General features: G+C 37.3%; 2 protein-coding genes and 3 non-coding genes across 10 annotated transcripts; 2 read left to right on the top strand and 3 right to left on the bottom strand.

The window, feature by feature from the left end:
• Window positions 1-11: 11 nt before the first annotated feature.
• LOC112719297 (small nucleolar RNA R71) lies at window positions 12-119 on the bottom strand. The gene has a single exon (XR_003161603.1). It is a non-coding gene; the product is annotated as a small nucleolar RNA R71 (small nucleolar RNA).
• A 32,143-nt stretch (window positions 120-32,262) lies between these two features.
• On the top strand, window positions 32,263-36,404 carry LOC112715969 (uncharacterized). 6 transcript variants are annotated; one of them, XR_003160099.3, is made up of 7 exons: window positions 32,263-32,802; window positions 32,980-33,109; window positions 33,735-33,828; window positions 34,025-34,118; window positions 35,023-35,158; window positions 35,743-35,932; window positions 36,099-36,404. XR_003160099.3 is itself a non-coding variant. In XM_072205120.1 (7 exons), the coding sequence occupies exons 1-4, from the start codon at window positions 32,749-32,751 to the stop codon at window positions 34,090-34,092; spliced, it is 312 nt and encodes a 103-aa protein (XP_072061221.1). In that variant the 5' UTR covers window positions 32,288-32,748; the 3' UTR covers window positions 34,093-34,118; window positions 35,023-35,158; window positions 35,743-35,932; window positions 36,099-36,404. The 6 variants fall into 6 exon arrangements, 3 of the variants coding, with proteins under 3 accessions (XP_072061221.1, XP_072061222.1, XP_072061223.1); XM_072205120.1 differs by having other exon boundaries at window positions 32,288-32,768; XM_072205121.1 differs by having other exon boundaries at window positions 32,288-32,768; window positions 35,066-35,158.
• An 11,065-nt stretch (window positions 36,405-47,469) lies between these two features.
• On the bottom strand, window positions 47,470-117,102 carry LOC112717746 (uncharacterized). Its single transcript, XM_072204247.1, has 2 exons — window positions 116,920-117,102; window positions 47,470-48,660 (listed from the first exon to the last, which is right to left on the bottom strand). The coding sequence occupies exons 1-2, from the start codon at window positions 117,100-117,102 to the stop codon at window positions 47,896-47,898; spliced, it is 948 nt and encodes a 315-aa protein (XP_072060348.1). The 3' UTR covers window positions 47,470-47,895.
• LOC112718621 (small nucleolar RNA R71) lies at window positions 68,643-68,750 on the top strand. The gene has a single exon (XR_003160952.1). It is a non-coding gene; the product is annotated as a small nucleolar RNA R71 (small nucleolar RNA).
• Window positions 82,548-82,655, bottom strand: LOC112718588 (small nucleolar RNA R71). The gene has a single exon (XR_003160921.1). It is a non-coding gene; the product is annotated as a small nucleolar RNA R71 (small nucleolar RNA).
• Window positions 117,103-144,179: the final 27,077 nt, after the last annotated feature.

Genomic DNA, 144,179 nt, shown 5'->3' on the forward strand with positions numbered 1-144,179 from the left:
AAAAATTGAGTAAGCTTAGAGTGGAAGTCCAAACCTTCAGACAGAAGGAAGGAGAATCCCTCTATGAAGCTTGGGAAAGATACAAACAATTAATCAGAAAGTGTCCTTCTGATATGCTTTCTGAATGGAGCATCATAGGTATTTTCTATGATGGTCTCTCTGATCTGTCCAAGATGTCTTTGGATAGCTCTGCTGAAGGATCTCTTCACCTGAAGAAGACGCCTACAGAAGCTCAAGAGCTAATTGAAATGGTTGCAAATAACCAAGCTAATGACATTAAAGAAGCGCTTGTTGCAAATGGGCTTTCCAGCAATATATGATAGTCCATACTTTTCCCAAGATTTGATGGCCCAAACCGGCGTTCAAAGTCACCCTCAGAAATCCCAGCGTTAAACGCTGGAACTGGCACCAAAATGGGAGTTAAACGCCCAAACTGGCATAAAAGCTGGCGTTTAACTCCAAGAGAAGTCTCTGCACGAAAATGCTTCATTGCTCAGCCCAAGCACACACCAAGTGGGCCCGGAAGTGGATTTTTATGTCATTTACTCATTTCTGTAAACCTTAGGCTACTAGTTTTCTATAAGTAGGACCTTTTACTATTGTATTGAGATATCGAGGGGTAGCTATCTTCATTGTTATGCTATCTTAGATCACTGGGAGGCTGGCCTCATGGCCATGCCTAGACCTTGTTCTTATGTATTTTCAACGGTGGAGTTTCTACACACCATAGATTAAGGTGTGGAGCTCTGCTGTACCTCGAGTATTAATGCAATTACTATTGTTCTTCCATTCAATTCCGCTTGTTCTTGTTCTAAGATATCACTTGTTCTTCAACTTGATGAATGTGATGATCTGTGACACTCATCATCATTCTCACCTATGAACGTGTGACTGACAACCACCTCCGTTCTACCTTCGATTGGGTGAATATCTCTTGGATTCCTGATTGCACGATGCATGGTTGATCGCCTGACAACCGAGTGCTCGCCTGACAACCGAGCCAACCATTCCGTGAGATCAGAGTCTTCGTGGTATAAGCTAGAACTGATGGCGGCATTCAAGAGAATCCAGAAGGTCTAACCTTGTCTGTGGTATTCTGAGTAGGATTCAATGATTGAATGACTGTGACGTGCTTCAAACTCCTAGCAGGCGGGGCGTTAGTGACAGACGCAAAAGAATCACTGGATTCTATTCCGGCCTGACCGAGAACCGACAGATGATTAGCCATGCTGTGACAGAGCATAGGAACATTTTCACTGAGAGGATGGGAGGTAGCCACTGACAACGGTGAAACCCTTGCATAAGCTTGCCATGGAAAGGAGTAAGAAGGATTGGATGAAGACAGTAGGAAAGCAGAGAGACGGAAGGGAAGGCATCTTCATGCGCTTATCTGAAGTTCCTACCAATGAATTACATGAGTATCTCTATCTTTATCTTTATGTTTTTATGCGTTCATCACCATATCCATTTGAGTTTGCCTGACTAAGATTTACAAGATGACCATAGCTTGCTTCATACTAACAATCTCCGTGGGATCGACCCTTACTCGTGTAAGGTTTATTACTTGGACGACCCAGTGCACTTGCTGGTTAGTTGTGCGAAGTTGTGTTAATGCCATGGTATTGAACACCAAGTTTTTGGGGTTCATGACCGGGGATTATGAGAGTTGTGAAAAGTATTGTTCACAATTTCGCGCTATCACTCCCTTTCAACTTCATTCTCAAGTTTAATAACTTTCCAAAGACTCAAAAATTATTCTCTCTTTACCAATCAAAATCAAAGTCAATAAATTCACTAAAACTCTTCCAAATGTAATTCTTTAATCAAACCCAAAACATGAGTCTTTTCACATTAAATTGAACTCAAAACAAAATTCTTATCTTAAATAAATCAAATTCGAAAGATAATTCTTTTCTTAATAAATAAAACTCAAAATATAATTTTTTTCTCAATAATTCAAACTCGAAACATAATTCATTCTTTTCTTAATAAATCAAAATCAAATAAAACAATTCTTCAATCTAAATTAACCAAAATAAAACTTCCAAAATTTTCATAAAAATTTCGGCACTATCTCCTTTAAAACTCGGACTTCGCCACCCTTCTCGAGTCCCAACCAAACCATTTCTCAAACTCTTTTCAACCATTTCCAAAATCAAAACCAATTCCAATATCTCAAATCATTTTCAATCCTCAAAATCATTTCCGATAAATCAAACAAAACCAATTTCAAGATCTCAAATAATTTTAAATTCTCAAAATTATTTCTGATAAATCACACAAATCCAATTTCAATACCAATATCTCAAATAATTCAAATTCTCAAAATTAATTTCGATAAATCAAACAAAACCAATTCCAATATCTCAAATCATTTCAAATTCTCAAAATCATTTACGATAATTCAAACAAAACTAATTCCAATATCTCAAATAATTTCTAATCCTCAAAATTATTTACGATAAATCAAACAAAACCAATTCCAATATCTCAAATCATTTTAAATTATCAAAATCGATTTCAGTCAATAGAACAAAATCAATTCAATAAAACCGACTAACAAACCAGAATGTCCAGTTTTCTCAAATAGTCAATAAATCAACCAAGCAAGCAATTTCAACCAATCAGAGCAACTTAATTCAATCCATAAGACTCACGTAATCATAAAAATATATTTTTCATATTAGTATTGACTTGTAACAATTCTTGAAAGTAAAATTAGTTTAAGAAAATGCTCCTACCTCGTTCATGACTTAACTATGCAACAAACTCTGTTTCTATTCTTATCTTGTAGCAGCAGTATCAATATTGACCATCCTCACAGTAGCCACAGCTTTTGAACACAATGTGCAAGAACCGTAGCTTAACCATACTGCAATAACGGCGTAAAAATCTCAGCGACATATATCAAAATAATGATAAAGAGCTTTCGGAGCAAAACAACTCACCGTACAAAGAAAGGAACCAAGAACGAAGCGGCGACAACTCTGATGGTGATTTCGGTGACACCCACGCCATACCCGGTGACCAGACGGCGGACCTGGCGGCGGCATAAGCTTGATAGGGCAGTTGGCCCCAGCAGTGGTGGCGACAACGACGATTCCAGCTCCTCCTCTTCGCGTTCTTCTCTTCCTCGAGCTCTCTCTCTCTCTCTCATTAGCACTCATGGACGAAGGAACTGGCTCGACGACGGTGCGAAAGCACGGCTCTTTCTTCTCCTGGTGTTCATTGGCCCGCGGTTCTGTCTTCCTCATGCTCAATGGCACCATGATGGTGGTGGAAGGCTCTGATGATGACGACAAGGCGCGGCGGCGATCGTGGAGCAGACAACACCCTCTGTCGATCTCTCTCTCCATCAGGCGTATCCATGGCTCGCGTCTCTCTTCTCCTGCAAAAGCAACAGCGACGACTCTCCTTGCCAGCATTGCGCTGTCCTATCTTCCTTCATCAGCGTTTGCAGTGATGGCCTACAACAGCTACACAATGCTTTTCCCTCTCTTTGTCTCTTCTCCATTGATTGCGGGTGTGCGTGGTGAGGGGTTGAGTGTGTGTCTGTGTGTCGTGTGTGAGGTGAGGGTGAGAGAGGGTGACGACGGGGTTAGGGTTTGGGAGGGGGTGAGTGTGTTGAGCAAGGTTCTGAAAATCGAACCGGTCATTGAACCGCTCTAGCTACTGGTTCACTGGTTCATAGGTTCAACCGGTTCGACCGTGGTTGAACCGAAAAACCCGTTTTATAATAAAATAATAAATAAAATATAAATAAACAGATGAAAATATAATTATAGTCTAATGTAAGCTTTAAAATATCATTTAAAGAAAATGTTTTTCTGAATCTCTTTCAATAAACCTTTACAGCTTTACCCACTCAAAAGAATCTTAAGTTGTTATATGAGTGTTGAGATAGCTGAACCTAGAAAATTGGCTGCACCTTAGATGGCAGTTTTGCAGGTTTTTTCACTTCAGAAACCAGGGACAGCTGCAAATCAGGCTCAAATATTAGCTAAATATATATCAAAGAAAGTATGGATCATATTAACATTGGAGAAATGGAATACAATATGTAAGTACCTTGCTAAGTAAATCTGTAGGTGGTTCATAATTAAGTTCTTGTCATTTGGTTCCTATAAAGACAAAAGAAAGAAAGAGGGAGTCGGAATTCAAATAAGAAACATACACAGAATGATTCATTCACATCTCAAATACAAGCATAAGATTAGTACATTACCAGTGGATATACTTTGATACTTCGGAAGACACCTCTTTCACCTTTGTTCGATCGTTGCTAATAAAAGCACCACACCCAGTTATAATCAATCACTTTACTTTACTAAAATAAAACATGAAAAATTGAACCTATTCAAAAATCAGTTTTACAAACCGCATCCTTAGACTCTCCTTGGGGTTTGTTAGTCATTCCATATTTCTCCTACCTTGAGCCATCATTAGAGTTTGTCCTAGAAGAGTAATATAACCAGATAACAGATTATAATTGCTCACTTAAATGCAAAGATAATGAATAAGTCTAGAATATGAAATTGACGAAGAAGAGGAACTAGATTTCAATTTTGAATTTCAACCACAACAACAATAAGAAGAACCAAACAGAAATTGCAGATCAAACACAAATTCAAAATTCAAATCCAGAAATTCAAAAAAATAACTCTAAATCCAGAAAATCAAGTACGCTTAGAGACAATTGCAAAGAAAGTAGATTTATAAATCAAGTACGCCTAAACAAAGTTCACAGTTCAGTTCACACTTCACAGAGCTTCACAACCTTCACACTTCACAGTGAAAAAAATTAGGGTATCCAACTATTCTGTTAAGAGGTCAAGAGCTAGAAATAAATTAATTTATAGCAGCAGCAGCATAACAAATCCATTTTAAGCAATAATTTCAACAATAACAGTTACCTATTCCATAGTCAAGTGCAAAACCTATTCACAAGAGGAGAACCTGTTCGATTCATATCAATTTATATTTTTTTCTTATTCATTAGAACAAAGATACTTACTAATGCAATGCAGCAAATTGAATTACCCATGAAAACAATATGTCACTCACTTTCAGCTTCACATACACTATGGTTTTTTAAATACTTTTTAGTGATACAGGTGCCAAAAACAGCAATCTACTCTTAAATAATACGAAAGTCAATTCTTGATTGAATCCTAAATCCTAAATAAAAAATAATATTGTGGATTCACAATTCTTGGCACCGTTTCTGGAGGTAATCTAACAGCCATGGTGTTTAATCACATCAGTAAAAAACCAATAATCAGTAAAGAACCTGAGCTAATCACAAAACATTCATTAATCAATAAAATCGGAACACACAAAATCAGAGCTAATCGCAAAAACAGAGCATAAAAAAGTAGGAAAAAATGAAGAACAACTGAACAACTGAAGAACAAGCGAGCAAGACGTTCACTGACCTTCGAAGGCGACGCCGACAGACCCTTCATTGATGGACGACACCGACCACACGATGGCAAGAAGATGAAGCTGATGGCAAGAAGATGCAAAGAGTAGGGGATGGGGCGAGCTCGCGGAAGAAGAGAGCAGGGGAGTTGGAGACTTGGGTGCAGTGGCTACACGGATGAACGGTGGCCGAGCTCGACGGATGGACGCAGCAGTGGCTCGACGGAGAGGCGGCAGTGGGTCGAAAAGAGTAGCTAGGGTTGGATAAGGGAGAGTGAATGATTTGGGCAAGCAGAACATAGGCTGAGAGGAGTGAGAACTGGTGAGAGTGGAGGCTGAGGCTCGAGAGGAGAGGAGTGGGTGACTAGGGTTCTCTTTTGACCCTTTTGCGTTTGTCATCACGCCCAGCAATCGCGAGTTTGAAGCTCGTCACAGCCATTCAATCCTTGAATCCTACTCGGAATACCACAGACAAGGTTTAGACTTTCCGGATCCTCAAGAGTGGCCGCCATCGATTCTAGCTTATACCATGAAGATTCTGATTAAGGAATCTAAGAGAAGCTCATTCAGTCTGATGTAGAACGGAGGTGGTTGTCAGGCACACGTTCATGGATCTGAGGAAGGTGATGAGTGTCACGGATCATCACCTTCTTCATGTTTAAGCGCGAATGAACATCTTAGATAGGAACAAGCGTGTTTAAATGGAAAACAAAGGTAATTGTATTAATTCATCGAGACGCTGCAGAGCTCCTCACCCTCAACAATGGAGTTTAGAGACTCATGCTGCCAAAAGGTACAAATTTTAGATCTAAAAATGTCATGAGGTGCAAAGTAAATCTCTAAAAGTTGTTTAAATAGTAAACTGGTAACCTAGGTTTACAGAAAATGAGTAAACTATGATAGATAGTGCAGAAATTCACTTCTGGGGCCCACTTGGTGTGTGCTGGGACTGAGACTTAAGTTTCTCACGTGCCTGGGGCTGTTTTGGGCGTTCAACGCCAGGTTGTAACCTGTTTCTGGCGTTGAACTCCAGCTTGTAACCTGTTTCTGGCGTTGGACGCCAGACAGCAGCATGATACTGGCATTGAACGCCAGTTTACGTCGTCTATCTTCGTGCAAAGTATGAACTATTATATATTGTTGGAAAGCCCTGGATGTCTACTTTCCAACGCCGTTGAGAGCGTGCCAATTGGACTCATGTAGCTCCAGAAAATCCATTTTGAGTGCAGGGAGGTCAGAATCCAACAACATCAGCAGTCCTTTTTCAGCCTAACTCAGATTTTTGCTCAGCTCCCTCAATTTCAGCCAGAAAATACTTGAAATCACAGAAAAACACACAAACTCATAGTAAAGTCCAGAAATATGATTTTTGCCTAAAAACTAATAATATTTAACTAAAAACTAATTAAAACATGCTAAAATCTACATGAAATTACCCCCAAAAAGCGTATAAAATATCCGCTCATCACAACACCAAACTTAAACTGTTGCTTGTCCTCAAGCAACTAGATGAATAAAAGAGGATAAAAAGAAATCAAGAAGCAATAATATCTCAGAGTTTTAAGTGAAGCTCAGATTCTAATTAGATGAGCGGGGCTAGTAACTTTTTGCTTCCAAACAGTTTTGGCATCTCACTTTATCCTTTGAAATTCAGAATGATTGGCATCCATAGGAACTCATAATTCAGATAGTATTATTGATTTTCCTAGTTAAGTATGTTGATTCTTGAACACAGCTACTTTTATGAGTCTTGGCCGTGGCCCTAAGCACTTTGTTTTCCAATATTACCACCGGATACACAAATGCCACAGATACATGACTGGGTGAACCTTTTCAGATTGTGACTCAGCTTTGCTAGAGTCCCCAGTTAGAGGTGTCCAGAGCTCTTAAGCACACTCTTTTTGCTTTGGATCACGACTTTAACCACTCAGTCTCAAGTTTTTCACTTGGACCTGCATGCCACAAGCACATGGTTAGGGACAGCTTGGTTTAGCCGCTTAAGCCTTGAACTATTTCCTTGGGCCCTCCTATCCACTGATGCTCAAAGCCTTGGATCCTTTTCTTAATCCAATGATTCCTTGTAAAAAAATTTTTTGAATGCTTTTTCTTGCTTCAAGAATCAAATTCATGATTTTTCAGATCATCAATAATATTTTTCGTGTTCCTCATTCTTTCAGGAGCCAACAATTTTAACATTCATAAAATTTAATATCAAAAATATGCACTGTTCAAGCATTCATTCAGAAGACAAAAAGTATTGCCACCACATATAAATAATTAGAATTTTCCTTATTAAGAACTCGAAAAAATTACTTCTTTATTCTAATTATCTACTATTTTATTGATGTCTGATGATGACGAGAAAAATAAATTATAACTTAATTGGGAATAAAGCCAGAATAGAAATACTAATTACTACTACTAGTACTATATATATCTCCTAAGGTAAATTTCTATAATAACACTATCACAGAGTTAAAGCTAAAATTAGAACTCAACAACCTGTGTTTTGAGAAGTAGATGTTCCTCTGATCTGTGGGGTGCTTGGTCCTTCAAGGATTAATTTCTAGCGCTTCAGCTCCCTTAAATCACGCCCTTGCTCTTCTTGTTCCTTAAGCAGTTTGCAAAGCATGCTACTTTGATTGTTCTGTTCTTCCTTTATTTGGTCATAGCTTCTTGCAATTTGGAAATAGATGCCTCAAGATGTTCCCAATATTCGAATTGAGGAAGTTCTGGGAGGACTTCCTGTGCTCTCCTCTTGATTGGATCATCCTGCAGCTGTTGTCTGTCCATTGATATTCTAGTGATTGGCCTCTCAACTGAGATATACTCTGTTATTCCCATCTTCACTCCGGCATCTCTGCAGAGCATAGAAATTAAGCTTGGATAGGCTAATCTGGCATCCTTGGAATTCCTGTTTGCTATTTTGTATAGTTCACACGAGATCAGTTGATGGACTTCTACTTCTTTTCCCAACATGATGCAGTGAATCATCACTGCTCTTTTAATAGTAACTTCAGAACGGTTGCTGGTGGGCAATATAGAACGCCCAATGAAATCCAGCCAGCCTCTGGCTGCTGGTTTGAGATCTTCTCTTTTGAGTTGATTTGGGATGCCAATCGTGCTGGTGGTCCACCTGGCTTCAGGGATGCATATATCCTCTAGAATCTTGTCCAAGCCTTTATTTACCCTCATCATTCTCCTATTAAAGGAGTCTGGGTCATCTTTCAGTTGAGGAAGCTTAAAGATCTCCCTGATTTTGTCAGGATGGGTATGAACAATCTTTCCTCTGACTAAGGTCCGATGGTCATAGAGGGCAGCTCCAATTATTCTTTGCCTGTCTGTCTGCCATAGATTAGCATAGAACTCCTGAACCATATTCCTTCCCACTTTCGTTTCAGGATTAGCTAGGATTTCCCAGTTCCTGTTTCGAATTTGTTCTTGGATCTCCGGATATTCATCTTCTTTCAGATCGAACTTGACTTCCGGAATCACTGATCTTAGACTCATTATTTTGTAGTAATGGTCTGAATGTTCTTTAGTTAAGAACTTCCCTTGATTCCAAAGTGGCTTTGGAATATTCTCTTTCTTGTCTCTTGGGTTGGGTTGTTTTCCTTTAGGGGCCATGATCAAAGTGAGTATGTTTTTGTGATCACGGATAAGCACACCAAACTTAGAGGTTTGCTTGTCCTCAAGCAAAAGAAGAGAGAGAAGAGGGATATGAGGAGAGCAAGTGTGGAATGGTGGATGATGAGTGGGGCGCCGAAAGTGAATTTAAAGGGAGGGGGTGGGTGTTTGAAAATAAGAAAAAGATATAAGATAAGAGATATGATTTATAAAAGATAAATATGATAAGAAAATGATATAATTTAAAAAAGATATGAAATGAATCTGAATTTTTAATTTGAACAAGATTTTAAAAAATTAAATTTTGAAAAATTTAAAAAAAAGTTGGATTGGATTGGAAATCATTTGTCTTTATGTAAAATCTTTGAAAAAGGGATTTCAGAAATTAGGGATTTTAGAAATTAGGATTAAAATTTTTGGAATTGAATGATGATATTTGGAAACATGTTTATGCAAGAAATCATGAATTGAAACATAAAAATTAGAAAATTTTTGAAGAAAAACGAATTTTACCTCCTCCCCACCATCCTGGCGTTAAACGCCCAAACGCTGCATGTTTTGGGCGTTTAACGCCCAATTGCTGCTTCTCCTGGGCGTTCAACGCCCAGCTGTTGCTTCTTTCTGGCGTTGAACACCAGGAAGTCCTTTGTCACTGGGCGTTTTTCTGAACGCCCAGGAAGCTGTCAATCTGGCGTTAAACGCCCAGAAGGTGCTTCTTTCTGGCGTTCAACGCCCAGAAGATGCTCCTTTTTGGCGTTTAACGCTCAGATGACTACCCTTACTGGCGTTGAACGCCTAGTGGGTGCTTCTTTTGGGCGTTCAACGCCCAAAACGTTTCTTACTGGCTTTTTCACGCCAGTGAGCTTCCAAATTTCCCTGTAACTCTGTGAATTCAATCAATTGCTATTTTACCTTATGGAGATACTTTGACATATACCTGTAAAGATCAATTTAATTAGAAAAAATGAATAAAATTAAATTTTGTGAATGGCTGGGTTGCCTCCCAGCAAGCGCTTCTTTAATGTCGTTAGCTGGACTATTACTGAGCTTTTAATTAAGTCTCAGTTTTGAGCATTCTTGCTCAAAATTGCTTTCAAGATAATGTTTAACTCTCTGTCCATTAACAATGAACTTTCTGTTAGATTCATTATCCTGAAGCTCTACGTATCCATATGGTGATACACTTGTAATCACCTATGGACCTCTCCACCAAGATTTTAATTTCCCAGGGAATAATTTGAGCCTAGAATTAAATAGTAAAACTTTCTGCCCCGGCTCAAAGACTCTGGATGATAATTTCTTATCATGCCATCTTTTCGCTTTCTCTTTGTAAATTTTTGCATTTTCGAAAGCATTGAGTCTAAATTCCTCTAGCTCATTTAACTGGAGCAATCGTTTTTCTCCAGCTAACTTGGCATCAAGGTTTAGGAATCTGGTTGCCCAGTATGCCTTGTGTTCCAGTTCCACTGGCAAGTGACATGCCTTTCCATACACAAGCTGGTATGGAGAGGTCCCTATAGGGGTCTTGAATGCTGTTCTGTATGCCCACAGAGCATCATCCAAGCTTCTTGCCCAATCCCTTCTACGGTTAATTACATTCCGTTCCAGGATTCTTTTGAGTTCTCTATTTGAGACTTCAGCTTGCCCATTAGTCTGTGGGTGATATGGAGTAGCTACCCTGTGGCTAACTCCATAACGAACCAAAGCAGAGTAAAGCTGTTTATTGTAGAAATGAGTGCCCCCATCACTGATTAATACTCTAGGGGTACCAAATCTGCTGAAGATGTGTTTCTGGAGGAATTTTAACACTGTTTTAGTGTCATTAATGGGTGTTGCAATAGCCTCCACCCATTTGGATACATAATCCACTGCCACCAGAATATAAGTGTTTGAGTATGATGGTGGGAAAGGTCCCATGAAGTCAATACCCCATACATCAAACAACTCAATCTCTAAGATTCCTTGTTGAGGCATGGCATAACTGTGAGGCAGATTACCAGATCTTTGGCAAATGTCACAATTAAGTACAAACACTCGGGAATCTTTATAGAGAGTAGGCCAGTAGAAGCCACATTGGAGGACTCTTGTGGCTGTTCGCTCACTTCCAAAATGTCCTCCATACTGGGATCCATGGCAGTGCCATAGGATCTTTTGCGCTTCTTCTTTAGGCACACGTCTACGGATTACTCCGTCTGCACATCTCTTAAAGAGATACAGCTCATCCAAAGATAATACTTTGCATCCGTGATCAGCTTCTTTGATTGTTGCCTACTGTATTCTTTGGGTATGAATCTCACTGCCTTGTAGTTTGCAATGTCTGCAAACCATGGCACTTCCTGGATGGCAAAGAGTTGCTCATCCGGAAAGTTTTCAGAGATCTCAGTAAGAGGGAGGGACGCCCCTTCTACTGGTTCTATTCGGGACAGGTGATCTGCTACCTGATTTTCTGTCCCTTTTCTATCTCTTATTTCTATATCAAACTCTTGCAGAAGCAACACCCATCTTATAAGTCTGGGTTTTGAATCCTGCTTTGTGAGTAGATATTTAAGAGCAGCATGATCAGTGTACACAATCACTTTTGATCCTACTAAATAGGATCTGAATTTGTCAATGGCGTAAACCACTGCAAGTAGCTATTTTTCTGTGGTTGTGTAGTTCTTCTGTGCGTCATTTAGAACACGGCTGGCATAGTAAATGACGTGCAGAAGCTTGTCATGCCTTTGTCCCACACTGCACCAATGGCATGGTCACTGGCATCACACATTAGTTCAAATGGCAATGTCCAGTTTGGTGCAGAGATGATTGGTGCTATGACCAATTTAGCTTTCAGAGTCTCAAATGCCTGCAGACACTCCTTATCAAAGACAAATGGCGTGTCAGCAGTTAGCAGGTTACTTAGAGGTTTGGCGATTTTTGAAAAATCCTTTATAAACCTCCTATAGAATCCTGCATGCCCCAGAAAGCTTCTGATTGCCTTAACATTGGCAGGTGGTGGTAATTTTTCAATTACCTCTACCTTAGCTTGATCCACCTCTATTCCTTTGTTTGAAATTTTGTGCCCAAGGACAATTCCTTCAGTTACCATAAAGTGACATTTTTCCCAGTTTAAAACCAGGTTAATCTCTTGGCATCTCTTTAGAACAAGTGCTAGATGGTCAAGACAGGAGCTGAATGAGTCTCCAAATACTGAAAAGTCATCCATGAAGACTTCCAGAAATTTTTCCACCATATCAGAGAAAATTGAGAGCATGCACCTCTGAAAGGTTGCAGGTGCATTGCACAAACCAAATGGCATCCTTCTGTATGCAAATACTCCAGATGGACATGTGAATGCCATTTTCTCTTGATCTTGGGGATCCACTGCAATTTGATTATAACCTGAATATCCATCCAGGAAGCAGTAGTATTCATGACCTGCTAGTCTTTCTAGCATCTGATCTATGAATGGTAAAGGAAAATGATCCTTTCTGGTGGCTGTATTGAGCCTTCTATAATCAATACACATACGCCACCCTGTAACTGTTCTTGTAGGAACCAGTTCATTTTTTTCATTATGAACCACTGTCATGCCTCCCTTCTTAGGGACGACTTGGACAGGGCTCACCCAGGGGCTGTCAGAAATAGGATAAATAATCCCAGCCTCTAGTAATTTAGTGACTTCCTTCTGCACCACTTCCTTCATGGCTGGATTCAGCCGCCTTTGTGGTTGGACCACTGGCTTGGCGTCACCCTCCAATAGGATCTTGTGCTTGCATCTGGCTGGGCTAATGCCCTTAAGATCACTGATGGACCACCCAAGAGCTGTCTTGTGTGTCCTTAGCACTTGAATTAGTGCTTCCTCTTCCTGTGGCTCTAAGGTAGAGCTTATGATTACAGGGAAGGTATCACCTTCTCCCAGAAATGCATATTTCAGGGATGGTGGTAATGGTTTGAGCTCGGGTTTTGGAGGTTTCTCCTCTTCCTGAGGGATTTTCAGAGGTTCTATTATTCTCTCTGATTCCTCCAAATCAGGCTGAACATCTTCAAAGATGTCCTCTAGCTCTGATTCGAGACTCTCAGCCATATTGACCTCTCTTACCAGAGAGTCAATGATATCAACACTCATGCAGTCATTTGGGGTGTCTGGATGTTGCATGGCTTTGACAACATTCAACTTGAACTCCTCCTCATTGACTCTCAGGGTTACTTCCCCTTTTTGGACGTCAATGAGGGTTCGGCCAATTGCCAGGAAAGGTCTTCCTAGAATGAGAGTTGCACTCTTGTGCTCCTCCATTTCCAGCACCACAAAGTCAGTAGGAAAGACAAATGGCCCAACCTTGACAATCATGTCTTCAATCACGCCTGATGGGTATTTAATGGAGCCATCAGCAAGTTGAAGACATATCCGGGTTGGTTTGACTTCTTCAGTCAAACCAAGCTTTGTGATAATAGATGCAGGTATTAGGTTGATACTTGCCCCAAGATCACATAAAGCTTGCTTGGTACAATTACCCTCTAACGTGCATGGTATCATAAAGCTCCCGGGATCTTTAAGCTTCTTAGGTAAGCTTTTCAGAATGACTGCACTGCATTCTTCAGTGAGGTAAACTTTTTCAGTTTCCCTCCAATCCTTCTTATGACTTAAGATCTCTTTCATGAACTTAGCATAAGAGGGTATTTGCTCAAGTGCTTCTGCAAATGGAATCTTTATTTCAAGAGTCCTGAGATAGTCTGCAAAGCGGGCAAATTGCTTATCCTGTTCCGCTTGGCGGAGTTTTTGAGGATAAGGCATTTTGGCTTTGTATTCCTCAACCTTAATTGCTGCAGGTTTATTGCCTACAGATGTGGATTGGGAAGCCTTTTTAGAAGGGTTGTTATCAGCACTTGTATGTGACTGATCCCCCACCGGCGTTTGAATGCCAGGGGTGGGAGCTAGAGTGGCGTTAGACGCCAACTCCTTATCTGTTACTGGCATCTGAACGCCAGAACTATGCTCCCTTTGGGCGTTCAACGCCGGATTCATGCTTGTTTCTGGCGTTGAACGCCAGGAATGAGCATGGTCTGGGCGTTCAGCGCCAGCATTATTCCTCTCTGGGCTCTGATTGTCCTCAGAGGGATTTTGAGTAGCCATTTGTTCATTTCTTGGCTTCCTGCTGCTTTGAAGTGAGGTATTTAATGTTTTCCCACTTCTTAATTGAACTACTTGGTATTCTTCTGCTATTTGTTTTGACAGTTGCTTTTCTGTTTGCCTTAACTGTACTTCCATATTCCTGTTAGCCATTCTTGTTTCCTGTAGTATTTCCTTGAATTCGGCTAGCTGCTGAGTTAGAAAGTCTAATTGCTGATTGAATTCATTAGCCTGATCTACAGGACTGAGTTCAGCAGTTACTGTTTTAGCTTCTTCTTTCATGGAAGATTCACTGCTTAGGTACAGATGCTGATTTCTGGCAACTGTATCAATAAGCTCTTGAGCTTCTTCAATTGTTTTTCTCATATGTATAGATCCACCAGCTGAATGATCTAGAGAAATCTGAGCTTTTTCTGTAAGCCCATAGTAGAAGATGTCTAATTGCACCCACTCTGAAAACATCTCAGAGGGGCATTTTCTTAGCATCTCTCTGTATCTCTCCCAGGCATCAAAAAGGGATTCATTATCTCCTTGTTTGAAGCCTTGGATGCTTAGCCTTAGCTGTGTCATCCGTTTTGGAGGAAAGTAGTGATTCAGGAATTTTTCTGACAGCTGTTTCCATGTCTTTATGCTATTTTTAGGTTGGTTATTTAACCACCTCTTAGCTTGATCTTTTACAGCAAATGAAAACAGTAATAATCTGTAGACATCCTGATCTACTTTCTTATCATGTACTGTGTCAGCAATTTACAAAAATTGTGCCAGAAACTCTGTAGGTTCTTCGTGTGGAAAATCGGAATACTGGCAGCTTTGCTGCACCATGATAATGAGCTGAGGATTCAACTCAAAGCTACTAACTCCAATGGAGGGTATACAGATACTACTCCCATATGAAGCAGTAGTGGGGTTAGCATATGACCCCAGAGTCCTCCTGGACTGTTCATTTCTACTTAGTTCCATGATGGAATAAAGGAGATGGTATGGATGTTGATATTATTTATTTTATAAAAATTTATTTTACAAAATAAAGTAAAAATAAAACAAATAAAAACGAAATAAAATAAATAAAAAATGAAAATATTTTTTTTTGAAGATTTTCAAAAAATTTTAAAATTGAAATCTGAAATTTTTATATAAAAATTTCGAAATTATTGTTTAAAATTAGTTAGAAAAGATATTTTTTTTTGAATTTTGAATTTTATGATGAAAGAGAAAAACATTTAAAAGACACAAGACTTAAAATTTTTTAGATCTAATGCTCCTTATTTTCGAAAATTTTGGAGGAAAAATACCAAGGAACACCAAACTTAAAAATTTTGAGATCAAAACACGAGAAAGACTCAAGAACACCTTGAAGATTCACAAGAACACCAAGAACAAAAGAAAGAACACCAAACTTAAAATTTTTAGAAAACCAAGACAAATTTTCGAAAATTAAAGAAAAATTAACAAGAAAACACCAAACTTAGAGTTTGGCACAAGATTCAATCAAAGAAAAATTATTTTTGAAAAAGATTTTTAAAAGAAGATGCCCAATTGCCAAGAACATAAGCCAACGCTATAACCAACTGAGCTAAAAATGTAACGTATTTTAAAGATGTATTATTTTTGTGGATAAAAGTATAATTTTTGAAAGTTAATGTTTTGAAAAAGCACAAGAAAAACAAGAAAAGACACAAAACAAGAAAAACTCAAGATCAAACAAGAAAAATAAACAAGAACAACTTGAAGATCAATGAAGAACAAAGAACACAAGTTCGAAAATTTAAAGAAAAATATAAAATATGCAATTAACACCAAACTTTGAACAAGACACTAAACTCACGAAAGGAAATTAAAAATTGATAAAGAAAAATAATATTTTTTTGAAAAATTTTTTTGAAAAGAAATTATCTTATCAGAATTTAATGACTCTATAGTAACAAAAATAAATTATTCCTAATCTAAGAAATAAAATAAACCTTTAGTTGTTCAAACTCGAATAATCCCCAGCAACGGCGCCAAAAACTTGGTGCACGAAATTGAAAATCACAATTCTTGACAATTCCGCACAACTAACCAGCAAGTGCACTAGGTCGTCCAAGTAATACCTTACGTGAGTAAGGGTCGATCCCATGGAGATTATTGGTTTGAAGCAATCTATGTTTATTTTATTAATCTTAGTCAGGATGTCAATAAGGTTATTTGGATTTAATTGTAAGAAGTAAAAGTGTTTGGAATAAGTAATTGTTACTTTATTAATGAAGAACATGTTGGGGTTTTGGAGATGCTTTGTCCTCTGACTTCAACTCTTCCTTGAAATCCTTTTCCACACGCAAGGCTCCTTCCATGGCAAGCTGTATGTAGGGTGTCACCATTTTCAGTGGCTACCTCCCATCCTCTCAGTGAAAATGGTCCAGATGCTCTGTCACAGCACGGCTAATCAGCTGTTGGTTCTCGATCATGTTGGAATAGGATCCATTGACCCTTTTGCGTTTGTCATCACGCCCAGCAATCGCGAGTTTGAAGCTCGTCACAGCCATTCAATCCTTGAATCCTACTCGGAATACCACAGACAAGGTTTAGACTTTCCGGATCCTCAAGAGTGGTCGCCATCAATTCTAGCTTATACCACGAAGATTCTGATTAAGGAATCTAAGAGAAGCTCATTCAGTCTGATGTAGAACGGAGGTGGTTGTCAGGCACACGTTCATGGATCTGAGGAAGGTGATGAGTGTCACGGATCATCACCTTCTTCATGTTTAAGCACGAATGAACATCTTAGATAGGAACAAGCGTGTTTAAATGGAAAACAAAGGTAATTGTATTAATTCATCGAGACGCTGCAGAGCTCCTCACCCTCAACAATGGAGTTTAGAGACTCATGCTGCCAAAAGGTACAAATTTTAGATCTAAAAATGTCATGAGGTGCAAAGTAAATCTCTAAAAGTTGTTTAAATAGTAAACTGGTAACCTAGGTTTACAGAAAATGAGTAAACTATGATAGATAGTGCAGAAATCCACTTCTAGGGCCCACTTGGTGTGTGCTGGGGCTGAGACTTAAGCTTCTCACATGCCTGGGGCTGTTTTGGGCGTTCAACGCCAGGTTGTAACCTGTTTTTGGCGTTGAACTCCAGCTTGTAACCTGTTTCTGGCGCTGGACGCCAGACAGCAGCATGATACTGGCGTTGAACGCCAGTTTACGTCGTCTATCTTCGCGCAAAGTATGGACTATTATATATTGCTGGAAATCCCTGGATGTCTACTTTCCAACGCCGTTGAGAGCGCGCCAATTAGACTCCTGTAGCTCTATAAAATCCATTTCGAGTGCAGGGAGGTCAGAATCCAACAGCATCAGCAGTCCTTTTTCAGCCTAACTCAGATTTTTGCTCAGCTCCCTCAATTTCAGCCAGAAAATACCTGAAATCCTAGAAAAACACACAAACTCATAGTAAAGTCCAGAAATATGATTTTTGTCTAAAAACTAATAATATTTAACTAAAAACTAATTAAAACATGCTAAAATCTACATGAAATTACCCCCAAAAAGCGTATAAAATATCCGCTCATCAGTTGTGTGTTTCGGCCAAGGGGGAGAAGAGAGGGTAGTGTTGTGTGAAAATGAAGAAGGATGGAGGGGTTTATATAGTGGAGGGAGAGGGGTTTGGTTCGGCCATTTAGGGTGGGTTTGGGTGGGAAAGAGATTTTGAATTTGATGGTAGGTGGGGTTTATGGGAAAGAGTAGATGGATGTGATTGGTGAAGGGGTAATGGAAAGAGAGATTGAGGTGATTGGTGAAGGGTATAGTGTTATTGGATTGTGTGAAGAAGAGAGAAGTGGGGTAGGTGGGGATCCTGTCGGGTCCACAGATCCTGAGGTGATCCTGTGGGATCCACAGATCCTGAGGTGTCAAGGATTTCTCATCCCTGCATCTTTTAGGCGTGTAAAACGCCCTCTGTATGCAATCTTGGCATTTAACGCCAGACTGTAGCTTGTTTCTGGTGTTAAACGCCCAGATGTAGCCTGTTTCTAGCGTTTAATGCCAGACTGATGCTTGTTTCTGGTGTTAAACGCCAGCTTGGTGCTTGTTTCTGGCATTAAACGCCAGACAGATGCTTGTTTCTAGCATTTAAACGCCAGACATCTCTTCCTCCAAGGTGTACTTTTTCTTCTGCTGTTTTTTATTCTATTTTTAATTTTTATAATTGTTTTGTGACTCCATATGATCATAAACCTAATAAAACATAAAAGAACAATAGAAATATAGATAAATAAAAATTGGGTTGCCTCCCAATAAGCGCTTCTTTAATGTCAATAGCTTGACAGTGAGCTCTCATGGAGCCTCACAGATGTTCAAAGCATGATGAGGGCCTCCCAACACCAAACTTAGAGTTTGAATGTGGGGCTTCTCAACACCAAACTTAGAGTTTGGTTGTGGCATCCCAACACCAAACTTAGAGTTTGAGTGTGGGGGCTTTGTTTGACTCTGTATTGAGAGAAGCTTATCGTGCCTCTTTTCCATGTTTACAGAAAGATAACCTTGAGCCTTAAACACAAGGTATCAATTGAAGGACTAGTTCTCCTCTATCAACATCAATCACAGCTCCTGCTGTGGCTAGGAAGGGTCTTCCAAGGATGATGGATTCATCCTCATCCTTCCCAGTGTCTAAGATTATGAAATCAATAGGGATGTAAAGGCCTTTAACCTTTACCAACACGTCCTCTACTAATCCATAAGCTTGTTTTAATGATTTGTCTGCCATCTCCAATGAGATTCTCGCAGCTTGCACCTCAAAGATCCCTAGCTTCTCCATTACAGAGAGTGGCATAAGGTTTATACCTGACCCCAGGTCACACAGAGCCTTCTCAAAGGTCATGGTGCCTATGGTACAGGGTATTAAGAATTTACCAGGATCTTGTTTCTTTTGAGGTAAAGTTTGCTGAACCCATGTATTTAGTTCACTAATGAGCAAGAGAGGTTCATCTTCCCAAGTCTCATTACCAAACAACTTGGCATTCAGCTTCATGATGGCTCCTAGATATTGAGCAACTTGCTCTTTAGTTACATATTCATCTTCTTCAGAGGAAGAATAGTTCTCAGAGCTCATGAATGGCAGAAGGAGGTTTAATGGAATCTCCATGGTCTCTATAAGAGCCTCAGATTCCTTTAGGTCCTCAATAGGGAACTCCTTTCTGTCTGGGAGACGTCCCATGAGGTCTTCCTCATTGGGATTCACGTCCTCCCCCTCCTCCTTGTATTCGGCCATTTTAATTATATCAATGGCTTTGCACTCTCTTTTTGGATTCTCTTCTGTATTGCTTGGGAGAGTACTAGGAGGAGTCTCAGTGATTTTCTTACTAAGCTGACCCACTTGTGCCTCCAAGTTTCTAATGGAGGACCTTGTTTCATTCATTAAACTTAAAGTGGCGTTAGATAGATTAGAGACTATGTTTGCTAAGCTAGAGGGGCTCTGCTCAGAATTATCTGTCTATTACTGAGAAGATGATGGAAAAGGCTTGCTATTGCTAAACTTGTTTCTTCCACCATTATTAAAGCCTTGTTGGGGCTTTTGTTGATCCTTCCATGAGAAATTTGGATGATTTCTCCATGAGGGATTATAGGTGTTTCCATAGGCTTCACCCATGTAATTCACCTCTACCATTGCAGGGTTCTCAGGATCATAAGCTTCTTCTTCAGAAGATGCTTCTTTAGTACTGTTGGATGTGTTTTGTAATCCATTCAGACTCTGAGAAATCATGTTGACTTGCTGAGTCAACATTTTGTTCTGAGCGAATATGGCATTCAGAGCATTAATTTCAAGAACTCTCCCCTTCTGAAGCATCCCATTACTCATAGGATTCCTCTCAGAGGTGTACATGAATTGGTTATTTGCAACCACGTCAATGAGTTCTTGAGCTTCTACAGGCATTTTCTTTAGGTGAATGGATCCACCTGCAGAATGGTCCAGTGACATCTTGGAGAACTCAGATAGACCATCATAGAATATATCCAAAATGGTCTACTCTGAAAGTATGTCAGAAGGACACTTTTTGGTCAACTGCTTGTATCTTTCCCAAGCTTCATAGAGGGATTCATTATCTTTTTGCTTGAAGGTCTGAACATCCACTCTAAGCTTGCTCAGCTTTTGAGGAGGAAAGAACTTGGCCAAGAAGGCTGTGACTAGCTTATCCCAAGAGTCTAGGCTATCTTTAGGTTGTGAGTCCAACCATGTTCTAGCTTTGTCTCTTACAGCAAAAGGGAAAAGCATGAGCCTGTAAACTTCAAGATCTACACCATTAGTCTTAACAGTATCACAGATCTGCAAGAACTCATTTAAAAACTGGTAGGGATCTTCTGATGAAAGTCCATGAAACTTGCAGTTCTGTTGCATTAGAGCAACTAGTTGAGGCTTCAGCTCAAAATTGTTTGCTCCAATGGCAGGGATTGAGATACTTCTTCCATAAAAATTGGAAGTAGGTGTAGTATAATCACCAAGCATCCTCCTTGCACCTCCACCATTGTTATTGGGTTCGGCCATGTCTCTTTCTTTTTCGAGATTCTCTGTAAGATTTTCTCTGGATTATTGTGCTTTAGCTTTTCTTAGCTTCTTCTTCAGAGTCCTTTCAGGTTCAGGATCTGGTTCAACAAGAATGTCCTTGGCCTTGCTCCTGCTCATATGAAAAATAAGAGAACAGAAAAGAAGAGAAATCCTCTATGTCACAGTATAGAGATTCCTTTATGTGAGTAGACGAAGAAAAGAATCGAAGAAGGATGAGAAAAATTTGAACACTGATAGAGGGGAGATGATGGTTCGAATTTTGAGTAGAATAGAATTGTTAGTAGATAAATAAATAAATAGAAGGAGATGAGAAGGAGAGAATTTCGAAAATTATTTTTGAAAAATAGTTAGTGATTTTCGAAAATTAAGAGAAGAAATAAAATTAAAATTAAAATTTGAAACAATTAGTCAATTAAAAAGATTTTTAAAAAAGAGTGAGGAATTTTCGAAAATTAGAGAGAGAAAAGTTGTTAGGTGGTTTTGAAAAAGATAAGAAACAAACAAAAAGTCAATTGGTTAGTTGAAAAAGATTTGAAAATCAATTTTGAAAAGATAGGAAGTTAGAAAAGATTTTGAAATTGATTTTGAAAAAGATATGATTTTGAAAAAGATATGATTGAAAATATATGATTGAAATTTGTTTTTGAAAAAGATTTAATTTTTAAAATTAAAATTGATTACTTGACTAACAAGAAACTAAAAGATATGATTCTAGAATTTAAAGATTGAACCTTTCTTAACAAGAAAGTAACAAACTTCAAATTTTTGAATCAATCACATTAATTGTTAGTAAAGTTTTCTAAAATTTGAAATGAAATTAAGAAAAAGATTTTGAAAAACAATTTTAAAAATAATTTCAAAAATAATAAAAAAATGAAAAAGATTTGATTTTTGAAAAAGATTTTGAAAAGATAAGATTTTTTAAAATTGAAATCTTGACTTGATTAACAAGAAACAACTTATTTTAAAAATTTTTGACCAAGTCAACCCAAAGATTTCGAAATTTATGAGTAAAATAAGGAAAAGATATTTTTTATTTTTGAATTTTTAATGAGGAGAGAGAAAAACACAAATATGACCCAAAATATGAAAATTTTGGATTAAAACAAATGATGCATGCAAGAACACTATGAATGTCAAGATGAACACCAAGAACACTTTGAAGATCAAGATGAACATAAAGACTTATTTTTGAAAAATGTTCAAGAAAAGAAAAACATGCAAGACACCAAACTTAGAAATTGACTCTAGACTCAAACAAGAAACACAAAATATTTTTGGTTTTTATGATTTTATAAATTTTTTTGTATTTTTTTCAAAAATTATTTTTAGAAAAACAAAAACAAAGAAAAGCTTTTTGAAAAATTTTTTTTGAAAACTTTTTGAAAACAAAATAAAGGAAAATTACCTAATCTGAGCAACAAGATGAATCGTCAGTTGTCCAAACTCAAACAATCCCCAGCAACGGTGCCAAAAACTTGATAGGCAAAATTGTGATTCATACTTTTCATAACTCGAACAATTCCTAGCAATTGCTCCAAAAACTTGGTGCACAATACTATGGTTTACTCACATTCTTCACAACTTCACACAACTAACCAGCAAGTGCACTGGGTCGTCCAAGTAATAAACCTTACGTGAGTAAGGGTCGATCCCACGGAGATTGTTGGCATGAAGCAAGCTATGGTCATCTTGTAAATCTCATTCAGGCAGATTATAATGGTTATAATGGTTTTCGAATATAAAAATAAATAAAACATAAAATAGAGATAGAGATACTTATGTAATTCATTGGTGGGAATTTCAGATAATCGCATGAAGATACTGTGTTCCTTCTGAATCTCTGCTTTCCTACTGCCTTCTTCCAATCATTCTTACCCCTTTCCATGGCAAGCTGTATGTAGGGCGTCACCGTTATCAAGGGTTACTTCTCATCCTCTTAGTGAAAATGGTCCAAATGCTCTGTCATAGCACGGCTAATTATCTGTCGGTTCTCGATCATGTCGGAATAGAATCCAGTGATTCTTTTGTGTCTGTCACTACGCCCAACACTCGCGAGTTTGAAGCTCGTCACAGTCATCCCATCTCAGATCCTACTCAGAATACGATAGACAAGGTTTAGACTTTCCAGATCTTAGGAATGGCCACTAATAATTCTAGCTTATACCACGAAGACTCCGATCTTTCGGAATGGAGGCTAAGAGATACACGCTCGTTCTAAGGTAGAACGGAAGTAGTTGTCAGTCACGCGTTCATAGGTGAGAATGATGATGAGTGTCACGGATCATCACATTTATCATGTTGAAGTTCATCGAATATCTTAGAATAAGAATAAGCATGAATTGAATAGAAGAACAGTAGTAATTGCATTAAAACTCGAGGTGTAGCAGAGCTCCACACCTTAATCTATGGTGTGTAGAAAATCCACCGTTGAAAATACATAAGTGATGAAGGTAGGCATGACCGTGAGGCCAGCCCCCAATGTCTAAGGAAAAACGTTCCAAAGATGTCTAATTCCAAAGATGTGAGTACAATAGTAAAAAGTTCTATTTATACTAAATTAGCTACTAGGGTTTACAGAAATAAGTCTAAGTGCAGAAATCCACTTTCGGGGCTCACTTTTGTGTGTGCTTGGACTGAGCTTGAGCTTTACACATGCAGAGGCTTCTCTTGGGGTTAAACGCCAAGTTGTAACGTGTTTTTTGGCATTTAACTCTGATTTGTGACGTGTTTCTGGCGTTTTACTCCAGAATGCATCATCTAAACTTGAATAAAGTATGAACTATTATATATTGCTGGAAAGCCCTAGATGTCTACTTTCCAACGCAATTAAGAGCGCGCCATTTGAAGTTCTGTAGCTCCAGAAAATCCATCTCGAGTGTAGGGAGGTCAGAATCCAACAACATCAGCAGTCCTTTGTCAGCCTCCTATCAGATTTTTGCTCAGGTCCCTCAATTTCAGCCAGAAAATACCTGAAATCACAGAAAAAAAACACACAAACTCATAGTAAAGTCCAGAAATGTAAATTTTGCATAAAAACTAATAAAAACATCCCTAAAAGTAGCTAGATCCTACTAAAAACTACCTAAAAATGATGCCAAAAAGCGTATAAATTATCCGCTCATCAGACACCACGGCGGCGACGGTGGCAGTGATGCCCACCGGTGCCACCTCCCTTCCTTCCTCTTCTCTTTCCTCTCCGGTTCTCCCCCTCTTCTCTTTTCCCTTTCTGTTCTTTTGTTCTGCTGTTGGAAGGGGTAAGGGTAGCTAGGATTTTGGTGAGTGTGTGAGGGAGTGTGTTACGTCAAGGTTAGGGTTAGAATTTTGGTTTGGAATGAAAAAAAAGAGAAGGGTATTATAGGAATTTTACAAAAACTGAAATTTATAACAACTGATCTGAAAATAAAAAACCATTTTTTTGTTTTTTTATAAAAGTGACTGGTTTTGTTCGATTTTTGATTGGTTTGATGAAAATTGAACCAAACCAAACCAAACCTTAGCATACAGTGGCGATGCTTTTACTGTTTTACCCTTTAACCTAGCAACAAAATCCCTAATCCTAAGTGAGTGAGTCACTCACGCAGCGCCTCACTCTCTCATTTTTTGTTCTGAATTTCCATTCTCCTTCTCCATCCATAGCACCTCCCTCTATCATCTTTTAGTTCTAGGTTTCCATCCTCCTCTTCCTCCATTCGCAGCACTCTTTTCATACTCCTCCATCCTTCTCACACAATCTGCGGTGGCGCATCCTTCATTGTGCCGTTATGAGTCCCAATCATACCCCCCGTCCAAAATTTGTGTTCAAACAACCAAATTAATGTGTTTGTTTAACTACTAATTATTGCACTTCTGTGCAAAATTTGAATTATATGTGTCTCACTGCTCATTATATTGATCATGATTAGAAATTGCAAAAAAAGAATCTCAACTTTTATCTTATTAAAAATTACAAAGAAAAAAATTAGTAGAAAAATTGAGAGATATCTTTTGGGGTGGGGATATCTAGAGTGTTCATAATTACTGTTGATAATGTTGTTTTAATGATACTGCAATCTCTTATCTAAGAACTAGAATGAAGGATTGAAATTTATATTATTTGAAATGAGAGAAATTACATGTTAGGTGTTATACACATATTCTTAACCTTATTTTTTATGATAAATTAAAAGAGATGCATGAATCTATTAGCAAGATAAGAAACACTATTAGATATATGCATGCTTCACCTAGTTGCATGATTATGTTCAAAAATTTCATTAAAAAGACTAGGATACAATACAAGTGTACTATTCAATTAGATGTTCCCATTAGATGAAACTTTACATACACCCACTACAAAAAATATGGTTAAAATGACAGTTTTTTTGGGTATTTACGGCAGTTTGAACCGCTATTATTACCAGGAATGACAGTTTGATAAAGTGACATAATTCTGGCCGTCATTCTGGTTATTATGGTGATTTTAAAAAAACCGCCACAATTCCCTTAGTTAAAACGGTGATTTTTGGATCGGGTAAAATGGCGATTCAAACCACATTATTTTCAAATAAAATGGTGTTTTTTGGTTGGTTAAAATGGCGATTCAAACCACCATTATTTTCAGGGTAAAAATGACGTTTTTGGTTGGTTAAAATGACGTTTATGAACTGCCATTTTTACCCTAATAGAGTGGCATTTTAGTTGGTTAAAATGGCGTTTAAAACCCGTCATTTTTACCGGGTTAAAACGACATTTTTGGTTAGTTAAAACGGCATTTTTGAACCACCATTTTTACCCTAACATTGGCATTTTAATTGGTTAAAACGGTATTTGAAGCCTCCGTTTTTACAAGGTTAAAATGGCAGTTAGAAATCGCCCTTTTTACCGGATAAAAGTGATATTTTTTATCGCGTTAAACGAATAATTTTTTATTAAAATTTCAAAATAACAGAAATATTATATAACTCATAAATAAAGTATTAAACAAAATATATGATTTTTTATTATTGAAAATCAAAAGTAATAATTCTTATACATAGTATCAAACATAGTATAATTTTTTAACTATAAATGTCTTAACATGTAACTCTTAATACATAAAATCTCCATCACATTTCATGCTATTCTGTTGCTCACTTCAGAAGACCTACTTCCTAACTCTTTTGTTGATGAAATCTCACTCTCTTGATCCAATTCCTATAATAAAAATATAATTTGAAAACATAAAAAATAAATAGATAAACCATTTAGAATAGTTGACTTAACCATAATAAGAAAAACATAATAAAACTATAACTACTTACTGGAAGAAGCATTAAAACACCAATAGGAACAACTGAAGCCAAGCAATCAGTGTTCTTTTAAGCATTTTCTTCTTCTTTTCAGTCAATTCATCCCCAATCAGAGCCCTTCTAAGCAAAACCTGTAGCAGCAACGACATCAATAGCTAGAAGTTGAGTTCCTTTCTAGACATCCTGCTCATTGAGTAGCAAATTTCAAATTCAGACAGGTCTCAAATGTTATAAAGACAACTTGTAACTTTGGTCGAAACTTTAATTTCTATTCATTTTATGGAATTGTGGGCACTGTCAATATTACCAACACTGCATAATAAATATCATGCTACCCAATTTTCCATTTTAATTTCTATAGATGGCATGGGATAAAAATAAGTACTCAGCTTCATTGATTAATGTGACAAATAAACTCAAACCAAATAAATAAAGATAATTTTCACATTAAAGAAACACCTCCAAAATAAAAATACCATTCACGTTTCCTTTAATTTGCCTAAAGATTTCTCTCTGATATTTTCCTTCTTCTGAACCTTGGACAACTAAAAAAATTCAGCAGCATCACCATATCAAGCATCATCATCGATGACTACTAAATCCTTCAAAAGCAAATATAAAAATGTTTAATCTAAAAGTGTACACCAAGCAAAACCAACAGAAAGTTAAAAAATATAGTTACTCCTCCATTGTTTCTCTAAAGCAACATGAAAAGGAACATAAAATTTTGTACTTGCAACTTACAAGTCTGAATTTCTGATGTACCTCATTACTATTTTGGACGTATTTCTCAAGTTCCACTAGCTCATTTCTTGAATATTCGTATTAGATGTTAAGTTCTAGGATTGCCTTCGGCGTCCCGGAGCCTTACATTTTACATCTTGGGCACTGTTACCATACTGAGAACCTCTAGTTCTCATTCCATACTTTGTTGTTATTTTTCAGATGCAGGTCGTAATTCACCTTGGTTAAATTGTGGACATGGTGGCAGAGCGGAGTATGGTTTCTTCCTAGTTTATTTCTGTTTTATTTTGTTGTAGTATTTTCTCTCACCCTTTTCGTTTTAGACTTTATGGCCTTAGAGGCATACTTGATAGATAATTTGTATAAGCTGTTTTAACTCCAAAACTCTGTATTTTTCTGTTTGTAACTAGTCGGCTTAAACTCCGCAAGCGGATAGTTCCCTATGATGATTATACTCTTATATCTATATATGTTCTATTCTCTTGCATCTATAGCTTGTGTCTTGTGCGTTAGCTTCGTGTGAACGTTTCGCGCTTTTGTAATTCTTTTTTTAGCTTAATCCTTCATCGAACTTCTAGAATATATTATTTCCTTCTATATAAATATGTATAACCCTTAGAATTGTTGTAACCTTTGATTAACCTTTGCTTTACGACTAGAGGTAAGACTTAGGATAATTAGGGTATTACATATCCCAACTGGACTCGAGGAACCCTTTCGACACAAACTCATTTCCTAAGAATTATAATTAGGTCATAAGATACTCAATACATATCATATATATCCTGCTAAATACTGCACAAATTTGGTAGAAATCCTTTTCATATCTAACTCGATACACTACAAAATACAAGATGAAACATCTATTTTAAGATATGATATTTTTACTTACTCTTTGTAGGTATCACCCACATTCGATTTGTGGATTAATGGATTATTGCTAACTGAAAATCTCTGTCTAGAAAACAACTTCCACTCAACCCAATCTAATTACCATTAATTTGAAAATATAAGTTGATCTGTTGGCTATAGGCCGATCCAAATTTTCCTATTAATTTGTTAGCTATAGATCAGCCCAAGTTTACCTATTGTGATCTGTTAGCTATAGGTTGGCCAAAATTTACCTATTGATCCATTAGCTATAGCTCAACCTGAATTTTACCTATAAATTGGAATTTGAATAAAATAAATAAAATATGCTTATTCAGTAATACAGATTCTCGAATATAACAGAATTATTCGAAAAACATTCACAGGTGGTTATCCAAATATCAGGGCCACGAAGTAACCGTGATATAAGGTAACAACTTTATAAAAAGGAGAAATCCTTAGGGGAGAATGTATGTCTTTCACTTTTAAATTGCAATATACCCATCTCACTCTCTTTCTGACTTGAATGTTGGAGTGCCTTTGCAGATGCCTACTGTCGCTGTTCTTGGGAAGCTGATGTATACCTTATCCAGCCCAGGCAAAAATGAATTTAGCCTTGAATCGGACGAGCTATACCTCTCTCGAGGCTTACTATGTAGGAATATTTGGCTTCCACCATGGGGCCGAAGTTTTAAACTAACCCCACCACCATTTCTTATGCCCAATTTTGCCTCTTTTTTACTGGTCACGACCTATGGCAGAAGCGCAAAGCAACCCTTCTCCTTTCCCTATTCAAGCCAAGCTTCTGGCTATCAATAAGTTTTTACGGGAAGAAGTCCAATGCACGGCCGAAATATTAAACCAGAAACAAAATGATCAACGTGACAAGGAGAAACAGAAAAATTTTGCTGATGATGATGACCATACTACGAAAACCAACGCCGGGGTGATAGTCACCAAGCCATCAATAAAAAGAACCAATTTCTTCTCAAAGGAAATTATGAGCTTCCAAATGCCCATAAACTTCACTCTACAGTGATCCCAACATCCACGTCACTAAATTCTACTCAATGATGTTCATGAATGGTGCATCTGACCTAATACTTTGTCATACATTCTTGACTTTCTTAGACGGTGCTGCTTAATCTGGTTTTCTAGTTTACCTACAGGTTCTATATCGAGCTTCAATGAGCTGGTCAACCTCTTTGTCAACAACTTCGCAGCTTTGAAGATCTATGTGCATGACTCGAACTATCTTAGTACCATACGGCAAGGGTAGCATGAGAGTCTCAAGGACTATAAGACAAGATTCACCAAAGTGGCCATAGAGATTCCAAACTTCAACCCAGATGTCCACCTACATGCGTTGAAAAGTGAACTTCGTCATGAAAAATTCCAGGAGACAATAACAGTGATAAAATCAAAGACACTAGCCGAGTTTCGAGAGAAGGCAACAAGCCAAATAGAGATAGAAGCGCTCCGACAAGTTCGAAGAGCGAAAAAAATCAACTCTTAGTTGAGAAGATTCCAAGCGAAACAAACATCACAACAATAAAAAGGACCATTCAGAAAAGCTAAGGTCATTAGACGAGGCATACCCGTGCACCTTCAACTATGGAGCTTTCACATTCATAGCACATCATTTTATTTTATTTTATCTCCTTATTATCATTATTATTGTTATTATTATTATTATTATTATTATTATTATTATTATTATTATTATTATTATTATTTTGCTCTCCTTCACAACAAAGCAAAACTCATACTGACTTATAAGTCAGCTTATTTACTATCACACATCAAACAATGCACCAAACTGAATACCTATTTAACCAATCTATACTGCTAATATAAACAATTGTGATTCTGAGATATTTGAAACAGACCTATTTTATTCTAATGCATATCAAAAGTCAAAACTTCAAATTTCTTTTCCGCAATTTATTTTCGAAGAAATTAACCGATTATTCAATATGAAAAGAACACTCAAACATACCAATCCAAACAAGCCGACACCTATAAGTCGAAATTATTTCAAACAAACTGGCAATTTTAAGTTAGAGTCACTTTTCAACAAATCGACAGTTATAAGTTAGAATCAATCCAAACAAGCTGACACCTATAAGTCATAATCATTTCAAACAAACCGATAATTATAAGTCGAAATCACCTCCAACAAATTGGCAATTATAAGTCAGAGTCACTTCCAACAAATCGACAGTTATAAGTCTGAACCAATCCAATCAAGTCGACACTTATAAGTCAGAATCACTCCATATAAATCGGCATTTATAAGATGGAATCAGTCAAAGCAAGTTGACACACATAAGTCTGAGTCAATCCAACAAACAATCAACTATGAGCTCATCCAAAAATACATGATATAAACAACACCTTTCCTAATGACAAGTTTGACCAACTTTATTTTCAAGATTATCAAGTTGATCTTGGAGGCTAATCCTCATATTAATATTTAATCATTATTCATAATCACTCTCAATTTTCTTTTACTTTATTATTTACCTCAAGTTATTTTTTAAGATGACTATCATTTATTAATTACAACAAGTTGAGTTTGGGGCTACTACTATTACTATCACTATTCCAATGTATAGGTCTAAAAGTCAAAAAGCCCAGCTTGTCTTATTGAAAAATACCACAAGCCAAGTTTGGCGACTGTGATCTGTTTACTATAGGTCGGCTCAAATTTATCTATTGATCTGTTAGCTATAGGTCGGCCCAAGTTTATTTATTGTGATCTGTTAGCTATAGGTCGGCCCAAATTTACCTATTGATCCGTTAGCTACAGTTTGACCCGAATTTTATCTATAAATCAGAATTTGAATAAACTAAATAAAACATGCTTAGTTAGTAATACGGATTCTCAGATATAATAGAATTATTCAAAAAAAGTTTACAGGTCGTTACCCAAATATCAAGACCACAAAATAACCGTGTATAAAGTAAACTTTATAAAAAAGAAAATTCCTAAGAGGAGAAGGTACGTCATTCACTCTAAATTATAATATACTTGTCTCATTTTCTTTCTAATTTGAACGTTGAAATGTCTTTGCAAGTGTTTATCGTCGTCATTCTTAAAAAACCAACATATACCTCATTCGGATCAAAATAAATATAAATTCAACCTTAACCTTAGATCGAACGAGTTATATCTCTCCCGAAGCTTACTGCGCAAGAACATAACTAATAATCCTATCTATAGCTCTTCAAGTATGTTAACTTCACTCCAGCTTATTGGTTTATATAAATAATATCTGCTATTATTAATTTATGAACTACGAAAATTACACTCTTCATGGTTTATTATTAGACGGTTATATATATTTTATACCTTGGCAACTAACAATAAAAAAGGTTGTAGATTTAATTATAAATGTATAGTGGTTTTGTAAGTTGTATATGGATAAGTGCTTTGCACGTTTAGTCAGAGCATGGAATCTGAATATAGTAGTGCACTTGTGCATTCGAAGGATTTGGCAGCTGTCTGGTATCTGGTATAACATATATTAAATAAATAAATTGTTGATGACTTTCATTTTCTTTGATTGATTGCAATTTTTTTTCAAAATGAATTACCAAATTTTATTTCTTGTTTGCTATATATTTACAATGTAATAAAGAGTAGGGAGTTAAAAAGCGTAACCTTTAGTCATAAACATCACTAAAAAAACGTATTTTATTTTAAACGTTAATTAAAAGTATAATTTTTGATACAGAAAAATGTATCTTTAAAAATAGACAATAATTAAATAGACATTCTTACTAAAACGTCTCCAAAACAAAAACGTAATCTTTACTTAAGACATTATTTTTATTTTTAATTATATTTTTTAAATATAGCTGAATAGGTATGTTTTTGGTAGTGACAGCCTACTAATAAGAGAGTAAAAAAGAGTATAATTTTAACATTTTCTCCCCTCATGTACGTATACGATTAATGGAAAGCAAATGTTTATAAGGATGACAAACTGATTTAAAAAAATCAAATTAACACGATAACAACATAGAATTAGTCATAATGGCCATAGACAGGGATAAAGCCAAAAGTAATGTATGTGCACTTGTATAATGTGGATGAAAGACAACAATGGCAATAACTAATGGTGAATGATGATGGTTATGGAGGTGGTGGCCAGTGACAACATATGGTGGAAGGCGGCATTAGATGGAAGCGAGGTTTAAAGGTGGCGATGGTCAACATCAAACGAGTAGAAGATAGTGAAAGTTAGCGTTAATCACCTGAAAATATCTTTATACAAGAATCACTACAAGAAAAAAGGTCTATTGCCACGCTTTTTTTGTCATGCTTTAAAAGCGTGGCCAAAAGTGGTCAACGACCACGTTTTTATGAGGGTGGCGATTGAATAGAGATTCAGCCACGATTTTTCTCACTACGCTTCAAAAGCGTGGCAAAAAGGGTCAATGGCCACGCTTTTGAAAAGGTGGCAACTGATTAGAGATACGGCCACGTTTTTTTGCCACGCTTCAAAAGCGTGGCCATAGAGAGAAACGTGGACGTTTTAAAAGCGTGGCAACAGAGTTTCATTACAGTAGCGTTTATAAAACGTGGCCATATCCTGGTACTCTTTTGGCACGCTTTAAAAGCGTGGCCAAAAGGTTCAAAAAAAAAAATAATAACCCCAATCCCAATGACCCCTGCATCCTATTAACCAACCCTAAAACTTGGCCAAAAGCTTCGCGAGGCTCTCTCACTCTCCACTCTTACCGTCATTCTCGTCTATGCCATTTCTTCAGTACTTCACCCAGAAAGAAAAACAAGATACTACTAATAATAAAACCCTAAATCCCCGAATCCAATTCAACAAAACCCTAATTTACCCCTCCGATTCTCGCATCTCCATGGTGTGAAGTGCGAACCGTGGCGTATTCAATTGCTCCCTCAATCAACGATTTGAAGAATGTCACAAAACGACCGCCCGGAGGCGCCGTCCCCGGCGACAGCCGCAAACGGCTCCGCGGCGGCGAAGGAGGAGAATCCAGCTGCGAGGGCGTTGGTTTCTTAGAGCAAGGCTGAGGCTGAATCTGAACAAGGAGCACAAAGCGGAGGAGTACGAAGACTTGCAATTGATGTACTGCCCAGCGGTTTTCACCGCGCTGGAGAGGTACCTTCCGCCGAACATGCTCAATGCTCGTCGCGAACACAAGGTATATGCCCTTACGGCGCTTATGGCATCGTTTGGTAAGCAAATCCAACCCTTAAAGTTTGCGTTTTTGTGTTGATTTGTTCCTTTCCTTCCATAAAAAATTGGTCTTTCTTATTGGGTTCGGATGGAAATCGGAAAAATTAAAAATCTGATCTTTTCTTTCCATTCCTGTGTCACGGGGTTTTGTTAATGTGAATGGAATATGTATGTAGTTCCGCTCTAAATTCGGAGACGAATGAGCATGTTGCCATTAAGAAGATTGCCAATGCATTTGACAACAAGATTGACGCCAAGAGGACCCTCCGTGAAATCAAGCTGCTTCGTCACATGGATCATGAAAACGTGAGTGAATGATAGTTTTATTTTCATCTGTGAATTTACATGAATCCCCTTTATTGTTTGTTGTTTGGTGTGGGTGTGTATGTTTCGGGTTTGAGATTCAGCTAAGATTTGCTTGTCGATTAGATCTTGCTTAATGTGTTCTGGACTTGATGCTTTGAATTTTTCACTTGTTGAAGCCATTCACAGATCAACTTTTCTTACTGGATGTGTAACTAAAGATGAAAGATCCAATTGGTTTATACATCATCATTTTCACGGCTGGTAGTTAGATTACTAGTAGTAGAATCATTGATGACCATGTTTTCGCAAAAATGACTGCTAGTTAGTTATAATAACTCTTAATGGGTAATGGCTACAAGTAAACGACAGAATTTTATCCAAATTGGTTGATTCGGGTTCTTGTTTAATATCCTGTAGTTATCATTGAACAGCTTAGAGTTTTATCCTCAAAGATGGTGTCGTTACTTTCCATAACTACCCTGTCTTAATGAATGTACACAAGCGTTTCTCATTTAATCTAGTGTAACTAAGCACAAGTTTGGTGCTCCCTTTTCAAAATATAAGATTGCTTTCAATATTTAGTTTACTCTGAAATTAATTGATGCTTTGTGAATTGGTGTTGCAGTTGTCAGTGTTGGAGCAGCACTTTTCTTGTTCCAGCAGTTTGCCGCATCAATGGAAGATTTGGAACCCTTACGGCTGTTCCAATACACCATATGGTTAGTCTTATGAGATCTCTTCTTACAAGCTTTTATAGTGTGTGATCAATTAGTCTTTTCACAATTCCATCACTAGAAAACCACTCTTCCTTAAAATTCAATTGATAAGTAGGTTTAAAGATATTTTTCTTTAAGATATTTTTCTGTTTTTTTTTTTTGGTTATTCTTTTAATTTGCTTCTATTTCATTTACCCAGGATATTTATTCGTTGCAATCCTGAGGCTTATAGATCGGCCTGAAGCTTTTGTTTCCGGAATTTTTTAAAAAATTTTGTTTTTCCTGGCAATCAGGTTAGATTTTTCACCTTCTGGATGTTTCTTCTTTTTTTTTCTTTTCGTTTTTGTTTTATATTATATCACCTTTTTTAAGGAATCTAAGTTTGTGCTGGGTGAATTTCGGAAACACTAATCTGTACATGCAAATTTGTAGAAAGGGTAGAGATTTAGGGCCGTGTTCTGACGTGTTGGCAAAATTTGCAATTAATTTTATTAAATTTTCGGTGTTTTTTGAATTGCGAGATATGTCCCCTGATTGCTACTACTATGATTAATACTTTAATGCTTTTTGGGCCTGGTTATTGTTTTATGCTGTCTTTAAGGAATTTTGTCAAACTGAACTTTTTTTTCCTTTTGATTCTTCCATCTCCTCCTTTCTTTTTATCTTTTCGTCAACCTTCCTTCCTTTCTTGTTGAATAAGAGGAGATAGATTGATGTAGTTTTTTTATTTAGCAGATATGAATACTTTTCAAATGGTTTTGAATATCTTAAGTGATGGTTAAGTTCGAATCAGCTATAGATACTGTCATTTTAAATTTGCTTGATCTGGTAAATTTTGTGCTTGAATGTGTATTAAAGAGAGGTTTGAGATGACAATTCATATATCACATCACAGAAAAACGTTTCATTTTTATCAACTCATGATTAATTATTAAATGGGTCAACATCCTTAAGCTTGCTTTGTTATATGCTTTATATGCTTATTAAAATGGAGTTCTGTAAAATTATTTAATTTCTTTATTTTTTTGGTTTGATTAGGACTCGAGGTTATTAAAAATGAAGATTTTGTTCCATGCTTTTTCTTTGTTTATTACTGAAATGAAAGTTTCTTTCTTCTGGTGTTAAATGACCCAAAATGAATAAGTTCTTTTCAGCTGGGAGGCAAAATTCTAATAAGTTCTTTTCCTTCTCTTTCAGAAGTCCTCGGAGATTTATTTTTTCAGGCTTTAAAACTTTTCAGGATAAGCTGGATGAGTTAGCACACAAGGTATTAACTGATTATCAAGCTGCTGCAGTGACTCTCTTAGCACTATTATCAACTGCACCTGGTGATGTGAGTATTACTTATCATGCTTGCTTGCTTGTTGCATTTTGTTCATCTATTGGCTAAGCTTGATTTTAGAAGAAATTATTTATTAGTTACATACACTTAATGGTAAAATTGTGTTTCTGCCTTTGCCACTATTTGTTTTTCGATTTTATAAATTGTAATTTTTGTTACAATTCTATTTACAGTCAATCATTCATAACTTTAGAAGAGAGATAAATTGAAATCCTTTAAAAATATTTGAGGTAAAATTAAAACTTTCGTCAAATACTGAGGACATTTAATACGGTTTTGCTTGTTTCCTTTTCTTTTATTATTTAATCTTCTTTTGAAGTTTTTTTACAAGATAACACGCGTTGGTTTGAGACTGAGTGATAGGCTAAAAGAAGAAGTGAAATTTGTGATTTTAACCACCTTGTTCAGTTTTTGCTGAAGTTGGCAGCTGAGTTGTTAGAGCTGTTAGTTAGTTATTTAACTAACCTGCTGATCATCAGTGTAAAGTCTAACATGTAATTAGTGTGATTTTGCCGTTATCTTTTAATCAATGAGAACCAATCAGTGATGCTATTTTACAAATGCTATGTTTACAGAATAGGAAAATGAAGCAGTTGATGTGCTTAAGATCTATATATGATCTTTCTTGCTTGCTTAGAGGATGAAGTTGATTTCCTCACAGCTCAATCAGAGCAAGACCAACAGAAAAGGAATAATGTCAAATTCTGGCATGTTTTTCGATCAAAGGAAATCAGATTGGCTTTCCTTGTTGGAAGAGGACTTCTGGTAATAATGCTTGTTTCCTTTTCTTTTATTCTTTAATCTTCACACATGTTTTGGTTTGCGACTGAGTAATAGGCTAAAAGAAAATAAAGCTAGTGTTGCCTAGAATGGAAAGTGAAGCTTCAAAATAATTTATCAATTTTGTATCTGTTTTTGCCATCTTTTGCAGGTAAAAAAGTTCATAAATGTTTCCGAAACAATTATGTATGATCTAAGGGAAGGAAGTTTAAGAGGGCTAGAGGAAAGAGGAACATCAAAGGGCTTAGGATTTAAGTTGTATTGTTTCTGTATTTTTCTTCAGTTTTTACTTTTGAAATTTGAACTCGAGATTTATTTTGTATTTGAGTATTAGTTTTTTAATGTATAAAATAATTATAGCAAAAATTATGTCACTAATTATTATTTGATTTATCTTGTAATAAAAATTACATAATATATTTATAAGTTTAGTAATAAAAAAGAATTGAGAAATTTATATTTTGTATTGAAGGTAAAAATTAGAATTTTTTTTTTAAATTTTACAAGGCTATTGCCACGCCTTTAAAGCGTGGTCATATTTCCCATATGGTCACGCCTTTACGGCGTGGTCATATCTCCCACATACGGTGACGCTTATATCTCCCACATACGGCCACGCTTTAAAGGGTGGCTATTTGTAAAAAGCGTGGCAAAAGAAAAAGCGTGGCGATAGGTCACCAAAAGCATGGCGTAGAGCAACCGCCACGCTTGTAGACGCCATCCTTTCAAAAGCGTGGCAGTAGCTCAAAAAGCGTGGCGAAAAGTTATCGTTATCCTTTTTTCAGCTTTTAAAGCGTGGCAATAAAGCTGTTTTCTTGTAGTGATTAAATCTTCACTTAATAAATTATAATTTATGTGTAAAATTAAAATAAAGAATAAATTACCATCTGTACCCATCAAAGATACAGACGCTAACAAATGTACCTATATAAGAATAAAACGACAATAGTAACCACGGAAGATGGCTTCCGTGTGCTAAGAGTACCCTAACGGACCAATTACGTAATCAACGTCTGGGTATTCTTGGCATACGGAGGCCATCTTCCGTAGTTACAATTATCGTTCTATTTTTATATAGATACATTTGTCAATATCTGTATCTTTTATGGGTACAAATAGTAATTTATTCTAAAATAAAAATAAACTGATAATACATGACAATTTTATTAATTGATGAATGACAATAACTAACTTCTTCAAATAATAATGGATAAATATTCACATAAAAACTTCAATTATAAGTATAAAAAAATACACTTGTAAAAAAAATGACATTTACCATTCTTATTTTAAATGTGTTTAAACAACACAATTGGGTTTCGTTATTAAATATTTACATGACAATATAATTGTGTAATGAGTGAGTGAAAATAATCTATTAACCAAACCAATATATACAAATAAAAAGGACCAAACCAATCTATTTTTTTTCTGGTTCATGCAATCAATCTCTTCATTAAATTCAAAGCCTATGGAATATAATTTATGTTAGTCTAAAACGGCCTTTTCGGCCTTTTTATAAAATAAAAACCCACTAAGACTCGATAATTTATTAACCACATTCATTTAGCACCCTAAACCAATAATAAATTTTCTAGTTGGAAAAATTACTAAAAGTACTCATGAAGTTTATGAATGATGACAAAAATATGTATAAATTAAGAAAATTAACGATGTACTCATAAAAAATGGGTTTTGTATGACAAAAGTATATATCCAAACCCTAATTTTTTGTTGATTTTTAATAAAATTTTCAAACTATCCCCACCTTCAACCTCAACTCCACCGCCACAAATCCCTCATTTTCTACTCAGCTCCATCGGTCTTTCTCTGGCCTTCCCCATCGCACTCAAATCCCTCCTTCTCATAGCCTTCCCCATCGCACTCACAGCCTTCATTTTCTACTCCCGGTCCATCGTTCCCCTACTCTTCTTAGGCTACCTCGGAGACCTCTAGCTCATCGTAGAGTATCTCCCACCCTCTCACGCAAGCCTCCCTCGCTGGCACCCTCTTCTGCATCGGCATTGCCGGTGTTGCCGCTACCTCCGCCGACTCCAACCTCTTCAACCTCCTCTTTTGTCTCGGTGACAAAGCGAAAGCAATCGGAGGTCTCCTCGATGGCAGCATCAGCATCGGACCGAACATGAGCTCCAAGACGCGGCTGAAGGCATGCGGCAGGCGACGAAGCTTGCGGCTACGCTTTTCGGGACAGACGAAATGAACCTTTATGGTAGGAGCTTTGGACAGTAATGCAACAGAGGATTGCATCACCAAGATTAACAATAGAATCAACCAATAATGATGAAGAATCAGAGAAAGAACCATAAAGGAACAGTTTAATCGTTTCAGTTATTTTTTTTCTTTTTTCTTTTCTTAATCTGGGAGCTTTGTTTGTGTGAAAGGATGTAGTGAAAAAATAAAAAAGAGCTCACTATACCAGATTTTTCTGTTAGGAATTGATTGAGGTGTTTTACCACCATGACCACCATTGATTTCAACCCGGTTTGTTGTAGGAGTAGTTTCGGACTCCATGGCAAGAGTTTTAAAGGTTTAGGTTGGGTTATAGAAGGTTAGAAAAGTGAATTGATGTTGAGAGTGAGAGTAGTTTGGGAATTTTATTAAAAAATCAACAAAAAATTAGAGTTTGAATATTTTTGTCATACGAAATACATCTTCCATGGGTACAGTATTAATTTTCTTAGTTTATGAGTACTTTTGTCAGCATTCGTAAATTTCATGGGTATTTTTGGTAGTTTTTACTTACTAGTTCAAACCAAGTTGGGTTGGTCTAGTGGTTAGCTTACTAGTCCGCTTAAACAAGTGTCAAGGGTTCGAATCCCGTCTTGTGCATGCAGCAACCCATTAACCTGCGGCAAACCATTAAACGGAGCTCAGTACCGTGACGGATTAGTCCTTGACTTATTGGGTTGGGGGATATTATGAAAAACCAAAAAAAATTACTAGTTCAACTGGACCGCCTTGTACCAGTTTGTAATTACATTAAATCACAAGTCACATGTTGATAATAGACATCCTATGTACGGAAGCAATTTGCACCACACAAATGGAATATTTTCATATGGACTTTAAAGGACCAGATTATACTTTTTTTCACCAAACACTTTTCCATCTATTTTACTCTGGTATAATGTATTTGTATATGTATAAAAAATTAATTCACAGACTCTTACTTGTATATCGTTTGATATTATTGATCTGCCAAATTAAGAGTTATAGATTAAAGGTCACCATAATATTCTAACTAATAATCGAATATGATCTAGATGTAATGAGTTCATTAGTTAGGGTGTTACACTACATCGGCCAACTTTCAGAGAAAATGAGGCTTTATAAGCCTTATGAGAAGAATGATGGAAAATGCGTTCTCGTGACTGGAGTGAAGGCCTTTCTTAGATGCTTCATGTGAAGTAGCGCGCATTGTGGACCTGTGCAGTTTTTCTCGCGAACTGCAAATCCGTCGGTTGTTGCATGGGTTTAACCACTGTTAACCGGTTTTCAACGGGTTAAAAGCAAAAATAGTCTTTGTCGTGTATCAAATTGGCCAAGCTATTAGTTTACCAATTTTTTAGTTGAGTTGGCCAATTTAGTCCGATTCAATTCTGATAACGAGAGAGAGAGAGAGAGAGGAATTTATATTTATTCAGTAATTCCTAAACCAGAGTTTAAATTTATGGACTAAGCTCTAACTTCAAATGAAAAATTTTATCGACCAAATCTTGATTTCAAAACATAAGATCGCGCTTAAATTGCTTCAGTTTTATTTTGAACATTCAAGTTGCGTTCAAATGCTCAATCCTATTTTGGAATTGCTACAATTTTACTCTTTTAACCCATTGAATAAAAGAAGGATATTTTGGGATTACCAAAATCATCACTACCTTTATTATAGTGGGTAAAAAAAAAAGAACTTTCAGCATTTAACCTTAACTCATGAAAATTGAATGGGGACTCTTGCACCCTATGCCACGCGTCAATATGGGAAGTGCTCGTAGAAGCACCAGTAGTGAAAAAGATGTTAGCGCCAAAGATTATGGCAGATGAACATTGTTTGGTTAGGCTTTTTTATAATTATAAATAGATAGCTATATACTTATTATGTTCGTATCCAACAATACTATTTATCGCGTAGCATGGCAATTAAGGGTGTGTTTGGTTTAGCTTTTTCAGTTATAGAACACACGTTTTAATTTTCTTGAATGCCTCAACTTTTTGTTTGGCTATTTTTTTTCCTAAACACAAATGTTATTCTATCTTTCAACTCCTGTTTATCTGAAGAAAAAAAAAATGTATCTTTAAAGAACAATAATTATGATTGGAGAAGTAATTGAAAAAAATTATTTTTTTGCCAACGTTATTCTTTGTTCTTATCTATAAGAAGAGACAAGAAGAATAATCATCAACATTCTCATATTTAATCTTTTTTATAGTCATGCTTTACAAGTAAGTATTTTAATTTTTTTATAATATCATTTTTAGTATTCTCTACTAGGTTTTGCTTTTTATAAACTTTTTATATTTTTTTTGCTCATATTATGGATGTTATTTTTTTTTATTTTTACTTTAATGTTGTTTATTTTTTTTAATTTTTAGTACTCATTATTCATATAAATTTTTTATTATTTTTATTAATACAAATTTCTTTTTTATAGAACTTTTCTTTATTTTTTTATTTGATTTTATGTCATTTTTATTATGGATTCTTAATTAGGATGTATTATATTCATTATTGTTAATTATTTTATCATTTAAATTAATGATTCTTTTAAAAAAATTAAATTAAATTTAAAAAGATATAGAGAAAATATCCGAAAAAATAAGACAAAAAATATAACTAAAAGAATGTTGAAAAAAATATCATTTTCAATAATATAAATCTATGTCCCCTTTAATAATTTTTATCCTAAAATAATTTTGAATAATATAAATCTATGTCCCTTTTACTAATTTTTATCTTAAAATAATTTTAAACAATCTAATCCAAACAACATTCATTTTATTATAATCTATTTTCTTATAAAACATTAACACTAATTTACTTTTTATCAAAATCAAATTTAAAAAATTAATTTAATGCAAAACTACCATTTGCTATTTCACTTAATTCTAATCACACACTAATTTGTTACTTTACTTCCATTGTTCTACAAATTTTACCTTATGCAAGTGCTGAATAATTTGCTATCTGAAATTTAAAATTTTTTTGTTACCAAACAAAACTGTCTGACAACAAAAAAAATTTTAGCCAAAACCAATCAAAATTTTTCTTATTTACCAAAAAATCTAATAAATGCTTAATAAGATAATTTGATATGTGGTCAGGAAGGCAGTTAAGGGGCAGAATGATAATCTCGTCATGTTAAAAAATTTGAATACTAGAAAAATTGTATAATGCCGGTCTTGGACATCAAGAAGACCAAGAGTCCGTCTCAAAAACAGTGGTACAAAAATAGCGACAACTCATAAGGCCCGTTGAGCTAAGACAGGACAATAAGAAGCCCAATAATTCTTTTCAAATTCAATGAGAGACATAATTTATTATTAATTTTTGAATTTTTAGGCATTTATTTTAATTTATTTTGCTGTTAGAGTTTGTTGAAAGATTTGACTTACTTTTAATTTGTTTAGTAGTATTTTTAGGGATTTTATATTTAAATCAAATCAAATCTAATCTAATAAGATCAAATTTGATTTCAATTAGTTATCATATCTTTAGAATTTTAAAATTTAAATCTAATCTAATCTAATCTAATAAGATCAAATCTGATTTAAATTTTTTATTTTATCTTTAGGAGATTTAAATTAAGTTATATTATCTTATCTTTTAGTTAGTTTGTTAGGAGCCTATTTAAACACCTTTGGTGAGATAATTTACACAATTTTTTATGAATAAAATTTTCTTAGTGCTTTATACCCTTTTTTTAATGTGATTAAATGAGGTGAGTGATTTACTTTGCTTATTGCATGAAGAAGTTTGAAAGATCCAACATTACGGTGATTTAGGGACATGTTTTTTGAAGGTCTAGTAGGAAAATCCTTACGGTGATCTAGGTTGCTAAGAACAAGTTTTTTAGAAGTCTAGTAGGAAAACCCTTCCAGTGACCTAGGTTACTAAGTACAGGTTTCTTAGATGTCTAATGGAAAACCCCTTATCTATCCTTTTATATTTCCGCTGTGTCTTTTTTGTTGCGTCTTTTCTCCATCTTTTTTCTTATCCCTTTATCCTTCGTTATATTTTCTTATCATCTGCTATCAGTTACAGGTCGTAGGTAAATTCTTATTTATCTACACATTTCATGGGTCTTGTTTAGTCTCTTTATTTTTTTCTTTAATTTCTGCAAATTCACTTTAGAGTCCACAAAAAAAAGTAAAAAAAAAAAGATTGAGTATTACGATAGTGATGATAAAGAAATTTCATATGTGAAAAAGAATTCTCGGTTGCAAATCCCTGCATTCAAAGGTAGGAATGATCCTGAAGCTTATTTCGGATGGGAAAGGAATGTAGAGTTGATTTTTGCAAATTGCATCCTTTCAGAGAAAAAGAAGATTTGAATGGTACAAGCCAATTTTTTCGATGATGCCCGCATATGGATGACTGAAGGTGAAGAAAATCATGAAGAGTCAGTTTGTACTATCATCATACCAACATGAGGAATCGAGTTGTGCCATCATCATACCACAATGAATTTTATAAAAAATTTTGTAAGTTACAACAAGGTTCACAATCAGTGATGGAGTGCCACAAGGATTTTCTATATTTGATGGATAAGGCTAATATTTAAAGGAGTCCCGAGATTCTTATGGAACGATTTTTGTTTGGATTACGTGAAGAACTTGAAATTAAAGTACAACGTTACCATTACGCGACCACGGAGGATTTGGTCAAATTGGCCATTGACATGGAGCATATACAACAATTTGTAGCAATTTGAGATTTCAAAGGAGTAAAATTTGAGGATCAGACAAAGGTCAAAGTTTCTTATTTCAAGAAGAATATTATAGATCGACATAAGAAGAGGACTTCTTCCACGTCTATCTTTAAATCTCCTTCAAAGTCAGATATGGAAGAATTTGTTGAGTATGATGTGTTCTTGAAAGATTCAAAAGTGTAGAATTTTTCAACTGGATCCTTGGGATGTGAGCAATTTGAAAAATACGAGAGAAAAGAAACTAAGAAAAAAAGTAAGTGTTTGAGTGAAAATAATCTATATTTGATTGAAAACGAGAGTTTTAAGAGAAAAGAAGAGAATAGTGAGCGAGAGGAGTCAATGAGTAAAAAAGAAACTGAGAGCAATAAACACACTTGTGAGAGAGATCTAGAAAGTTCTAACTTAGACAAGAGTACATTAGTATCATTGAATTCCATGGAGTCCTTAGTTTCTCACACATCTAACCATGAAATTCCTATTGTTTTTATATTAACTTTCCCACACTTTGTAGATTCAATGGTCAATTATGCAGGCATTAAGATGGATGAAAAGGAAGAAAGACAAATTGCACACTTTAGATAAGATGGTGAAAGTATGGTTGGAAAGATTGAACTTGCACACATGAGGGACATAACCGCAATTCAGTAGATAGAGAAAAGCCATCAAACCATGGTATTTGAACCCGAAGATTGGGTTTGGATTCCTTGGAGAGAAGAAGAGTTTCTCATTCAAGATTCGAGAACAAATCTTTTTAAGAGAGAGGATGATACGAGGTCAAAAAGACATTTTTGTCATTTTAGAGCTAAGGAACAAAAAGATAATCTCGTTATGTTCAAAAATTTGAATACTAGAAGAATTATACCATGCCAGTCTTGAATATCAAGAAAACTAAGAGTACGTCTCAAAAATAATGGTACTGAAATGACAACTCCTCATAAAGCCCATTGGACTAAGGCAAGACAATAAAAAAGCCTAATAATGCTTTTCAAATTCAATGAGGCATAATTTATTATTAATTTTCAAATTTTTTAGGCATTTATTTTAATTTATTTTGCTGTTAGAGTTTATTAAAAGATTTGATTTACTTCTGATTTGCTTAATAGTATTTTTAAAAATTTTAAATTTAAATTAAATCTGATCTAATATAATAAGATTAAATCTGATTTAAATTAGTTATCATATCTTTAGGATTTTAAAATTTAAATCAAATATGGTCAAACCTAATAAGATCAAATTTAATTTAAATTAATTATCTTATCTTAAAGAGATTTAAATTAAGTTATCTTATCTTTTAATTAGTTTTTCTGGGACCTATTTAAACACATTTGGTGAGACAATTTACACAACTTTTGATGAATAAAATTTCCTTAGCGCTGTATGTGCGTTTTTATAGTGTGATTAAGTAAGGTAAGTGATTTGCTTAGGTTTTCAAAGTCAGGATCTTTGAAGGTCTAATAGAAAAAACCCTTCTGGTAACCTAAGAACAAATTTTTTAGAGGTCTAGTAAAAAAATCCTTACAATAACCTAAGTTTCTAAGAACAAATTTCTTAGAGATATAGTAAGAAAACCCCTTACCTATCCTTTTATATTTTCACTATATCTTTTCTTTTGCATCTTTTCTCTATTTTTTTCTTATCCCTTTATCCTTCGTTATAATTTCTTATCACAAATTTGGACAATTTTTTTGTCTCCCTAATATTACCTTTTACCAAAACACTCTCCGGATCGCTTTTACCATGGTTCTGAAAACCGAACCAGACCGGCCGGTTCAACCAGAAAAATCGGGAACCGATCACCTAGCCGGTCCGGGTAAGGTCAAAAATCGCCTGGCAAATAACCGGTGAAAAAATCAGTTGAACCGGTGGTTAACCGGTGAACCGAGAGAACCGTCTGATTTTTTAGCAGTTTTTTGTTTGAAAATTAAACTACTAAACGGCGTCGTTTTGAAGGTAAAAAAAAAAGGCAGAAAACCAAAAGAAAGGCCCCAATCCCCACCCCACCCCTTCTGTCTCTCTCTCTCTCACCCATACCCACCAGAAAACCCTAGTCCCACCCATAATCCTCTCCTCTCTTTGAATTCCAAGAATAGCCACCACCAACCATCCCATTTCAGAGCTTAAACTCATCGCCGACCCCTTCTCTACTTGTCACCCTCTCTGTCTGAGCTTGCTTTGTCGCCGTGAGTCGCGTCGCTTCGCTGCTCCTCGCTGAGGGTCGCGCCGCTTCGCTGCTCCTCGCCGTGGGTCGCGCCACTTTGCTGCTCCTCGCCGTGAGTCCTCGCCGCTTCACTGCTCCTCGCCGTGGGTCGTCGTCGCTCTCCCATCCTCGTCGTTCCTCCTTTGCCCTTCCTCGTTGGCGTTGTTTCTGCTTCTATGCTCCGAACCGTGTCTCATCGTCATTGTTTCTCTTCTTCGCGTGGAGTCTCGAAGTCAAAGCGACTACCTTTCATCGTGTCTCATGTCTTAGTCTCTGCTTTAACCCTCTTAGGTCTCAGATCTCAGTTCTCAGTTCTCAAGTTTCTTCTTCTCTGATTCAAGCCTTCAACCCTCTCTGGTCTCAAGTCTCAGTCTCTAACACTCCCTGATTCTGTTTTCCTGACTCTATCCCTCTGAAATTTAAAATTTATTCTGAACATGCATATGATGTATTATTGATGATTCTGCTGAATTTTGAGATATTAATGTTTTGAATTTTTATTTGAATTCAGTTTGTTCATATTGACTGTTAAGTATATGGAATTTCCTGTCATATATATTCTGACTTCTGAGTAACATAAACTATTCTATTAAGTATATATCAACATGTTTCCTGTCACATTAGTTGGGCTTGCAGCAAGCAATTTAGGAATACTTTCATATGAAGCACCAGCATATTCTCTTGTCTTAGAGTTTCTCCTACTCTTAACCATTCCATTGCTATTGTTTAGAGCAAACTTGCATCAAGTGGTGCGTTCCACCGGGACGCTGCTCTTAGCTTTCTTACTTAGTTCAGGTGATACTGATAACAACTTAAAGCATTCCCTAAACATTTTTTCTTAGCTGATATTTGTAAATTAATTTGATTTTTAATCATATGGTGGATGGCAGTGGCTACAATTGTTGGTACTCTAGTGGCGTTTCTAATAGTGCCTATGCGATTCCTTGGCTCTGATAACTAGAAAATAGCTGCTGCTTTCATGGGTAGTTATATTGGTGGATGTAAGTGCTCAAATAATTTGCCTCTGAATTTAAATGCATGGATATAGATTAAAATTTCAATATGTTGAACTTTTTGTGATAGGATATCCTTTTAAACATTAGCATTTCACTAACCAGCCTTGTGAACTTATTTTGAATGTGAACATTCATTTTAACAGTTATAAAAGCAGAAGTCAGAATATATTATGTGAAATTTTAAATTTTATTAAGTTATAAATGATTGAATTTATATATTTAAAATTATTTTTAGGTTTTTTAATAATTTTATTTAATATTATTAAACCGGTTGAACCTTGATTGAACTCCGGTCGAACCAGTGGACCATTAAACCAGTGACCTCACCGGTTTATTGATCGGTCCGGTTCTCGCAACCTTGGCTTTTACCAAAACACACTCCGTATCATTCAGAAAGAAAAAAAAACCTACACCACATCAAACAAAATCAAACAAAAGCACCAATATTCTCCTGCCAAAGCCAATTAAGCAATTTTCTACCCATACAATATGCAATAAAATGAACTGTTTCGCATTTTGTTTAAAGAAATCCTCGACCCCCTTGATTAATGAATCATTAAGAGAAATCTTAGAAATGACAAAAACATATATCCAGTACTGTCCTACACGATAGAAAAAAAGTGCACCGTCAAACAACTATGTTTTTAACGGTTAAGATATTCAAAAATTATCAAAATTTCCAAACTACTATCGAACAAAATAAAAAAGTGGCATATATAACAAGATCAAGAGACATATAGCCCAGCAACCAACTAGTTTAAATATGAAACTATACTAAATTCATACAATTGCATATTCCACAAATGCTCGATACACTTCGTCCTGTTTTAGATAATGTATCATCCTTAACTATCTGAAAAATAACATAGAAAGTAGAAAGGGTGAAACAAATATTCTTCGGATAAAAAATAATCCATCCATTTAATTATTTTTAGCCAATAGGATTATTAAAAATTATTTGCTTTTAATTTCAAGAAAAACATAACTCACAGACAATAGTTTGAACAATAGTTTGACTTAGCATAGTATTCCCTTTTATTGTTTTGTTCTATAATTCTCATAGGTGAGTTATGTTTCTTCTTGAAGTTAATCATCTGCCATAGAAGTACACCAAATACTTGAAACTTAAAAAGTTATAGCAATATACAGACTTGTGCTAAAATCGCTTATAATCTTACTATGACAGAATAAGAACAAGCCAAACTAACAATAACATTAAAACTTAGAAAAACTAAAACTAAGCTGCAGGAAAATCAAAATTGAAAGACTGTCAAATTAATTTTTGTGTGTGTTGGATTTTGGTGAACAAGAGAACTAAAACCTCCATTTTGCTTCCCTTTCCTCCAACTCCCAAACATAAAATTCTTGAATCAATGGAGATAAATATATATCATACAATACTAAAATGCCATGAACCTAAACATGTCAAAATAAAATCAAAATGCCAGAATCCAAAAAAATAAAAAAGCAACCAAGATATATACATAGGAGGACGATGAGCTATTTGCTTGATATATCAACTTAGCTTGTTCTGCGTAGAATTCAGCTATCTCCGCATACAATTTATTTTCAGCGTCTTTGAACTTTCTCCACCTAGCCTCGATGTCTTCCCTCTTTGAGACTCCAAGTAACTCTATTCCCTTTCTAATATAATCTTTACCGAAAGTCTTACCAAAAGTCCCATCGTATATCAACATTGAAGTCAAAGCTAAACTAGTCACAGAAAATTCACTCATCCTTCTACCTTCATTTGAATCCAAAGGTTCAGAATTTAGTTTGGATTTTGCTTCAGCTTTTCCATTTGAATGGGGGCACTAACGCCTTCTTGGGAGTAATCTTCGCAGCCTTCTCATTATTAACTGTATCCTTTTCCGTAGTTTCCTTGAGCACTGCTTCACCGCCACGGCCATCGTGGCCCCAAACATTCTTTTCCAACTGAAATGCTTCCAACTCGTGCGGCTTTAAGGTTGTCCCCTTGCCGTTCTTCTCTTTTTCTAGGTTGTTCTCAAACTTCTTCTTCAGCCGGCGGATCTTATCCTTCAATTGCATGCATGATACATTTGCCCGAATCAAATTCGACCCCTTCATAAAATCGTAAAATTCATCAACGCATTTATAGGGTTCCTTCCCTGTTTTCGCGATGAACTCAGACAAGCCTTTCAAGATACCTATCGCATCTTCCTCGTTGAAAACCCTCTGAAAGAGGGATTTGGATTTCTGCGGATCCTCTTCAATGGAGCCGATGGCGTGATCCTCCTGTGCCTTCTTCCCACGTTTTGGTTGGTTTGAGTGGTCGATACTGTTTTTGGCTGCGCGCTTTGACCCGGATTTGGTTTGACTGACAGAAGCCGAAGGTTGAGACTTCAACTTTGGAGAGGGTTTAGAAGAAGATGACGAGAGTTTGGAAACCTTTTGCGGTTGAAGCTTCTTGGGAACCAGCACGTGTTTCTCACGTTCATCTTCGCCTTCGTCTATGTCTTCGTCCTCGTCAGATGAAGTTGCTGCTTCTTCTACCTCGCTGCTATCTTCTTGTTCGGACTGAGGCCTGGAAACCTACGATTCGTCATCAGAGTCTTCAGAAGCGACTTGCTTCTGCTTCGCCATGGAAACTCCGAAATTCAGGAGGAAAAAGGTGAATTTAGGATTAGGGTTTGTCTTAGTTCACTCTCTGGACAGGAGGGAAAAAGTGAATTTAGCGACTTGCTCTTTTAACACTTTATATGCTAATTATTATATATATTAATATCTTATAACATTTTCATTACCAATTTAATTTCATTTTATCAGTCATTCTTAAATGTTAAATCAATTATATTTTTAATTATATACAATAAAAAATATTTTATTTATAAATTAACTTATTTATATAAATTTATTTTAATTTTAATTATAAACTCACTTTTTTTATAATTATATGATATTTATTAATATTATTTTTTAAATATTATTTTTTTAATAAATACTTATAGTATATAATAGTATAATAGGTATAAACTAATTAATAAATGATTTAAATTTAAAAATAATAGTTATTTTAATATAAAAACAAAATAAAAATACTTATGATAGAATAAAAATAATAAAATAGTTATTGTTCTTGTTCTATATTATTCTAGAATGGCTGAATTATTCTTAATATGTCAATAAAAATATGTATTTTAAATTTTAATTTTAAGTTTTGACTATTTTAGATTTTTTATTTATGTGAGACCGAGTCAATCGGTTCAACCAGTGACCCACCAGTTGAACCAATAATTTAGTGACCCAATAGCTTGGTCGGTTCAATCACCAATTCGGTTCTGACAACTATACTATACACTACAGATTTTCCTTATCATTCTTTATACATGTATAACTATTATTGTCTTACCTTACTATTATGTTGTCTTATTTTATTCTCTTTGTTTTCTTCTCCTTTTCACCCCAACTGCAATTAATTACCACCATGTATCATTATCGCATCTCGTTTTGTTTATCATTTTAACCCATAACTATCCATTGTGTTAAATTTTGAATTAAAGATTTGCTAAAAGAATTTTTTTTCTTATTTGATTTGAATATCTAGATGTATAACTATTAGAGAGATATTTATTTTTCATATTTGCTTACTAAGTCATATTTTATTATTTTAAAAAGAAATTTAAGATATCAATTATTTAAAATTTTTGTTCAAATGATCAAAATTTGTCGATATTTATTAAAAATAATATCAAATATATTATATCCTCTTAAAAGAGTAATATTATATGGACACTACTATTTTAACTACTATCAACATATACAATTAACTTATAAAAAAGTTGATATTGTTGAGTAACTTTTCTACTCTCAATACTGTTTGTAATAATTCTTAATTTGTTTTGCATCTAATATATTAACTTCTATTTCTCTAAATAATGAAATTTTTATTCCATTTTAAAAAAGAATAGCAACTACTATATTGTTAGTTTTTTCTAATATTTTAAGAAATTATATTTTTAAATTATAAATTTGAGATAAAAATAAAAAATAATAAATTGTTAATAAGTAAAAAAAATTATGTTATTTAATTTTTTAATGTACAGAATAATTAAATTTAAACTAATTAGGTATAATACTAAAATTATTACATTGTTATTAAATTTAACAATCAAGATAAAAATATATAAATATTTGTAATTTTATTTATTTTCTCAATCTTATTTAATTTGAAGTAGATATAAAAATTTATATTTAAATCATACTTTTCTGGCATAAATTTAATGGCTAAAGAAACTTTTATTTTTTTTTTTAGTTTTATATTCAACATGTTAAATTATCTTTAGTTTTATTATTCTTTCAGAATTTTTAATTTTTATTTTCATAATTTTTTCTTACCATTCTCTATACATATATCTTTTATTATTGGCTTGTTTTCTCTTTGTTCTTCTTTTTCTTCTTCTTCTCCTTCTACCTTCTCTTCCTCGATCATAATTAATATAACTCTTATATGATTCATCTACACTCCTATAAATATAATTAAGAAACAAATTTAAATAAATAAATTAAATATTTTATTTACCAATCTATAACAATATATCTCTATAACGTAACAACACACATACACATACTGAAGTTTGATTTTGAGAAAAGGATAAATAAGTTCCTGACTTTTTGTCCCTCTAACCATTTAAAAATACTTTTAAATTCCTGACCTCTTTAAAAGTTGGACATATGCATATTTTTATTCATATGGATCTGTCAGACACAACGAAAAAATTTAACGTGGACGCCACTATGCAGATATGGCTGTTACGGTGTCCTACGTGGAGGGAGAGTTTTTAAAACGAGATAAATTAGTCCCCCTTCTTCAAAATGATGTTGTTTGATTATTAGCCTTTGGCACAAACTTTCTTCCCTCAAATTATGTAAAACACGGTAAATTAATTATGGGCTAAGGGAATTAACAAATTAAAAATTATAATTTAGAGAAATAAAAATATTTAAAATATGAATTAAAATACTAATTTTAAAGGTTTTGTCCCAAAATTGAGCCAACGGACTAAACCAATTTGACCGGACCTATATTGGGTCCAAGGCCCAAATATAAAAGCCAAATCAGCCTCCTTCTTCCCTTACATTCAGCCAAACACACTGGGAAGAGAGTTGAAGGCACAAATCCTAACCTCCATTTTCACCCAAACTTTAATCTTCCATATCTTTCAATCCGTAACTCCGATTGACAAGCCATCTGCAGCCACGTGTTCCTCTAGGAATTCTATTCAAACCCTTCTAAACAAAGTGGTAAGGGATTTTGAATTTCGTGCCCAATTCTCACTTCCCTTTAATTCTGCAATTTCAATTTTGAATATTGAGACATTTTATAATTTTGATGATTTAGGGTGCTCTAGTATGAGTTAGCATTGAGTTTTGTCCATGTAATCAGTGGATAAGATAAGAAACCACTAATCCCTTGTGAATTATTGAATTAGTGAATCCTAGTATTGATTATGAAGAAATTGAATGATATTAGATTGAGTTCATGTGAATTGGAATTGAATTGGTGGATTTGGGTGCTTGAATTTGAGCCTTGGAAGATGGAAACGGATTTAGAGGTTTAGAAAGTTGAGAAGAGGATAGATTTTAAGGTGTTTTGGTCTTGGGGAGAAATCGACCAAGGTATAGTTTTGGTTTCTCATAATTAATATATAATGTTGCATGAAAACTTAGGCTAGTTGTCATAAGACATGCTTTAATATTTTGAACTGAACAGGGTATGTGTTGGAATGATTGTGAAATTGTTAAATGTGTATATATGTGTTGTATGATTGAGTTTGATGATGATTGTTGATAATGTGATATGTGATGATGAGTATTTGTGAGATTTGGGCTGGAGGCTGTAACCTGTAAGTCCGGATAAGTATGATGAGTTGAGTTTGGTGTAGTTTGTGTTTGGATTGGAGATAAATGAGGATGATTATTGAGTTTTGGTAATTTTTGATGTATGATAATGTGAATATCGTTGAGAAATAAGGATAAGAGTGATTTATGTAAGATGCATGGTACATTAGGTATTGGATGATTGATAAGTGATTGAATAATGTATGGGAAAAAACCTTACCAAGGGAAAAAGAGTACAGTCTCCCCCTCTTGTCGACATCATTTAATGTCTCGAAATTGGCGTATTCTAATCCCATGTACTAGTCTTTCAAAGGAGGATTTTGGGAGTGACTTTGTAAATAAATCTGCCAGATTATCACTTGAGCGGATCTGTTGGATATCAATTGTCCCTTGATTTTGAAGATCATGAGTAAAGAAGAATTTGGGAGAAATATGCTTTGTTCTATCTCCTTTGATGTATCCACATTTAAGTTGAGCAATGCATGCTGTATTATCTTCAAACAGGACGGTTGGAGCTATCTTATGATCAATCAGTCCACATGATGATAGAATATATTGGATCAAACTCCTGAGCCAAAAACACTCGCGACTTGCTTCATGAATCGCTAGTATTTCGGCATGATTAGAGGATATTGCAACAATCGTCTGTTTCGTGGACCTCCATGATATAGCTGTTCCACCATATGTGAACAAATATCCTATTTGAGATCTCCCTTTGTGTGGATCAGACAAGTATCTAGCATCTGCATAGCCAACTTATGACTTGGATCCATAGGGATAAAACAATCCCATATCAACTGTCCCATGAAGATATCGAAAGATTTGTTTGATTCCATTCCAATGTCTTCTGGTTGGAGAGGAACTATATCTTGCTAGTAAATTCACAACAAATGATATATCGGGTCTTGTATTATTGGCAAGATACATTAGCGCTCCAATGGCACTAAGATATGATACTTCAGGACCAAGGATATCTTCATTTTCTTCCTTAGGACAGAATTGATCCTTCTCCACATCCAAAGATCTTACGATCATTGGGGTACTTAAAGGATGTGACTTATCCATATAAAATCTTTTCAAGATCTTCTCTGTGTATGCTGTTTGATGAATAAATATCCCATTTTTTATATGCTCGATCTGCAGGCTAAGACAAAATTTAGTCTTTTCAAGATCTTTCATCTCAAACTTTTCTTTTAGAGTTTTTATAATTGTTGGAATCTCTTCAAGAGTCCCAATGATATTTAAGTCATCAACGTACACAGCAATTGTAATAAATCTAGATGCATATTTCTTTATGAAAACACATGGACAGATATCATCATTCTTGAATCCATTTTTGGCCAGATACTCAGTAAGACGATTATACCACATTCGTTCAGATTGCTTCAGACCATATAAAGATCTTTGCAATTTGACTGAGTATTACCCTTGCGAATATTCATTGGATGGTTTAGATATCTTTAGTCCTTTAGGGACTTTCATATAGATATCCTGATCTAATGAGCCGTATAAGTAGGCTGCTACCACATCTATTAAATGCATATGCAGTTTATGATATGCAGATAAACTGACCAAATAACACAATGTTATCACATCCACTACAGAGGAGTACGTTTCTTCATAATCTATACCGGGCCTTTGTGAAAACCCTTGTGCCACGAGTCGGGCTTTATAGCGCACAACTTCATTTTTCTCATTTCGTTTTCTCACAAATACACATCGGTATCCAACATGTTTTACATCTTTTGGTGTACGGACTACAGGTCCAAAGACTTCACATTTTGCAAGTGAGTCTAATTCAGCCTTCATGGCTTCTTCCCATTTTGGCCAATCATTTCTTTGTCGACATTTTTCGACTGATCGTGGCTCAAGATCCTTATTTTCATGCATGATATTTAATGCCACATTATATGCAAATATTTCATTGACAATTGTCTTATTTCGGTCCCATTTCTCTCCTGTAAAGACATAATTTATCGAGATCTTGTCATTTTCACAATTTTCGGGTACCTGAACATCTTCTGGCGTTATATCAGAATTTTGGACAACTGCAGGTGTCTTTACTATGTTTTTTTCAACATGAATCATATTTACCTATTTTCTTTTTTAAGGATTTTTGTCTTTGGAACCGACAGGCCTGCCACGCTTCTGACGTGTATTTGCTTCGGTGGTAATTTGTCCAACTGGGACATCAATTCAAATTGGGGCATTTTCCGCTGGTATATACGACTTAGTTATCCTCTTTGTATCAGAAAATGCATCAGGAAATTCAATTGCTATTCTTTGCAAATGTATAATCTTTGAACTTCTAGTTCACATTGCCCTGATCAAGGATCTAAATGCATCAAGGATGATGCGTTCCAATTAAGTTCCTTTTCAGGAAGCTTATTTTCTGCCCCTAATGTTGAAAATTTTGATTCATCAAAATGACAATTCGCAAACCAGGCTTTAAATACATCTTCAGTTTGTATCTCAAGATACATCACGATAGAGGGAGAATCATATCCAACACATATCCCCAATTTTCTTTGGGATCCCATTTTGGTGCGATTAGGTGGTGCAATAGGAATAATATCGCACACCCGAATATTCTTAAATGGAAAACATTTGCCTGTTGGCCAAAAGCTAATTGCATAGGAGAGAACTGATGGTAACTCGTTGGCCTCAAACGAATAAGTGCTGCGACATGTAAAATAGCATGCCCCAAACCGAGGTTGGGAGATTTGTTCTCATAAGTAAAGGTCTAACAATTAATTGGAGGCGCTTAATAAATGATTCTGCTAACCTATTTTATGTGTGAACATAAGCTATTGGATGTTCAACACTTATTCCATTAGCCATACAATAAGCATCAAAAGCTTGGGAAGTAAATTCACCAACATTATCAAGATGAATTTCTTTGATTGGATTTTTGGAAATTATGCTTTTAATCAAATAATTTAAACCAGTAATCTCACAAACGCTAGGTTGCGAGAAGATAATAAGCACACATGTGACCATCTCAAGGATGCGTCTATTAGGACCATAAAATATCTAAAAGATCCACATGGTGGATGAATAGGTCCACATATATCACCTTGAATCCTTTCTAAGAATTCAGGGGATTCAAATCCAATCTTTACTGGTGGTGGCCTTAAAATGAACTTCCCTTGAGAACATGCAACACAACAAAATTCATTAGATTTAAGAATCTTCTGGTTTTTTAGTGAATGTCCATGGGAGTTTTCAATAATTCTCTGCATCATGGTTGTTCTCGGATGACCCAATTGGTTGTGCCAAGTTATTAATTCATTTGGGCTAGTAAACTTCTGGTTTACAGTGGCATGTGATTCAATTGCACTAATCTTGGTATAATACAACCTAGATGAAAGTGAGGGTAATTTTTCTAATATAACTTTCTTATTTGAATCATGAGTTGTGATACATAAATACTCATGATTTTCCTCATTCATTGTTTCAATATGATATCTGTAAAACCTGGTTAATTAACGGCTAATTAACCCATAAATGAGAATTTATTCTAGAAAGCCCAAAATGTGATTTTTTGTGGCTAAATGTGATAGAGGATTTTGAGACGAGAATTTTGGTACCAATTTTATAGAATTCGGACCAAGATTGGACCGAACGGGCCAAACCGGGCCAAACGGACCCAAAGTGGGCCCTTGGCCCAACATAACTAAACCAAAACCCTAGTTTTCAGCACTCTCTCTCCTCACAACACACTCAAACACGCTGAAATTAGAGAGAAAGGGAGGAAGAACACTCTCTCAAGTTCTCTCCCTTGGTTGATCTTCAAACCACCATAATTTTTGATCTAGAGCTCCGATTGCCGCTCCGTTTGCGGCCACGCGTTCACCGCGGAGAGCTCTACAAAACCCATACAATTAATCTTGAGGTAAGCCACATGTTGCTGTTCGAAATTCCAGCCTTTATTTTCGAGTTTCATGGGTGAAATGTTGAGATTTTGGGTTCTTTGATGTTATAGGACCCAACTCTCTTGAAGGAGAAGGTTAATCTTGTCTCCTTGGACCTTGGGTGTGGTAAGATTCTCAACCCTAGTGTATTTTGTTGTTTTATGATGTTTGGGTTTTGAGATGTTGTGTATGGGTATGATGGTTGTGGCTTAGGTTGTGTGTGTGTGGATATTGGAGCTTGATTGATGATTTTGAAATGCTTGGAAAGGGTTTGGTGGTGAAAAATCTGTTCTTGGAGGTGTTGAGGCCTTGAGAGCTTGTGGATAAGTGGTTTGGAAGTGCTCCGGTGGAGCTTGGAAAAATCGGCTAAGGTATGGTTTCGGTTTCCCGTATCTAATATGTAATGTGGTAGGAAATACTTAGGCTAGAGGCCCTAAGATAGGCATTGAATGGTTGATGTTGTTGAATTATTGATATATATGATGTGGTCATATATGTAATGATGATTAATGATGCCTTGGTGGTATGAGGTATGAGAAATATGCATGTTGTGATATATGCTTGATGATTAGTTATGGTTGAATTGTGGGTTGAACCATGTTTATGGTGAGTATGATATTAATTGTGTACAATGATGATTTAGTGGAATTGGTGTTGTTGATAATTGGCATGAGAGAGAGTATATGATATGTCAATATGTTTGAGTTCGAGCCACTTGGGTGAAGTGGGTTAAAATGATGAGATAGTGATTCTGTAATTTGTGGTAAAGTCTCAATGTGTGAGTTGAGGAGGCTTGATGTTGAATTTGATTTATTTTGATTGATTTCAAAGAAAAGGGATGAAAATGGCATGTTTTGATTGATTTTGAAAAGAGTTGGAAATGGCTTGTTTGAAAATGGCACTTTGTGGTTTTTATAAAAAAATATGGTTTTTGGGCATACTTTAATTGGACATAACTTGGACTACGGATCTCTGTTTTGTGCCAAATCTGTTTAGAAATGAAATTGGATCCGGGATGTCCATGCCGTTCGAAGAACGGGAGAAAAACGATTTAAAATGAGAAAGTTATGTCCGTTGGAAGATTGGGGTTTAAATTGGTGAATTCTGCAGCTTTTAACTTAGAAAATTTTTAGCAGAATGACCCCTTGTGCGTGGGCGCACTTGGCGCGTGCGCGCCGTTCTTCCCGAAAATGCCATCCACGCGTGAGCGTGATGTGCGCGGGCGCGCCGATTGTGTTGCACCCAATGCCCAGCCATTTTCCAGAGAGTTATGCCAGAACTGTGCCAGTGTTGTGCCTGGGGCACGAGAACGCCCACGCGTACGCGTGGTTGACGCGTACGCGCCGATTGGCAAATTTTTAATCCACGCGTTAGCGTGCATGACGCTTGCGCGTCGATGAGTTTTGAGGCCATCCAAGCGTGCGCGTGGAGTGCGCGTACGCGTGGACTTGTTTTCAAAGTTGATTTTTGAGTTTTAAAAGCCAAATTTCATACTTCTAAGCCTCCGATCTCACCACTTATATCTTAAATCAATATGACATGCCTAGCTATTAAAAAGGGGCTAGAGAATGAGGTAACTTGCGAGTGAAGCAAGGGAAAAATGAATGATCATTGGGGATCAAACATAATTATGTGAGATGCGGAGGATGGTGGTGGAAGTGCTGGTTATGCCATTGGTCGAAGGGCCGTAATTGTTTATATATTGGCTGGTTCTGGATTGAACCGTGAGCCGGAATAGCTGTGTATGCTATGAATATTGGCTGGTTCTGGATTGAACCGTGAGCCGAAATAGCTGTGTATGCTATGAATATTGGCTGGTTATGGATTTAACCGTGAGCTGGAATGGCTGATATGGATGTTGATCCATGGATGAGAATTCATGCATGTTTATGCTGAATTATTGATAATTGTGATTTGCACTTCCACTATCGGAGATACGAGTTTCCCTGGATAGTAGCAGTGGCTAGCCACCACGTGCTCCAGGTTGAGACTTGATACTCTTTTGACCCTTTGTCATAAGTGTGGCTGGGCACTGTGAAAGACCCGGATGAGCTCGCACCTGTAAATATTCACCAGTGAAGGTGATGAATATAGATCATGATTATGATCAAGTTTATGATGAGTATAACTCGAGTTGGGGATGCGTGACAGAGGGACAGTCCAATGGTTAGCTACCAGGACTTGTCGGGTTGGCTCTATAACCGACAGATGATATCATCAGCCACTAGGGACAGGCATTCATCATATGCATACTATATGAATTGTTTGAGATTGCCTATTTGACTGCATATTACTTGCTAATTGTCTAAATGCTTTACTTGTTCATATTTGTGTATTCCTTGTTTGATATAACTGTGATTGCTACATTATACTCCTACTGGTTTTTGGGAGGTTTGAAGGAATTGGAAAGGGAAGTATTAGTTAGACTGAAGAACCTTTAGTCAGATGCCCTTTATGGTTTAGCTTGTTTATAAGCTTTGATATTATCTGAAGGAAGTTCTAGGATTGCCTTTGGCTTTCCTCCATTATTATGTATTATAAATGTGGAAGCTGTTACCATGCTGGGGACCTCTGGTTCTCACCCATGCGGATTTTGTGGTTTTCAGATGCAGGACGTGAGGTGTCCCGCTGATGCATGCTGGAGACTTCTAGATTTGCGAAGATCCTTTGTTCCCGGGGCTATATTTTGGTTTATATGTTTTGTTTAGATACTTCTATCTCCATTAAATAATACAAACTGCGATGACTCCTCTTATGGGAGATTTTGGAGAATAGGTCTTATGTATTTGTGTCCCTTTGGGTTTCCTTTGGGGTTGTCCTTTTTTTTATCATATGTATATATTGCTATGCTCGGACCGGTTATCTTCGCAGCCGGATCTTGAGTCTTGATATCCATGTTTTTGACACTCCTTTGTATGTATATAATCTCGCGTTGGTTTATCCTTGTTCGTTACGTTATCGATCGGAGTGTTGCGCTTATGAGTTGCGATTTTTTGTTTACCCCTTTTTCTACAAAGGCTCCTAGTTACAATCAATTATTCATACTACTATACGTACTAAATTTTTATTTTAGAGGTCATAATACCTTGCCATCTCTGAATTATGACTTAAGCATAAGACTCTGTATGGTAGGGTGTTACATTATGGTATCAGAGCAGTTCGTTCCTGTAGAGCCTGAGGGATGGACTGATTATGCTTCTGTGCATTCTCTGTGTGTGTGTTATGTGCTATTAGTATATCTGCTTGATATTATTGGCATAAACGTTCATGAACATGCATTTGGGACTTTGAAGCACTAGACTTCCGATATTGAGACTGATCAACTTAATATCGATTGTTTGGTGTGTATAGGAACCAGATGGCGCCTCGTGGACGCGGTAGAGGTAGTGCGAGAGGTCGTACCAACGCTCGTGCACCGGAGCATAACCCTAATGACCCGGTGAACTTTATGACTGCGTTGGAGAACATGGCTGCTGCTATGCAAGCCACTGCTGAGGCTCTTGGTCAACAGATGAACAACCATGGTAATGATGGAGGTGGAGTTCAGGGCCCGATGACACTGGCAAACTTTTTAAAGGTTAATCCACCTAAGTTCAAGGGAACTACTAGTCCGACTGAGGCTGATACGTGGTTTCAGGCTATAGAGCGAGCTGCAAGCACAAGTGGTACCTGAAGGGCAGCGTGTCGAGTTTGCTACCTATATGCTTACAGGTGAAGCGTCACATTGGTGGCAAGATATTCGACGTCTTCTGCAGCAGGGTGATGACTATATCACTTGGAATGTCTTCCAAGAGGAGTTCTATAAGAAGTACTTTCCGACTTCTGCTAGGACGGCTAAGGAACTTGAATTGTTACAGCTGAAGCAGGGTACCATGTCCATATCAGAGTATACTGACAAGTTTGAGGAGCTGTTCAGGTTCTCTCGTATGTGCCAAGGGACTCCGGTGGAATATGAGGAATGAAAGTGTGTTAAGTATGAAGGAGGACTCCGGAGTGATATTTTCAGTTCAGTGGGACCAATGGAGATTAGGACTTTCTCCGAGTTGGTAAACAAGTGTAGGGTTGCTGAAGAGTGTGTGAAAAGGGCAACCGCTGAGAAAGGGATTCACAAAGGTTCATTCCCACAGAATCGAAGGAAGAGCTTTGCACCTAGAGGCTCGTCTTTCAAGAGGGGAAGCTCTTTCAGGAGGCCCAGCAACAACAACAATTTCCAAGGGAAGAAGTTTAGGAAGCAACCTCAGAATGATCAAGCTTGTACTAGGTGTGGAAGTCACCATCCGGGAGCACCATGCAAGGCCGGATGGGGTTTGTGCTACACTTGTGGAAAGGCGGGGCATAAAGCCGTAAATTGTCCTGAGAAGCAAAAACAAGGTGCTGGAAAAGCACAACAGACTGGTCGGGTGTTCACCACTTCAGCTGTAGGAGCTGAGGGATCTGAGACACTCATTCGAGGTAATTGTGAGATAGCTGGTCAAACTTTAAATGCTTTATTTGATTCGGGAGCATCACATTCATTCATTGCATTTGAGAAAGCCCATGAGTTAGGATTGAAGATTGTAACTTTAGGTTACGATCTAAGAGTGTACAATGCTACCCATGAAGCCATGGTAACTAGGCTAGGATGCCCGGAAGTTTCCTTTAGGTTCAAGCAACGTGATTTTGTTCATAATTTAGTCTGCTTACTGATGATTGGTCTTGATCTTATCTTGGGATTGGACTGGTTATCTAAGAACCATGTTCTGCTAGATTGTTCTACAAAGTCGGTGTACTTTATGCCGAAAGATACTGAAGGGCCGGTCGTGGTGAATAATTATTATTTGAATTTGATGATGGTGAACTGTTCTGGTGTTGAATGTCAGGGTATCTTGTTGTTAACCGCGGGTGTTTCGGGTGATGATCAAAGGTTAGAGCAGATTCCGGTTGTGTGTGAGTTTCCGGAAGTGTTTCCTGATGATATTGATGAGTTTCCACCTAACCGAGAGGTTGAGTTTGCTATTGAATTGGTGCCCGGGGCGGGACCAATCTCAAGTGCTCCTTATAGGATGTCACCGTTAGAGATGAACAAGCTAAAGTCTCAGTTAGAGGATTTGTTGGGGAAGAATTTTATACGACCAAGTGTCTCTCCGTGGGGTGCTCCAGTATTACTGGTAAAGAAGAAGGATGGGAGTATGCGACTCTGTGTGGATTACAGGCAGCTGAACAAGGTTACAATAAAGAATAAGTACCCATTGCCGAGAATTGATGATCTCATGGATCAGTTGCAAGGAGCTGGAGTTTTCTCCAAGATCGATTTGCGATCCGGTTATCACCAGATAAGGGTGAGGGGTGAGGATATCCCTAAGACCGCTTTCAGGACTCGTTATGGTCATTACGAGTACACTGTAATGTCTTTCGGGTTGACGAACACTCCTGCGGTGTTCATGGATTACATGAATAGAGTTTTCCGTCTGTTTCTGGATAAATTTGTTGTTGTCTTCATTGATGACATACTGATTTACTCCAAGACTGAAGAAGAGCATGTGGAACACTTGAGGACCGTGTTGCAGATTCTAAAAGAGAAGAAACTCTATGCAAAACTATCGAAGTGTGAGTTTTGGAAGAGTGAGGTGAAGTTTTTGGGCCATGTGGTGAGTAAGAAGGGAATAGCCGTAGATCCAACTAAGGTGGAGGCTGTGATGGATTGGAAGCAACCAACCACCGTAACAGAGATAAGGAGTTTTCTGGGTTTAGCTGGCTATTACCGAAGGTTTATCAAGGGCTTCTCACAGATAGCTTTGCCAATGACAAAGTTAACCCGCAAAGACACTCCGTTTGTTTGGACTCCTGAGTGCGAGGAGAGCTTTCAGACATTGAAGAAAAATTTGACCACTGCACCTGTGTTAGTGTTACCTGAGCCAAATGAGCCATTTGAGGTGTATTGTGATGCCTTATTGAAGGGTCTAGGGTGCGTGTTGATGCAGCATCGTAATGTGGTGGCGTATGCCTCACGACAGTTGAGACCTCATGAAGTTAGTTACCCTACGCACGATTTGGAACTCGCTGCAGTTGTGTTTGCCTTGAAGGTGTGGAGGCATTACCTCTATGGGGTTAAGTTCCAAGTTTTCTCTAATCATAAGAGCTTGAAGTACCTCTTTGATCAGAAAGAGCTTAATATGAGACAGAGAAGGTGGATGGAATTGTTGAAGGACTATGACTTTGAGTTGCATTACCATCCGAGAAAGGCGAACTTAGTGGCGGATGCGTTAAGTCGGAAGTCGTTATATGTGGCTTGGATGATGCTTCAAGAGGAGAAGTTGCTCAAGGGATTCGAGAATCTGAAAATTGGTGCTCAAGAAGTATCCGGAACTTTGTGTTTGAGCCGATTAGAGATCTTAAGTGATTTTAAGTCCGAACTCCTAAAGGCTCATCAAAATGATGAAGCGTTATGGAAGGTTGATGCACGAAATTGTGATCAATACTTTTCACAAATCAAATAATCCCCGGTAATGAATCCAAGAACTTGGTGTTCAATATCATGGCATAAACACAACTTCGCACAACTAACCAGCAAGTGTACTGGGTCGTCCAAGTAATAAACCTTACGCGAGTAAGGGTCGATCCCACAGAGATTGTTGGTATGAAGCAAGCTATGGTCACCTTGTAAATCTTAGTCAGGCAAACTCAAATGGGTATGGTGATAAACGCATAAAACATAAAGATAAAGATAGAGATACTTATGTAATTCATTGGTAGGAATTTCAGATAAGCGTATGAAGATGCCATCCCTTCCGTCTCTCTGCTTTCCTACTGTCTTCATCCAATCCTTCTTACTCCTTTCCATGGCAAGCTTATGCAAGGGTTTCACCGTTGTCAGTGGCTACCTCCCATCCTCTCAGTGGAAATGTTCAACGCACCCTGTCACGGCACGGCTATCCATCTGTCGGTTCTCGATCAGGCCGGAATAGAATCCAGTGATTCTTTTGCGTCTGTCACTAACGCCCCGCCCTCAGGAGTTTGAAGCATGTCACAGTCATTCAATCATTGAATCCTACTCAGAATACCACAGACAAGGTTAGACCTTCCGGATTCTCTTGAATGCCGCCATCAGTTCTAGCCTATACCACGAAGACTCTGATCTCACGGAATGGCTGGCTCGTTTGTCAGGCGAGCACTCGGTTGTCAGGCGATCAACCATGCATCGTGTATCAGGAATCCAAGAGATATTCACCCAATCGAAGGTAGAACGGAGGTGGTTGTCAGTCACACGTTCATAGGTGAGAATGATGATGAGTGTCACGGATCATCACATTCATCAAGTTGAAGAACAAGTGATATCTTAGAACAAGAACAAGCAGAATTGAATAGAAGAACAATAGTAATTGCATTAATACTCGAGGTACAGCAGAGCTCCACACCTTAATCTATGGTGTGTAGAAACTCCACCGTTGAAAATACATAAGAACAAGGTCTAGGCATGGCCAAATGGCCAGCCTCCCAATGATCTAAGATAGCATCAAAACAAAGATAACTACCCAGATGTCTCAATACAAAAGTAAAAGGTCCTACTTATAGAGAACTAGTAGCCTAGGGTGTACAGAGATGAGTAAATGACATAAAAATCCACTTCCGGGCCCACTTGGTGTGTGCTTGGGCTGAGCATTGAAGCATTTTCGTGTAGAGACTCCTCTTGGAGTTAAACGCCAGCTTTTGTGCAAGTTTGGGCGTTTAACTCCCATTTTGGTGCCAGTTCCGGCGTTTAATGCTGGAATTCCTAAGGGTGACTTTGAACGCCGGTTTGGGCCATCAAATCTTGGGCAAAGTATGAACTATCATATAATGCTGGAAAGCCCATGATGTCTACTTTCCAACAACGTTGAGAGCGCGCCAATTGGGCTTCTGTAGCTCCAGAAAATCCACTTCGAGTGCAGGGAGGTCAGAATCCAACAGCATCTACAGTCCTTTTCAGTCTCTGAATCAGATTTTTGTTCAGGTCCCTCAATTTCAGCCAGAAAATACCTGAAATCACAGAAAAACACACAAACTCATAGTAAAGTCCAGAAAAGTGAATTTTAACTAAAAACAAATAAAAATATACTAAAAACTAACTAGATCATACTAAAAACATACTAAAAACAATGCCAAAAAGCGTACAAATTATCCGCTCATCACAACACCAAACTTAAATTGTTGCTTGTCCTCAAGCAACTGAAAATCAAATAAGATAAAAAGAAGAGAATATGCAATGAATTCCAAAAACATCCATGAAGATCAGTATTAATTAGATGAGCGGGGCTTTTAGCTTTTTGCCTCTGAACAGTTTCGGCATCTCACTCTATCCTTTGAAATTCAGAATGATTGGCTTCTTTAGGAACTCAGAATCCAGATAGTGTCATTGATTCTCCTAGTTAAGTATGATGATACTTGAATACAGCTACTTATTGAGTCTTGGCCGTGGCCCAAAGCACTCTGTCTTCCAGTATTACCACCGGATACATACATGCCACAGACACATAATTGGGTGAACTTTTTCAGATTGTGACTCAGCTTTGCTAGAGTCCCCAATTAGAGGTGTCCAGGGTTCTTAAGCACACTCTTTTTGCCTTGGATCACAACTTTATTTCTTTCTTTTTCTTTCTTTTTCTTTTTCTTTTTCTTTTCTTTTTTTTTCGAATTTTTTTCTTTTTCTTCTCCTTTTTTTTTGTATTCACTGCTTTTTCTTGCTTCAAGAATCATTTTTATGATTTTTCAGATCCTCAGTAACATGTCTCCTTTTTCATCATTCTTTCAAGAGCCAACATTCATGAACCACAAATTCAAAAGACATATGCACTATTTAAGCATACATTCAGAAGACAAAAGTAATGCCACCACATCAAAATAATTAAACTGTTATAAAATTCAAAATTCATGCAATTCTTCTCTTTTTCAATTAAGAACATTTTTCATTTAAGAAAGGTGATGGATTCATAGGACATTCATAACTTTAAGGCATAGACACTAAGACACTAATGATCACAAGACACAAACATGGACAAACATAAGCATTAAAATTCGAAAAACAGGAAAATAAAGAACAAGGAAATTAAGGAACGGGTCCACCTTAGTGATGGCGGCTCTTTCTTCCTCTTGAAGATCCTATGGAGTGCTTGAGCTCCTCAATATCTCTTCCTTGTCTTTGTTGCTCCTCTCTCATGATTCTTTGATCTTCTCTAATTTCATGGAGGATGATGGAGTGTTCTTGATGCTCCACCCTTAGTTGTCCCATGTTGGAACTCAATTCTCCTAGGGAGGTGTTTAGTTGCTCCCAATAGTTTTGTGGAGGAAAGTGCATCCCTTGAGGTATCTCAGGGATCTCATGATGAGTGGGGTCTCTTGTGTGCTCCATTCTCTTCTTAGTGATGGGCTTGTCCTCATCAATAGGGGTGTCTCCCTCTATGTCAACTCCAACTGAATAACAGAGGTGACAAATGAGATGAGGGAAGGCTAACCTTGCCAAGGTAGAGGGCTTGTCCGCCACCTTATAAAGCTCTTGAGCTATAACCTCATGAACTTCTATTCCTTCTCCAATCATGATGCTATGAATCATGATAGCCCGGTCTATGGTAACTTCGGACCGGTTGCTAGTGGGGATGATTGAGCGTTGGATAAACTCCAACCATCCTCTAGCCACGGGTTTGAGGTCATGCCTTCTCAATTGAACCGGCTTCCCTCTTGAATCTCTCTTCCATTGGGCGCCCTCTTCACATATGACTGTGAGGACTTGGTCCAACCTTTGATCAAAGTTGACCCTTCTAGTGTAAGGGTGTTCATCTCCTTGCATCATGGGCAAATTGAATGCCAACCTTACACTTTCCGGACTAAAATCCAAGTATTTCCCCCGAACCATAGTAAGATAATTCTTTGGATCTGGGTTCACACTTTGATCATGGTTCTTGGTGATCCATGCATTGGCATAGAACTCTTGAACCATCAAGATTCTGACTTGTTGAATGGGGTTGGTAAGGACTTCCCAACCTCTTCTTCGGATCTCATGTCGGATATCCGGATATTCACTCTTTTTGAGTGAAAAAGGGACCTCGGGGATCACCTTCTTCAAGGCCACAACTTCATAGAAGTGGTCTTGATGCACCCTTGAGATGAATCTCTCCATCTCCCATGACTCGGAGGTGGAAGCTTTTGCCTTCCCTTTCCTCTTTCTAGAGGTTTCTCCGGCCTTGGATGCCATAAATGGTTATGGAAAAACAAAAAGCAATGCTTTTACCACACCAAACTTAAAAGGTTTGCTCGTCCTCGAGCAAATTAAGAAAGAAGAGAGTAGAAGAAGAAGAAATGAAGGAGAGGGGAATGGCTTTTGTTTTCGGCCAAGAAGGGGAGAAGTGGTGTGTATGTTGTGTGAAAATGAAGGAGTGAAGGAGGGTTTATATAGGAGTGGGGGAAGGGTAGGGTTCGGTCATGTATGGGTGGGAAAGTGGTTTGAATTTGAATGGTGAGGTAGGTGGGGTTTTATGAAGGATGGATGTGAGTGGTGAAGAGAAAGATGGGATTTGATAGGTGAAGGGCTTTTGGGGAAGAGGTGTTGAGGTGATTGGTGAATGGGTGAAGAAGAGAGAGAGTGGTGGGGTAGGTGGGGATCCTGTGGGGTCCACAGATCCTGAGGTGTCAAGGAAAAGTCATCCCTGCACCAAATGGCAAGCAAAATTGCGTTTTTAGCCATTTCTGGCGTTAAACGCTGGGCTGGTGCCCATTTCTGGCGTTTAACGCCAGCTTCTTGCCCTTTTCTGGCGTTTAACGCCAGTCTGGTGCCCCTTTCTGGCGTTAAACGCCCAGAATGGTGCCAGACTGGGCGTTAAACGCCCATCTGCTAACCTTACTGGCGTTTAAACGCCAGTAGGTGCGTCCTCCAGGGTGTGCTATTTTTCTTCCTGTTTTTCATTCTGTTTTTGCTCTTTTCATTGATTTTGTGACTTCTCATGATCATCAACCTAAAAAAAATATAAAATAACAAAAGAAAATAGTTAATTATAAAACATTGGGTTGCTTCCCAACAAGCGCTTCTTTAATGTCATTAGCTTGACGGAGGACTCTCATGGAGCCTCAGAAATGCTCAGAGCTATGTTGGAACCTCCCAACACCAAACTTAGAGTTTGAATGTGGGGGTTCAACACCAAACTTAGAAGTTGGTTGTGGCCTCCCAACACCAAACTTAGAGTTTGACTGTGGGGGCTCTGTTTGGCTCTGTTTTGAGAGAAGCTCATCATGCTTCCTCCCCATGGTGACAGAGGGATATCCTTGAGCCTTAAACACCAAGGATTCTTCATGCACTTGAATGATCAACTCTCCTCTATCAACATCAATCACAGCCCTTGCTGTGGCTAGGAAGGATCTGCCAAGGATGATGGATTCATCCATGCACTTCCCAGTCTCTAGGACTAGGAAATCAGTAGGGATGTAATGGTCTTCAACTTTAACCAGAACATCCTCTACAAGTCCATAGGCTTGTTTTCTTGAATTGTCTGCCATCTCTAGTGAGATTTTTGCAGCTTGCACCTCAGAGATCCCTAACTTCTCCATTACAGAGAGAGGCATGAGGTTTACACTTGACCCTAAGTCACACAAGGCCTTCTTGAAGGTCATGGTGCCTATGGTACAAGGTATTGAAAACTTCCCAGGATCCTGTCTCTTTTGAGGCAGTTTCTGCCTAGACAAGTCATCCAGTTCTTTGGTGAGCAAAGGAGGTTCATCCTCCCAAGTCTCATTTCCAAATAACTTGTCATTTAGCTTCATGATAGCTCCAAGGTATTTAGCAACTTGCTCTTCAGTGACATACTCATCCTCTTTAGAGGAAGAATACTCATCAGAGCTCATGAATGGCAGAAGTAAGTCCAATGGAATCTCTATGGTCTCATTTTGAGCCTCAGATTCCCATGGTTCCTCATTGGGGAACTCATTGGAGGCCAGTGGACGTCCATTGAGGTCTTCCTCAGTGGCGTTCACTGCCTCTCCTTCCTCCCAAAATTCGGCCATGTTGATGGCCTTGCACTCTCCTTTTGGATTTTCTTCTGTATTGCTTGGAAGAGTACTAGGAGGGAGTTCAGTAATTTTCTTGCTCAGCTGACCCACTTGTCCCTCCAAATTTCTAATGGAAGACCTTGTTTCAGTCATGAAACTTTGAGTGGTTTTGATTAGATCAGAGACCATGGTTGCTAAGTCAGAGGTATTCTGCTTAGAACTCTCTGTCTGTTGCTGAGAAGATGATGGAAAAGGCTTGCTATTGCTAAACCTGTTTCTTCCACCATTATTGTTGTTGAAACCTTGTTGAGGTCTCTGTTGATCCTTCCATGAGAAATTTGGATGATTTCTCCATGAAGGATTATAGGTGTTTCCATAGGATTCTCCCATGTAATTCACCTCTTCCATTGAAGGGTTCTCAGGATCATAGGCTTCTTCCTCAGATGAAGCCTCCTTAGTACTGCTTGGTGCATTTTGCATTCCAGACAGACTTTGAGAAATCATATTGACTTGTTGAGTCAATATTTTGTTTTGAGCCAATATGGCATTCAGAGTGTCAATCTCAAGAACTCCTTTCTTCTGACTAGTCCCATTGTTCACAGGATTTCTTTCAGAAGTGTACATGACTTGGTTATTTGCAACCATTTCAATTAGCTCTTGAGCTTCTGTAGGCGTCTTCTTCAAATGAAGAGATCCTCCAGCAGAGCTATCCAAAGACATCTTGGATAGTTCAGAGAGACCATCATAGAAAATACCTATGATGCTCCATTCAGAAAGCATATCAGAGGGACACTTTCTGATTAATTGTTTGTATCTTTCCCAAGCTTCATAGAGGGATTCTCCTTCCTTCTGTCTGAAGGTTTGGACTTCCACTCTAAGCTTACTCAATTTTTGAGGTGGAAAGAACTTTGCCAAGAAGGCATTGACTAGCTTTTCCCAAGAGTCCAGGCTTTCTTTAGGTTGAGAGTCCAACCATGTCCTAGCTCTGTCTCTTACAGCAAAAGGGAATAGCATAAGTCTGTAGACCTCAGGGTCAACCCCATTAGTCTTGACTGTGTCACAGATTTGCAAGAATTCAGCTAAAAACTGATGAGGATCTTCCAATGGAAGTCCATGGAACTTGCAATTCTGTTGCATTAGAGAAACTAATTGAGGCTTAAGCTCAAAGTTGTTTGCTCCAATGGCAGGGATAGAGATGCTTCTCCCATAGAAGTCGGGAGTAGGTGCAGTAAAGTCACCCAGCACCTTCCTTGCATTGTTGGCATTGTTGTTGTTTTCGGCTGCCATGTGTTCTTTTTCCTTGAAGATTTCTGTTAAGTCCTCTACAGAAAGTTGTGCCTTGGCTTCTCTTAGCTTTCGCTTCAAGGTCCTTTCGGGTTCAGGATCAGCTTCAACAAGAATGCTTTTGTCCTTGCTCCTGCTCATAAGAAAGAGAAGGGAACAAGAAAATGTGGAATCCTCTATGTCACAGTATAGAGATTCCTTTAGGTGTCAGAGGAAAAGAAAAGTAGAAGACAGAAGTAGAAAATTCGAACTTATCAAAGGAGATGGAGTTCGAATTTTGCATTAAGGAATAGTGTTAGTCCATAAATAGAAGGATGTGAGAAGAAGGGAAGTAATTTTCGAAAATTAAGTAAAAGATTTTGAAAACATTTTTGAAAAACACTAATTGATTTTCGAAAATGAAAGTGGAAAAGAAATCAAGTGATTTTTGAAAAAGATGTTGAAATTAGAAATCAAAAAGATTTGATTGAAAACTATTTTGAAAAAGATGTGGTTAAGAAGATATGATTAGTTTTAAAAAGATGTGATTGAGAAGATATGATTTGAAAAACATTTTAAAAAGATTTGATTTTGAAAATTAAAAACTTGGCTAACAAGAAAAGATATGATTCAAACATTAAACCTTTCTCAACAGAAAAGGCAACATACTTGAAATGTTGAATCAAATCATTAATTGATAGCAAGTATTTTTTTAAAAATAGAAAGAAATTGATTTTGAAAACATATGATTGAAAAGATATGATTTGAAAAAGATTTGATTTTGAAAAAGTTTGAAAACTGAAAAAAAATCTGCATAAAAAAAACAGAATCTTCCCTCTTATGCCATCCTGGCGTTAAACGCCCAGAATGGTGCACATTCTGGCGTTTAACGCCCAAAACTATACCCTTTTGGGTGTTAAATGCCCAACCAGGTACCCTGGCTGGCGTTTAAACGCGAGTCTGTCCTTCTTCACTGGGCGTTTTGAACGCCCAGCTTTTTCTGTGTAATTCCTCTGCTGTATGTTCTGAATCTTCAATTCTCTGTATCATTGACTTGAGAAGACACAAATTAAAATTATTTTTGGATTTTTAATAATAAGGAATAATCAAAATGCAACAAGAATCAAATAACAATGCATGCAAGACACCAAACTTAGCAGTTTGTATACTACTGACACTAATGAGAATGCATATGAGACACACAAAACACTCAAGTCAAGAGAATTTAAAGATTAGAGTAAGAAATCATCAAGAACATCTTGAAGATCACTAAGACACATGAATGAATGCATGCAATTGACACCAAACTTAACATGAGACACTAGACTCAAACAAGAAATATTTTTGGATTTTATGACTTTGTAGAATTTTTTTTTGTGCCTTTTTTTCGAAAATTAAGTGGAAAAAGAAAATAAAGGTATCAAAATTCTTAATGAGAATTCCAGGAATCAGTGCAATGCTAGTCTAAGACTCCGGTCCAGGAATTAGACATGGCTTCACAGCCAGCCAAGCTTTCAAGGAAAGCTTCGGTCCAAAACACTAGACATGGCCAATGGCCAGCCAAGCCTTAGCAGATCACTGCTCCAAAAGCAAGATTGATAGAGATCAACAAGCTTTTGTGATGATAAGTTGAAACCTCGGTCCAATGAAATTAGACATGGCTTCACAGCCAGCCAGATTTCAACAGATCATCATGAAACTCTAGAATTCATTCTCAAGAACTCTGAAGAAAAAAATACCTAATCTAAGCAACAAGATGAACCGTCAATTGTCCAAACTCGAACAATCCCCGGCAACGGCGCCAAAAACATGGTATGCGAAATTGTGATCAATACTTTTCACAAATCAAATAATCCCCGGTAATGAATCCAAGAACTTGGTGTTCAATACCATGGCATAAACACAACTTCGCACAACTAACCAGCAAGTGTACTGGGTCGTCCAAGTAATAAACCTTACGCGAGTAAGGGTCGATCCCACAGAGATTGTTGGTATGAAGCAAGCTATGGTCACCTTGTAAATCTTAGTCAGGCAAACTCAAATGGGTATGGTGATAAACGCATAAAACATAAAGATAAAGATAGAGATACTTATGTAATTCATTGGTAGGAATTTCAGATAAGCGTATGAAGATGCCTTCCCTTCCGTCTCTCTGCTTTCCTACTGTCTTCATCCAATCCTTCTTACTCCTTTCCATGGCAAGCTTATGCAAGGGTTTCACCGTTGTCAGTGGCTACCTCCCATCCTCTCAGTGGAAATGTTCAACGCACCCTGTCACGGCACGGCTATCCATCTATTGGTTCTCGATCAGGCCGGAATAGAATCCAGTGATTCTTTTGCGTCTGTCACTAACGCCCCGCCCTCAGGAGTTTGAAGCACGTCACAGTCATTCAATCATTGAATCCTACTCAGAATACCACAGACAAGGTTAGACCTTCCGGATTCTCTTCAATGCCGCCATCAGTTCTAGCCTATACCACGAAGACTCTGATCTCACGGAATGGCTGGCTCATTTGTCAGGCGAGCACTCGGTTGTCAGGCGATCAACCATGCATCGTGTATCAGGAATCCAAGAGATATTCACCCAATCGAAGGTAGAACGGAGGTGGTTGTCAGTCACACGTTCATAGGTGAGAATGATGATGAGTGTCACAGATCATCACATTCATCAAGTTGAAGAACAAGTGATATCTTAGAACAAGAACAAGCGGAATTGAATAGAAGAACAATAGTAATTGCATTAATACTCGAGGTACAGCAGAGCTCCACACCTTAATCTATGGTGTGTAGAAACTCCACCGTTGAAAATACATAAGAACAAGGTCTAGGCATGGCCGAATGGCCAGCCTCCCAATGATCTAAGATAGCATCAAAACAAAGATAACTACCCAGATGTCTCAATACAATAGTAAAAGGTCCTACTTATAGAGAACTAGTAGCCTAGGGTGTACAGAGATGAGTAAATGACATAAAAATCCACTTCCGGGCCCACTTGGTGTGTGCTTGGGCTGAGCATTGAAGCATTTTCGTGTAGAGACTCCTCTTGGAGTTAAACGCCAGCTTTTGTGCCAGTTTGGGCGTTTAACTCCCATTTTGGTGCCAGTTCCGGCGTTTAACGCTGGAATTCCTGAGGGTGACTTTGAACGCCAGTTTGGGCCATCAAATCTTGAGCAAAGTATGGACTATCATATATTGCTGGAAAGCCCATGATGTCTACTTTCCAACGCCGTTGAGAGCGCGCCAATTGGGTTTCTGTAGCTCCAGAAAATCCACTTCGAGTGCAGGGAGGTCAGAATCCAACAGCATCTGCAGTCCTTTTCAGTCTCTGAATCAGATTTTTGCTCAGGTCCCTCAATTTCAGCCAGAAAATACCTGAAATCACAGAAAAACACACAAACTCATAGTAAAGTCCAGAAAAGTGAATTTTAACTAAAAACTAATAAAAATATACTAAAAATAAGCCACATGTTGCTGTTCGAAATTCCAGCCCTTATTTTCGAGTTTCATGGGTGAAATGTTGAGATTTTGGGTTCTTTGATGTTATAGGACCCAACTCTCTTGAAAGAGAAGGTTAATCTTGTCTCCTTGGACCTTGGGTGTGGTAAGATTCTCAACCCTAGTGTATTTTGTTGTTTTATGATGTTTGGGTTTTGAGATATTGTGTATGGGTATGATGGTTGTGGCTTAGGTTGTGTGTGTGTGGATATTGGAGCTTGATTGATGATTTTGAAAAGCTTGGAAAGGGTTTGGTGGTGAAAAATCTGTTCTTGGAGGTGTTGAGGCCTTGAGAGCTTGTGGATAAGTGGTTTGGAAGTGCTCCGGTGGAGCATGGAAAAATCGGCTAAGGTATGGTTTCGGTTTCCCGTATCTAATATGTAATGTGGTAGGAAATACTTAGGCTAGAGGCCCTAAGATAGGCATTGAATGGTTGATGTTGTTGAATTATTGATATATATGATGTGGTCATATATGTAATGATGATTAATGATGCCTTGGTGGTATGAGGTTTGAGAAATATGCATGTTGTGATATATGCTTGATGATTAGTTATGGTTGAATTGTGGGTTGAACCATGTTTATGGTGAGTATGATATTGATTGTGTACAATGATGATTTAGTGGAATTGGTGTTGTTGATAATTGGCATGAGAGAGAGTATATGATATGTCAATATGTTTGAGTTCGAGCCACTTGGGTGAAGTGGGTTAAAATGATGAGATAGTGATTCTGTAATTTGTGGTAAAGTCTCAATGTGTGAGTTGAGGAGGCTTGATATTGAATTTGATTTATTTTGATTGATTTCAAAGAAAAGGGATGAAAATGGCATGTTTTGATTGATTTTGAAAATAGTTGGAAATGGCTTGTTTGAAAATGGCACTTTGTGGTTTTTATAAAAAAATATGGTTTTTGGGCATACTTTAATTGGACATAACTTGGACTACGGATCTCTGTTTTGTGCCAAATCTGTTTAGAAATGAAATTGGATCCGGGATGTCCATGCCGTTCGAAGAACGGGTGAAAAACAATTTAAAATGAGAAAGTTATGTCCGTTGGAAGATTGGGGTTTAAATTGGTGAATTCTGCAGCTTTTAACTTAGAAAATTTTTAGCAGAATGAACCCTTGCGCGTGGGCGCACTTGGCGCGTGCGCGCCGTTCTTCCCGAAAATGCCATCCACGCGTGAGCGTGATGTGCGCGGGCGCGCCGATTGTGCTGCACCCAATGCCCAGCCATTTTCCAGAGAGTTATGCCAGAACTGTGCCAGTGTTGTGCCTGGGGCACGAGAACGCCCACGCGTACGCGTGGTTGACGCGTACGCGCCGATTGGCAAATTTTTAATCCACGCGTTAGCGTGCATGACGCTTGCGCGTCGATGAGTTTTGAGGCCATCCACGCGTGCGCGTGGAGTGCGCGTATGCGTGGACTTATTTTCATCCCAAAGTTGATTTTTGAGTTTTAAAAGCCAAATTTCATACTTCTAAGCCTCCGATCTCACCACTTATATCTTAAATCAATATGACATGCCTAGCTATTAAAAAGGGGCTAGAGAATGAGGTAACTTGCGAGTGAAGCAAGGGAAAAATGAATGATCATTGGGGATCAAGCATAATTATGTGAGATGCGGAGGATGGTGGTGGAAGTGCTGGTTATGCCATTGGCCAAAGGGCCGTAATTGTTTATATATTGGCTGGTTCTGGATTGAACCGTGAGCCGGAATAGCTGTGTATGCTATGAATATTGGCTGGTTCTGGATTGAACCGTGAGCCGGAATAGCTGTGTATGCTATGAATATTGGCTGGTTCTGGACTGAACCATGAGCCGGAATAGCTGTGTATGCTATGAATATTGGCTGGTTATGGATTTAACCGTGAGCCGGAATGGCTGATATGGATGTTGATCCATGGATGAGAATTCATGCATGTTTATGCTGAATTATTGATAATTGTGATTTGCACTTCCACTATCGGAGATACGAGTTTCCCTGGGTAGTAGCAGTGGCTAGCCACCACGTGCTCCAGGTTGAGACTTGATACTCTTTTGACCCTATGTCATAAGTGTGGCCGGGCACTGTGAAAGACCCGAATGAGCTCGCCCCCGTAAATATTCACCAGTGAAGGTGATGAATATAGATCATGATTATGATCAAGTTTATGATGAGTATAACTCGAGTTGGGGATGCGTGACAGAGGGACAGTCCAATGGTTAGCTACCAGGACTTGTCGGGTTGGCTCTATAACCGACAGATGATATCATCAGCCACTAGGGACAGGCATTCATCATATGCATACTATATGAATTGTTTGAGATTGCCTATTTGACTGCATATTACTTGCTAATTGTCTAAATGCTTTACTTGTTCATATTTGTGTATTCCTTGTTTGATATAACTGTGATTGCTACATTATACTCCTACTGGTTTTTGGGAGGTTTGAAGGAATTGGAAAGGGAAGTATTAGTTAGACTGAAGAACCTTTAGTCAGATGCCCTTTATGGTTTAGCTTGTTTATAAGCTTTGATATTATCTGAAGGAAGTTCTAGGATTGCCTTTGGCTTTCCTCCATTATTATGTATTATATATGTGGAAGCTGTTACCATGCTGGGGACCTCTGGTTCTCACCCATGCGGATTTTGTGGTTTTCAGATGCAGGACGTGAGGTGTCCCGCTGATGCATGCTGGAGACTTCTAGATTTGCGAAGATCCTTTGTTCCCGGGGCTATATTTTGGTTTATATGTTTTGTTTAGATACTTCTATCTCCATTAAATAATACAAACTGCGATGACTCCTCTTATGGGAGATTTTGGAGAATAGGTCTTATGTATTTGTGTCCCTTTGGGTTTCCTTTGGGGTTGTCCTTTTTTTATCATATGTATATATTGCTATGCTCGGACCGGTTATCTTCGCAGCCGGATCTTGAGTCTTGATATCCATGTTTTTGACACTCCTTTGTATGTATATAATCTCGCGTTGGTTTATCCTTGTTCGTTACATTATCGATCGGAGTGTTGCGCTTATGAGTTGCGATTTTTTGTTTACCCCTTTTTCTACAAAGGCTCCTAGTTACAATCAATTATTCATACTACTATACGTACTAAATTTTTATTTTAGAGGTCGTAATACCTTGCCATCTCTGAATTATGACTTAAGCATAAGACTCTGTATGGTAGGGTGTTACATTATGGTATCAGAGCAGTTCGTTCCTGTAGAGCCTGAGGGATGGACTGATTATGCTTCTGTGCATTCTCTGTGTGTGTGTTATGTGCTATTAGTATATCTGCTTGATATTATTGGCATAAACGTTCATGAACATGCATTTGGGACTTTGAAGCACTAGACTTCCGATATTGAGACTGATCAACTTAATATCGATTGTTTGGTGTGTATAGGAACCAGATGGCGCCTCGTGGACGCGGTAGAGGTAGTGCGAGAGGTCGTACCAACGCTCGTGCACCGGAGCATAACCCTAATGACCCGGTGAACTTTATGACTGCGTTGGAGAACATGGCTGCTGCTATGCAAGCCACTGCTGAGGCTCTTGGTCAACAGATGAACAACCATGGTAATGATGGAGGTGGAGTTCAGGGCCCGATGACACTGGCAAACTTTTTAAAGGTTAATCCACCTAAGTTCAAGGGAACTACTAGTTCGAATGAGGCTGATACGTGGTTTCAGGCTATAGAGCGAGCACTGCAAGCACAAGTGGTACCTGAAGGGCAGCATGTCGAGTTTGCTACCTATATGCTTACAGGTGAAGCGTCACATTGGTGGCAAGGTATTCGACGTCTTCTGCAGCAGGGTGATGACTATATCACTTGGAATGTCTTCCAAGAGGAGTTCTATAAGAAGTACTTTCCGACTTCTGCTAGGACGGCTAAGGAACTTGAATTGTTACAGCTGAAGCAGGGTACCATGTCCATATCAGAGTATACTGACAAGTTTGAGGAGCTGTTCAGGTTCTCTCGTATGTGCCAAGGGACTCCGGTGGAATATGAGGAATGGAAGTGTGTTAAGTATGAAGGAGGACTCCGGAGTGATATTTTCAGTTCAGTGGGACCAATGGAGATTAGGACTTTCTCCGAGTTGGTAAACAAGTGTAGGGTTGCTGAAGAGTGTGTGAAAAGGGCAACCGCTGAGAAAGGGATTCACAAAGGTTCATTCCCACAGAATCGAAGGAAGAGCTTTGCACCTAGAGGCTCGTCTTTCAAGAGGGGAAGCTCTTTCAGGAGGCCCAGCAACAACAACAATTTCCAAGGGAAGAAGTTTGGGAAGCAACCTCAGAATGATCAAGCTTGTACTAGGTGTGGAAGTCACCATCCGGGAGCACCATGCAAGGCCGGATGGGGTTTGTGCTACACTTGTGGAAAGGCGGGGCATAAAGCCGTAAATTGTCCTGAGAAGCAGAAACAAGGTGCCGGAAAAGCACAACAGACTGGTCGGGTGTTCACCACTTCAGCTGTAGGAGCTGAGGGATCTGAGACACTCATTCGAGGTAATTGTGAGATAGCTGGTCAAACTTTAAATGCTTTATTTGATTCGGGAGCATCACATTCATTCATTGCATTTGAGAAAGCCCATGAGTTAGGATTGAAGATTGTAACTTTAGGTTACGATCTAAGAGTGTACAATGCTACCCATGAAGCCATGGTAACTAGGCTAGGATGCCCGGAAGTTTCCTTTAGGTTCAAGCAGCGTGATTTTGTTCATAATTTAGTCTGCTTACCGATGATTGGTCTTGATCTTATCTTGGGATTGGACTGGTTATCTAAGAACCATGTTCTGCTAGATTGTTCTACAAAGTCGGTGTACTTTATGCCGGAAGATACTGAAGGGCCGGTCGTGGTGAATAATTATTATTTGAATTCGATGATGGTGAACTATTCTGGTGTTGAATGTCAGGGTATCCTATTGTTAACCGCGGGTGTTTCGGGTGATGATCAAAGGTTAGAGCAGATTCCGGTTGTGTATGAGTTTCCAGAAGTGTTTCCTGATGATATTGATGAGTTTCCACCTAACCGAGAGGTTGAGTTTGCTATTGAATTGGTGCCCGGGGCGGGACCAATCTCAAGTGCTCCTTATAGGATGTCACCGTTAGAGATGAACGAGCTAAAGTCTCAGTTAGAGGATTTGTTGGGGAAGAATTTTATACGACCAAGTGTCTCTCCGTGGGGTGCTCCAGTATTACTGGTAAAGAAGAAGGATGGGAGTATGCGACTCTGTGTGGATTACAGGCAGCTGAACAAGGTTACAATAAAGAATAAGTACCCATTGCCGAGAATTGATGATCTCATGGATCAGTTGCAAGGAGCTGGAGTTTTCTCCAAGATCGATTTGCGATCCGGTTATCACCAGATAAGGGTGAGGGGTGAGGATATCCCTAAGACCGCTTTCAGAACTCGTTATGGTCATTACGAGTACACTGTAATGTCTTTCGGGTTGACGAACGCTCCTGCGGTGTTCATGGATTACATGAATAGAGTTTTCCATCCGTTTCTGGATAAATTTGTTGTTGTCTTCATTGATGACATACTGATTTACTCCAAGACTGAAGAAGAGCATGTGGAACACTTGAGGACCGTGTTGCAGATTCTAAAAGAGAAGAAACTCTATGCAAAACTATCGAAGTGTGAGTTTTGGAAGAGTGAGGTGAAGTTTTTGGGCCATGTGGTGAGTAAGAAGGGAATAGCCGTAGATCCAACTAAGGTGGAGGCTGTGATGGATTGGAAGCAACCAACCACCGTAACAGAGATAAGGAGTTTTCTGGGTTTAGCTGGCTATTACCGAAGGTTTATCAAGGGCTTCTCACAGATAGCTTTGCCAATGACAAAGTTAACCCGCAAAGACACTCCGTTTGTTTGGACTCCTGAGTGCGAGGAGAGCTTTCAGACATTGAAGAAAAAGTTGACCACTGCACCTGTGTTAGTGTTACCTGAGCCAAATGAGCCATTTGAGGTGTATTGTGATGCCTCATTGAAGGGTCTAGGGTGCGTGCTGATGCAGCATCGTAATGTGGTGGCGTATTGATGAGCGGATAATTTGTACGCTTTTTGGCATTGTTTTTAGTATGTTTTTGGTATGATCTAGTTAGTTTTTAGTATATTTTTATTAGTTTTTAGTTAAAATTCACTTTTCTGGAATTTACTATGAGTTTGGGTGTTTTTCTGTGATTTCAGGTATTTTCTGGCTGAAATTGAGGGACCTGAGCAAAAATCTGATTCAGAGACTAAAAAGGACTGCAGATGCTGTTGGATTCTGACCTCCCTGCACTCGAAGTGGATTTTCTGGAGCTGCAGAATCCCAATTGGCGCGCTCTCAACGTCATTGGAAAGTAGACATTTTGGGCTTTTCAGCAATATATGATAGTCTATACTTTGCCCAAGATTTGATGGCCCAAACCGGCGTTCAAAGTCACCCTCAGAAATCCCAGCGTTAAACGCTGGAACTGGCACCAAAATGGGAGTTAAACGCCCAAACTGGCATAAAAGCTGGCGTTTAACTCCAAGAGAAGTCTCTGCACGAAAATGCTTCATTGCTCAGCCCAAGCACACACCAAGTGGGCCCGGAAGTGGATTTTTATGTCATTTACTCATTTCTGTAAACCTTAGGCTACTAGTTTTCTATAAGTAGGACCTTTTACTATTGTATTTTCATCTTTGGATCACTTTAGATCTCTAGATCATCTTTGGACATCTAGTTCTTAGATCATTGGGAGGCTGGCCATTCGGCCATGCCTAGACCTTGTTCTTATGTATTTTCAACGGTGGAGTTTCTACACACCATAGATTAAGGTGTGGAGCTCTGCTGTACCTCGAGTATTAATGCAATTACTATTGTTCTTCCATTCAATTCCCTTATTCTTGTTCTAAGATATCACTTGTTCTTCAACTTGATGAATGTGATGATCCGTGACACTCATCATCATTCTCACCTATGAACGTGTGACTGACAACCACCTTCGTTCTACCTTCGATTGGGTGAATATCTCTTGGATCCCTGATTGCACGATGCATGGTTGATCGCCTAACAACCGAGTGCTCGCCTGACAACCGAGCCAACCATTCCGTGAGATCAGAGTCTTCGTGGTATAGGCTAGAACTGATGGCGGCATTCAAGAGAATCCGGAAGGTCTAACCTTGTCTGTGGTATTCTGAGTAGGATTCAATGATTGAATGACTGTGACGTGCTTCAAACTCCTAGCAGGCGGGGCGTTAGTGACAGACGCAAAAGAATCGCTGGATTCTATTCCGGCCTGACCGAGAACCGACAGATGATTAGCCATGCTGTGACAGAGCATAGGAACATTTTCACTGAGAGGATGGGAGGTAGCCACTGACAACGGTGAAACCCTTGCATAAGCTTGCCATGGAAAGGAGTAAGAAGGATTGGATGAAGACAGTAGGAAAGCAGAGAGACGGAAGGGAAGGCATCTTCATGCGCTTATCTGAAGTTCCTACCAATGAATTACATAAGTACCTCTATCTTTATCTTTGTGTTTTATGCGTCTATCACTATATCCATTTGAGTTTGCCTGACTAAGATTTACAAGATGACCATAGCTTGCTTCATACTAACAATCTCCGTGGGATCGACCCTTCCTCGCGTAAGGTTTATTACTTGGACGACCCAGTGCACTTGCTGGTTAGTTGTGCGAAGTTGTGTTAATGCCATGGTATTGAACACCAAGTTTTTGGGGTTCATGACCGGGGATTATGAGAGTTGTGAAAAGTATTGTTCACAATTTCGCGCTACCAAGTTTTTGGCGCCGTTGCCGGGGATTGTTCAGTTTGGACAACTGACGGTTCATCTTGTTGCTTAGATTAGGTATTTATTTTTTTTCGAAATTCTTGAAGAAGAATTCTAGAGTTTCATGATGATTTGTTGAAGTCTGGCTGGCTGAGAAGCCATGTCTAATCTCATTGGACCGAGGTTTCAACTTATCATCACAAGAGCTTGTTGATTTTTATCAATCTTGCTTTTGGAGCAGTGATCTGCTAAGGCTTGGCTGGCCATTGGCCATGTCTAGTGTTTTGGACCGAAGCTTTCCTTGAAAGCTTGGCTGGCTGTGAAGCCATGTCTAATTCCTGGACCGGAGTCTTAGACTAGCATTGCACTGATTCCTGGAATTCTCATTAAGAATTTTGATATCTTTTTCCACTTAATTTTCGAAAAAGCACAAAAAAATTACAAAATCATAAAAACCAAAAATATTTCTTGTTTGAGTCTAGTGTTTCATTTTAAGTTTGGTGTCAATTATATGCATCCATTCATGTGTCTTAAGGATCTTCAAGTTGTTCTTGATGATTTTCGTGCTCTGATCTTTAAATTCAATTGACTTGAGTGTTTTGTGTGTCTCATATGCATTCTCATTTTGTTAGTGTCAGTGGTATACAAACTGCTAAGTTTGGTGTCTTGCATGCATTGTTATTTGATTCTTGTTGCATTTTGATTTATTAAAAATCCAAAAATGTTTGTAATTTGTGTCTTTTCAAGTCAATAATACAGAAGAATTAAAGATTCAGAACATTCAGCAGAGGAATTGCACAGAAAAAGCTGGGCGTTCAAAACGCCCAGTGAAGAAGGACAGACTGGCGTTTAAACGCCAGCCAGGGTACCTGGTTAGGCGTTTAACGCCCAAAGAGGTATAGTTTTGGGCGTTAAATGCCAGAATGTGCACCATTCTGGGCGTTTAACGCCAGGATGGCACAAGGGGGAAGATTTTGTTTTCAAATCAGATTTTTTTTTCAAATTTTCAAAGTTTTTCAAAATCAAATCTTTTTCAAATCAATTTTTCAATCAAATCTTTTTCAAAATCAATTTATTTCCATTTTCAAAGATACTTACTATCAATTAATGATTTGATTCAACATTTCAAGTATGTTGCCTTTTCTGTTGAGAAAGGTTTAATGTTTGAATCATATCTTTTCTTGTTAGTCAAGTTTTTAATTTTCAAAATCAAATCTTTTTAAAATGTTTTTCAAATCATATATTCTCAATCACATTTTTTTAAAACCAATCATATCTTCTTAACCACATCTTTTTCAAGATAGTTTTCAATCAAATCTTTTTGATTTCTAATTTCAAAATCTTTTTCAAAAATCACTTGATCTCTTTCCCACTTTCATTTTCGAAAATCAAGTAGTGTTTTCAAAAATGTTTTCAAAATCTTTTACTTAATTTTCGAAAATTACTTCCCTCCTTCTCACATCCTTCTATTTATGGACTAACACTATCCCTTAATGCAAAATTCGAATTCCATCTTCTTTGATAAGTTCAAATTTTCTACTTCTGTCTTCTACTTTTCTTTTCCTCTGACACCTAAAGGAATCTCTATACTGTGACATAGAGGATTCCACATTTTCTTGTTCCCTTCTCTTTCTTATGAGAAGGAGCAAAAACAAAAACATTATTGTTGAGGCTGACCCTGAACCTGAAAGGACCTTGAAGAGAAAGCTAAGAGAAGCCAAAGCACAACTCTCTTTAGAGGACCTGACCGAATTCTTCAAAGAAGAAGAACCTATGGCAGCCGAAAATGACAACAATGCCAACAATGCAAGGAAGGTGCTGGGTGACTTCACTGCACCTACTCCCGATTTCTATGGGAGAAGCATCTCTATCCCTGCCATTGGAGCAAACAACTTTGAGCTTAAGCCTCAATTAGTTTCTCTAATGCAACAGAATTGCAAGTTCCATGGACTTCCATTAGAAGATCCTCATCAGTTTTTAGCTGAATTCTTGCAAATCTGTGACACTGTCAAGACTAATGGGGTTGACCCTGAGGTCTACAGACTTAAGCTATTCCCTTTTGCTGTAAGAGACAGAGCTAGGACATGGTTGGACTCACAACCTAAAGAAAGCCTGGACTCTTGGGAAAAGCTAGTCAATGCATTCTTGGCAAAGTTCTTTCCACCTCAAAAATTGAGTAAGCTTAGAGTGGAAGTCCAAACCTTCAGACATAAGGAAGGAGAATCCCTCTATGAAGCTTGGGAAAGATACAAACAATTAATCAGAAAGTGTCCTTCTGATATGCTTTCTGAATGGAGCATCATAGGTATTTTCTATGATGGCCTCTCTGAACTATCCAAGATGTCTTTGGATAGCTCTGCAGGAGGATCTCTTCATCTGAAGAAGACGCCTACTGAAGCTCAAGAGCTGATTGAAATGGTTGCAAATAACCAATTCATGTACACTTCTGAAAGAAATCCTGTCAACAATGGGACTAGTCAGAAGAAAGGAGTTCTTGAGATTGACACTCTGAATGCCTTATTGGCTCAGAACAAAATATTGACTCAACAAGTCAATATGATTTCTCAAAGTCTGTCTGGAATGCAAAATGCACCAAGCAGTACTAAAGAAGCTTCATCTGAGGAAGAAGCCTATGATCTTGAGAACCCTTCAATGGAAGAGGTGAATTACATGGGAGAACCCTATGGAAACACCTATAATCCTTCATGGAGAAATCATCCAAATTTTTCATGGAAGGATCAACAGAGACCTCAACAAGGTTTCAACAATAATAATGGTGGAAGAAACAGGTTTAGCAATAGCAAGCCTTTTCCATCATCTTCTCAGCAACAGACAGAGAGTTCTAAGCAGAATACCTCTGACTTAGCAACCATGGTCTCTGATTTGATCAAAACCACTCAAAGTTTCATGACTGAAACAAGGTCCTCCATTAGAAATTTGGAGGCACAAGTGGGTCAGCTGAGCAAGAAAATTACTGAACTCCCTCCTAGTACTCTTCCAAGCAATACAGAAGAAAATCCAAAAGGAGAGTGCAAAGCCATCAACATGGCCGAATTTGGAGAGGAGGAAGAGGCGGTGAACGCCACTGAGGAAGGCCTCACTGGGCGTCCGCTGGCCTCCAATGAGTTCCCCAATGAGGAACCATGGGAATCTGAGGCTCAAACTGAGACCATAGAGATTCCATTGGACTTACTTCTGCCATTCATGAGCTCTGATGAGTATTCTTCCTCTGAAGAGGATGAGTATGTCACTGAAGAGCAAGTTGCTAAATACCTTGGAGCAATCATGAAGCTAAATGACAAGTTATTTGGAAATGAGACCTGGGAGGATGAACCCCCTTTGCTCACCAAAGAACTGGATGACTTGTCTAGACAGAAACTGCCTCAAAAGAGACAGGATCCTGGGAAGTTTTCAATACCTTGTACCATAGGCACCATAACCTTCAAGAAGGCCTTGTGTGACCTAGGGTCAAGTGTAAACCTCATGCCTCTCTCTGTAATGGAGAAGTTAGGGATCTCTGAGGTACAAGCTGCAAAAATCTCACTAGAGATGGCAGACAACTCAAGAAAACAAGCCCATGGACTTGTAGAGGATGTTCTGGTTAAAGTTGAAGACCATTACATCCCTACTGATTTCATAGTCCTAGAGACTGGGAAGTGCATGGATGAATCCATCATCCTTGGCAGACCCTTCCTAGCCACAGCAAAGGCTGTGATTGATGTTGATAGAGGAGAGTTGATCATTCAAGTGAATGAAGAATCCTTGGTGTTTAAGGCCCAAGGATATCCCTCTGTCATCATGGAGAGGAAGCATGAAGAGCTTCTCTCAAAAACAGAGCCCCCACAGTCAAACTCTATGTTTGGTGTTGGGAGGCCACAACCAAACTCTAAGTTTGGTGTTGAACCCCCACATTCAAACTCTAAGTTTGGTGTTGGAAGGTTCCAACATGGCTCTGAGTATCTGTGAGGCTCCATGAGAGTCCTCTGTCAAGCTACTGACATTAAAGAAGCGCTTGTTGGGAGGCAACCCAATGTTATATTTTATCTATTTTCTTTTGTTATTTTATCTTTTTTGTAGGTTGATGATCATAAGAAGTCACAAAATCAATGAAAAAAGCAAAAACAGAATGAAAAACAGGAAGAAAAACAGCACACCCTGGAGGACGCACCTACTGGCGTTTAAACGCCAGTGAGGTTAGCAGATGGGCGTTTAACGCCCAGTCTGGCACCATTCTGGGCGTTTAACGCCAGAAAGGGGCACCAGATTGGCGTTAAACGCCAGAAAAGGGCAAGAAGCTGGCGTTAAACGCCAGAAATGGGCACTAGCCCGGCGTTTAACGCCAGAATTGGCACAAAACGAGATTTTGCTTGTCATTTGGTGCATGGATGACTTTTCCTTGACACCTCAGGATCTGTGGGCCCCACAGGATCCCCACCTACCCCACCACTCTCTCTCTTCTTCACCCATTCACCAATCACCTCAAACACCTCTTCTCCAAAAACACCCTTCACCTATCAAATCCCTTCTTTCTCTTCACCACTCACATCCTTCCTTCATAAAACCCCACCTACCTCACCATTCAAATTCAAACCACTTTCCCACCCAAACCCACTCTCACTTGACCGAACCCTACCCTTCCCCCTCTCCCATATAAACCCTCCTTCACTCCTTCATTTTCACACAACATACATACCACTTCTCCCCCTTTTGGCCGAACACAAAGCCATTCCCTTTCCCCTCATTTCTTCTTCTTCTACTCTCTTATTTCTTCTTTTGCTCGAGGACGAGCAAACCTTTTAAGTTTGGTGTGGTAAAAGCATTGCTTTTTGTTTTTTCATAACCATTTATGGTATCCAAGGCCGGAGAAACCTCTAGAAAGAGGAAAGGGAAGGCAAAAGCTTCCACCTCCGAGTCATGGGAGATGGAGAGATTCATCTCAAGGGTGCATCAAGACCACTTCTATGAAGTTGTAGCCTTGAAGAAGGTGATCCCCGAGGTCCCTTTTTCATTCAAAAAGAATGAATATCCGGAGATCCGACATGAGATCCGAAGAAGAGGTTGGGAAGTTCTTACCAACCCCATTCAACAAGTCGGAATCTTGATGGTTCAAGAGTTCTATGCCAATGCATGGATCACCAAGAACCATGATCAAAGTGTGAACCCGGATCCAAAGAATTATCTTACTATGGTTCGGGGGAAATACTTGGATTTCAGTCCGGAAAGTGTAAGATTGGCATTCAACTTGCCCATGATGCAAGGAGATGAACATCCTTACACTAGAAGGGTCAACTTTGATCAAAGGTTGGACCAAGTCCTCACAATCATATGTGAAGAGGGCGCCCAATGGAAGAGAGATTCAAGAGGGAAGCCGGTTCAATTGAGAAGGCATGACCTCAAACCCGTGGCTAGAGGATGGTTGGAGTTTATCCAACGCTCAATCATTCCCACTAGCAACCGGTCCGAAGTTACCATAGACCGGGCTATCATGATTCATAGCATCATGATTGGAGAAGAAATAGAAGTTCATGAGGTTATAGCTCAAGAACTTTATAAGGTGGCGGACAAGTCCTCTACCTTGGCAAGGTTAGCCTTCCCTCATCTCATTTGTCACCTCTGTTATTCAGTTGGAGTTGACATAGAGGGAGACATTCCTATTGATGAGGACAAGCCCATCACTAAGAAGAGGATGGAGCACACAAGAGACCCCACTCATCATGAGATCCCTGAGATACCTCAAGGGATGCACTTTCCTCCACAAAACTATTGGGAGCAACTAAATACCTCCCTAGGAGAATTGAGTTCCAACATGGGACAACTAAGGGTGGAGCATCAAGAACACTCCATCATCCTCCATGAAATTAGAGAAGATCAAAGAATCATGAGAGAGGAGCAACAAAGACAAGGAAGAGACATTGAGGAGCTCAAGCACTCCATAGGATCTTCAAGAGGAAGAAAGAGCCGCCATCACTAAGGTGGACCCGTTCTTTGATTTCCTTGTTCTTTATTCTTCTGTTTTTCGAATTTTATGCTTATGTTTATCATTCGGCCATGCCTAGACCTTGTTCTTATGTATTTTCAACGGTGGAGTTTCTACACACCATAGATTAAGGTGTGGAGCTCTGCTGTACCTCGAGTATTAATGCAATTACTATTGTTCTTCCATTCAATTCCCTTATTCTTGTTCTAAGATATCACTTGTTCTTTAACTTGATGAATGTGATGATCCGTGACACTCATCATCATTCTCACCTATGAACGTGTGACTGACAACCACCTCCGTTCTACCTTCGATTGGGTGAATATCTCTTGGATCCCTGATTGCACGATGCATGGTTGATCGCCTGACAACCGAGTGCTCGCCTGACAACCGAGCCAACCATTTCGTGAGATCAGAGTCTTCGTGGTATAGGCTAGAACTGATGGCGGCATTCAAGAGAATCCGGAAGGTCTAACCTTGTCTGTGGTATTCTGAGTAGGATTCAATGATTGAATGACTGTGACGTGCTTCAAACTCCTAGCAGGCGGGGCGTTAGTGACAGACGCAAAAGAATCGCTGGATTCTATTCCGGCCTGACCGAGAACCGACAGATGATTAGCCATGCTGTGACAGAGCATAGGAACATTTTCACTGAGAGGATGGGAGGTAGCCACTGACAACGGTGAAACCCTTGCATAAGCTTGCCATGGAAAGGAGTAAGAAGGATTGGATGAAGACAGTAGGAAAGCAGAGAGACGGAAGGGAAGGCATCTTCATGCGCTTATCTGAAGTTCCTACCAATGAATTACATAAGTACCTCTATCTTTATCTTTGTGTTTTATGCGTCTATCACTATATCCATTTAAGTTTGCCTGACTAAGATTTACAAGATGACCATAGCTTGCTTCATACTAACAATCTCCGTGGGATCGACCCTTACTCGCGTAAGGTTTATTACTTGGACGACCCAGTGTACTTGCTGGTTAGTTGTGCGAAGTTGTGTTAATGCCATGGTATTGAACACCAAGTTTTTGGGGTTTATGACCGGGGATTATGAGAGTTGTGAAAAGTATTGTTCACAATTTCGCGCTACCAAGTTTTTGGCGCCGTTGCCGGGGATTGTTCAGTTTGGACAACTGACGGTTCATCTTGTTGCTTAGATTAGGTATTTATTTTTTTTCGAAATTCTTGAAGAAGAATTCTAGAGTTTCATGATGATTTGTTGAAGTCTGGCTGGCTGAGAAGCCATGTCTAATCTCATTGGACCGAGGTTTCAACTTATCATCACAAGAGCTTGTTGATTTTTATCAATCTTGCTTTTGGAGCAGTGATCTGCTAAGGCTTGGCTGGCCATTGGCCATGTCCAGTTGTGTTTGCCTTGAAGGTGTGGAGGCATTACCTCTATGGGGTTAAGTTCCAAGTTTTCTCTGATCATAAGAGCTTGAAGTACCTCTTTGATCAGAAAGAGCTTAATATGAGACAGAGAAGGTGGATGGAATTGTTGAAGGACTACGACTTTGAGTTGCATTACCATCTGGGAAAGGCGAACGTAGTGGCGGATGCGTTAAGTCGGAAGTCGTTATATGCGGCTTGGATGATGCTTCAAGAGGAGAAGTTGCTCAAGGGATTCGAGAATCTGAAAATTGGTGCTCAAGAAGTATCCGAAACTTTGTGTTTGAGCCGATTAGAGATCTTAAGTGATTTTAAGTCCGAACTCCTAAAGGCTCATCAAAATGATGAAGCGTTATGGAAGGTGTTACCGGCTATTGAGCAAGGAAAACAATGGAGAGTGTCGGAAGAAAAAGATGGGTTATGGAGATTCAAAGGTAGGATCATTGTGCCGGATGTTGGCACTTTGAGACAAGATATTCTAAAGGAGGCACACAAAAGCGGATTCTCCATTCACCCGGGAAGTACTAAGATGTACCATGATTTAAAGGCAATGTTCTGGTGGCCGGGTATGAAGAATGATGTGGCGGAATATGTTTCAAAGTGCTTAACTTGTCAAAAGGTGAAGATTGAACATCAAAGACCTTCCGGGATGTTGCAACCTTTAGAGATTCCACAATGGAAGTGGGAAAGTATTGCAATGGACTTTGTGTCTGGATTGCCAAGGACTAGGGCTGGTTTTGATGCTATTTGGGTGATTGTGGACCGACTAACGAAGTCAGCTCACTTTTTACCCATTCGGATGACCTACACCCTTGAAGAGCTAGCACGGTTATACATAAAGGAGATTGTGAGACTTCATGGTGTACCTGCTACTATAATCTCTGATAGAGATCCTCGTTTCACTTCAAGGTTTTGGGGTGCATTTCAAAAAGCTTTTGGAACCCGATTAAGCTTGAGCACGGCTTACCATCCTCAAACAGATGGTCAATCTGAGAGGACGATCCAAACGCTAGAAGATATGTTGAGAGCTTGTGTTTTGGACCAACCAGTGAGTTGGGATCGGTATATGCCATTAGTGGAGTTTGCATACAATAATAGTTATCATGCGAGCATCGGAATGGCTCCGTATGAGGCCTTGTATGGGAGAAAATGTCAATCTCCGCTATGTTGGTATGAAGTTGGAGAGAAAAGCTTGTTAGGGCCGGAAATGATAGCTGAGACTACTGAACAAGTCAAGAAAATCTGTGATAGGATGATTACGGCGCAGAGTCGTCAAAAGAGTTACGCCGATTAGAGGCGAAAGCCCTTAGAATTTGAGGAAGGAGATCATGTTTTCCTTAAGGTTACTCCGACCACGGGAGTAGGTAGGACGATTAAGGCAAAGAAGTTAAATCCTCGATACATTGGTCCATTTCAGATCCTGGAAAGGATTGGGCCGGTGGCGTATCGGATGGCTCTACCACCTCATCTTTTGAATCTGCACGATGTGTTTCACGTGTCGCAGCTTCGGAAGTACACTCCTGATGCTAGCCATGTGTTGGAACCTGAGTCGGTTCAGTTAAGGGAAGATTTGACGCTTCCAGTGGCTCCAGTCAGAATTGATGATACTAGTATCAAACGGTTGCGTGGAAAAGAGGTTTCATTAGTCAAAGTGGCATGGAGTCGAGGCGGTGTTGAGGAACACACTTGGGAACTTGAGTCGGAGATGCGAACGGATTATCCGCATTTATTCTCAGGTAATTGCATTTGAATTTTGTGGGCAAAATTCCCAATTAGGTGGGTAGAATGTAAAACCTGGTTAATTAACGGCTAATTAACCCATAAATGAGAATTTATTCTAGAAAGCCCAAAATGTGATTTTTTTTGTGGCTAAATGTGATAGAGGATTTTGAGACGAGAATTTTGGTACCAATTTTATAGAATTCGGACCAAGATTGGACCGAACGGGCCAAACCGGGCCAAACGGACCCAAAGTGGGCCCTTGGCCCAACATAACTAAACCAAAACCCTAGTTTTCAGCACTCTCTCTCCTCACAACATACTCAAACACGCTGAAATTAGAGAGAAAGGGAGGAAGAACACTCTCTCAAGTTCTCTCCCTTGGTTGATCTTCAAACCACCATAACTTTTGATCTAGAGCTCCGATTGCTGCTTCGTTTGCGACCACGCGTTCACCGTGGAGAGCTCTACAAAACCCATACAATTAATCTTGAGGTAAGCCACATGTTGCTGTTCGAAATTCCAGCCCTTATTTTCGAGTTTCATGGGTGAAATGTTGAGATTTTGGGTTCTTTGATGTTATAGGACCCAACTCTCTTGAAGGAGAAGGTTAATCTTGTCTCCTTGGACCTTGGGTGTGGTAAGATTCTCAACCCTAGTGTATTTTGTTGTTTTATGATGTTTGGGTTTTGAGATGTTGTGTATGGGTATGATGGTTGTGGCTTAGGTTGTGTGTGTGTGGATATTGGAGCTTGATTGATGATTTTGAAAAGCTTGGAAAGGGTTTGGTGGTGAAAAATCTATTCTTGGAGGTGTTGAGGCCTTGAGAGCTTGTGGATAAGTGGTTTGGAAGTGCTCCAGTGGAGCTTGGAAAAATCGGCTAAGGTATGGTTTCGGTTTCCCGTATCTAATATGTAATGTGGTAGGAAATACTTAGGCTAGAGGCCCTAAGATAGGCATTGAATGGTTGATGTTGTTGAATTATTGATATATATGATGTGGTCATATATGTAATGATGATTAATGATGCCTTGGTGGTATGAGGTATGAGAAATATGCATGTTGTGATATATGCTTGATGATTAGTTATGGTTGAATTGTGGGTTAAACCATGTTTATGGTGAGTATGATATTGATTGTGTACAATGATGATTTAGTGGAATTGGTGTTGTTGATAATTGGCATGAGAGAGAGTATATGATATGTCAATATGTTTGAGTTCGAGCCACTTGGGTGAAGTGGGTTAAAATGATGAGATAGTGATTCTGTAATTTGTGGTAAAGTCTCAATGTGTGAGTTGAGGAGGCTTGATATTGAATTTGATTTATTTTGATTGATTTCAAAGAAAAGGGATGAAAATGGCATGTTTTGATTGATTTTGAAAAGAGTTGGAAATGGCTTGTTTGAAAATGGCACTTTGTGGTTTTTATAAAAAAATATGGTTTTTGGGCATACTTTAATTGGACATAACTTGGACTACGGATCTCTGTTTTGTGCCAAATCTGTTTAGAAATGAAATTGGATCCGGGATGTCCATGCCGTTCGAAGAACGGGTGAAAAACGATTTAAAATGAGAAAGTTATGTCCGTTGGAAGATTGGGGTTTAAATTGGTGAATTCTGCAGCTTTTAACTTAGAAAATTTTTAGCAGAATGACCCCTTGCGCGTGGGCGCACTTGGCGCATGCGCGCCGTTCTTCCCGAAAATGCCATCCACGCGTGAGCGTGATGTGCGCGGGCCCGCCGATTGTGCTGCACCCAATGCCCAGCCATTTTCCAGAGAGTTATGCCAGAACTGTGCTAGTGTTGTGCCTGGGGCACGAGAACGCCCACGCGTACGCGTGGTTGACGCGTACGCGCCGATTGGCAAATTTTTAATCCACGCGTTAGCGTGCATGACGCTTGCGCGTCGATGAGTTTTGAGGCCATCCACGCGTGCGCGTGGAGTGCGCGTATGCGTGGACTTGTTTTCATCCCAAAGTTGATTTTTGAGTTTTAAAAGCCAAATTTCATACTTCTAAGCCTCCGATCTCACCACTTATATCTTAAATCAATATGACATGCCTAGCTATTAAAAAGGGGCTAGAGAATGAGGTAACTTGCGAGTGAAGCAAGGGAAAAATGAATGATCATTGGGGATCAAGCATAATTATGTGAGATGCGGAGGATGGTGGTGGAAGTGCTGGTTATGCCATTGGTCGAAGGGCCGTAATTGTTTATATATTGGCTGGTTCTGGATTGAACCGTGAGCCGGAATAGCTGTGTATGCTATGAATATTGGCTGGTTCTGGATTGAACCGTGAGCCGGAATAGCTGTGTATGCTATGAATATTGGCTGGTTCTGGACTGAACCATGAGCCGGAATAGCTGTGTATGCTATGAATATTGGCTGGTTATGGATTTAACCGTGAGCCAGAATGGCTGATATGGATGTTGATCCATGGATGAGAATTCATGCATGTTTATGCTGAATTATTGATAATTGTGATTTGCACTTCCACTATCGGAGATACGAGTTTCCCTGGGTAGTAGCAGTGGCTAGCCACCACGTGCTCCAGGTTGAGACTTGATACTCTTTTGACCCTATGTCATAAGTGTGGCCAGGCACTGTGAAAGACCCGGATGAGCTCGCCCCCGTAAATATTCACCAGTGAAGGTGATGAATATAGATCATGATTATGATCAAGTTTATAATGAGTATAACTCGAGTTGGGGATGTGTGACAGAGGGACAGTCCAATGGTTAGCTACCAGGACTTGTCGGGTTGGCTCTATAACCGACAGATGATATCATCAGCCACTAGGGACAGGCATTCATCATATGCATACTATATGAATTGTTTGAGATTGCCTATTTGACTGCATATTACTTGCTAATTATCTAAATGCTTTACTTGTTCCTATTTGTGTATTCCTTGTTTGATATAACTGTGATTGCTACATTATACTCCTACTGGTTGTTGGGAGGTTTGAAGGAATTGGAAAGGGAAGTATTAGTTAGACTGAAGAACCTTTAGTCAGATGCCCTTTATGGTTTAGCTTGTTTATAAGCTTTGATATTATCTGAAGGAAGTTCTAGGATTGCCTTTGGCTTTCCTCCATTATTATGTATTATATATGTGGAAGCTGTTACCATGCTGGGGACCTCTGGTTCTCACCCATGCGGATTTTGTGGTTTTCAGATGCAGGACGTGAGGTGTCCCACTGATGCATGCTGGAGACTTCTAGATTTGCGAAGATCCTTTGTTCCCGGGGCTATATTTTGGTTTATATGTTTTGTTTAGATACTTCTATCTCCATTAAATAATACAAACTGCGATGACTCCTCTTATGGGAGATTTTGGAGAATAGGTCTTATGTATTTGTGTCCCTTTGGGTTTCCTTTGGGGTTGTCCTTTTTTTTATCATATGTATATATTGCTATGCTCGGACCGATTATCTTCGCAGCCGGATCTTGAGTCTTGATATCCATGTTTTTGACACTCCTTTGTATGTATATAATCTCGCGTTGGTTTATCCTTGTTCGTTACGTTATCGATCGGAGTGTTGCGCTTATGAGTTGCGATTTTTTGTTTACCCCTTTTTCTACAAAGGCTCCTAGTTACAATCAATTATTCATACTACTATACGTACTAAATTTTTATTTTAGAGGTCGTAATACCTTGCCATCTCTGAATTATGACTTAAGCATAAGACTCTGTATGGTAGGGTGTTACAATATCCATTTCGGCGAATATCTTTGAAACTCAACAAGTTCCTCAGGGACTTGGTAGATAATAGTGCATTATTTATTATAATTTTTGTTCCTCCAGGAAACAAAATTATAGCTCTTCCGGAGCCTTGTATCACATTGCCTGAGCCAATAATAGTATTAACACATTCTTCTTTTTGGCACAAGATGGGTAAAATATATATCACTTTTGAGAATAGTGTGCGAACTTACACTATCCGCAAGGCAAATAGCTTCACTATAAGTCCTTGCCATTCTCTTCAAAGACAAATAATAATAAAATGAGTAATATGCAAAGTTAAATTGAATACTTGATCGAATTTACTTTTCTAAGAAACACTATACATAAAAATAATATCATATACTAAAATTTTATTTTAAAACATGACACATTTAATGATTTCAAAAGTCATAAACATTAATATTTCATTATTTATATACATCATATTTGAAACTCAAATACATAGAAAATAAAACTTAACAATAAGTTCTTTACATTATTTATTTATATGGATACTTAACAATCTCGGATATTAAATTATTCCATCATTAATCAAATGGTCAATATTTCCTTCAAGATCCTCAAAGAAATTAGATACATCATAATGAGAGGTGGAATTTTCAGCATCATTTAAAACAAAATTTGTTTCCTTTCCTTTGTCATCCTTTTTCAATGCTGATGAGCGGATATTTTATACGCTTTTTGGGGGTAATTTCATGTAGATTTTAGTATGTTTTAGTTAGTTTTTAGTATAATTTTATTAGTTTTTATGCAAAATTCATATTTTTGTACTTTACTATGAGTTTGTGTGTTTTTCTGTAATTTCAGGTATTTTCTGGTTGAAATTGAGGGAGCTAAGCAAAAATCTGATTTAGGCTGAAAAAGGACTGCTGATGCTGTTGGATTCTGACCTCACTGCACTCGGAATGGATTTTTTGGAGCTACAAGAGTCCACTTGGCGCGCTCTTAATTGGGTTAGAAAGTAGACATCCAGAGCTTTCCAGCAATATATAATAGTTCATACTTTGCGCGAAGATAGATGATGTAAACTGGCGTTTAACGCCAGTTCTATATTGCAATTTGGCGTTCAGCGCCAAAAACAGGTTGCAAGTTGGAGTTCAACGCCAGAAACAGCCCAGGCACGTGAGAAGCTTAAGTCTCGGCCCCAGCACATACCAAGTGGGCCCCAGATGTGGATTTCTGTACTATCCATCCTAGTTTACTCATTTTCTGTAAACCTAGGTTACTAATTTAGTATTTGAACAACTTTTAGAGATTTATTTTGTATCTCATGACATTTTTAGATCTGAATTTTGTACCTTTTGACGGCATGAGTCTCTAAACCCCATTGTTGGGGGTGAGGAGCTCTGCAGCATCTCGATGAATTAATGCAATTATTTCTGTTTTCCATTCAAACACGCTTGTTCCTATCTAAGATGTTCATTCGCGCTTTACTATGAAGAAGGTGATGATTTGTGACACTCATCACCTTCCTCAATCCATGAACGTGTGCCTGACAACCACCTCCGTTCTACATTAGATTGAATGAGTATCTATTAGATTCCTTAATCAGAATCTTCGTGGTATAAGCTAGAACATTTTGGCGGCCACTCTTGAGGATCCGGAAAGTCTAAACCTTGTCTGTGGTATTCCGAGTAGGATTCAAGGATTGAATGGCTGTGACGAGCTTCAAACTCGCGATTGTTGGGTGTGATGAAAAACGTAAAAGAATCAATGGATTCTATTCCAACATGATCGAGAACCAACAGATGATTAGCTGTGCTGTGACAGAGTATTTGGACCATTTTCATTGAGAGGATGGGAAGTAGTCATTGACAATGGTGACGCCCTACATACAGCTTGTCATGGAAGGAGCCTTGCATTTATGAAAGTGAGAAAGCATTATGTTGTAGGAATTCAGAGGACAAAGCATCTCCAAAACTCCAACATATTCTCCATTGCTGCATAATAAGTATTTATTTCATGCTCTTTTACTTTTTACAATTAAAACTAAAAATTATTATTGATATTATATCCTGACTAAGAATAATAAGATAACCATAGCTTGCTTCAAGCCAACAATCTCCATGGGATTCGACCCTTACTCACGTAAGGTATTACTTGGACGTCCCAGTGCACTTGCTGGTTAGTTGTGCGGATTGCAAAAGTGTGATTGCAATTTCGTGCACCAAGTTTTTGGCGCCGTTGCCAGGGATTGTTTGAGTTTGAACAACTGACGGTGATTCTTGTTACTTAGATTAGGAAAAAATTATCTTTTTAGTTTAGAGTCACTAGGATTGCATCTTCTATTATTCCTTTTAAAATTTTTTTCAAAAATATTATTTTTTTAATTAAATTTTCATTTTTTATGAGTTTAGTGTCATGTTCTAAGTTTGGTGTCAATTGCATGCTTTTCTTTGTCTCTCAATTTTTCGAATTGCATGTTCTTTGTTCTTCCTTGATCTTCAAGTTGTTCTTGTCAATTTTTCTTGTTTGATTTTTAGTTTTTCTTGTTTTGTGTGTTTTCCTGTTTTCCTTGTGCTTTTATTTCAAAATATTAGTTTTCAAAAAATTTATTTTTATTTATTAAAAATACCTCTTTAAAACACGTTACATTTATAGCTCAATTGGTTAGAGCGTTGGTTTATGTTCTTGATGATTGGGTATCTTCTTTTTAAAATTTTTTCAAAAATAATTTTACTTTGACTAATTCTTGTGCCAAACTTTAAGTTTAGTGTTTTCTTGTTAATTTCTCTTTAGTTTTCGAAAATTTTAAATTGATTTTCTAAAAATTTTAAGTTGGTGTTCTTTCTTTTGTTCTTTTGTTCTTGTGAATCTTCAAGGTGTTCTTGAGCCTTCTTTGTGTTTTGATCTTAAAATTTTTAAGTTTGGTGTTCCTTGGTGTTTTCCCTCCAAAATTTTCGAAAGCAAGGAACATTAGATCTAAAAATTTTAAGTCTTGTGTCTTTTGTGTGTTTTTCTCTTTCATCATAAATTTAAAAATAAAAAATTATCTTCTCTAACTATTTTCAAGCAAATTTTTCGAAATTTTCTATAAAAATTCAGATTTTAATTTCAAAAATTTTCAAAATCTTATCCTTTTAAGATTTAAAAAAAAATCACATCTTTTTCAAAAATATACTAACCATTTTTTCTCTCCTCATTTTTTCGAAAACTTTTAAAATATATTTTTTTAAAATTTTATTTTTATTTTCTATTTCGGTTTTTATTCTATTTTATTTTATTATTTCGAAATTCTCTTCATAATAATAAAATAAATAAAATAAATCCACGTCATCTCCCTTTCTCCATCATGGACCTAAGTGGAAATGAATAGTCCAAAAGGACTCTGGAGTCATATGCTAACCCCACTACTGCTTTATACGGGAGTAGTATCTGTATACCCTCCATCGGAGTCAGTAGTTTTGAGTTGAACTCTCAGCTCATTATCATGGTGCAGCAAAGTTGCCAGTATTCCAGTCTTCCACAGGAAGAACCTACAGAGTTTCTGGCACAGTTTTTACAAATTGCTGACACAATACATGATAAGGAAGTAGATCAGGATGTCTACAGATTGTTACTGTTTCCATTTGCTGTAAAAGACCAAGCTAAGAGGTGGCTAAATAACCAACCTAAGGACAGCATAAAGACATGGAAACAACTATCAGAAAAATTCCTGAATCACTATTTTCCTCCAAAACGGATGACACAGCTAAGGTTGAGCATCCAAGGCTTCAAACAAGGAGATAATGAACCCCTTTATGATGCTTGGGAGAGATACATAGAGATGCTAAGAAAATGCCCCTCGAAAATGTTTTCAGAGTGGGTGCAGTTAGACATCTTTTATTATGGGCTTACAGAGAAAGCTCAGATTTCTCTAGACCACTCATCTGGTGGATCTATACACAAGAGAAAGACAATTGAAGAAGCTCAAGAGCTCATTGATACAATTGCCAGAAATCAGCATCTGTACCTGAGCAGTTAACCTTCCATCAACGAAGAGGCTAAAACAGTAACTGCTGAACTCAGTCCTGCAGATCAAGCTACTGAATTTAATCAGCAATTAGATTTTCTAATAAAATAGCTAGCCAAATTCAAGGAGATACTACAAGAAACAAGAATGGCTAATATAAATATGGAAATACAGTTAAAGCAAACAGAACAGCAGTTATTAAAACAAATAACAGAAGAGTGCCAAGCAGTTCAATTAAGAAGTGGGAAAACATTAAATACCTCACTTCAAGGCAGCAGGAAGCTAAGAAATGAACAGACTGCTACCCAAAATCCCTCTAAGGACAATCAAAGCCCAGAGAGGAATAATTCTAGCGCTCAAACGCCAGAAAATGGGTGGGAAGCTAGCGTTGAACGCCCAACCCATGCTCAGTCCTGGCGTTCAACGCCAGAAACAAGCAAGGAATTGGCGTTGAACGCCCAAAGGAAGCACAGTTCTGGCGTTCAGACGCCAGAAACAGGTAAGGAGTTGGCGTCTAACGCCACTCCAGCTTCCACCCCTGGCATTCAAACGCCAGTGGGAGATCAGACACATACAAGTGCTGATAGCAACCCCTCTAAAAAGGCTTCTCAACCCACATCTGTAGGCAATAAACCTACAGCAACTAAGGTTGAGGAATACAAAGCCAAACTGCCTTATCCTTAGAAACTCCGCCAAGCGGAACAGGATAAGCAATTTGCCCGCTTTGCAGACTATCTCAGGACTCTTGAAATAAAGATTCCGTTTGCAGAGGCACTTGAGCAAATACCTTGTTATGCTAAGTTCATGAAAGAGATCTTAAGTCATAAGAAGGATTGGAGGGAAACTGAAAAGTTTACCTCACTGAAGAATGCAGTGCAGTCATTCTGAAAAGCTTATCTGAGAAGCTTAAAGATCCCGGAAGCTTTATGATACCACGCACATTAGAAGGTACTTGTACCAAGCAAGCTTTATGTGATCTTGGGGCAAGTATCAACCTAATACCTGCATCTACTATCAAAAAGCTTGGGTTGACCGATGAAGTCAAACTAACCCGGATATGTCTCCAACTTGCTGATGGTTCCATTAAACACCCATCAGGCATGATTGTCAAGGTTGGGCCATTTGCCTTTCCCACTGACTTTGTGGTGCTGGAAATGGAGGAACACAAGAGTGCAACTCTCATTCTAGGAAGACCTTTCCTAGCAACTGGACGAACCCTCATTGACGTCCAAAAAGGGGAAGTGACCCTAACAGTCAATGAGGACGAGTTTAAGTTGAATGTTGTCAAAGCTATGCAGCATCCAGACACCCCAAACGACTGCATGAGCATTGATATTATTGACTCTCTGGTAAAAGAGGTCAATATGACTGAAAGTCTCGAATCAAAGCTAGAGGATATCTTTAAAGATGTTCAACCTGATTTGGAGGAACCAAAGAGAATAATAGAACCTTTGAAAATCCCTCAGGAAAAGGAGAAACCTCTCAAACCCGAGCTCAAACCATTACCACCATCCTTGAAATATGCATTTTTGGGAGAAGGTGATACCTTTCCTGTAATCATAAGCTCTACCTTAGAGCCACAGGAAGAAGAAGCACTAATTCAAGTGCTAAGGACACACAAGACAGCTCTTGGGTGGTCCATCAGTGATCTTAAGGGCATTAGCCCAGCCAGATGCATGCACAAGATCCTATTGGAGGGTGATGCTAAGCCAGTGGTTCAACCACAGAGGCGGCTGAATCCAGCCATGAAGGAGGTGGTGCAGAAGGAGGTCAATAAATTACTAGAGGCTGGGATTATTTATCCTATTCTGATAGCCCCTGGGTAAGCCATATCCAAGTCGTCCCTAAAAAAGGTGGCATGATAGTGGTTCATAATGAAAAAAATGAACTGGTTCCTACAAGAACAGTTACAGGGTGGCGTATGTGTATTGATTATAGAAGGCTCAATACAGCCACCAAAAAGGATCATTTTCCTTTACCATTCATAGACCAGATGCTAGAAAGACTAGCAGGTCATGAATACTACTGCTTCCTGGATGGATATTCAGGTTATAATCAAATTGCAGTAGATCCCCAGGATCAAGAGAAAACAGCATTCACATGTCCATCCGGAGTATTTGCATACAGAAGGATGCCATTTGGCCTGTGCAATGCACCTGCAACCTTTCAAAGGTGCATGCTCTCAATTTTCTCTGATATGGTGGAAAATTTTCTGGAAGTCTTCATGGATGACTTTTCAGTATTTGGAGACTCATTCAGCTCCTGTCTTGACTATCTAGCACTTGTTCTAAAGAGGTGCCAAGAGACTAACCTGGTTTTAAACTGGGAAAAATGTCAATTTATGGTAACTGAAGGAATTGTCCTTGGGCACAAAATTTCGAACAAAGGAATAAAGGTGGATCAAGCTAAGGTAGAAGTAATTGAAAAATTACAACCACCTGCCAATGTTAAGGCAATCAGAAGCTTTCTGGGGCATGCAGGATTCTATAGGAGGTTCATAAAAGATTTTTCAAAAATCGCCAAACCCCTGAGTAATCTGCTAGCTGCTAACACGCCATTTATCTTTGATAAGGAGTGTCTGCAGGCATTCGAGACTCTGAAAGCTAAGCTGGTCACAGCACCAGTCATCTCTGCACCAGATTGGACGTTACCATTTGAACTAATGTGTGATGCCAGTGACCATGCCATTGGTGCAGTGTTGGGACAAAGGCATGACAAGCTTCTGCACATCATTTACTATGCCAATCATGTTTTAAATGACGCACAGAAGAACTACACAACCACAGAAAAAGAGTTACTTGTAGTGGTTTACGCCATTGACAAGTTTAGATCTTATTTAGTAGGATCAAAAGTGATTGTGTACACTGACTATGCTACTCTTAAATATCTACTCACAAAGCAGGATTCAAAACCCAGACTTATCAGATGGGTGTTGCTTTTGCAAGAGGTTGATATAGAAATAAGAGACAGAAAAGGGACAGAGAACCAAGTAGCAAATCACCTGTCCCGAATAGAACCAATAGAAGGGGCGTCCCTCCTTCTTACTAAGATCTCTGAAAACTTTCTGGATGAGCAACTCTTCGCCATCCAGGAAGTGCCATGGTTTGCAGACATTGCAAACTACAAGGCAGTGAGATTCATACCCAAAGAGTACAGTAGGCAACAATCAAAGAAATTGATTACTGATGCAAAGTACTATCTTTGGGATGAACCATATCTCTTCAAGAGATGTACAGACGGAGTAATCCGTAGATGTGTGCCTAAAGAAGAAGCACAGAAGATCCTCTGGCACTGCCATGGATCACAGTACGGAGGACATTTTGGAAGTGAGCGAACAGCCACAAGAGTCCTCCAATGTGGCTTCTACTGGCCTACTCTCTATAAAGACTCCCGAGTGTTTGTACTTAATTATGACAGTTGCCAAAGATCTGGCAATCTGCCTCACAGTTATGCCATGCCTCAACAAGAGATCTTAGAGATTGAGTTGTTTGATGTATGGGGTATTGACTTCATGGGGCCTTTCCCACCATCATACTCAAACACTTATATTTTGGTGGCAGTGGATTATGTATCCAAATGGGTAGAAGCTATTGCAACACCCACTAATGATACTAAGACAATGCTGAAATTCCTCCAGAAACACATCTTCAGCAGATTTGGTATCCCTAGAGTACTGATCAGTGATGGGGGGCACTCATTTCTGCAATAAACAGCTTTACTCTGCTTTGGTTCGATATGGAGTTAGCCACAGGGTGGCCACTCCATATCATCCATAGACAAATGGGTAAGCTGAAGTCTCTAATAGAGAACTTAAAAGAATCCTGGAACGGACTGTGATTAATCGTAGAAGGGATTGGGCAAGAAGCTTGGATGATGCTCTGTGGGCATACAGAACAGCATTCAAGACACCTATAGGAACTTCTCCATACCAGCTGGTGTATGGAAAAGCCTGTCACTTGCCAGTGGAACTGGAACATAAGGCCTATTGGGCAACCAGATTCCTAAATCTTGATGCCAAGTTAGCTGGAGAAAAATGATTGCTCCAGTTAAATGAGCTAGAGGAATTCAGACTCAATGCTTTCGAAAATGCAAAAATTTACAAAGAGAAAGCAAAAAGATGGCATGATAAGAAACTATCATCCAGAGTCTTTGAGCCAAGGCAGAAAGTTCTGCTATTTAATTCTAGGCTCAAATTATTTCCCGGGAAATTGAAATCCCGGTGGAGAGGTCCATATGTGATTACAAGTGTGTCACCGTATGGATATACGTGGAGCTTCAGGATAATGATTCTAACAAAAAATTTATTGTTAATGGACAGAGAGTCAAACATTATCTTGAAAGAAATTTTGAGCAAGAATGCTCAAAACTGAGACTTGATTAAAGCTCAGTAATAGTCCAGCTAAAGACAGTAAAGAAGCGCTTGCTGGGAGGCAACCCAGCCATTTACAAAGTTTATTTATTTATTAATTAATTTTTACAGGTTTATGCCAATTATCTTCAAGGTAAAATAGCAATTGCTTGAGTTCAAAAAGTTACAGAAGGATCCGCAGGATAAAACAGCAAAAAGGAAGCTCACTGATGCGAAAAAGCCAATAAGAGCTGTTTTAGGCGCTGAACGCCCAAAAGAAGCATCTACTGGGCGTTCAACGCCAGTAAAGATAGCCATCTGAGGGTTAAACGCCAGAAAGAAGCATCTTCTGGGCGTTGAACGCCAGAAAGAAGCACCTTCTGGGCATTTAACGCCAGATTTATAGCGTCCTGGGCGTTCAGAAAAACGCCCAGTGACAAAGGAGTTCCTGGCGTTCAATGCCAGCTAGAAGCAACAGCTGGGCGTTGAATGCCCATGAGAAGCTGCAAATGGGCGTTAAACACCCAAAACATGCAGCGTTTGGGCGTTTAACGCCAGGATTGTGGGGAGGAGGTAAATTCGTTTTCAATTCACATTTTTTCAAATTTTTATGTTCCAATTCATGATTTCTTGCATAAACATGTTACAAACTTTCATCCTTCAATTCCAAAAATTTTAATCCTAATTTCTAAAATCCCTTTTTCAAAAATATCAAATGTATCTTAATTCATAAACACAAATCCTTTTTCAAATCCCATCCAACTTCTTTTCAAATTTTTTTCAAAAATTAATTATCTTTTCAAATTAATCCCAAATCTTTTTTTTTTAAATTCAGATTTATCTTTTTCAAATATCTTCTATATCTTTTCAATTTTCAATTATATCTTTTTCCTATCATATTTATCTTTTACAAATCATATCTTCTATCTTATCTTTCCTCAAAATTTTCGAAAACCCACCCCCTCCCTTTAAATCCACATTCGGTCTCTCTCCTCTCCCCAACAATTCGAAAACTAGCTCTCCTTCTATCCCTCTCCTTTCTTTTCTTTTGCTTGAGGACAAGCAAACCTCTAAATTTGGTGTGTTTATCCGTGATCACTAAACCACACCCACTAAGATCATGGCCCCTAAAGGAAAACAACCCACTCCAAGAGGCAAGAAAGAGAGTATTCCAAAACCACTTTGGAATCAAGGGAAGTTCTTAACCAAAGAACATTCAGACCATTACTACAAAATAATGGGTCTAAGGTCAGTGATCCCGAAAGTCAAATTCGATCTGAAAGAAGATGAATATCCAGAGATCCAAGAGCAAATTTGAAACAGGAGCTGGGAAATCCTAGCTAATCCTGAAACAAAGGTGGGAAGAAACATGGTTCAGGAATTCTACGCTAATTTGTGGCAAACAGACAGGCAGAGAATATCTGGAACTGCTCTCCATGACTATCGGACCTTGGTCAGAGGAAAGATTGTTCACATCCACTTGATAAAATCAGGGAGATCTTTAAGCTACCTTAGCTGAAAGATGACCCAGACTCCTTTAATAGGAGAATGATGAGAACAAATAAAGGCCTGGACAAGATTCTAGAGGATATATGCCTCCCTGGAGTCAGTGGACCACCAGCACCAAGGGCGTCCCAAATCAACTCAAGAGAGAAAATCTCAAACCAATCGCCAAAGGCTGGCTGGACTTTATTGGGCATTCTATACTGCCCACTAGCAACCGCTCTGAGGTCACCGTTAAAAGAGCAGTGATGATCCACTGCATTATGTTGGGAAGAGAAGTGGAAGTTCATCAGTTGATTTCGTGTGAACTTTACATAATTACAAACAAGAACTCCAAAGATGCTAAATTGAATTATCCAAGTTTAATATCTATGCTATGTAAAGATGCTGGAGTGAAGATGGGAATAACTGAGTATATCTCAGTTGAGCGACCAATCACCAAAATATCAATGGAAAAACAACAAGTGCAGGATGACCCCGTCAAGAGGAGAGCACAGAAATTCCTCAGGAAATCCCTCAATTTGAATACTGGGAGCATCTTGAAGCATCGGTTACCAAGTTGCAAGAAGCTATGGACCAAATAAAGGAAGAACAGAATAATCAAAATAGCATGCTTTGCAAACTGCTTGGGGAACAAGAAGAGCAAAGGCGTGACTTGAAGGAACTGAAGCGTCAGAAATTATCTCTTGTAGGAACAAGCACTCCACAGACTAGAGGAACATCCACTTCCCAAAATAAAGGTTGTTGAGTCCTAATCTTAGCTTTACTCTGTGATAGTTGTCTTATAGGAATTTACCTTAGAAGTTATATAGGAGTAGTAGTAATTAGTATATCTATTTTGATTTTATTTCCAATTAAGCTATAATTTATTTTTCTCATCATCATCAAAAATAAATAAAATAGTAGATTTTTAGAATAAAGAGGCAATTTAATTTCGAGTTCTTAATAAGGAAAATTCTAATTATTTATATGTGATGGCAATACTTTTTATCTTCTGAATGAATGCTTGAACAATGCATATTTTTTATACTGAATTTCATGAATGTTAAAATTGTTGGCTTCTAAAAGAATGATGAATAAGAGAAATATTATTGCTGATCTGAAAAATCATGAAATTGATTCTTGAAGCAAGAAAAAGCAGTGAAAAAAAAGGAATCATTGGATAAAGAAAAAGAAAAAGCCAATAACCCTTAAAACCAAAAGGCAAGGGTGAAAAGGATCCAAGGATTTGAGCATCAATGGATAGGAGGGCCCAAGGAAATAAATCCAGGCCTAAGCGGCTAAATCAAGCTGTCCCTAACCCTGTGCTTGTGGCATGCAGGTCCAAGTGAAAAGCTTGAGACTGAGTGGTTAAAGTCGTGATCCAAGGCAAAGGAGTGTGCTTAAGAACTCTGGACACCTCTACCTGGAGACTTTAGCAAAGCTAAGTCACAATCTAAAAAGGTTCACCCAGTTATGTGTCTGTGGCATTTATGTATCCGGTGGTAATACTGGAAAACAAAGTGCTTAGGGCCACGACCTAGACTCATAAAGTAACTGTGTTCAAGAATCAACATACTAAACTAGGAGAATCAATAATACTATCTGAATTCTAAGTTCCTATGGATGCCAATCATTCTGGATTTCAAAAGATAAAGTGAGATGCCAAAACTATTCAGAGGCAAAAAGCTACTAGTCTCACTCATCTGATTAGAATCTGAGCTTCACTTGAAACTCTGAGATATTATTACTTCTTAATTTCTTTTTTTCCTATTTTATTTATCTAGTTGCTTGAGGACAAGCAACAGTTTAAGTTTGGTATTGTGATGAGCGGATATTTTATACGCTTTTTGGGGTAATTTCATGTAGATTTTAGTATGTTTTAGTTAGTTTTTAGTATAATTTTATTAGTTTTTAGGCAAAATTTATATTTCTGGAATTTACTATGAGTTTGTATGTTTTTCTATAATTTAAGGTATTTTTTGGCTGAAATTGAGGGAGCTGAGCAAAAATCTGATTTAGGCTAAAAAAGGACTGCTGATGCTGTTGGATTCTGACCTCCCTGCATTCGGAATAGATTTTCTGGAGCTACAGAAGTCCAATTGGCGCGCTCTCAATTGGGTTAGAAAGTAGACATCCAGGGCTTTCCAAAGATATATAATAGTCCATACTTTGTGCGAAGATAGATGACATAAACTGGCGTTCAATGCCAGTTCTATGTTGCAGTTTGGCGTTCAGCGCCAGAAACAGGTTGCAAGTTGGAGTTCAACGCCAGAAATAGCCCAAGCACGTGAGAAGCTTAAGTCTCAGCCCCAACACACACCAAGTGGGTCTCAGAAGTGGATTTCTGCACTATCCATCCTAGTTTACTCATTTTCTGTAAACCTAGGTTACTAGTTTAGTATTTAAACAACTTTTAGAGATTTATTTTGTATCTCATAACATTTTTAGATCTGAATTTTGTACCTTTTGACGGCATGAGTCTCTAAACCCCATTGTTGGGGGTGAGGAGCTCTGCAGCGTCTTGATGAATTAATGCAATTATTTCTGTTTTCCATTCAAACACGCTTGTTCCTATCTAAGATGTTCATTCGCGCTTCACTATGAAGAAGGTGATGATCTATGGCACTCATCACCTTCCTCAGTCCATGAACGTGTGCCTGACAACCACCTCCATTCTACATTAGATTGAATGAGTATCTCTTAGATTCCTTAATCAGAATCTTCGTGGTATAAGCTAGAACATTTTGGCGGCCACTCTTGAGGATCCGGAAAGTCTAAACCTTGTCTGTGGTATTTCGAGTAGGATTCAAGGATTGAATGGCTGTGACGAGCTTCAAACTCACGATTGTTGGGCGTGATGACAAACGCAAAAGAATCAATGGATTCTATTTTGACATGATCGAGAACCAACAGATGATTAGCTATGCTGTAACAGAGGATTTGGACCATTTTCACTGAGAGGATGGGAAGTAGCCATTGACAATGGTGACGCCCTACATACAGCTTGTCATGGAAGGAGCCTTGCATTTATGAAAGTAAGAAAGCATTATATTGTAGGAATTCAGAGGACAAAGCATCTCCAAAACTCCAACATATTCTCCATTACCGCATAATAAGTATTTATTTCATGCTCTTTTACTTTTTACAATTAAAACTAAAAATTATTATTGATATTATATCCTGACTAAGAATAATAAGATAACCGTAGCTTGCTTCAAGCCAACAATCTCCGTGGGATTCGACCCTTACTCACGTAAGGTATTACTTAGATGACCTAGTGCACTTGCTGGTTAGTTGTGCGGATTGCAAAAGTGTGATTGCAATTTCGTGCACCAGATGCCTGCTAAAGATCGACTAGGTGCCTTGGGGTACGACAGGTACGTGACCAATGGCCCTTTCCACTGCAACAGAAATACTTATCCTCTGTTGATTTATTCGGCCCAATATTTCTTTCTTTATCCCACTTCTGGTGAGATCCTCTCTTTTGAATAATTCTTTTTCCTTCCATATTTTTTCTTGTTATTAAAAACTTGCCACTTACCTCTTCTGGGGTAATGATTTGCCGCATTTACTTCAGGAAATGGGGCGGCGCCAGTTGGGCGCACTTCATGATTCTTTAAAAGCAACTCATTGTTGCGTTTAGCAACAAGAAGGCAAGAAATTAACTCAGAATATTTTTTAAATCCTTTTTCTCGATACTGCTGCTGCAAGAGCACATTCGAGGCATGGAAGGTTAAGGAAGTTTTCTCCAACATATCATGATCAGTTGTCTTTTTCCCACATAATTTCATTTGTGAGGTGATTTGAAATATTGTAGAATTATATTTATTTATGGATTTAAAATTCTGTAGATGCAAGTGCGTCCATTCATATCGGGTTTGAGGAAGTATCACCATTTTTTAATGATTGTACCTTTCTTCAAGGTCTTTCCAAAGATCTGCAGGATCTTTTAATGTGAGATATTCATTTTTCAATCCTTTGTCAAGATGACGACGAAGAAAAATCATGGCTTTGGCTTTATCCTTCTGGGATGCATTATTTTCAGCCTTAATGGTATATCCAATATCCATTGAATCAAGATGAATTTTACCATCTAGTATCCATGATAAATAATTGTTTCCAGATATATGAAGATCATTGAATTCAAGATGAGAGAGTTTCGACATAATGAAAATTTGTTACCTAAGTCTTCCTAAAAATTTGATCAGAGTCTCGTGCTGATAACGTGTTGTAAAATAAATAAAGATATACTAAATAGAAAATAAAGATGTATAAATAGAAGACTCTAATACTAATATAATTAGCTCAATAACAATAATTCATATACTTATTTACTAAAATTATATGTTGTAATGTATATTGAAGGTTATGTTAGGCTTAGAGAAGGGGGGTTGAATCTATGCCTTCCTTTTCGTTGTTGTATTAACCTTTTAAACAAAACTTTCAATTTAGGTTCTGTTTGAACTCAGCAGCGGAAATTTATGAGACAATTTATTTTTGTCTCATGAATATCAGAAAACAGAACACAGCAGAGAAGAGAAAAGCTAACACCAGCATATATCCTAGTTTGGTTGCCTTGTGCTATGCAACCTACGTCTAGTCTCCACAACAATGGAGGAATTTCCACTATAGTTAAAAGTATTACACACACCAATTTCACACTCAAGTTCTAACCTAACTTGACATTAGCTATGCTAACACCTACCTATTCACTCTTAGTGCTAACCCAACTAAGAAAGGGATACCTAGCAGGTACAAGATACAAGACACTTAACCAACCTAAAGAAATCAAAAAATAACTCTAAGCTTTTCTCTCAAGTGTATCACTCAGCCTTTTTCCACTCATGGATTTTACTTGAGCTTTCTCATAATGCCTTTTCTCACAAGAAATTATAGAAAGATAAACTTAGAAAAATACATTACAATCAGTAAAACATGAAGGAGATTGACTTCATCAACAGCCTCTTAGCTATGTGCATAACCAGATTTGCAAACCTCAGATTGAGTTCTTCAATTTTGGCCGAATGCTTCTTTGAAAGAAAGCATTATCCAAGTAGAGAAATTTTTCTTCAGAACACCACTCACAACCTCTGGTTTTCTCTCCTTGCCTTCTGAATGAACAGCCAGCTTCTTTTATCTTCTTGCATGTTCCTTGGTCATTCTTCCAATGTCAACACCTTAAGCCTTGAGCTTCACCAACTCACAAATTCACTTTTTCTTCTGACTCCTTCATCTAGGCCGAAAGCCATAATGCAGCAGCCACAGATCTCTTCTAGTGGTCAACTTAATCTAGACCCTTGAAAACCAACTTGGACCCCAAGTCATGTTTAAGACTGTGGATACACAGCAGATTAGGGTTGAAGGCAACTTTCCCTTGTAGGCCATTTTGGACTTGCAGATGGTTGGGAACAAGAAAAGAGTATCTGATGTATGGAAGAGGAAATAGTTTACCTTTAATCTTGACCTAAGCTTGATTTGGTTTATTCTGGATGATTAGACTTCGGCCTCTCAAGTTTGTTCTTTCTCTTTCTTTCTTCTTTTGTGAATGGCGTGAGGAAGAAACTTTTTCTTTTTCTCTTTCTTACTTTTCTGAAATTTTGATTTGGCTAAGACAACAGAGAGGAGAACGTTGCTTTGGTTGGAGCAAGATGGAGGGAATTGCTTTTCTGAAATCAGATCGGGCTTGGATTGGATAATGATATGCTTGGCCCGTTTTGATTTCTTAGTCTTCTTGCTTTGCTTTTGCTTGGGCTCTTAATTTTTCTTTTAGCCCAACATTCTTGCTGATTACTTTTCATTTCATTTGGGCTATTGAATTTTGGTCTGAACAATAAACAATTAGTAATAAGTAATTATAATTAATCAATACTAATTATTTATTTTGCCCAAAAATAATGTTTGTCATCACTTAATTAATTTAGTTAATTTCTTAACTCAACAATCTCCCCCTTGATGACAAACATAATTTAAGCAATAATCAAAAGGAAATAAATTTAAGTAAGTTTTAGAAACTCCCTTTGATTTTTGTCATTTGCTTTTATATTGCTCCCCCTTTCCTTTTCAGAATTAGCTCCCCCTGGATTTGTGCTTTCCTCTTTGTTCCTGTTTATATATGCTTATATGGGACCAAACAGATGTTATATATTAATTGAAGAAGCAGCAAACAGTGATAGTTTTAATGGCCAAAATAGAGCTTTAACTCATTAGGGTCAGGGTCAATATAGCAACATATCATAAAGCAAGTTTCCAACTACATTCACAAAAGTTCACAATATTTGCAAACATTTGCTTAAAATCTGCAGCAGTCAAGCAAAATCCACAAAACAGTAAAGAAAAGCAACTTCAGTCAATTTATCATTCAGCACATTCAGCTATTGTACCTATTACTCCCCCTTTTGTCATCAAGGGTAGAAAAATAAGTGTTAGCAACAAAAACAGTGCCTTGTATCCTGTAGAAAAGAGTTAGATCACAGTTCAAAGAACCAACCAAACTATGAAAAAGTGCAGCAGTATTTAGAGTTATTACAGTCATCCAAAATAAAACTGTTAAACGGTAGCAAAAGAAGCATAAGTCAAATGATAAAACAGAAAGCAGCAGTGGCATTTTTCATGAGACAATTCTTAGGCATCAGAACTATTCCCCTCCGAAAGAGCTTCTTCTTCATCCTCAGTGGCCTGATCTTCATCCTGGTTCAGATTATCAATGAACTTCATAAATACAGCCACTCTATCCCTTGATTTTCGGAGGAAATTCTCATGCTTGCTAGCTAGCTTCCTCTATTCCTTGCTCATGGCAATCATATGATTGGATTGGGAGACTGATGAGCGGATAATTTATACGCTTTTTGGCATTGTTTTTAGGTAGTTTTTAGTAAGTTTAAGCTACTTTCAGGGATGTTTTCATTAGTTTTTATGTTAAATTCAAATTTCTGGACTTTACTATGAGTTTGTGTGTTTTTCTGTGATTTCAGGTAATTTCTGGCTGAAATTGAGGGACTTGAGCAAAACTCTGATAGGAGGCTGACAAAGGACTGCTGATGCTGTTGGAATCTGACCTCCCTGCACTCAAAATGGATTTTCTGGAGCTACAGAACTTTAAATGGCGCGCTCTTAACGGCGTTGGAAAGTAGACATCTAGAGCTTTCCAGCAATATATAATAGTCCATACTTTATTCGGGAATTGACGACGTAAAGTGGCGCTCAACGCCAAGTACATGCTGCTGTCTGGAGTTAAACGCCAGAAACACGTCACAACCCGGAGTTGAACGCCCAAAACACGTTATAACTTGGCGTTCAACTCCAAGAGAAGCCTCAGCTCGTGGATAGATCAAGCTCAGCCCAAACATACACCAAGTGGGCCCCGGAAGTGGATTTATGCATCAATTACTTACTCATATAAACCCTAGTAGCTAGTTTACTATAAATAAGACTTTTTACTAGTGTATTAGTCATCTTTTGGCCATTCGGTCTTTTGATCATTCAGGGGGCTGGCCTCTCGGCCATGCCTGAACCTTTCACTTATGTATTTTCAATGATGGAGTTTCTACACACCATAGATTAAGGGGTGTGGAGCTCTGCTGTACCTCAAGTTTCAATACAATTACTATTACTTTTTATTCAATTCTCTTTTATTCTTATTCCAAGATATACGTTGCACTTCAACTTGATGAATGTGATGATTCGTGACACTCATCATCATTCTCACCTATGAACGCGCGTGATTGACAACCACCTCCGTTCTACTCTAGGTCGGGCGCATATCTCTTAGATTCCCCAACAGAATCTTCGTGGTATAAGCTAGATAGATGGCGGCATTCATGGGGATCCGGAAAGTCTAACCTTGTCTGTGGTAGTCCGAGTAGGATCCCGGGAATCCGAAAAGTCTAACCTTGTCTGTGGTATTCCGAGTAGGATTCCGGTATTGAATGACTGTGACGAGCTTCAAACTCCTGAAGGCTGGGCGTGATGACAAACGCAAAAGAATCAATGGATTCTACTCCAACCTGATTGAGAACCGACAGATGATTAGCCGTGCTGTGACAGAGCATTTGGACCATTTTCACTGAGAGGATGGGATGTAGCTATCAACAAGGGTGATGCCTCCAGACGATTAGCCGTGCAGTGACAGCGCATAAGACCATTTTCCCGAGAGGATTAAAAGTAGCCATTGATGATGGTGATGCCCTACATACAGCCTGCCATGGAAAGGAGTAAGAAGGATTGGGTGAGAGTAATAAGAAAGTAGAGATTCGAAAGGATTCTAGCATCTCCACACGCCTATCTGAAATTCCCACTATTGATTTACATAAGTATTTCTATCTTAGTTTATTTATCCTTATTTTCTATTTATTCCATTAATCAAATTTAAACCAATAATCCAATTATACTTGAATCCGCCTGACTGAGATTTACAAGGTGACCATAGCTTGCTTCATACCAACAATCTCTGTGGGATCGACCCTTACTCACGTAAGGTATTACTTGGACGACCCAGTACACTTGCTGGTTAGTTGAACGGAGTTGTGTCCACACATAGGTGCCATAATAATGATTCCATACAACAACAAAGAATACTATATTGATGTGATCACAATATCGTCCACCAAGTTTTTGGCGCCGTTGCCGGGGATTGTTCGAGTATGGACAACTGACGGTTCATCTTGTTGCTCAGATTAGGTAATTTTCTTTTCAAAAATCTTTTTCAAAATTTTTCTTTTCTTTTTCGTTTCTCTAAACTTTATTTTCGAAAAAATTAATAAAAATCCAAAAAAATCATAAAATCAAAAAAATCAAAAAAATATTTTGTGTTTCTAGTTTGAGTCTTGAGTCAACTTTTAAGTTTGGTGTCAATTGCATGCTTTTAAAATTTTTTTCTAGCATATTTTTCGAAAATCCCATGCATTCATAGTGTTCTTCATGATCTTCAAGTTGTTCTTGATAAGTCGTCTTGTTTGATCTTGATGTTTTCTTGCTTTGTGTTGTTTGTTGTTTTTCATATGCATTTTTCGTTTGTTAGAGTCCATGCATTAAAGATTTCTAAGTTTGGTGTCTTGCATGTTTTCTTTGCATAAAAAATTTTTCAAAAATTATGTTCTTGATGTTCATCATGATCTTCAAAGTGTTCTTAGTGTTCATCTTGACATTCATAGCATTCTTGCATGCATTCATTGTTTTGATCTAAAAATTTCATGCATTGAGTATTTTTGTTGTTTTTCTCTCTCATCATTAAAAATTCAAAAATAAAAAAAAATATCTTTTCCTTATTTTTCTCATAATTTTCGAAAATTTGGGTTGACTTGGTCAAAAATTTTTAAAATTAGTTTTTTCTTACAAGTCAAGTCAAATTTTCAATTTTAAAAATCTTATCTTTTCAAAATCTTTTTCAAAAATTATATCTTTTTTATTTTTTATTTATTTTTTTCGAAAATTTCAAAAATTTTTTTCTTATCTTTTCAAAATATTTTTCTTATCTTTATATCAAATTTTCGAAAATTAGCTAACAATTAATGTGATTGATTCAAAAATTTGAAGTTTGTTACTTTCTTGTTAAGAAAGGTTCAATCTTTAAATTCTAGAATCATATCTTGTAGTTACTTGTTAGTTAAGTAATTAATTTTAATTTTAAAAATTAAATCTTTTTCAAACATATCTTTTTATCACATCTTCTTATCTTATCTTTTTGTCATATCTTTTTCAAAATTTTATCTTTTTCAAAAATTTGATTTTAAAATATCTTATCTAACTTCTTATCTTATTATCTTTTCAAATTTGATTTTAATATCTTTTTCAACTAACTCTTTGACTTTGTGTTTGTTTCTTATCTTTTTCAAAATCACCTAACTACTTTTATCTCTCTAATTTTCGAAAATATCTCATCTCTTTTTCAAAAATTCTTTTTTTGTTTTAAATTTTAATTTTAATCTTATCTTATCTCTAATTTTCGAAAATTACTAACACCTTTTTAAAATTATTTTCGAATTCTCCCTCTCTTTTCTTATTCTATTTAATTAATTATTTACTAACACTTCTCTTCACCTCTCTTCATCCAAATATCCGAACCCATTCTTCTTCACTCTCCTCCCCTTTTTTTCTTCTACTAACATAAAGGAATCTCTATACTGTGACATAGAGGATTCCTCTTCTTTTCTTGTTTTTTTCTCTTTCATATGAGCAGGAACAAGGAAAAAGGCACTTTTGTTGAAATTGATCCTGAACCTGAAAGGACTTTGAAGAGGAAACTAAGAGAAAACAAAAGCTTCCACCTCTGAGTCATGGGAGATGGAGAGATTCATCTCAAGGGTCCATAGCTCAGTAAAAGAGCATTTGACTGCACATCAAGAGAGCATGAGAAATTCCCTCTTCAAGAAATCCCTGAGATACCTCAGGGGATACATGTTCTTCCACATAATTATTGGAAGCAACTAAGGATAGGAACACCAAAATCACTAGGGATCATGCAACAGAAGCAAGGAAGAGACATAAAGGAGCTCAAAAAGCACCATTGGACCTTCAAGAAGGCGCCACCCTCACTCAGGTAGACTCATTCCTTGTTCTTATTTTCTCTGCTTTTTCGGTTTTTATCCTTCATGTCTATCTATGTTTTGTGTCTCTACTTCATGATCATTAGGATGTAGTAACTATGTCTTAAAGCTATGAATAAATTCTATAAATCCTTCACCTTTCTTAAATGAAAAATGTTTTAATTCAAAAGAACAAGAAGTACATGAATTTCGAATTTATCCTTGAATTTAATTTAATTATATTGATGTGGTGACAATACTTTTTGTTTTCTGAATGAATGCTTGAACAGTGCATATTTTTGATCTTGTTGTTTATGAATGTTAAAATTGTTGGCTCTTGAAAGAATGATGAACAAAGAGAAATGTTATTGATAATCTGAAAAATCATAAAATTGATTCTTGAAGCAAGAAAAAGCAGTGAAAAAAAAGAAAAAGCTTGCAAAAAAAATGGCAAAAAAAATAGAAAGAAAAAGAAAAAGCAAGCAGAAAAAGCCAATAGCCCTTAAAACCAAAAGGCAAGGGTAAAAATGATCCAAGGCTTTGAGCATCAATGGATAGGAGGGCCCAAGGAAATCAAATCCAGGCCTATGCGGCTAAATCAAGCTGTCCCTAACCATGTGCTTGTGTCATGAAGGCCCAAGTGAAAAGCTTGAGACTGAGTGGTTAAAGTCGTGATTCAAAGCAAAAAGAGTGTGCTTAAGAGCTCTGGACACCTCTAACTGGGGACTCTAGCAAAGCTGAGTCACAATCTGAAAAGGTTCACCCAGTCATGTGTCTGTGGCATTTATGTATCCGGTGGTAATACTGGAAAACAAAATGCTTAGGGCCACGGCCAAGACTCATAAGTAGCTGTGTTCAAGAATCAACATACTTAACTAGGAAAGTCAATAACACTATCCGAAATTCTAAGTTCCTAGAGAAGCCAATCATTCTAAACTTCAAAGGAAAAAAATGAGATGCCAAAACTGTTCAGAAGCAAAAAAGCTACAAGTCCCGCTCATCTAATTATAATTAATATTCATTGATATTCTGGAATTTATAGTATATTCTCTTCTTTTTATCCTAATTAATTTTCAGTTGCTTGGGGACAAGCAACAATTTAAGTTTGGTGTTGTGATGAGCGGATAATTTATACGCTTTTTGGCATTGTTTTTAGGTAGTTTTTAGTAAGTTTAAGCTACTTTCAGGGATGTTTTCATTAGTTTTTATGTTAAATTCATATTTATGGACTTTACTATGAGTTTGTGTGTTTTTTGTGATTTCAGGTAATTTCTGGCTGAAATTGAGGGACTTGAGCAAAACTCTGATAGGAGGCTGACAAAGGACTGCTGATGCTGTTGGAAACTGACCTCCCTGCACTCAAAATAGATTTTCTGGAGCTACAGAACTTCAAATGGCGCGCTCTTAACGGCGTTGGAAAGTAGACATCTAGAGCTTTCCAGCAATATATAATAGTCCATACTTTATTCGGGAATTGACGACGTAAAGTGGCACTCAACGCCAAGTACATGCTGCTGTCTGGAGTTAAACGCCAGAAACACGTCACAACCCGGAGTTGAACGCCCAAAACACGTTATAACTTGGCGTTCAACTCCAAGAGAAGCCTCAGCTCGTGGATAGATCAAGCTCAGCCCAAACATACACCAAGTGGGCCCCGGAAGTGGATTTATGCATCAATTACTTACTCATATAAACCCTAGTAGCTAGTTTACTATAAATAAGACTTTTTACTAGTGTATTAGTCATCTTTTGGCCATTCGGTCTTTTGATCATTCAGGGGGCTGGCCTCTCGGCCATGCCTGAACCTTTTACTTATGTATTTTCAACGGTGGAGTTTCTACACACCATAGATTAAGGGGTGTGGACCTCTGCTGTACCTCAAGTTTCAATACAATTACTATTACTTTTTATTCAATTCTCTTTTATTCTTATTCCAATATATACGTTGCACTTCAACTTGATGAATGTGATGATCCGTGACACTCATCATAATTCTCACCTATGAACGCGCGTGATTGACAACCACCTCCATTCTACTCTAGGCCGGGCGCATATCTCATAGATTCCCCAACAGAATCTTCGTGGTATAAGCTAGATAGATGGCGGCATTCATGAGGATCCGAAAAGTCTAACCTTGTCTGTGGTAGTCCGAGTAGGATCCCGGGAATCCGGAAAGTCTAACCTTGTCTGTGGTATTCCGAGTAGGATTCCGGTATTGAATGACTGTGACGAGCTTCAAACTCCTGAAGGCTGGGCGTGATGACAAACGCAAAAGAATTAATGGATTCTACTCCAACCTGATTGAGAACCGACAGATGATTAGCCGTGCTGTGACAGAGCATTTGGACCATTTTCACTGAGAGGATGGGATGTAGCTATCAACAAGGGTGATGCCTCCAGACGATTAGCCGTGCAGTGACAGCGCATAAGACCATTTTCCCGAGAGGATTAAAAGTAGCCATTGATGATGGTGATGCCCTACATACAGCCTGCCATGGAAAGGAGTAAGAAGGATTGGGTGAGAGCAATAAGAAAGTAGAGATTCGAAAGGATTCTAGCATCTCCACACGCCTATCTGAAATTCCCACTATTGATTTACATAAGTATTTCTATCTTAGTTTATTTATCCTTATTTTCTATTTATTCCATTAATCAAATTTAAACCAATAATCCAATTATACTTGAATCTGCCTGACTGAGATTTACAAGGTGACCATAGCTTGCTTCATACCAACAATCTCTGTGGGATCGACCCTTACTCACGTAAGGTATTACTTGGACGACCCAGTACACTTGCTGGTTAGTTGAACGGAGTTGTGTCCACACATAAGTGCCATAATAATGATTCCATACAACAACAAAGAATACTATATTGATGTGATCACAATATCGTCCACCAGAGACAAACTCTTGGACTACATCTTTGACAACATTCAGCAGAGTGGATTACTTCCCAATAGAGATGGAAGTACCCTCGGTGGAGGGAGGAGGAGAGTCATCCGGGATGTACTCTTTATCATCATCATCTAGAACCACTCTTTCAGATCGAGTTAGTACTTTTTGCTGTTTCACTAAACCACCCCCTTTTAGGTATGAATGTCTATTTTCATAATCCTCATTTGACAGGTCAACACCAAAATGCTCAAATATGCAAGTTAAAAATATGCCATAAGGTAGTGCTTTATCTTTCTCACTTCTCACAGAATCAAACATGTATCTAGCCATCAAATAGGCAAAAGAGATTTCTGTTTTAGTGATTAGGGCAGACAAAATAAGTGTGTCCGTGTAAGAAACCCGTTGATATGAACCACTTTGAGGAAGTAAAATGTGGTTGACAATACGGTGCAACTGAGCACGTTCATATCCTAGGGCTTTGTGAGTGGGTGTGATGTCATTAATTAAGGAAACATGTTCACAGATGTGAGCCAAAGCATCATGATAAGAGATACCAACTCCTTCATCCCACTTTACAGATGTATAAGCATACGGCCCAACATCAGTGTACTTCAAAGAATCACTGATAGTTTCATTATTTAAAAGAATGTCTCTGCCCTTAACATAAGAGTGCACACTTCCTTCATGGTAAGTCATGTTTGCATAAAATTCTTTGACTAACAGAGGATACATAGGTTTTTTATTTTGAAAAGGTGATTCCAGTATAAAAATTTCAAATTTTCAACAAAAAGAAAACCTTTCTTTTTCAAAGTAGGCAAATCCACAAGAAAAGATGGACACAGAATACGATACTGCATAACTCCCTCATAAAAATTGTGGTTCATGACAGATTTAAAACGATGGGGTTATAGTCTGAGTGAGATGTCATGAAGTGTGATTTGTGAGTAAAAGGAACAATGTCGGGTTCTCTAATAGATTTGAGAGGGAGATGAGGGTTACCTCTTTGTGAACGCACAGGAACAGACCTTGGCTTAGATTTTGCTGTCTCAGGAACAGGGTCTTCAACAACAGGACGCTTACCCTTGGATGAACTAGGTTTCGAGGAAGTTGTTTTGGTTGGCGCTGCCTTAGGTGGAGGTGTCGGCTTGGCAGGGGCTGGAAATCGTGGCGTAGTCTTGGTCTGTGCCATGGGAGTAGTGCGAGGAGGAGAGGTAGGAAGAGAAGGTGAGGGAGTAAAAGTGGTGTCTTGAGAACGAGTTGATGGTCTAGGATATCCTGGAAGTTTATGGATTTTCTCACGCGGTGCTCTTTTAGCAATAACTTTCTTCCCCATTTGGTTAGATTTTGGCTTTTGATGGAAGAGAGGCAGTGGAGTGAGAGGGAAGAAACCGAAAGGTTTGAGGAGAAGTTATGGAGGGAAGAGAGGGAGTGTTGGTAACCGTACCCAAAAGTAGATTTCCAAAACCATGCAACTGCATCACCTTTTGAAATGACATAAAAAGACCTGACCTCATAAAAGAAAGATTTTATTTGATTTAAAAAATAAAACAGGAAATTAATTTTAAATTTTGAAAAAAATCAAACTGAAAATCTTTTTGGATCAAAAACATTAAATGAAAAATCCTTTTAAAGAAAAGAATTAAGCACACAGCCCACCAAAAACAACAACAAAAAATTATAACATTCATATATAGGCCTAGAGATGGTTAGATTTAAGGAAACACATTGGACCACTCTAGATCTGATTTTGAGGTTGGCCCAGATTAACATTTACTTGAAACAGGCCCAAAAGACGTTGATTTGAAGGAAATGTTCATCACCTACCCAAAATTGTCTCATACCTGTTTATGAGACAAAAAGCTCCAGCAAATACATCAGCATTTTTCAAATAAGGAATCATAACTCAAGATTCCTAGACAAGTCCTAAGCATGCAGAATCTATCCTCAGCTAATGGTTTTGTGAAAATGTCTGCTAATTGCTCTCCAGATTTAACAGATTGAATACTAATATCCCCCTTTTGGACATGTTCTCTTATTGAGTGAAACTTCACTTCAATATGCTTAGTCCTAGAGTGCAAAACTGGATTTTTAGAAATATTGATGGAACTCATATTATCACACATCAAGGGAATATTTTTAGCATTTAATTTGTAATCGGCAAGCTGTGTTTTTAACCATAAAAGCTGAGAACAACAAGAAGAAGCAGCTATATGCTCAGCCTCTGCAGTGGATAAGGCCACTGTTGGTTGCTTCTTACTTAACCAAACATTTAAGGACTTTCCAAGGAAACAACATAGGCCTGAAGTGCTCTTTCTATCAACTCTATCACCAGCAAAATCTGCATTGCAATAACCAACTGCAGAAAAATCATCAATCTTAGGATACCAAAGACCAAAATTGGATGTGCCATGGACATATCTAATTATCCTTTTAACTGCTGAAAGATGTGACTCTTTAGGTTTGGATTGAAACCTTGAACACAATCCAACACTTTGCACAATGTCGGATCTAGAGGATGTTAAGTACATAAGAGAACCAATCATTCCTCTATACCTAGTCTCATCTACATCTTTCTCAGTTTCTCCCTTATCTAATTTAGAATTAGGGTGCATGGGAGTTTCCATGGGTTTGGCATTTTCCATACCAAATTTCTTAACTAATTCCTTGGCATACTTCTCTTGATGAATGAAAATACCATTTTTAGTTTGTTTAATTTGCAGCCCAAGGAAAAAATTAAGTTCACCCATCATACTCATATCAAATTCACTTGTCATGAGTTTTCTAAATTTAGAACAAAGGGATTCATTTGCTGATCCAAAAATAATGTCATTAACATATATTTGGACTAGAATAAAAGAATCATTTGAATTCTTGATAAATAGAGTTGTGTTTGTGGTGCCTCTTCGAAATCCATTTTTCAAAAGAAAAGAGCTAAGTCTCTCATACCAAGCTCTAGGAGCTTGTCTTAAACCATAGAGAGTTTTAGATAATTTGAAAACATGATCAGAATGCTCTTTATTTTCAAAACCAGGTGGCTGTTCTACATACACTTCTCTATCTATCACACCATTTGAAAATGCACATTTCACATCCATTTGATATAATTTAAAACCACAAAATGTAGCGTATGCTAAGAGAAGTCTTATGGCTTCCATTCGGGCAATAGCGGCAAAGGATTCATCAAAGTTTATTCCTTCTTCTTGGCCATATCCTTGTGCCACAAGCCTTGCCTTGTTTCTTGCAATGCTGCCATCTTCTCCTAACTTGTTCCGAAATATCCACTTAGTACCGGTCACTTTCTTTCCACTAGGCCTTGGAACCAAATTCCACACTTAGTTTTTCTCAAACTCAAGAAGCTTTTCCTCCATTGCTTTAACCCAAGAAGGGTCACTAAGTGCTTCCTTGACATTTTGAGGCTCTATTTGTGAGAGAAGGACAATGTTTGATTCTTCGTTTGCCTTTCTAGTGGATGACCGAGTTCTAACCCCTTGAGAGACATCCCCAATGACAAATTCCTCTGGATAATTCTTCAAAAATCTCTATTCATGAGGTCTGGTAGACTTGGAGGCAGATTCAGTTACCAAGGAATTTTGGGTCCTGCTGGCTTCAGGGTCTCCCTCAGATTCATGAGACAAATGGAATTGTCTCTCAAATTTTTAGCAACTGCAGTTTCTGGATAAGGTTGAGCAGAATTTCCATTTTCTTGATTTTGTCCAGTTTCAACGTCCTTTTGAGCTTGATTTCCTGTATCACAATCTTCCAAAATTCTTTGCACCAAGTTAGTATCACAAAAAGTAACATGTATGGACTCCTCAATAATCCTAGCATCTTGATGATAAACCCTATATGCTTTACTAGTTGTGGAATATCCTACAAACAAACACTCATAAGCCTTTGGATCAAATTTACCCAAATTATCCTTGTTATTTAAAACAAAACATTTGCATCCAAAGATGTGTAAGTAGTCTAAGTTTGGTGGGTAGCCTTTCCAAAGTTCATAAGGAGTTTTCTTCAAAAATTTCCTTATGATTGTTCTATTCAAAATGTGGCAAGCCGTGTTAACCGCTTCAGCCCAAAGGAATTTTGGAACATTGCTCTCACAAAGCATAGCTCTTGTCATCTCTTGTATGCTTCTATTTCTCCTTTTCACTATACCATTTTATTGTGGTGTCCTTGGACAAGAGAAGTTGTGAGATATTCCAAATTCCTCACAAAAGGATTCAAATAAATTATTTTCAAATTCAGTTCCATGATCACTTCTTATAGAAGAGATTTTCAAATCCTTTTCATTTTGAATTTTCTTGCAAAAAGGTTCAAAGGCCGAAAAGGCTTCATTTTTGTGTGCAAGAAATAAAACCCAACCAAACCTAGTATAGTCATCCACAATTACTAAACCATAATGTTTACCACCTAGGCTTTGAGTTCTTGTTGAACCAAATAAATCAATGTGTAGCAACTCAAGTGGTCTTTTAGTAGAGATGTCTTCCTTTGGTTTAAAAGAACTTTTTGTTTGTTTTTCCATTTGGCAAGTATCACAAGTGATGTCTTTGTTAAACTTTATCAACGGAAGACCTCTTACTAATTCTTTTTTTACAAGTTTGTTTATTTGAAACATACTTGCATGGCCCAATCTCTTGTGCCATAACCACTTTTCAGATTCTTTAGAGTGAAGACAAGCTACATTTTGATCCTTTAGTTCATCAAGAGTAAGTCCATACATATTATTAAAACGCTTGGCAACAAACATCACTTCATTTGTCTTTTCATTCACAACACAGCATTCAGATCTTTTGAAAGTCACTAAATATCCTAAATCACACAGCTGACTTATACTCAAAAGATTGTGTTTCAAACCACATACTAAAAGTACCTCATCAATGAAAGTTGATTGTGTTTCCAACAGCAATGATTTTACCTTTACCATCATCTCCAAAGGTCACAAAACCTCCATCATACTTGTTTAGTTTAATGAAGTAGGTTGACCTTCCAGTCATGTGCCTTGAACATCCACTATCCATGTACCACATGTCCTTTTTGTTCTTGGATGCTAGGCAAATCTGCATGATGAGTTTCAAGTAGCCTTAGGTATCCAAATTAATTTGGATCCTTTGAAGTTAATCCATCTTGGTTGTCCAAGTGTATTGAAATCACAAACAACATTGTAAACTTTGTTTCCTACAACTCTCTTTTCAATGAAACATTGTGCATATAAGTGACCAAATTTCTTGCAATTAACACAATGATTTTTTCATGTGTGTTGCTGAAATTGAGGTGAGTTATATTGCTTGAAATGATTAAATGGTTGAAATTTTCTGATTTTTAGAGGAGATAAATTTCTTTTGACAAACTGATTTTTGTTATAATCATTCCTCTTTGCAAAAATATTTTCACCAGAATTTTTGAAACTCTTTGGATTTTTCGAAAATGAGGTTTTATTGTAGAAAAAATGGTTTCTTGAAAGCAGCCTCATTTTTCGAAAAGTATCCCAAACCTGGCCTGTTTGAGGTAGGTTCGGTTCTTGGTGAATGTTCAGTTTCGCTTGTGTGAACTTCATCAAATTTCTCCTCAAGTGTGGGAACATACACAATACCAGATTTGTTAGGTGTGTTTTTTGTATTTGATGAAGAGGCCACAAACTTTATAGAGAAAATGTTGGAAACTGCATCTTCCTTGGCTATGTAGCCTAAACCAGATTTTTCAAACAATGGTCTTTGACTTGCAAGTAGTTTGTCCATGTTACTTGAATCTTGAGCAAATTTTGCTAAGTCACCATTCATCCTTTTAATATTATCATTTAATCTTTCATTTTCAGCAATTAACTCATGAGAATGATCCATAATGTGCTTTCCTTTTAATTTTTCAAGTTCAGATTTTAAAAATCTGTTTTCTTCAATAATGTCCAAAGCACATTCAGTTTCCTTCACTTTTTCTTTCAAAAAATCATTTTCAGCTCTTAACACATCTCTTTCAGATCTGCACTCATTGTATTTATCTAGCAACTTTGATGTATTTAAGGTGAGATCATCAATAATAGCATGTAAATTATCTATGGTCAAATCATAGTAATTTACCTCATCAAGATTATTGTTTCCATCCATGAAACAATCTTTGTCTTCACCTTCAGATTCTTCTTTTTCATTTGAGTCATTCTCAAGATCCTCCCAAGCTGCCATGAGTACTCTCTTCCTTTTCTTCTTTTCTTTGTCCTCCTTTTTGAGCTTTGGACAATTTAGCTTGAAGTGTCCAGCCTCCTTACACTGATGGCACGTCACCTTACTTAAGTCAAACTTGTGCTCCTTTGAACTTGAACCCTTGTATTTTCCCTTGTTCTTCATCATCCTTCTAAATCTCCTAGCAAAAAATAAAAACTCATCATCTGAAATACCATCACTAGACTCACTCTCTTTCGGTTCTATCTGTGATTTGAGGGCTATTCCCTTTTTTTTTTGAGTCTGTGTTTGTGTGTGTGGCTTCATAGGCAAGGAGTTTTCCTCTCAGCTCATCATAGGTTATGGGACTTATGTTGTTAGTCTCGGTTAGGACAGTGGTAGTGTTTTTCCATTCTTTTGTAAGGCTTCTAAGGAGTTTTCTCACCAAGGTTTGTTCTGCATAGTTTGTACCCATAGCATCAAGGTTGTTGATTATGATTGAGAATCTCTCAGACGCTTCATCAATGCTTTCTCCATCCTTCATGCTAAACATCTCGTACTCTTTTCGCAACATATCAATCCTCGTTTCTTTGACTTATTTAGTGCCTTCATGTGTAACCTGGAGTTTTTCTCAGATTTCTTTGGCTGTCTTGCATCTAAACACCTTCCGATACTCTTCAAAGCTGATAGCACAGTGAAGAAGGTTGATTGCTTTAGCATTCAGCTCTATCTTCTTCTTGTCATCTTCATTCCACTCAACTTCTTCTTTTGGAGTCACCACTCCATCAGCACTTGTTTTTGTTGGGATCTTAGGACCGCTCACAACAATCTTCCATATGTTGTAGTCAATAGATTGGATGAAGATCCTTATCCTTTCTTTCCAATAGGAATAGTTCTTCCTGTTGAAGAAGGGTAGCCGGTTGTTTGACTAGCCTTCAGTGAGGGTGTAGGCAACTATGGTTGTGCCCAAGTTGTTCGCCATTGGATCTTTGCTCCAAGCGGTTAAGCTTGATTCTTGAGACCTAAGCTCTGATACCAATTGAAGGTTGTGTTAGGCTTAGAGAAGGGGGTTGAATCTATGCCTTCCTTTTCGTTGATGTATTAACCTTTTAAACAAAACTTTCAATTTAGGTTCTGTTTGAACTCAGCAGCAGAAATTTATGAGACAATTTATTTTTGTCTCATGAATATCAGAAAACAGAACACAACAGAGAAGAGAAAAGCTAACACCAGCATATATCCTGGTTTGGTTGCCTTGTGCTATGTAACCTACGTCCAGTCTCCTCCACAACAATGGAGAAATTTTCACTATAGTTAAAAGTATTACACGCACCAATTTCACACTCAAGTTCTAACCTAACTTGACATTGGCTATGCTAACACCTAACTATTCACTCTTAGTGCTAACCCAGCTAAGAAAGGGATACCTAGTAGGTACAAGATACAAGACACTTAACCAACCTAAAGAAATCAGAAAATAACTCTATGCTTTTCTCTCAAGTGTATTACTCAGCCTTTTTCCACTCGTGGCTTTTACTTGAGCTTTCTCACAATGCCTTTTCTCACAAGAAATTACAGAAAGATAAACTTAGAAAAGTATATTACAATCAGTAAAACATGAAGGAGATTGACTTCATCAACAGCCTCTTAGCTATGTGCATAACTAGATTTGCAAACCTCAGATTGAGTTCTTCAATTTTCGCTGAATGCTTCTTTGAAAGAAAGCATTATCCAAGTAGAGGAACTTTTCTTCAGAACACCACTCACAACCTCTGGTTTTCTCTCCTTGCCTTCTGAATGAACAGCCAGCTTCTTTTATCTTCTTGCATGTTCCTTGGTCCTTCTTCCAAGGTCAACACCTTGAGCCTTGAGTTTCACCAACTCACAGATTCACTTTTTCTCCTTAAACCTTAGAGTAAAAACTTTTTCTTCTGACTCCTTCAGCTAGGCCGAAAGCCATAATGCAGTAGCCACATAACTCTTCTAGTGGTCAACTTAATTTGGACCCTTGAAAACCAACTTGGTTTCCAAATCATGTTTAAGACCGTGGATACACAGCAGATTGGGGTTGAAGGCAACTTTTCCTTGTAGGCCATTTTTGGACTTGCAGATGGTTGGGAAGAAGAAAAGAGTATCTGATGTATGGAAGAGGAAATAGTTTACCTTTAATCTTGATCTAAGCTTGATTTGGTTTATTCTGGATGATTAGACTTCGGCCTTTCAAGTTTGATCTTTCTCTTTCTTTCTTCTTTTGTGAATGGCATGAGGAAGAAGCTTTTTTTTTCTCTTTCTTACTTTTTTGAAATTTTGATTTGACTAAGATAACAGAGAGGAGAACGTTGCTTTGGTTGGAGCAAAATGGAGGGAATTACTTTTCTGAAATCAGATCGGGCTTGGATTGGATAATGATATGCTTGGCCTGTTTTGATTTCTTAGTCTTCTTGCTTTGTTTTTCCTTGGGCTCTTAATTTTTCGTTTAGCCCAACATTCTTGCTTATTACTTTTCATTTCATTTGGGCTATTGAATTTAGTTAACTTAGTTAATTTTTTAACTCAACATATATATATATATATATATATATATATATATATATATATATATATATATATATATATATATATATATATAAAGAGAGAAGTATTTAGTAAAATTGGAACGTAAAGAGAGAGAGAAAATTGATTTGTTTATTACTGTTGTTGTGTCCTTTACTTCATATCATATTCCTATTTATAGGCACATAAAAGTTATGCTTTCAAATGTAATTAAATATGGTCTTCCTTTGATAAAAACAAATTCTATATCGAAAAGGTTGGCTGCCCAGAATTGTGAAGGAAGTCATAATTCATTAAATGGGCATCCACCCATGCTTATCATAACAGTCACAACTAGTTATTACTATTAATACTTTTATATTATAGTTACTACTATCAGTTAAAAAGACTAACTTATTCTTATGATGACTTTTTTTTTAAATGTGAATAATTTATTTATCCATAATTTAAATAAAAGTAACACTATTATAGCTTATAATAATCAAATTCTATAATCTATTATGTAATAGTCAAAATGAAATATCTTTAGATAAAGACAATTATAAAATTTTCGTAGAAGTATCAAAAAAATAAAAGGACATAGTCCCCAAACAACAGTTTTATTATTACTTAGCAGTTTCATCAATACTTAGTAGGTGTTGTCTTTGGTGACTCCATTAATTTGGTGACTATGGCGGCTAAAGTCCAACAACTAATCCAACAACTAATCCAAACTTGGCATGTGGAATGTTTGAAATTACGAGAAAAGAATTTGACTAGATGTAATGATCCTATTTACAATATTATCTACGTAGTAACAAAAAAAAAAATATTACCGTGCTTAATATCTAAACTGTAAATTAATAAGGACAAGATAGAGTGCACTTGTCATCTTTTTATAGGAGGTGCATTTCATAGCCACCGCTAGTCACTATAGGCGTGGCCACCAGAGACTTAGACTACTTAGTATCATGTACAGATGATTATTATTACATTTTTATAAAGAAAATGAAAATAATATTTATTTAATTGAATAGTATTAGTCATAATAAATTTGAGTAATATTATAATAATTAAGAATAATTTTTAAATAATTTAATATGTTTAATTATTTTTAAATAATTATTCATCCTGGAAATCATAAATATATTAAAAATAAAAGATTTAAAACAAACTAAATGGGCTCACATAAATTTTTATTACAAAGTGTTACCTTTCAAAATTTAATTAGCTATATTTTTATTACCACAGATATGTTTAATAGAATAGTTTTCACAGTAGTTCTAAATGATGCAACGGTACACTCATGACAGATGATTAGGAATAGTTAAAAGCTTTGGCTTTTCTTCTACACAAGGTGCTTTAGCCTTTTGCAACTTTGACAATAGCAAAAGAATACCATGAAAGCTGTAAATGCCCTCACTTTTTTATAATAAATGCTTAATCTTCAATATGCTTTTTGTAAAGATGTAAAGACTGAAATTCTATTCTGTATGCTAGGCGACAGTGTATCTATTTGTATTCGTATTCTCGTCTTGGTATGAATACTAATTAAGTATCCCTTTTGGGGAAAGAAACCGTGAATGTTAAAATTAACATAGATCTGAACAGATCACTTGCTTTCATGGCTCAGTTGGTTAGAGTTCTTGAGTTCGACTCTCAATGAAAGCAGGGCACGGATTCCATGTGCCGTGTGTGTTTGGCGTTTCGGTGTGCATAGCACTTAATTTTGGCATACCGGTGCGTCAAAGGATGAGAGTCGTTGGATTTTTCTTGTTTTTTTATTCGACGGTATAGATTACTTATTATTTCTCTCTTTTGATTGGCTACTAACTATTTTTATATCAGACGGGTTGTTTTGCAAAATTTAATTTCTTGCTGGTTTTTTTGTTAGATCCAAAAACTAATGGGGTTATGTAGAAAAAATTTATGAATTCTTAAGTTGAAATTGATTAAGGTTAATGATTGTGTATTTCGTTAACTAAGACTCTTTTTTCTTAATTACCAAATTGGAACAAAAATGCACACTCTCTCACCGCCGTATTCCAGCGCACTCAACTACCTCCACCGGAGGAGTGAGCCCACATTTAGGGTCGTTCCAACCTGAATACAGTTAAATGTAGTTACGGGTTCAAATCATCAAGTTTCTCGCAGGGAGTCGGGTCAACCCGAACGGACTGGCAGAGCGCATGCGCCATCCTATCCAGCAAGATCGACTCTCAGAACGAGGACTCAAACCCCGCAGCTGCCGGAGAGAACATAGCCGCCAGCCGCCGTGAACGACCACAAATCCGCCGTAACAGACTTGAACGTAGTCCACGTCAGTGGCGAAAAAATGCTTCCTTCAAAGCCGCTCACGATCTCCGACCTATAGCCAGCACCGATGCACGGCTGGCAGCTGCGCGTGGCATACTAGGAGAACCTCTGGATCCACAATAACTTGTAGCAAGGAGAGCGGATTTCACAACAAGATCCTCTTTTTAATTCATTTACAAAATTAAAATTAATTAATCCTTTGAAATTTTAATGAATAGTTGTGTTCGATTTGTTGGATAATTATCCTTTTGAATTTTAAATAAAAAGTCAAAAGTAAGGTTGGTCAGATTCCACTGGTCATTAATTTTTGAAGTTTTGATAAGAATGAAACACTTTATAAAAAAATAAAATCATAAATGAATTTTACATTCTAAATTAATCTTATATTCTAAACTAATTATTATAAGCTAAGTGTGTATTTGGATTAGAGTTTGCAAACGAGATTTTGTATAAAATTGATTTTATAAATTTGATTTTGATAAAAAGTGAGTTGGTGTTAACGTGATTTATGTTTGGTAATTTTGTATCAAAATGGATTATAATAAAATGAATGTTGTTTGAATTACATTATTTAAAATTACGTTTAGACAAAAATTACTAAAAAGGACATAAATTTATATCATTCAAATTTATATTATTTTAACACTTTTTTACTATAATTACTTTTTAAAGAATTTAAATTTATGTATTAAAAATTAGTATCTTTTTGTTATAATTTGTTAGTACTCTTCTTTAGTACTTTTTTTGTATTTAATTATAACTTCTTAATAAAATTTATATTATAAAATTAATAATAATAAATAAAATGTATACTAATTTAAAAATACATAATAAAAAATACACAAAGTCAAATAAAAAAATAAAGTTCTATAAAAAAATATGTATTAATAAAAATAATTAAAAAAAACATATCAATAATAAATACTAAAAATTCTATTAAAAAAATACAATGATATACATAAGTGAACATAAAAAAAATTCTAAAAAAAAATATCCATACTATTAATAAAAAAATAAATAAATAATTGATAAAAATTAAAATTTAACAAAGAGTACTAATAATAATATTAAAAAAATATTTGTTTGTAAAGCATAGCTATGAAAAAAATTCAAGAATTTTATGATTGTTTTTGGTATTTTTTATTGCAGATGAAATTGAATGACAAATTTGGTAGAATGTCAATTAATTTTTTAATTTATGAAGTGAATGCGAAAACTAAACGCAAATAAGATAAAAATTAATAAATAAGATAAATATATTTTAATTAAGTTGGACTAGTCTAGCCATCTAGTGATTAGCGCAATAACTCCAAACCTTCAACTCAAACCCTTAACCTCTAACTTCCAAACTCTCATAATTAGTGTTTTTGTTTTTTTAAAAAATAAGATAAATATATTTTGTTACACATAAAAACCTTACATAAATTCTAAATTAGTAATTTAAAGAGTAATTTAATTAATTATATATATATATATATTAAAAATTAATAATTTTATTACATTAATTTTATTAACTATGGTTAAATGATATAGAGAATAAATTTTTCAATTAAAATTTTTGTAATATTTTCTAAAAATTGTTTTGTTTTTCACAAAAACTAATAAAAGAAACACAAAAAAAAAAATAAGTGTAATATTTGTATATATAAGATAAGAGTAATTTTTTTTTACCAATGATAAAAAATTCAAATCCAATCTCTTAAATGAGTACGGGAACATTTGAGTCATAACTCATTATCGAGTAATATTTAGATATATAAAACATATTTTTGTACATAAATCAATACGAAATAAGAGATTAATTTTAAAATATTCAGATGTGCTTACAATATTCTAATATTTGTGTCCACGTATATTTTAATATGATATCAGTATTATTTTAAAATAATATCTAATACAAATTTTAATTTTTAATTTTTAATTTTAAGTTATTTTAGTTATTATAAAAGTAAAAAATAATACTCAAAATTAATCCCATTAAACTGCTCACTAATTTATTTATAAAAAAATATAATTGTATTTGTATAAATGATAATTCATGGTTCAAAAGATATAATTAATGGTTAAAAATTGCCGAACATCATTTTAAGTTTTGACGGAATATTCTTTTAAGCTTTGGCGTTTTGATGCGCTAACAGGGAGCGCGTACCGAATCCGTGCCCATGAAAGCAATGTTCTTCATCATCTTTTTTTTTCTAAAAAGGATTCTTGCAGAGAAAGAAAAAATAATAAATATATATATGTTAATTCTTTTTTTATTAGCCTTCCAACAATATATAATAGAAGCTATTCGGATAAAGACGTTTAAAATGTTTTTTATAAAGATGTTTTTTAGTAATTAAAATTTAACATATATAATCAATTAAACCGTGTTATTAATTTAGACTAGTTCGAGATTTGATTTATTATTTTTTCGATTAAATTAATCTATATGGTCTAATTTTGATAAAAATAATACAATTTAATTGATTGTATGTGTTAAATTTTAATTACTAAAAAACATCTTTAGAAAATATATTTTAAACGTCTTTATCTAAGTGATTTTATATCCAATTTATAATTAATTGTTTATTATAATTACTATTCTTAACCATATATGCACTTATATAATTATTTATTTATCAAAGATTTAAAATGTATGCTTTATGGTTAGCGATAAAATTATAGTGTTTAAGGTAAATATATTTATTTAAATTTTCTTTTTCTTTTTCTTTTTTGATATTTATCCAACATTTCTTTCATTTAGCTTTTAGAAAAAGTTATAGTTACATATATACTATTGTATTTGTAGAGTTACTTATTTATTAAGGATTTATGGTAAATATTTTTTGATAGAGTTAAAATTTGAGAGTATAGATTTCGTTACTAAACTTTATATTTTTATATTTAACAAATTAGTATTATTTTAATATTTTTGTATAACATGCATTTATTTTATCAAATAAATAAGGTGTAAATTATTAATATTAATATCAATCTATCAAATCAATCAGCCTGGAAAAATTTTCTCTATTAGAATATAAGTTTTAGCAGTGCTAGGTGAGTTATTTTTTCTATAACTAAGTGCAACCAAATTTTTTCTAGAATATAAGTTTTATTGACCTAACAAAATTACTCATACAAAATGTGGGCATAAATTAAATATTTCAATCATGAACTTCTCCCCTTTTTTGTTGCTGCTACTGTAGCTATTGTCAATTTTTTTTTCTTCTTCTCTATTTTGCATTTTTTCTTTTCTTATTGTTTCTTTTTGGTTTTTCTCTTCTCTTATTGTTTTTTTTAAGAAGGAAAAACTAATAAAAAAAATAGAAACATAACAAAAAGAAGAAGATGAAAAATAGAAAAAAAATGAACTAAAAAGAAGGAGAAAAAGAAGAAATAGGAGAAACAAAAAATACAGAATTTATGTTTTTTTTACAAATTTTTTAGTTTTATTTTAAAAAAGATTTTGTTTTTTTCAAACGGTTATTACAAAAAAAAAAATTATCCTGCAAATTGAAAAATAAAAAAATACACAAAAATTTATGAAGGTGAATACATAAACTTTGAAGTAGAATAATTGCATTGACTAAATAAAAGAAAAACAAAAATTCTTAATTGCAAAATACAGAATTGTGTTTTAATTATATTATAGATTTAGGGTGTATACATGGTTTATGAAAAATTTTAAAGTTTTAGGGGTTAAATTTAGTTTATAAACATTTTTATACATTTAACACATTAATATTAATTTTAATTTTTTAAAATTATATTTATAGTATTATAAATAAAGCTTATATTTATTTATTTATTTTTCATTTAGAAAAATATATTGATTTTATTTACTTTGTGCAAAGTTTGATTTTTAATTACATTTATATTATTATAGAATGACTCATTTATAAAAAAATTAGAGTATACAATTTTTGGGTAGGATTAAAGCTTTTGCTTTTCTGGTATAAAAATAGTTTGTAATTTTTTTTTCAAGTTAGTTGAATAGAATAATAAGTTAGTTGAATAGAATAATATTGCCTTCAACTTTTTAATTTTACATTAAACAAATAAATATTGGTTTTGCTTATTCTAAATAATTTTTTTAAACTTATATTTATACTTTTATAAAGTTATTCGTTTATCAATAATTTAGAATTTACTATTTATGTATAAGGTTAAATCTTTTGATTTTTGGATTTAATTTAGAATTTTTTAATTTTTACATTGAACCAATTACTATTGCTTTTATTTAGTTTGGAAAGTCTATTTGCAAATTATATTTAAACTATTATATATAGATCAAACAAATAGAATGTATGGTTTAAGGGTGGATTTGTAAGTTAAAAACTTTATGTTTTAGGATAAAGATTTAATTTAGTTTGTAAATTTTTTTATTCCATTGAGCAAATAAATATTTTTTTCATCTTGGAATGTATTTTTATAAATTAATATTAATATTTGTATTAGTATTGTTATAGACTTATTCATTGGTAAATGATTAGAGTATATAGTTTAAGAGCAAAGTTAAAACTTTAGGATCTAGAGGACTAAATCCCTATAATGGTCCCCCAGATTCAGCTCGTACACCGATTTAGTCCCTGAGATTCTAATTGCACTATTTATCTCCTCCAGATTGCGATCCGGGCAACATAATGGTCCTTCGGTGAATTTTCGGTATAACTCAGCGACGACGTTGCTTATGTGGCACAGCCATTGCCACGTTGGATGCCATAGTATACAGATGACATGGATTATGTTGTAAAATTTCCCAATGTAGTCATTGTCTTCATGTTTAAACCCAAAAAATTCGTTGGCCTCCCCTCAATGTGGTTCTCTCCATCAACGTCTCCTTCTGCATTTGTTGTGTACACCAATAGTTGTCCCCTATGAGAGGAAGTGGGAGCCATGTTGCAGGAAGTTCCAACCGCTCATCGTCGACGAAGAACTGGAGAAGAAGCACAACGCGAAGCAGGCAGGGACGAGTTCCGGACTGGTGTGGCTATGGTTGTCGCCCGGTGCTAAGGTGGTTAGGAACGGAGTCGCATCCTAACAAGCCCTTCTTTGGTTGCCCCAACTATAATGTGAGTAAAGGTAAATGATTTGTAGCTGGTTGAAATTTTCTTTGGTTGGTTGCAGACAAGTGGGAAAACATGGTGTGGATTATTCGTCTGGGATGATTCTGTGAAAGAAGAGTTGTCTGAAAGAGCTGTTGCAGGAGATGATGATGGTGACAGGAAGATGAACTTTGCATGGCAGATGGGGAAGATAGAGGCAGACATTAGGAATCTGAAATTCATAACTCATGTTCTTGGATTTGGGTTCTTAGTAGTTTTTGTTTTTGTAGGAATGGTGCTATTAAAGAGTTGAGAACATGTCAATGTAATGTAGTTCCCAAAGTAATGAATGAAAGTGTTATGTGGTAACATAACAAGTTTTGTGTAACTGATCTTAGTTTGCTATAATATAATATCCTGTTGGATGAAGTAAAAGTACATGTAAATAAGTAACAGAAAGATTGATTCAAACCATGGATAGTATTAATTGATCGATACTAAAATATGGCAAACCATTCATAGTTTTAACACATTACAGCCATAAGTAATTGAACAAGTAGCATGACATACTTGATTAGTAATCAAAAAAATGAACCATTGTTTAGAGTGAGCACAGTCACTGTATCTTTTAACAAAAAACAAACACTTGACAAGTGCAATGTCCTAATGTCCTACTATTAAAGTTCACTTCTTTCGGGGGTGCTTAAATCCAGGAGTCGGCACAAACTTCAGAAAATTTGTGAATCGTGAGGCAGTGGCAGAACTCGCACCCTTTATTGGGATCAATGCTGTAGAAGGGGTTGTTGGTGGTGACCTTCTTCTAGCAGGCAGTTTGGCAGGTCATGTGGCTAGTTCCCCTCTTACTTCAGTGAACTATACAAATTTCAAACCACAAATAAAAACCAAACTTTGTCACCCACTAAACCTTTTTCAGAGTTATTAGTCCATGAATTACAAAGGCTTATTGTAGAATTACTATTGTACCTTTTGAGAGTCTTCTGGTTCAAAACAAATTGGCTGTGACAGATCAATCTCTGAAGCTTGACCAATAGGAGCAGAATTGATTGTAATATTAGCAGTAGCCGTAGCTATACTAGTAGCAGTTGCAGTTGTAGTGTCAGTTGTGGTGGCCTGGGCAGTTGCAGTTGCTTGTGCACTAGCATTTTTAGGGTCTTTAGTAGCCTCTGCTGCCTTTGCAGCAGCCGCAGCATCAGCTGCAGCTTAAGCAGCATTAGCTGCTCTTTTTCTTCTTCACATCCTCTCTTGGTGTGACCTTTTTGCAACCAGTACTTCCAGATGAAAGGCCAAAGCTGTCTTTTCAAGGCTGTTACTGGCTTAGATTTCTTGCTAGAACTTGTGCCTTCGTCAGAGTCCTTCCTCCTCTTTGTTTGAAAGTTCCCTGGCTTCCTCTTGATTGGTGGTGCCAATGGCCTGTTAAACTGACTTTGTTCCCAGAAGCCTTGGCCAGTATAGGATTGATGTGGTACTTGTATGTTTTCTTGTAAGACTCCATGGTTATCAACTTATGGCAGAAATCCTTTGGGTGCTTGTTGACTCTGGCCAGTGCAGCACAGGCATGAACGCATGCAATCCCTACAAGTCCAGTTTTCATCCAGCTTAGGTTAAAACATAATTATTTATAAGACAAGTGTAAAATTCAATGAGCAAAGGTAAGTGGATGAGAAAAAACAACCTGTTAACATCCAGAACTGGCAGGTACATAATCTTTTTCCCCAAGTCCACCACATGGTTTGTAGGACGCCCATGGACCTCAAACTTCTCATACCCAGTATCTCCAGACCATACAGCATGCCAATGTCTGGACTCTTTCCTCACCTTTTCTAGCCTACTTTTGATTACGGGTGGTAATAGTCCCAGGTGATTGTCCAACTTCACCTTGTTCTTAGCCATAGTCCTCATGACAGACATCCTCACCTCTTCTAAAAGAGTAAGTATAGGCTTTCCCCTTGCTTCTTTGATCTTTGAATTAAAAACCTCACAAGCGTTGTTACAAATTGAGTCTAATTTCGGGTTGTGCCTAAACTGTGACCTCGTCCATGCCTCCCTGGGCCACTTGTCAAGATACTTCCACTGCTTGTTGAAATTTCGCCACAAGTGCCAAACACAGAATCGGTGGCCCACATCAGGCATCACGGCTTTCATGGCAAGCAGTAATCCTTGAAGATAGTAAACAATATGTTACCATAATAGTCCCTAGCTTTAATTATCATTCACCATAATAGTCCCTAACTTTGAAAATCGATCACCATAATAGTCCCTATTTTTGAAACTTGTTCACCATAATAGTCCCTATAATTGATAATCGTTCATCATTACAATCCCTAATTTAAACCACTCAGTACCTACCTAACTTATAACAAATAGCACACCACAAAGATATAGCAAATAATCAAACAATTATATCAGATGTATCATCACTCACAACAGTATACTGCACTTTATGTACTAAATCAAGCTAACATAGTTTTACACATTACAACTTATGTGAGATTAAGGTTACACTAGGAAATTATCTTTTGCATATCAGAGATGAAGTTCCACCCATGAGTCTTGTAGTCTCCAAGATCCTCATGTAGCAACTCTAGAAACCACTTCCAATTCTCAAAGTTCTCCACTTCCACAACTGCCCAGGAAATAACGTAGACATGATGATTAGCATCTTGTCCAACAGCCGATAGAATTTGCCCCCGAAAACAGTTTTTAGAAAAGCCCCATCAAGTCCAATTAACGGACGACAGCCAGTCCTGAAACCTGACTTGCACCCACTCAAGAAGACATATATCCTCTCAAATATGAGCTCACCACTAGGCTGTGGCTTTGTGCAAATCTGAACAGTTGATCCCGGGTTGGTTTTCAATAGTGTTTCACCGTAGTCCCTCACTGCCTCCTTGAACTCCCACTTAGTATTGAACTTCATCCTGACTTCTAAATGCAGTTCCCCGAACCTAGCACCCTGCCTAAACACCGAAAATACCTCCTTCGAACTTTCTTCTCCAACTAGCTCATCCTCTGAATTAGGTGGTGTTTTCATCTCCAAAGAGTGCCACGAATTGGCACCATCCGATTCTGACCCCGGATCAAAAGCGTCATGGTTATCCCCCTTCAGACCTCTCCCCACAAATTTGATGTCCACATCTTCATCAGAAACGTCTTCCATAAATCCATCATCATCAACATAGACCTTGGCCTTCCCTTTTTCTTTTCCACTCTCTACCTGGACCTTCTTCCTTGCATTGGGTATCTTGACTTTTTTCTTCTGTGAAGGAACAGTATATCTAATGCCCGATTCATCCGAGCTATCATCCGGCTCTTGTGGCTTATAGGCCTCGTCCTCAGCACTCTCGTAGCTGCCATGAGAGTCTGAGTCAGAGGATAAAAGAACATGGTCACCAGCATTTCCTTTTGCTTTTAAAATACCTTTCCCTAAAGACCTTAGACAGTATCTCCTAGTCCTAGTTACATTGTTTTGTTTGGGCATGGGTTTGGGTTTGGGAACTGTCTTAGGCTTAGACTTTGACTTAGGCTTAGTCTGGGACTCCATGTTAGAATTCACATTGCTCTTCTTTGATAACGCCTCTTTAGCTGGGGCTTGTATGTTACCATGCTTAAACTCATAAGAGGGTCCTTCTCGGTGGTAGATTTGACAGAGGGGTCTTTCACCATCCTGGAATTTGACTTGGCTTGCTCTCCAAGATCCCTCACCTGGTCATCAACATGCACAACAACATCCTGTCCGTGTACTATTTCAGGTTCTGAAATGCCATGTTCAATGTAGACATCCACTACCCCATTGTTCTTTCTACCATGAGAACACAGCTCTCTCTCAACTCATTATCAGAGTCTAAACGCCTCAAACCTACTTCCCGGCTTATCCCTGGGACCTGCCACCAAACCTCCTTCATGGTCTCGTAGCCTAGCTCTTTGAAGTAATTTATCAGGTAGAATACATCCAACATATCCACATCCAGATCACCCAAACAGTGCTTATTGTCAGGTGTGTATGTCCATCTCCCATCCTTACTCCCTCAAAATTTCCCCCATGATGAAACATTATGTCTAACAATTCGGTATTCATCTGCAACATAACAAAGGAAAAAATAAATTTAACACGCATGCAACATAAAAACAACAAATAACTTAGATATTACACACCATCAGAGATTACCCTCTGTTCTTTTCAAAAGAAACAAAGCATCCATTACTTGTTTGAAGAAGGAAAACACTAAAATCCTAACAACATATGAATTCTAATACAAACTAGATGCATCATGTTCAAGTAACTTTAACAATCGGCCATATTAGGAATGAAATATGATCCAAAAATTAAAAAAAAAAACAAAATAAAATTTGTACCTTGAAACTAGCTTAAACAGTTCCTCAATCATTGCTTCAAACGAACCTTCCCCCAAGTTCAGTACAACAATATTAAGAAACCAGGCAGTAGTGCCCTTGCCTGTCACCACTGTTCAGATTATGGAGGAGGAGACCAAGCGTTGAGAGAGGTCAGAAAATATGGAGGAGAAGATGTAACGAATGCCAAACCATTTACCCAAGTAACTACTACACTCACTGTGATCAAAACGGCAATGTGTGAGCTTTCAATCGTTTTGCCCCATGAAACGACGTCGTTTCGAATGTCCAACGTGGCAGTGGCTGTGCCACATAAGCAACGCCGTCGCTGAGTCACGCCAAAAATTTACCGAAGGACCATTATGGTGCCCGGATCGCAATCTGGAGGACATAAATGGTGCAATTGGAATCTCATGGGCTAAATTGGTGCACGGGCTGAATCTGGGGGACCACTATGGAGATTTAGTCGATCTAGAGTTAAAAAGAAGAGAAAGTACAATGAGCCAATTTCTTGACCTTTCGAATCTAAAGCTCTAATACCATATCATGAAACCACTCATCCCAAAAACTTAAGCTGATAGGAAAAGGTAACACTAATGGTTATATCTCTAATATTGAATCGAACATATTGTATACATTGTACAAATATTTCATTGGCTTCCTATACTTTTCCTAAAATTAAATTATAATCAATTAATTAATTTTATGAGGAGCCAATGTAGTTGCTATACAATGTGTACAATGGGAATATTTTTGTAATTAAAATCAAATGATAATTAAAGTAATTAATTATTATTTATTTCAAATTTTAAATTCAACCCAAATAAGGATTCCATACCGTCAATAATGCAAAATTGAAAACTGCCAACCCTCTCCCCCATTTATAGGGAATTGCTTCTCGAAAATTCTCACCTTCTCTCAACGGTGTCACCCCGCAACCCGCAACAGCCGCCATCGCGCATAGTCTTGGGAGACGATGCCGTGCGCACCGCGAAGGACCATACAACACCATCACGAGGGTTGCTTTGTTCGTGCAGCTATGGACATCCTAGTCGGAGAAGATTCCCCCGGTCGGCGACGGTTCACCCTCCGACATCGTCATTCATCACCACAAGGTTATACACAAACTGCACTTCTAGTTGCTTTCATTGTTTTACTTATTGTTATCAACCTTCAAGATGCCATTGCTGACTATGGTGGTGGTTGGCAGGATGGACATGCCACTTTCTATGGTGGTGGTGATGCTTCCGACACAATGGATCAGTTTATTAGAACTATTTTTTGTGCATGTGTTGATTATATTAACATAATAATAACCTAAAGTGTTAGTGTTGTGCATTTTGGTCATTGTTTTTTCCTGTTCTTCAACTATAGAAGATGTAAAATCTCAAACACAATGTTCTTTAAAATTAACTACATTATTGTTAGTGATAGCCAGTAAGACTTAATTTCATAATTTGTATGCACCTTCAGAATTAAAATAGTTTCTATACTATAGACATGGTAATTGTTGCACTAATCAAATCAATTTTCTCACATAAGCTAATTTGTATTGGATTATTTTTTCCTACATTATTAGGGATGCTACTTTTTTCTTCTATCTCAGATATCTACTTCTTCTGTAATTCTTCCTCCTTATGTGTTATTATTATATTTTTCATGTCACTAATATTGTGATTTATATTAGTTTCTTCTATTGTTTTAGTTCTGTCACCAATTTGAAGAATATCAGAGATTTGGAATATAATTATTAAATATTTAGTTGGTTAGATTGAATTCAAGTAAATACAATTAAATTATGAAGAATGTTCATTGTTAAGTGGATGTAAAGTTAGAAACTGATTTAGTAAGCAAACAAGATAACAATAAATGTGAAAAAAATATTTGATTTATATAAAAATTCCCAATTTAAATATATGAATAATATTATACATAAAGCAATCATACCATATGTAACATATCAAGATATCTAATTTCTAAATCAAAATAAGTATATGTGTATGCTGGAAATCATATAATAAATGAATTCAAATAAAACATTTACTGTACTCCAAGAGTTTGATATTTAGTTACATATCTTGATGTTTGCCCAAAGTTGACGGTGTTGTATAGACGCATCAGGCTCGATTTTGTTGTTTGGACGGATATTGGGTTTAAATCTTGGCTGTACTACACCCGGATATGAAACACGTTCCTTCTTCATTATTAAACCTATTGAAAAATGTTAAAAATGACCACATAATTAAAAGAAAATAGAAAAACCTGTAACAACTCACTAAGCCAAAATAAAAACAGCTATATCCTATTATTAAATGAATCGAAAAATATGCATGAAGTGCTACTATTATATGAATCGAAAAACATGCATGAAGTGCTACTATTCAGTTTTACCTATAACAAGGGGGATTGAAGGTACAGGAAAATAAAAACTAAACGAAACAGAGGTGGAAAGAAAAAACTAATAGTTGAGTTATGATGCTATTCACGGTCCTCTTTAGCAATGAAAATTTGGAAGGACTTGAAACAAAATACTTCGACTCTCGTACTTATATATAGGAAAGAGAATTAGGGTTTGTTTCGATAATTTTTTAAAAAATATTGTTTTTAGTGGTTTTTTTTTAATTTTTAAAACATCTTATAAAAAAGAAAACGTAATTTTGTAAGGTTTTAAAAACTGAATCAGTCATCAAACCACTCTAATTACTGGTTCATTTGTTTATTGGTCCAACCGATTCAATCGAAGTCTAATAAAAAAAATCTTATAATAAAATAACAAATAAATTATAAATAAATATCCTAAAACATCATTTTAGTCTAATATAAATCTTAAGATGTCTTCTAAATTTAAAACACTACACAAATGTCATTAACCAAAGTCTTATGAACTTGTTTAAATACAAACTCAAAATTGAAACACACAAAAACAAAACAGCAGTAATTCCATCTCCGGCAGCATATTACCGGTGCACGAAATTGTGATCTCTAATAATGGCATTCAACGTTGTGAGCGGGTTTATAACTCAGCACTTTCTTCACAACCTCGCACAACTAACCAGCAAGTGCACTGGGTCGTCCAAGTAATAAACCTTACGTGAGTAAGGGTCGATCCCACGGAGATTGTTGGTATGAAGCAAGCTATGGTCATCTTGAAATTCTCAGTTAGGCGGATAATATATGGTTATGGAGTTTTCGAATAATAATAATAAATAAACAGAAAATAAAGAAAGAAATACTTATGTAAATCATTGATGGGAATTTCAAATAGGCGTATGAAGATGATGTGCTCCTTCTGAATCTCTGCTTTCCTACTACCTTCATCCAATCCTTCTTACTCCTTTCCATGGCAAGCTGTATGTAGGGCATCATCGTTGTCAATGGCTACATCCCATCCTCTCAGTGAAAAAGGTCCAAATGCTCTGTCACAGCACTGTTAATCATCTGTTGGTTCTCGATCATGCCGGAATAGAATCCATTAATTCTTTTACGTTTGTCATCACGCCCAACAATCGCGAGTTTGAAGCTCGTCACAGTCATTCAATCCCTGAATCCTACTCGAAATACCACAAACAAGGTTTAGACTTTCTGGACTCTCATGAATGCTGCCATCAATTCTAGCTTATACCACGAAGATTCTGATTAAGGAATCTAAGAGATATGCGTTCGGTCTAAGGTAGAACGGAAGTGGTTGTCAGTCATGCGTTCATAGGTGAGAATGATGATGAGTGTCACGGATCATCAAATTCGCCATGGTGAAGTGCAACGAATATCTTAGAACAGAAATAAACTGAATTGAATAGAAAATAGTAGTAATTGCATTAAAACTCGAGGTACAGCAGAGCTCTACACCCTTAATCTATGGTGTGTAGAAACTCCACCGTTGAAAATACATAAGTGAAGGTCCAGGCATGGCCAAATGGCCAGCCCCCAAAATGTGATATGAATTCGAAAATAGGGAGAAGGACCCCTAGTACAATTGTAAAAAGTTCTATTTATACTAGACTAGTTACTAGGGTTTACAGAAGTAAGTAATTGATGCAGAAATCAACTTCCGGGGCCCACTTGGTGTGTTCTTGGGCTGAGCTTGAGCTTTACACATGCAGAGGCTTCTTTTGGAGTTGAACACCAAGTTGTAACATGTTTTTGGCGTTCAACTCTGGTTCGTGACGTGTTTTTGGCGTTTGACTCCAGAATGCAGCATGGAACTGGAGTTGAGCGCCAGTTTACGTCATCTAATCTCGAATAAAGTATGAACTATTATATATTGCTGGAAAGTTCTGAATGTCTACTTTCCAACACCGTTGAGAGCGTGCCATTTGGAGTTCGGTAGCTCCAGAAAATTTATTTCGAGTGCAGGAAGGTCAGAATCCAACAGCATCAGCAGTCCTTTTGACAGTCTTTTATCAGAGTTTTGCTCAGGTCCCTCAATTTCAGCCAGAAAATACCTGAAATCACAGAAAAACATACAAACTCATAGTAAAGTCTAGAAATGTGAATTTAGCATAAAAACTAATGAAAACATCCCTAAAAGTAGCTAGATCCTACTAAAAACTACCTAAAAACAATGCCAAAAAGCGTATAAATTATCCGCTCATCACAACACCAAACTCAAATTGTTGCTTGTCCCCAAGCAACTGAAAATAAATTAGGATAAAAAGAAGAGAATATACTATAAAGCTCAGAATATCAATAAATATTAATTCTAATTAGATGAGCGGGACTTGTAGCTTTTTGCTTCTGAACAGTTTTGGCATCTCACTTTATCCTTTGAAGTTTAGAATGATTGGCATCTCTAGGAACTTCGAATTTCAGATAGTGTTATTGATTCTCCTAGTTAAGTTTGTTGATTCTTGAACACAGCTACTTTTATGAGTCTTGGCCGTGGCCCTAAGCACTTTGTTTTTCAGTATTACCACCGGATACATAAATGCTACAGACACATGACTGGGTGAACCTTTTCAGATTGTGACTCAGCTTTGCTAAAGTCCCCAGTTAGAGGTGTCCAAAGCTCTTAAGCACACTCTTTTTGCTTTGGATCACGACTTTAACCACTCAGTCTCAAGCTTTTCACTTGGACTTGCATGCCACAAGCACATGGTTAGGGACAGCTTGATTTAGCTGCTTAGGCCTGGATTTTATTTCCTTGGACCCTCCTATCCATTGATGCTCAAAGCCTTGGATCCTTTTTACCCTTGCCTTTTGGTTTTAAGGGCTATTGGCTTTTTCTGCTTGCTTTTTCTTTTTCTTTCTATTATTTTTTTTGCCACTTTTTTTTTTCACAAGCCTTTGCTATTCACTGCTTTTTCTTGCTTCAAGAATCAATTTCATGATTTTTTAGATTATCAATAGCATTTCTCTTTGTTCATCATTCTTTCAAGAGCCAACAATTTTAACATTCATAAACTACAAGATATAAAATATGCACTGTTCAAGCATTTATTCAGAAAACAAAAAGTATTGTCACCACATCAATATAATTAAACTAAATTCAAGGATAAATTCGAAACTCATGTACTTCTTGTTCTTTTGTATTAAAAACATGTTTCATTTAAGAAAGGTGAAGGATTCATGGAATTATTCATAGCTTTAAGACATAGTTACTACATATTAATGATCATGTAATAAAGACACAAACATAGATAACATAAAGCTTAAAAATTGGAAAACAGAGAAATAAGAACAAGGAATGAGTCCACCTTAGTGATGGTGGCGCTTTCTTCTTGAAGAACCAATGATGTCCTTGAGCTCTTCTATGTCTCTTCCTTGCCTTTGTTGCTCCTCCCTCATTGCTCTTTGATCTTCTCTAATTTCATGGAGAATGATGGAGTGTTCTTAATGTTCCACCTTTAATTGATCCATATTGTAACTCAAGTCTTCTAGAGAAGTGTTGAGTTGTTCCCAATAGTTGTTGGGAGGAATATGCATCCCTTGAGGCATCTCCGAGATTCCTTGGTGATGAGCTTCCTCATGCGTCTCTTGGGATCCATGAGTAGGCTCTCTTGTTTGCTCCATCCTCTTCTTAGTGATGGGCTTGTCCTCTTCAATGAGGATGTCTCCTTCTATGATAACTCCAACTGAGTAGCATAGATGGCAAATAAGATGAGGAAAAGCTAGCCTTGCCAAGGTAGAGGGCTTTTTGGCTATTTTGTAGAGGGCTTTTCTCCATTGAGCTCCTTCAACACATATGTCCATAAGGACTTGGTCCAACCTTTGATCAAAGTTGACCCTTCTTGTGTAGGGGCGTGCATCTCCTTGCATCATGGGCAAGTTAAACGCCAACCTTACATTTTCCGGACTGAAATCTAAGTATTTCCCCCGAACCATTGTAAGATAATTCTTTGGATTCGGGTTCACACTTTGATTATGGTTCCTAGTGATCCATGCATTGGCATAGAACTCTTAAACCATTAAGATTCTGACTTGTTGAATGGGGTTGGTCAGAACTTCCCAACTTCTTCTTTGGATCTCATGTTGGATCTCCGGATACTCATTTTTCTTGAGTTTGAAAGGGACCTCAGGGATCACCTTCTTCTTGGCCACAACATCATAGAAGTGGTCTTGATGGGCTTTAGAGATGAATCTCTCCATCTCCCATGACTCGGAGGTAGAAGCTTTTGTCTTCCCTTTTCCTTTTCTAGAGGTTTCTCCGGCCTTAGGTGCCATAGGTGGTTATGGAAAAACAAAAAAAAACTATGCTTTTACCACACCAAACTTAGAATATTGCTCGCCCTCGAGCAAGAGAAGAAAGAATAGATGAAGAAGAAGAAAATATGGAGGAGAGGGAGAGAGGGTTGTGTTTCGGCCAAGGAGGAGAATAGAGGGTTGTGTTGTGTGAAAATGAAGAAGAATGGAAGTGTTTATATAGTGGAGGGAGAGGGAGTAGGTTCGGCTATTTAGGGTGGGTTTGGGTGGGAAAGAGATTTTGAATTTTGAAGGTAGGTGGGGTTTATAGGGAAGAGTAGAAGGATGTGAGTGGTGAAGAGGTGATGGGGAAGAGAGATTGAGGTGATTGGTGAAGGGTTTTGGGGAAGAGTGTTATTGGATTGTGTGAATAAGAGAGAAGGTGAGTTGAGGTAGGTGGGGATCCTGTGGGGTCCACAGATCCTGAGATGATCCTGTGGGGTCCACAGATCCTGAGGTGTTAAGGATTTACATCCCTGCACCAATGAGGCGTGTAAAACACCCTTTTCATGCAATACTGGTGTTCAACGCCAGATTGATGCTTGTTTCTGGCGTTGAACGCCAGCTTCATGCTTGTTTTGGGCGTTTAACGCCCATTTGCAGCATGTTTCTGGCGTTGAACGCCAGTTCCATGCTTGTTTCTGGCGTTCAGCGCCAGCTCTCCTCAGGGTGTTTTCTTGGCATTTAAACGCCAGGATAT

This window comes from Arachis hypogaea, chromosome 10 (assembly GCF_003086295.3).
Source record: "Arachis hypogaea cultivar Tifrunner chromosome 10, arahy.Tifrunner.gnm2.J5K5, whole genome shotgun sequence".
Taxonomy (NCBI): domain Eukaryota; kingdom Viridiplantae; phylum Streptophyta; class Magnoliopsida; order Fabales; family Fabaceae; genus Arachis; species Arachis hypogaea.

Excerpts from the sequence above, each read along its gene's own strand:
- LOC112715969 (XM_072205120.1), top strand. The coding sequence starts at position 32,749 with ATGCTCGTCGCGAACACAAG. Across the intron at positions 33,110-33,734 it reads GTCACATGGATCATGAAAAC|TTGTCAGTGTTGGAGCAGCA; the intron begins GTGAGTGAATGA and ends TTGGTGTTGCAG. Across the intron at positions 33,829-34,024 it reads CTGTTCCAATACACCATATG|GATATTTATTCGTTGCAATC; the intron begins GTTAGTCTTATG and ends TCATTTACCCAG.
- LOC112717746 (XM_072204247.1), bottom strand. The coding sequence starts at position 117,102 with ATGACTTACCATGAAGGAAGTGTGCACTCTTATGTTAAGGGCAGAGAC. Across the intron at positions 48,661-116,919 it reads TGGCTCACATCTGTGAACAT|GTTTCCAGGCCTCAGTCCGA; the intron begins GTTTCCTTAATT and ends GACGAATCGTAG.